Source organism: Carassius gibelio, chromosome A15 (genome assembly GCF_023724105.1).
Source record: "Carassius gibelio isolate Cgi1373 ecotype wild population from Czech Republic chromosome A15, carGib1.2-hapl.c, whole genome shotgun sequence".
In the NCBI taxonomy this organism is placed as follows: domain Eukaryota; kingdom Metazoa; phylum Chordata; class Actinopteri; order Cypriniformes; family Cyprinidae; genus Carassius; species Carassius gibelio.
Window position 1 is genome coordinate 26,055,271 of NC_068385.1, and position 144,179 is coordinate 26,199,449.

A 144,179-nucleotide genomic window follows, 5' to 3' on the forward strand; every position below is an offset into this window, starting at 1 on the left:
CTGGATGGAGTTTAATTTCTAGCTTTGCCTCCCCATCCAGAAGATCATACACGAAATGCGCCTGCTCACCTATGGACATATGCCTAACCTGTAAACATCGACGGACCTCTTCAATCCATTCCTCCACCGGAGGAGACTCTGAACTACCAGAGAACCTAGGATATTTACGTTCTCTAGGAACATACACATATCTTAATCTGGAAGACCCTGGCTCCTGAGTATTTGGCTCTTGGCGATTTGGCTCTTGCTGACTCTGCTCTCCCTGTTCTACAGCCCCAGCAGATGCTACACTTCCCTGACGTAGCCTTTCATTGTCAACCTGCAACTGTTTAATCTGCTCCATTAGCTGCCCGACCCGTTCCTCCAAATCCTGGGACATTTCGAACCGAACAAAGCCAGAAGGGAAGAGAGAAAGTTTTTTTTTTTTTTTTTTTTTTTATATATACAAACCACTGGTCACTTGCAGAACCGCCGTCCAGGCCCAGTCCTCAACCACTGCTTTTCCTGTACTCTACCTGCACTCAATACATACACACAAAAAAAACAACAACAACAACAACAACAACAAATTACACCAGTCCCAATCGCACCCTGCTGACTACGCCAAATGTAACCCCTAGGGGGCCATGTCAAACCAATCTAAATTGTATATATTCACAAGCAGGCTATCCCAATAAAGGGAAATAAAAGGAGAGAGAGGGACTGGAGTATTATAAAAATAGAAACAGTTTATTTTATTTTTCTCCAGTTAGACACACTTAAAATAACAAACATTAGGCCTCTGGTCAACAAATTCAGGGACAGGGACAACAAAGTGCAAAATGTTCATAACAAAAATCAGCAAAACTCAAATCAGCAAATACAGAATAAATAAGGCACATCACAAATCATATGCACAGAAAACAAAATAAATTTACACTCAGCAAACCAGTGACCACACAACAAAATTGTTATTCCCCGTCCCAGGATATTGCACCAACCCAATGGCCCAAGATACAAACATAAAACATACAGCAACGCACACAGATGAAGACTAATGAGCAACACAGTGGGCCTTCCTCCCCCACACACACACACACACACACACACACACACACACACAACTGAATACTAAAAACAGGGCACAGGAAAAACAGTGGCCAAGATGGCATATGACGGTCCTCCTGTATGGACACAGACCGCAGCGTCGAACCAAGAGCTTGTTTAGTTGTAATACTGTAGCAATCACCTTATTCAGTCTGGTTTTTACTCATACATTCCCAGGCCAATATTCTCAGCACAACAAACAGCACTCGGCAAACTTGTAGTGGTCATACTCTAAATCAGCGAATTTTCATTGAAACACGCAGACACAATCCGTAGCCGGTGAGGGCTCGTGAAGACGGAGCTAGATGTAACCACCGCACTGAATAACCCACAAACACCGAGTCGAGATCAACTCGTACAACCAACCAAGAGTCCAAGGAACCAAGAATCTATAGTAACACTAATCAGAGGAACCGCCAGCTTGCTACATTTAAAGGTGCAACGCCAAACGCCCACCACCTGATTCAATCAAGGCGCAATTCCCGCTGCCTACGCCCTACCCGCTACATAGTGCAAATAAAACAAACAAAAAAAAATTACTGAAAAATACTTTACTTCAAGTAGAACAGTGTAACAATATTAGGTGCTTTCAATGTAACTGGAAAGTGCAATGTATAGCAAAACGAAGGATATAAACAGGTAGGTAATACATAAAAAATAAAAAAATACATCTCCATAAAATAAATCTCGTACTCTGGCCATTGACAATCTTACTTCAAAAGGCTGCAGCCAGCCAACAAATAAATTATGCTCTTTAAGCAATGTACCAAAAATGTATTAAAAAAATAAATAAATACACTCTTTTTAGTGCAAAACTGCTAATGTAAAAAGATGCAACACAACTTTAGACATACTGTATTAGCTCCTGAACATTCATTCATTCATCTATACATCCATGTGTAACAGATATGCAGGTCAGCGATTCATGGGTTAAATTCTGTTTTATAAATTCAGACTGTTGGTACTAAATGCCAGCCTGGCTGGACTTAAACTATTTACGATGCCCATGCGAGCTTCAAAGAAGAAACGAAAACCCCCAACCCAAATTCTTCCAACACTGGAGACAAAGGAACTTTTCGTATAAGTTCCTTACTTTCATTTTATTATTAATAGGTATTTTAATTATGTTTATGGATTGCATAAAATGGTTAATCCTTGTTATGTGAAGAGTATAAGTTGCAAGCTCTTACTTTAGGAAATGTCTCTCCTCACTTTAACTTTCTCAAAAGGAAATGTTCTGCAACCCCCACACTCCTTGGTAGCTCGTAAAATTTTACGACTACACAGGATAGGAGAGAAGCCAAGTCACTGGCTTCTTTTGAACAATGCATTCTATGGAATGTATTCATTAACTTTCTGTTTTCATGTTTTATAAATGTATTACGTATTCCCTTTTGGTACATTTAGATGTTTCCCAACATCTGCAGTGTTATCATGTGTTAAACAAATCTTTAAATGTGTAATTCGATCTAAAAATTAGATCTTTGGTCATATATATATTATGTCTAGTCTTGTTCTAATCGTCATGCTTTGACAGACCCATTTATCTAGAGCAAAGTAATGAAAAATGTATTTAATCTGGAATAATGAACTTGCTTTAATATTCCTGATGAAATCGGACAGGCCCTAAATCATCAGGGGGTTGTCTCAACCGAGACAAAGGAACTTTCCCTCCGCTTCAGATCGCGGACATTCATTGGATGCTCCCTCGAAAATGGGCGTGAACTATTTCAAGCTATAAGAATTGACCAAACAAGGTCCACCCTCTCTTCGCTCTCTTTTTGCTCTTCTTTCTCTTCTCCGTACTCGGACACGCTGCTCTCCAACGTTGCTTCCTCATAGCGCGAACCCCCTCAGCACAGGGGCTGAGAGAAAAAGCCATTTTAATGGCTCCTTTGGAAGCTTTCATTTCGTTCGTTTTCTTTTCTTTTCTTTACTAAGTTTATTAAACTATTCGCCTCTCCACGCAAGGAAGACGAATTCTGGAACAATGTTTGTTGAACCTTTCAAATACCGCGCGAGGACAGAACAAAGGACCACGTGCTCCACGCTCACGCCAAGCGCAGCGTGCACGCGCGTCACATGGCCTCCGTCTCATGGCACATGGCTGTTTCAACGCGCAAAGCTCACAAGCTCGACGCCGATCTCACGCCACACTCACATGGGACACTTCTGCAAGTATCACTTTCTCTATGGAGATTTAAATGCTGGTTTAAAGTGTTGTTATGATCTGATTTGTTGTTGGTTACACTAAGGTTTACTGACTGATTTTCATACCTGAGCTCATTCTGTGATCTCTCTCGCTTTCTACACTTCTCTCTCTCTCTCTCTCTCTCTCTCTCTCTCTCGCTCTCTCTCTCTCTCTCTCTCTCTCTCTTTTATTTGGATTCCGTTATGTCTTGTAAATGTTTATTGTCTGTATTTTCGTACGCATATTTACTCTGTGTGATTTGTAGTTTGATGTATTACTAGTTGAATTATTAAAAACTCATATATAAAATGATTGGCTTTGGACTCCACCCCACTCACATTACGAGTCACTGAAATGTCTGATCTATAGCTACAAGCTCTAAATTTAGAAACTAAATTTATCATAAGGATAGGATAATATTTTCATGGCCAGAGAATACTTTTCCTTGAATTATAAGGCGTGATAGCTTTATTGAAAATTGATAGGTCTACAGTGGTGTGCTGGACATACCACGGTTTGATCTGCATTTACAGTAAGAGATATCACAATAATTGATATGAAGAATGTAATATTGACATATTAATGAGTAAATTACAGTGCCCTGTGATTAGTATTGGTATTGGCAATTGAGCTATTTTTCATAATCAATAAAATTAAATGTAACTGTCATCTGAGATATATATTAATCAAATTCTTGATTAATTATTCAAATTCCCTATATATCATTTGAGTTAATTACTATGTAAAACTCGTTGTTGTTACACATGCATTCATTATTCTATCCATTCATCTATCCATCCATCATTCTATCCTCCCCATCCATCATTCTATTCTCTCCATCCATCCATCCATCATTCTATTCTCCCTATTCACCCAAGCTACCCTATCTAGCTATCCATCCACCCATTCTTGTCATTGAACCAGTGGTTGTATCTCAAAACCAAAAGCTTCTCAAACTTCTGGTCAGAGAATCAAGACTAGCTTCCCCAGGCTAAAACGTCTCTCTACTGGGGCACTGGATGGAGTGGCTGCATTATAACGGAGTGCAATTTTCTTTATCAGTGCAAAACCATTAAGAGAGTCTATCCCTTGTTCTCCTGATTTTAAATAGTCTGCCACTTGACATTCAGCAGTAGCAGAGGTGTCCTACTCATCCTCAAAGGAAAAGAACTCATCCTCTATGGCAGAGTCTGTGCTGAGGTGGCGTGTTGGTGGGTTGGTACCTGCTTGCTGGTCTTCCTGGACAATTTTTCCGACACTCTTCCAGCAGACTTGCCTAGGCCTTGTCCTTCCTGTCCTGTGTCTACAGCCAACGCAATTTGAACTTGGGCAAAGTCACAGCAGCCAAGACAGCACACTCGCTCTCCAGCACCTCTGCAAATCTTGTCTTGATTGCCTGAAATGATACATAAGAATGCAATTATATTATATTATTATAATAATATTATATTATCTGAGAGAGAGAGAGAGAGAGAGAGAGATCATTATAGACCATTATGAACATATTTATAGATGTTTAATTTTACATTAGCCTATATTTCCCTATATGCCTATACATTCATTACTTTACAACAAGGCTTTAAAGGTCCATCATCTGTAATCATAATGTATCATAACTGAACTAACTAAAGGCTAGGATAGATTAGAATAGAGTTTCTTTTCCCATTAATTTATTGGGTAATGTGTTGAAGATCTAAAATAAATTAAAGTTCTTGCTGTGACAATTGCCTCTGGAAGGTCAGTTAGGATGTGCAGGCCACTCTTCAGTTGCAGGGTCTTAAATATCAATGTCTCCAACGTGGGTAGGAGTGTGCCATGGAAACATTGATCTTCTCCCTGAAGAATGTCTAAAGCAACTGTAAGTGGCTTCATGACCGTACAGTATTCCCTAATGAACTGGTGTTCTCGTTCTGTGATGGCTGTCAATCCAAACTTGGATGAGATGGTGTTCAGCTCAACTATAGGAATCCCAGATATACGAGCCAGGGCATCATAAAATGAGTTCCATCTTGTGGTGCATGGGACTAACGGCTTCTTAGAAATGTCATCATGCACAGTCTCTGCAGCCACCGTTGACCTACTAGCCTTATTCCACAACCCTGTGCATTTTGTGATGGCACTTCTGTAAACAGGTTTTGTTCCCGGGTGTTGACAGTAACCACTTGTCAATATCAGTGCATGATACCAGGTTTAGGGTGTGTGACACACATCTCTGATGTGGCGGCAACGTGATCACAGTATCATCTTCATCACCACCATCATCATCATCAAAAACAACACGGGTCTGCAAGGCCTCACTGATGTCAGTAAATGTCACCTCATCATCCTCATCATCATCCTCATCATCCCGCTCCATCTGATAAATTTTGAAAGCCTTTACAAAATTTGAGCCATTATCTGTGACTGTTGTGGTGACTTTGAATGATATCCCATATGAGGAGTAGATATGATCAAGCTCCGTTGCAATTTTGTCGTATGTATGGCGTCCCTTGTACCTCCTGCATGCCAGGGCTGCCTTACCTCGCTCCATGCTTTGCGGATTTATCCAATGCGCCGTTATGCCTAGATAGCTCTTGTTACATGCAGTCCCATATGTCTGCTGTGGTAGACACATATTCTAATTTCTCAAACGTTTGTTTGAGCTCCACATTCATTTGAGAATATTGGGCGTCTATATAGTTTTAAAACGTCTTTTTGACCGGTATTTTGGCAACTAGTGCCCTGAATGAGTCCGACTCAACTGTAGATAATGGCAGCATATCCTCCACTACATACCTGGCTACCAGTTTGTTCAGTTCGGTCTGAGACAAAATGTTTGGTGGGGCCTTAAAATCAAGTTTCTGTTGCTTAGGTTTTGTGGCACTGTATCCTTCTCCTTCGGTGCTCATGGCCACTAATTTCGTGGAAGCATGCAACGTTGAAAGATGTTTGAGTAAGTTTCAATTACTTGACACTGACGTGGATAGGCACTTTTGCCCAGGGCATAATGTGCATTTCACGATTACATTCGTTCCTTTAATTTCTTGAAGGAAAAAGTAATGTCTATACTTCCATTTAGAGAAGGCTACTTTTGGATTATTTGGGCTCGTCGCCATACTTGTCTCTCTTTGACTGATTGGCTTGTGTTCCTAGTGTGTCCTGTCCTGTCCGACTATGCGTTATGATGGGTCGTTCGCAATTTATGAGCATTAGTGATGATGGATCGACCTGTTCGCGAATGAGCTTTTGATGAGTCCTTCGCGATTTGCGATTGGCTTACAATGAAATTTTACTCTATCTCAGCCAATCTTCAGCATTTATGGGCTTGTCTCGTGCTCTGCCCACTAACCTAGGAAGAACAGTAAAAAAAAGTATTTGCCTCTCGCTCAGAGATCTAGTTGGTCTGATGAAAAAAAAACAGCTTCATCATTTATAGTAACGCGCCGCCTTTTTTGGCAGCAACGGTAACGGCGTTATTAAGATGAGAAGAGTAATCAATTAGATTACTCGTTACTGGAAAAAGTAATGCCGTTAGTAACCGTAAATGCCTTAGTAAATGCCGTTATTCCCATCACTGATAAAGAGATGATACCTAGCATTCGGGAGATCTTCTCACAGAGAATATCTCGGCTTTGTTTCTCTCTGAAATAAAGTTTATCTTCCGGAAATAAAACCCAGAGACTGTGTGATTCATCTGATCCATGGCAGACGAAAATACACTAAATTTGGTGCCCGAACAGGGACTGGAAAGGAGCAGCAGAGTGGACAATCGCTTTTGAGCTGACTGATGAGTAACACAAAGTGGTGGCCACCATAGAATAAGGTAAGCGTTTTTGCTTATATAATTAGTGTGTGTTGTTGACCGGTCAGTTCTGAGCGGTAAGGTCACTTAAAATCTGCTCTTCCAAATTTAGAACTAAAGAAATAAATAAAAATGGGGGGGTTTTGTTTCCAGAAGAAAAACTGCATGTACATATTTGGTTTACTGAAAGGTCATTGATAGGTGGCCTAATTTTAATTTGGATAGTGTAAGCAGAAATACATTGCATGCAATGTTCTGTGTCCATTGTAGACTGGGCCTAAAAGGGACAGCAATACAACAGCAATGAACCAGATGTAGTATAGAAAGCGCGGAAAAGTCTTTTGGCTACCGCACTGTATATGTAGTAAGATACAGAGGTCTGAAACGGGAAGGCAGAAATCCTGCAGGTACTGCTTTTTTAATGTGTTGAAAAAGTGCATCAAGAGCGACAGTAGAGCTGACAGTTCACTCAGAAGGAGTGTAGAGTACTCGGTATTTATGTATGTTTTAATGTAAGTGTCTGTGTGACTGGCTGTGTTTGTGTGAGAAAATAGACTCTATATATGGTGGAGCAAGAGGTGCTCTCCGCTCCTGGACCATCACTCGGGTGTGATTAGGTTACAGAGACGGGCGTGGCTGGTGTTAAGAAAGGATGAGTGCTGGAGCCCCAAAACAATAAAGTGAATTATATAAATGTTGTTTTATTTAAATGTCATGCTGTTATAAAAGGAAGGTTTATTTTGTTTTATTGCAGTATACTTAGATAATAAAGGTAGCTGATTTCTGCATTTTGCAAAGAAAAAAAAATGCTTGCTATTTTCCTGCAATTAAGAACTTGCTTTACTAACATAGAATAAGAGAACTGCTGTTTTCAACCAGATAATTTTGTTTTTACTAAGGGACTACTGAAATGTCATGCTGTCTAGTTTCTATTTCCCTGGGTGTCCACTAGTGGGCTCACTTCCCCTTAGGCACTTCACCGTAGGCACTAGAATTCCTCTAGTCTGGTCCTGTCTTCACAGTAATTGCACTCCTGTTAATTGCACCAGGTGCAGGCACTCTAGTGTCATTAGTCTCCCTATATATTCCAGTCTTTTCCTGTTGTTTGTATGGAGTCCGTACCCTTCGTGTATGCAGCATTCTCGTCATCCGAGATTCCCCTTCGTCTTTTCGTATTCCGAGTTTCTCCTTATCTTCTCGTCCTCCGAGTTCCCTTTACTGTTCCCTCCTTGTTTATTTGTTCGTTTATTTTTGGACTGTCTGTTTGGTTTTGACCCTGGCTGGTATTTTGACAACGATTTTTTACCCTTTGTGTGAATAAATACCTGCAATTGGATCTTGCTATCTCCCTGTGTCACTCTGGGTACACGATCATCACACAAGGACTCCATCCAAAAGAGATCCAGCGGTATGTCTATTCATATTTCCTCCCCAGTCACCGAGCGGGTGAGGAATGGTTTTGAGGGTACCCGCCTGGTCGTGTTCCATGGAACCAGGGGAGGTCGCTCAGGAGTGAGTGGTCGAGAGGAGGTCCAGCATCGCTCTTCACTGTGGCCCCCCGTCAACCCTGGGTTCCGATAGGAACCGCCGTCTCCCCATTGTGGACAGAGAGGGAAGAGGAGGCGCAAGTCTGCCGAGCCAGCGCCGCTGCACAAGATGGCCGCCAGCTCAGCGCTCCGAGGCAAGATGGCTGCCAGCCCACTGCCACAGAACAAAATGGTCGCCGGCCCAGCACCACTGCCCAGGATGGCCGCAGGTCCAGCGACACTGCACAAGATGGCCGTCAACCAAGTGCTACGAGGCAAGATGGATGACAGCACAGCGCCACATCCAGAGTCGAGTCACGTTCCAGTTGATCCCCCTGAATCAAGTCAGATTCCTGTTGACCTACCAGAGTCGAGTCAGGTGTCCGTTGACTTTCCAGAGTTGAGTCAGGTTCCGGTTGACCCTCCAGAGTCGAGTCAGATGCTCGTGGAACCTCCAGAGTCAGGGTTAGTCACCGTTGACCTTCCAGAGACAGGATTAGTCACCTTTGACCTTCCAGAATCAGGGCTAGTCACCGTTGACCTTCCAGAGTCAGGACTAGTTACCATTGACCTTACAGAGTCAGGGCTGGTTACCATGGACTTTCCAGAGTCAAGGCTAGTCACCGTTGACCTTTTAGAGACAAGTCACTGGTGATCTTCAAGGACAGAGTCAAGTCACTGGTGATCTTCATGAACAAAGGCAAGTCACCATTGATCTTCATGAACAAATGCAAGTCACCAATATTCTTCATGAGCAGAGTGTATATATATATATATATATATATATATATATATATATATATATATATATATATATATATATATATATATATGTGTGTGTGTATATATGTGTGTGTGTGTGAGTATGTGTGTGTATATATATATATATATATATATTTATGTATGTGTGTGTGTATATATATATAGGTATATGTATATATGTGTGTGTATATATATGTATATATATGTGGTGGGTCGTTATCGGCGTTAACATGCTATGTTAAAAGGATAAAATATTGTCTTGCTGACTGTTAAAATAAATAAAGTGGGTGTTTTCCAGGTCAAAAGGCCTATGCTACTGAGCAAGATAGGACTAGATAAAGTATCCAGTTATATAGTGGAACTCAGTATACAAAACAAAGAAATAATTGAATAAGCAAATTGTTGAGAATAAAACTGAAATGAATTTAAAAATAGTAAGGATTCCGATGACGGAGTAAAAACGAATTATTTGTTATATTATAAAAAAAATGGGTATTCACCCTTTTCTCATTGTAAAGACAGCACTGGAATTGTGAAAGCTCAAAAAGGGGCCAAGACAGCCCTCAGCCCACATTACATTTCCACAGGTCACACCAAGAAGGACGACTAGCAAGATGAACAAATTAGCATGCTTGATATCACTCACAAAAAGCTCTGAAGTTTTCCATTTACAGGTGACAGCAGTTCTAGTAAGGCCAAGGAATGCTTTGTTCCATCAAAGAGAACCAGTGAGGATGCAGAAATGATCTCAAGGGATAGCCTTGCATTAATCAGCAAAATGGTTACAGAGTGTCACCTGAGTTCACATCTCTAACCTTAAAAGACGCCAACCAGCTTTGACAACTCCACACAGCATGAAGTGAGGGATGAAGGGTGTGCTAGTAACGACCCACCCTTGCCAACAATGGAAAGACCCAATGCAACGACTCGCAAAGAGTCTCCCTGGTGAAGATGGAATGAGAGAGTGATGAGACTGCTAACGAGATAGATCAAAATACTTGGGAGCAGATGTGAGCCAACAAATGGAAAGGAAAAAGTGGAAAGATAATGTCAAGTAATGGAAGATCAAGAATTTGAAGATTATGAGAAGGGGAATATGGATGTAGGAAGATTTGAAGGGAGAATAGAGTAATTTAATGCAACAAATATAATGAAAAGAGCAAAATAGAAAAGCTCTAGATTACTTGTAAACTGAAGAAGGAAAAGTATGTGTTATGTTTTGGGGGATAATGCTGTATTTATACAAATAAAACTGCTCCAGAAGGAGCATTTAATGAAGTAATTATAAAATTGAAAAGGCTAAAAATGGTAGATAAAGCAAATGCCGGAAGAGACCAACAAATTTGGGATTGGATTGATGTGAAATTTGGAGCATGGGGAGCATGGTTTGCTAAACTGGGAATGTTTTTAGGAATTGCATTATTGACAGGAGATTTACTATTTTACTGTATACTTCCTATGTCACTAGTCAAAGCCACGGCTAAGCATGGCAGACGAAAATACACTACATAGGGCAGCATTTTTACTGCACTGTTCCTGATTTGGATTACATTTATTTATTCATTTCTATGTTGTCCTCTCTGTTGATATTGCATAATGCATTTTTATAGATGTTTTTATCTGCTAATAACTGATTAGATAACTAATAACTAATAATAATCAGCTAATAACTTTAACTGCTAGATCTGATTACATTTAATCTATTAAACAAACATAACCCCAGGTATTTATTCAATACAGTGGCTCAATTAAAAAAAAAATAAAGCACCTACAAGCATTAACTTTTCCCTTCAGCACAGCAGTAATGACGTTATGAACTACTTTAATTCCAAAATAAATACTATTAGAGATACATTTGTAACCATGCAGCTGCAGCTACAGTATCACATCAGACAGTGCACTATACTGCCCTACAAAGCCAAAAGATCTTAACTTGCTAGAGTGTCAAACTGAGAAGTTACCTTTCAAGGGAACATCAAACTGCATTCTCTAGGGGGCGCTATGAGGAACACCTCATCGTGACCCGTGTCTGAAGCATACATTGAAAAAACACCAGCAATCTGACGTCACTACTGGGATGACTATAAACAGGCACCTGCTGACCTGAACCGGAAACAGAAACCGGAACGAGTAAATCGGAAGTGTTGTGCGAACGTGTCAGAGTAAAAGTCACCATTTGGTGTTTGTGAAAGTTTAAGTTATTTTAAGTTAATAAATACGTCAGCTATCCAGCCGACCCCTTTGTCCTCTTCCTTTGCTCCCACGAACATACTACACGAGCGTTTAGACAATGTGTGCATCTGTGTTGCCGTTATTTAACACCCAATGACACACACAATCATTTGTTTGGGTGAAGAGCACGCACACAATGTCTTTGAGGACACAACAATGAGCATGTCGACGAGGCAATGCGCGAAAGTGGCTATGAGAGGATGCCCCCTGTAGAAATAGCTTTCTTTCAGCAGGGGAGACATTCTCTTTTAATTTCCCTCCTTGCCATCTAAGCCCCTTCAAGAAATACATCTCGCTTAAATTGCAAGGGATACGCAGCAGCAGGTCAGGCTGTGGCTTTATTACACACAATGGTAGTGCCTTAAGCATATCAGACTGATCTGCTAAGAGACCTGGATAGAGGCTAGGGCCTTTCTCCTGAGACATCTGTGGATGAACCTGGCAGACATCGGGAAGAAAGAAAAGTCTTTCTTCTCGATGCTCAGGTTTCGCCTTCTGAACTTTTCGGTATGTCCATTGAGATGGTGATCGAGAAATTCTGGCACACGAAGGTGCGCTCCCCTGCTTTCAGATCCTTCATTCCACGAAGGTCCAGGTCTGAGCCCAAACAACATAGGGGTCCTGGACTGTCTCGACCTGAGGATCAAAGATGGGCACAGAAGGCTAGTGTTGCGACTCGACTGAATGATGTGTTCTCCCGGTGTCTGTTTATAGTCACACCGGTAGTGACGTCAGAGGCTGTCGCTGGCCAAAACGTTAGTGTTTTTTCAATGTATGGTTCAGACACGGGTCACGACAAGGTGTTCCCTTTAGCGCCCCCTAGAGGATGCAATGTCTTGTTCCCTACTCAGGGAACCATGGTTACATTCGTAACCTAAGACATTTTGTACTTGTCCAGTCAATTAAATTATAGGCAGGACACTGAAAAATTAACAATTATATATTTTAGTAGTGAAAATGATCCACTTTAAAAACTGTGTGCTCAAACTTGATTTTTACCCCTATTTTGAAGTTAATGTACTCTGCCTTTGAATTGTCTGCAAAACGTGACATCAAAGCAAAATGCAATAACTTCCACATTATCAATATTTGGTTGCTGGTCAACATTTATCGTCAACATGAAAAACCTTTCTTTGAATTAATTCACATATACTTTAGGGCATTGTGTATTTGGTTTCTGTTCTTGTATATTGTCTCTTGTGTATTGTATATGTTTTATGCATGTTTATGATGGATCACTAGTTTATTTTACATCATCTATATGATGTTCGGTATCTCTAAGTTTGTATTTTCATGATCTAAATGAGAGTGTATATTATATGTTAATACCTATGCAACACAATCGTTTTATAAGAATCTTTAAGACTCTTCTATTGACTCTTTCTACTAGACAAAGGTTACAGACTTACAATATTCATCAAAGTGAGTATGTGTGAGTGCATCCTTTATAGTCCTCCTGATTGCAAACAGATTGCGTCTGATAGTGAGTTCCTATGCTGGGGTTATGGGAAACCGAGTCTGGGTTAGAGTAGCAAGAGTCAGGGGTAGATATCCAAGATATATATATATATGTGTGTGTGTGTGTGTGTGTATATATATATATATATATATATATATATATATATATATATATATATATATATATATATATATATATATATATATATATATATGTATGTGTGTGTGTGTGTGTGTGTGTGTGTGTGTGTGTATATATAGGTATATGTATATATGTGTGTGTATATATATATATATATATATATATATATATATATATATATATATATGTGTGTGTGGTGGGTCGTTATCGGCGTTAACATGCTATGTTAAAAGGATAAAATATTGTCTTGCTGACTGTTAAAATAAATAAAGTGGGTGTTTTCCAGGTCAAAAGGCCTATGCTACTGAGCAAGATAGGACTAGATAAAGTATCCAGTTATATAGTGGAACTCAGTATACAAAACAAAGAAATAATTGAATAAGCAAATTGTTGAGAATAAAACTGAAATGAATTTAAAAATAGTAAGGATTCCGATAACGGAGTAAAAACAAATTATTTGTTATATTATAAAAAAAATGGGTATTCACCCTTTTCTCATTGTAAAGACAGCACTGGAATTGTGAAAGCTCAAAAAGGGGCCAAGACAGCCCTCAGCCCACATTACATTTCCACAGGTCACACCAAGAAGGACGACTAGCAAGATGAACAAATTAGCATGCTTGATATCACTCACAAAAAGCTCTGAAGTTTTCCATTTACAGGTGACAGCAGTTCTAGTAAGGCCAAGGAATGCTTTGTTCCATCAAAGAGAACCAGTGAGGATGCAGTTATGAGCTCAAGGGAGAGCCTTGCATTAATCAGCAAAATGGTTACAGAGTGTCACCTGAGTTCACATCTCTAACCTTAAAAGACGCCAACCAGCTTTGACAACTCCACACAGCATGAAGTGAGGGATGAAGGGCGTGCTAGTAATGACCCACCCTTGCCAACAATGGAAAGACCATTGCAACGACTCGCAAAGAGTCTCCCTGGTGAAGATGGAATGAGAGAGTGATGAGACTGCTAACGAGATCAAAATACTTGGTAGCAGATGTGAGCCAACAAATGGAAAGGAAAAAGTGGAAAGATAATGTCAAGTAATGGAAGATCAAGAATTTGAAGGTTATGAGAAGGGGAATATGGATGTAGGAAGATTTGAAGGGAGAATATAATGAAAAGAGCAAAATAGAAAAGCTCTAGATTACTTGTAAACTGAAGAAGGAAAAGTATGTGTTATGTTTTGGGGGATAATGCTGTATTTATACAAATAAAACTGCTCCAGAAGGAGCATTTAATGAAGTAATTATCAAATTGAAAAGGCTAAAAATGGTAGATAAAGCAAATGCCGGAAGAGACCAACAGATTTGGGATTGGATTGATGTGAAATTTGGAGCATGAGGAGCATGGTTTGCTAAACTGGGAATGTTTTTAGGAATTGCATTATTGACAGGAGATTTACTATTTTACTGTATACTTCCTATGTCACTAGTCAAAGCCACGGCTAAGCATGGCAGACGAAAATACACTACATAGGGCAGCATTTTTACTGCACTGTTCCTGTTTTGCATCACATTTATTTATTTATTTCTATGCTGTCCTCTCTGTTGATATTGCATAATGCATTTTTATAGATGTTTTTATCTGTATGGTAAACATGAGTTTGTTTTGTAAGAAATCAACTTCAGCAAGGAACCGCATCCCCACTACAAATGCCTTGCCATAACTAGCCAACTCATTTAATATAAGTTCATAATTTTATTAGTACAGTATGTGTATCTGTTCCCTCATTATATATCATATTACCATTGAGCAAATTATTCCTGTATGTAAAGCAATGACTGAGGCAAAGTCAAAATACAAGGAACTCATTAGTAACTAATAAAATATAATTCTGCAGGAATTACTGAGAGCCTGAAACGGTATTCCAAAGTGAAACTATAGTGTACCCATTTTCACAAACATTTAAGAAGCAAAAGTTAAACATTTAAAGCTATTCAAGGGTAGTCATCCGGTCTCTGTTATCCCGTTTTTACGGTAATGATGCTGGTTGTCATTTTGGGAGCTGAGCTCATGATCAATGGGGGAACCATGAACCTCAGACTCCAAATCACAATGAATGTTAATTCATGATTCATTTGTCAACTCACTTATTCAATGATTTGGTCAAAATGAACAGGAATATCGTTAGACCTTAAATGTTGCAAAATAAATCAAATCAAAATAAATAATAAATATCAGTCATGACTGTCAGTTATTTGTGAACTAAATCTGCTGAAAAAAAAAAAAAACAATATTGGAACCGTAGAGACTTCATTAAAGAATTTGCTGATCTTCTATCTGAGTTAGTGCTAGTTGCAGATAAATTCTTAATTGTTGGTGATTTTAATAGCCATGATGATAATGATAAAAATGCAATGGGATCAGCATTTAGAAATGATAAGCTCTGTTGGGGTTATAGGACAATTGTCAGGTCCTACTCATTGTCAAAATCATACTCTAGATTTAATACTGTCACATGAAATTGATGTTAAGAGTGTGACATTTTTCAGCAAAGCGATGACATCTCAGATCATTATCTAATATTGTGGTAACTCCATGTAGCAAAAACTGTAAATTCTATTCCTTGTTACAAGTATGGTAGAACCATCACTTCTACCACAAAAGACTGCTATGGACAGTCTTTTTTCTATTATTTTAGAAACAGTTGCTCATTTACGCTTAAGGGAGATTAATGAAAACAGTTTGACACCGTGGTATAATGAGCACACTCACACCCTAAAGAGAGCATCCAGGAAAAGGGAGAGCAGCTGGAGAAAAATCGAAATTAGAGGTATTTTATGTTGCATGGTGGGAAAGTAACCTATCCTTTAGAAAAGCTTTTAAAACTGCTAGATCTGATTACATTTAATCTATTAAACAAACATAACCCCAGGTATTTATTCAATACAGTGGCTCAATTAAAAAAATAAATAAAGCACCTACAAGCATTAACTTTTCCCTTCAGCACAGCAGTAATGATGTTATGAACTACTTTAATTCCAAAATAAATACTATTAGAGATACATTTGTAACCATGCAGCTGCAGCTACAGTATCACATAAGACAGTGCACTATACTGCCCTACAAAGCCAAAAGATCTTAACTTGCTAGAGTGTCAAACTGAGAAGTTACCTTTCTCTCTTTCTTTATTACACACAATGGTAGTGCCTTAAGCATATCAGACTGATCTGCAAAGAGACCTGGATAGAGGCTAGGGCCTTTCTCCTGAGACATCTGTGGATGAACCTGGCAGACATCGGGAAGAAAGAAGTCTTTCTTCTCGATGCTCAGGTTTCGCTTTCTGAACTTTTCGCTATTTCCATTGAGATGGTGATCAAGAAGTTCTGGCACACGAAGGTGCGCTCCCCTGCTTTCAGATCCTTAATTCCACGAAGGTCCAGGTCTGAGCCCAAACAACATAGGGGTCCTGGACTGTCTCGACCTGACGATCAAAGATGGGCACAGAGGGCTAGTGTTGCGACTCGACTGAATGATGTGTTCTCCCGGTGTCTGTTTATAGTCACACCGGTAGTGACGTCAGAGGCTGTTGCTGGCCAAAACGTTAGTGTTTTTTCAATGTATGGTTCAGACACGGGTCACGACAAGGTGTTCCCTTTAGCGCCCCCTAGAGGATGCAATGTCTTGTTCCCTACTCAGGGAACCATGGTTACATTCGTAACCTAAGACATTTTGTACTTGTCCAGTCAATTAAATTATAGGCAGGACACTGAAAAATTAACAATTATATATTTTAGTAGTGAAAATGATCCACTTTAAAAACTGTGTGCTCAAACTTGATTTTTACCCCTATTTTGAAGTTAATGTACTCTGCCTTTGAATTGTCTGCAAAACGTGACATCAAAGCAAAATGCAATAACTTCCACATTATCAATATTTGGTTGCTGGTCAACATTTATCGTCAACATGAAAAACCTTTCTTTGAATTAATTCACATATACTTTAGGGCATTGTGTATTTGGTTTCTGTTCTTGTACATTGTCTCTTGTGTATTGTATATGTTTTATGCATGTTTATGATGGATCACTAGTTTATTTTACATCATCTATATGATGTTCGGTATCTCTAAGTTTGTATTTTCATGATCTAAATGAGAGTGTATATTATATGTTAATACCTATGCAACACAATCGTTTTATAATAATCTTTAAGACTCTTCTATTGACTCTTTCTACTAGACAAAGGTTACAGACTTACAATATTCATCAAAGTGAGTATGTGTGAGTGCATCCTTTATAGTCCTCCTGATTGCAAACAGATTGCGTCTGATAGTGAGTTCCTATGCTGGGGTTATGGGAAACCGAGTCTGGGTTAGAGTAGCAAGAGTCAGGGGTAGATATCCAAGATATATATATATATGTGTGTGTGTGTGTATATATATATATATATATTTATATATATATATATATATATATATATATATATATATATATGTGTGTATATATATATATATATATATATATATATATATATATATATATATATATATATATATATATGTGTGTGTGTGTGTGTGTGTGTGTGTATATATAGGTATATGTATATATGTGTATATATATATATATATATATATATATATATATATATATATATATATATATATATATATATATATATATATATATATATATATATATATATATGTGTGTGTGTGTGTGGTGGGTCGTTATCGGCGTTAACATGCTATGTTAAAAGGATAAAATATTGTCTTGCTGACTGTTAAAATAAATAAAGTGGGTGTTTTCCAGGTCAAAAGGCCTATGCTACTGAGCAAGATAGGACTAGATAAAGTATCCAGTTATATAGTGGAACTCAGTATACAAAACAAAGAAATAATTGAATAAGCAAATTGTTGAGAATAAAACTGAAATGAATTTAAAAATAGTAAGGATTCCGATAACGGAGTAAAAACAAATTATTTGTTATATTATAAAAAAAATGGGTATTCACCCTTTTCTCATTGTAAAGACAGCACTGGAATTGTGAAAGCTCAAAAAGGGGCCAAGACAGCCCTCAGCCCACATTACATTTCCACAGGTCACACCAAGAAGGACGACTAGCAAGATGAACAAATTAGCATGCTTGATATCACTCACAAAAAGCTCTGAAGTTTTCCATTTACAGGTGACAGCAGTTCTAGTAAGGCCAAGGAATGCTTTGTTCCATCAAAGAGAACCAGTGAGGATGCAGTTATGAGCTCAAGGGAGAGCCTTGCATTAATCAGCAAAATGGTTACAGAGTGTCACCTGAGTTCACATCTCTAACCTTAAAAGACGCCAACCAGCTTTGACAACTCCACACAGCATGAAGTGAGGGATGAAGGGTGTGCTAGTAACGACCCACCCTTGCCAACAATGGAAAGACCATTGCAACGACTCGCAAAGAGTCTCCCTGGTGAAGATGGAATGAGAGAGTGATGAGACTGCTAACGAGATCAAAATACTTGGTAGCAGATGTGAGCCAACAAATGGAAAGGAAAAAGTGGAAAGATAATGTCAAGTAATGGAAGATCAAGAATTTGAAGGTTATGAGAAGGGGAATATGGATGTAGGAAGATTTGAAGGGAGAATATAATGAAAAGAGCAAAATAGAAAAGCTCTAGATTACTTGTAAACTGAAGAAGGAAAAGTATGTGTTATGTTTTGGGGGATAATGCTGTATTTATACAAATAAAACTGCTCCAGAAGGAGCATTTAATGAAGTAATTATCAAATTGAAAAGGCTAAAAATGGTAGATAAAGCAAATGCCGGAAGAGACCAACAGATTTGGGATTGGATTGATGTGAAATTTGGAGCATGAGGAGCATGGTTTGCTAAACTGGGAATGTTTTTAGGAATTGCATTATTGACAGGAGATTTACTATTTTACTGTATACTTCCTATGTCACTAGTCAAAGCCACGGCTAAGCATGGCAGACGAAAATACACTACATAGGGCAGCATTTTTACTGCACTGTTCCTGTTTTGCATCACATTTATTTATTTATTTCTATGCTGTCCTCTCTGTTGATATTGCATAATGCATTTTTATAGATGTTTTTATCTGTATGGTAAACATGAGTTTGTTTTGTAAGAAATCAACTTCAGCAAGGAACCGCATCCCCACTACAAATGCCTTGCCATAACTAGCCAACTCATTTAATATAAGTTCATAATTTTATTAGTACAGTATGTGTATCTGTTCCCTCATTATATATCATATTACCATTGAGCAAATTATTCCTGTATGTAAAGCAATGACTGAGGCAAAGTCAAAATACAAGGAACTCATTAGTAACTAATAAAATATAATTCTGCAGGAATTACTGAGAGCCTGAAACGGTATTCCAAAGTGAAACTATAGTGTACCCATTTTCACAAACATTTAAGAAGCAAAAGTTAAACATTTAAAGCTATTCAAGGGTAGTCATCCGGTCTCTGTTATCCCGTTTTTACGGTAATGATGCTGGTTGTCATTTTGGGAGCTGAGCTCATGATCAATGGGGGAACCATGAACCTCAGACTCCAAATCACAATGAATGTTAATTCATGATTCATTTGTCAACTCACTTATTCAATGATTTGGTCAAAATGAACAGGAATATCGTTAGACCTTAAATGTTGCAAAATAAATCAAATCAAAATAAATAATAAATATCAGTCATGACTGTCAGTTATTTGTGAACTAAATCTGCTGAAAAAAAAAAAAAAACAATATTGGAACCGTAGAGACTTCATTAAAGAATTTGCTGATCTTCTATCTGAGTTAGTGCTAGTTGCAGATAAATTCTTAATTGTTGGTGATTTTAATAGCCATGATGATAATGATAAAAATGCAATGGGATCAGCATTTAGAAATGATAAGCTCTGTTGGGGTTATAGGACAATTGTCAGGTCCTACTCATTGTCAAAATCATACTCTAGATTTAATACTGTCACATGAAATTGATGTTAAGAGTGTGACATTTTTCAGCAAAGCGATGACATCACAGATCATTATCTAATATTGTGGTAACTCCATGTAGCAAAAACTGTAAATTCTATTCCTTGTTACAAGTATGGTAGAACCATCACTTCTACCACAAAAGACTGCTATGGACAGTCTTTTTTCTATTATTTTAGAAACAGTTGCTCATTTACGCTTAAGGGAGATTAATGAAAACAGTTTGACACCGTGGTATAATGAGCACACTCACACCCTAAAGAGAGCATCCAGGAAAAGGGAGAGCAGCCGGAGAAAAATCGAAATTAGAGGTATTTTATGTTGCATGGTTGGAAAGTAACCTATCCTTTAGAAAAGCTTTCAAAACTGCTAGATCTGATTACATTTAATCTATTAAACAAACATAACCCCAGGTATTTATTCAATACAGTGGCTCAATTAAAAAAATAAATAAAGCACCTACAAGCATTAACTTTTCCCTTCAGCACAGCAGTAATGATGTTATGAACTACTTTAATTCCAAAATAAATACTATTAGAGATACATTTGTAACCATGCAGCTGCAGCTACAGTATCACATAAGACAGTGCACTATACTGCCCTACAAAGCCAAAAGATCTTAACTTGCTAGAGTGTCAAACTGAGAAGTTACCTTTCTCTCTTTCTTTATTACACACAATGGTAGTGCCTTAAGCATATCAGACTGATCTGCAAAGAGACCTGGATAGAGGCTAGGGCCTTTCTCCTGAGACATCTGTGGATGAACCTGGCAGACATCGGGAAGAAAGAAGTCTTTCTTCTCGATGCTCAGGTTTCGCTTTCTGAACTTTTCGCTATTTCCATTGAGATGGTGATCAAGAAGTTCTGGCACACGAAGGTGCGCTCCCCTGCTTTCAGATCCTTAATTCCACGAAGGTCCAGGTCTGAGCCCAAACAACATAGGGGTCCTGGACTGTCTCGACCTGACGATCAAAGATGGGCACAGAGGGCTAGTGTTGCGACTCGACTGAATGATGTGTTCTCCCGGTCTCTGTTTATAGTCACACCGGTAGTGACGTCAGAGGCTGTTGCTGGCCAAAACGTTAGTGTTTTTTCAATGTATGGTTCAGACACGGGTCACGACAAGGTGTTCCCTTTAGCGCCCCCTAGAGGATGCAATGTCTTGTTCCCTACTCAGGGAACCATGGTTACATTCGTAACCTAAGACATTTTGTACTTGTCCAGTCAATTAAATTATAGGCAGGACACTGAAAAATTAACAATTATATATTTTAGTAGTGAAAATGATCCACTTTAAAAACTGTGTGCTCAAACTTGATTTTTACCCCTATTTTGAAGTTAATGTACTCTGCCTTTGAATTGTCTGCAAAACGTGACATCAAAGCAAAATGCAATAACTTCCACATTATCAGTATTTGGTTGCTGGTCAACATTTATCGTCAACATGAAAAACCTTTCTTTGAATTAATTCACATATACTTTAGGGCATTGTGTATTCGGTTTCTGTTCTTGTATATTGTCTCTTGTGTATTGTATATGTTTTATGCATGTTTATGATGGATCACTAGTTTATTTTACATCATCTATATGATGTTCGGTATCTCTAAGTTTGTATTTTCATGATCTAAATGAGAGTGTATATTATATGTTAATACCTATGCAACACAATCGTTTTATAAGAATCTTTAAGACTCTTCTATTGACTCTTTCTACTAGACAAAGGTTACAGACTTACAATATTCATCAAAGTGAGTATGTGTGAGTGCATCCTTTATAGTCCTCCTGATTGCAAACAGATTGCGTCTGATAGTGAGTTCCTATGCTGGGGTTATGGGAAACTGAGTCTGGGTTAGAGTAGCAAGAGTCAGGGGTAGATATCCAAGAGCAAGAGATCATGACAGGCAGAGCTAAGGATCAACAAAATGGAGGTGAAGACCACCAAGGTGAGCAGACGGAGTTGAAAACCCCAAAAGAGGAGCGGATGACCAGGGTGGAGTCCAAACCGTAGCCATGGAGGCCCATGGTGGAGTCGATGGAGGGTGCTGTTTCCACCAGGGGCCTGACTAATAGAGATAAAGCTGATGGAAGAAGAGCCCATGGCATAAATGTAGAGCCGCACAGCCAAATTGACACTGAGGATCGAGAGGTCCATGGCGGAGCTGACGGATCAGGCAACTGAGGGACAGGCAAGGATCAGAAAGATCGGGGTGGAGCCGTAGCAACAGAGGACCACAGTGGAGCCGAGGGGAGGGAGGAGACCAACAGAGCCAGAAGGATGAAGGGACGAGGTGAAGCCTATAGTGAAGTATAGTTCGGAAGCCTAGACAGGTGAATGACTGACCAAGGCGGAGCCATAGGGATGACTGAGCCCAGCAGAACTGGTGGAGATGAGGGAGCCAGGAGCCAAGCTGGAGCTGAGTTGAAGGGCAAAGGTGGAGTCCTGGTCTTGGAGGCTGGAGGCAGAAACCGTGGAGCCTCCAACATTGAGCTCTAGACTGGAAGTTCCATGGCAAATCCACACATCTACCTCACACAAAGGATGAACTAGGGACAGATAGGAAGCAGCGAAAGTGATGCAGAGGAAGAGAGGTAGCTGAGGAGAAGAGGTGGGAGGGAATTCAGGATAGGCAGAAAGTTCATAAAGGTCCTCCTTGGCCATAACAGGACATACAGAGACTTGAATGAATGGCTTCCTTGGCCATTGATGGACAGAAAGAGAGTTCATAAACAATCCCCTTGACTGTGGTAGGATAGACAGGTAGTTCATAAGTGGGCATCACTGCCTTGAGAGGAGCCAAATCGGATGTATCCCATTTCCCCCACCCTTCTCTCCTCAAGAAGAGCTGGAGCGGAAACATGGACAGGAGCAGGTTCTGGAGCAGATTCAAGGAATGGAGTTGACTCAGGAGGATTAACAGAGCAGTGAGTATCCCAAACAATCATGATGGCAACCACCATTACAGGGAGCACTGAGCCTAGGGAAACAGTCTCAGTGATGACCAGTACTGAGGCCCATGTGATGCCTGCTGCTCAATAGTGGGTCGGTCAGACTATAAGCAATCTTGTGAAGAAACTCAGAGCTGGCAATCTTGACAGGATGAGAATTTAGAATGAGGGTTACTTCAGGAGTGCTGCATTCTTCCTCCATGACTCCCACAGTAAATTGAGAACCACTAAATTACAATGCAATATCAATATACTGTCAAACTCACGCACAAAGATGCTGGATCTGGGTATGGCTGAATGTTCTGTTACACAGGAGGCCTGACGAAAGAATTGAAGATCCATTTGCAGGCTTTATTTTAAAAGTCAAAACAGACAAAGTCAAACACCAGCAAACAGGTATAATCCAGGACAGACAAAATAATAATTCTATAAACAGGTAATGGTCAGGGCAGGCTGCAAACAATTAAAAACGAGGTAAACAATTCAAGGTCAAAAACACAAAGGTAAGGCAGAGAAAGGAAACACAGGAACTAAGAAACAGGTTACAGGGTAAGAATATTCAGCAAAGAGTGTTTGTGAGTGCATCTTTTATAGTCCTCCTGATTGGAAACAGGTGGATTCCAATAATGAGTTGGTGATAAAGTGACTAACCAAATTCTCCAGTTCCTTCTTTAGTGTCCTAGACAGCTTTGGGTGGACATCCAGATTAGAGTTAGGCTGGTTTTGGGGCGAAAACAGCAAGCTTCTCGGGGTGCACCATCCACTTTTTAAGGATGTTTATGTGGTAGATCTGCTCCGCCCTGCTTCGTCCTGGACTTTTCTGCTATTCCCAATTTAAAGGAATAATTCGCCCAAAACAGGCCATAAAATAAGTTTGCTTCTACATCTGAACAGATGAGAGTTATAAACTTTACAGGAAGCAAAGCAGTATCTGCTTCATACCGATGCAGTTATTTTTCCATTAATTAATAAATTCAAACACATGTAAATAATGGTCTTCATTCTAATGTACATTTCATTAAATATTTAAAAAGAGGAAGCAGATTGTTGGAGCTGCTGATCTGAGACTGATGACTGTGAAACATTACAGTGGCTTATGTTTGTATAACTACAACAACAAACTCCATCAATGCATACAGTTTTATTTATTATTATTTCAATATATATGTTTAACTAGGCATAATATGGAAATCCAAATAACAAATGAACGAAACAGTGTTTCTAATCACTACAATGCTAATTTAATACAGAAAGGTTTTACTGATTTGTATTTAAAAATCAGTTGATTGAGAATAAATGTTTTTTTTTTTTTAAAATGCTACATAGCGGCAACATTAGACATGCACTTGAAAAAGATGGTCAGAAACCAAGAAATTTTGTCTGAACTAAATAATTGTTTTAAGAAATGTTTTTAAAAGTTATTGCATGTTTTCATTCAAAGTATGCATATAGGCTTGATTGTATGTTTATTTGAGTTGCTGTTGTCATGTGTTGCTTTAGACAGCAAGATTCCTGCGTCTCACTGCCCATGTGGTTACAGCTACAATAAAGCATATAACCATAATTACCACACACAGAGAGATGATAAGAACTGTTTTTTTTGATATTCCTGGGGGTTTTGGATCAGGCAGGATCTTTGAAGCTTGAGCAATGTTGGAGGTTTCAGATTTTGCATTTTGTTTGTCCTCCGACTGAACCGCAAAGAAGATTGTGGTCCCATTTTGGATTGGGAAACTGAGATTGAATGAATGTTGTTCAACTGATCCAGCCTCGTGAGGAGAGACGGCAGCTGTGTTCACTACATGACCATTGCTGAAGTTCTTTCGAAGCATATCAAGGTCAAAGCTCCACCTGATCTCATAGGATTTAGCTTGAAGGAAAAGAAACATACCATCTATTATCCTCCTGAGACTAGAGGAGCCCACTTTCATCAAAATACATGACTTGTGAAGACAACCAAAAGTGTAAATTCAACAAAATAAAGTATAATTTTTAAGAGTCTCTACAAATTCTATATTTAATACCACTTTTACATAATAATGCCACAACATACACTGAATAGGGTTGTCACATATTGTCTTCTTGTTAACATATGTAGCACTGTTAAATAATCATCAATGTTATAGTTACGTTTCTAAAAGTGATTGAGAAATGTTAGGTGACATTAGTAACTGGTTAAAATCACTTAATCTATTTAATTTATATTTTCTACACATGCAAGACAATTAAAGATACATTATTTCATGACGTAACTTTAAAACAACTTCTATTTTGTCAGTGAAGTAAAAATCTTGTATTTTAAATACGGTTATAGTAAGTGTATGCTTTACCTGTGCCTTGGTCGAGGTCCTCTCCAGGTGCCGTCCAGCTGAGAAGCACAGTGTCCTCCTGGATCTCAGCACTCAGATCTGTGATTCTGTTGGGAGGGAAGTTTGGTGGAGTTGTGCCTGAAAGTTTCACCACAAAACTCTCTCCGGTGGAAGTTCTGGTGAAGTTTCCCACCTCAAGAGGTTCCTCAGAAACTGGGGGCTTTGGAGGGTTCAGCTGCACTACACCTGAAATTAGAGGAACAATTTGAGTACATCTCAAATGAATGAAAACTTCTGAGAACCACTTTTTTGACTATTGTCTGAATTGTTTTCTCCGAAAAAGTTTTATAGCTAATTATATTGCCATTTATAGAACATTTATGAGTGAGTAACTGAATCATTTATTCAAATGATTTGTTCAACACAATGATTCATTCAAATAATTTCCATTTTTAGATGTGATTACGTTTTAATGAATTTTAAAACAGATCAATATTGATCTCAGGATTTACCGTTTACCACATATCCAGGTACATATGGGGCACCACTATTTTTTTGGACAGCAAATCTGTTTTTTCCACCTTGATTCTTCACTCTTACTTTCAAGCTGCTTCTCCCACCTACAATCTTTGTGAAATATCTGGAATAGATTCCATCACCCTGAAAAGCATCAGCTCCTGTAAAAGATGTATCTCTGATTTATGTGGGCACAATCTGAAGATGTACCTTACTGTTTGTTTATTTATATTTTAAGTTGAGTGCACACTTATGGGTAATTTACCTGCTCCATTGTCCAGCAGTTGTAATGTATGCACGGACCCAGTTTCTGACTCCAGTGTAGCCCACACTTCAGCATTTATTACAGGCCTGTAATTCTGACTAACCTCAGCAAACACTGTCATGGGTTTAGAGCCGTCATTGAACTGCTGGTTCATGTGGGTTTTTACAATAATAGGAGGAACATCAGCACGTGCCGCTTGACTCGTTACTGTTATAGTGAAAGCCTGATTTGAGGTGGTTTGGACACTGTACTTCCAGTCCCCAGACTACCAAACACAAGAAAGTAAAAGCAGATCAATAATGGTTTACTGTGAGTGTATAATTTAAGTGTAAGTTACATTTATGGTCTGAACCATGGTATACACTTGATTCAGTGGGTTATAAAGGTTATCATACCTCTGCAGTTTCTGGAATGTTTAAAGTGACTATTTTGAGCGATCCATCATGGCTCATATTTGTCTGAGTGTAGATTGAGCCACTTGGTGATTGTATGTAAACACTAGGAAAACTTTTTTCATAGATTATTACAAAGCTGGTTTTGTTCCCAACAGTCTGATCCACTGATACTGTCCCGTTGAACCAACCAGATGTTCTTGCTCCAACACTCTCGAGCTAAAGTCAGAAGAAAAATAAAATGACGAAATACTCATAATATTGATGACACTCTTATAGTAATGAATCTATTACGTGCAATAATTGAAACCTTGACAAACCTGAATTGGTTCGTTTGTGTAATCACCAGTTGATAATGTTAGCGAGGCAAACGCATCCATTAACTGGTTGGAGATCATGTCATCTCTGGCTATGAAAAAGATTCCCCCTATTTTCAACATGGAACAGTTTTTCATTGGAAAATAAATGAGCAGATAGAAAGTAAGTTATTAATTGTCCATTCGCAAAGACCCGCCCCCTTAGTTACTGTTGCTACATCCAACAAGCCAAGCCACACATCATGTTCTCATGCAGTTAAAGTATATTGCAGAGTAAAGAGGACACTGATGATGTGCCGGCATACAGAACTGGTTACTTGAAACGAAATCAAAGTTTTAGCTTTCAAATGTTGTAATTTCTTAAGAATTCAAACTATTATTACCATTTATTTGGCTCTTTAATGTGCTTTTACAAATCGCTGTAGACCCTCAGTTCAAGTGGAACCAATCATCGGTTCCTCTTTACTTACAGCACCAAATAAACATGAATCAACATCAGAAGCTATGTTGATTCAACCACAGAAAACTGACAATTCACACTATTTTTCAAGGTTAAGTCTGCTGACATTATGAACTCTCTGGTCTGGTTTTGGCAGATTATGCATTATGATTGGTCACATCACCTGTCAATCAAACTCTCAGTGAAGGGTGTATTGTGCTTATGTCACTTACCAGTTTTGTTCGCCATATCTATAAGTGCACTAGCTGCTTCATTACTAAAAGCTATTGTGCTTATAATGGCACCACTTTGTATTGCAGATGGAGCACAACCAGCAATGTTGTCTGTTGCCTGACCGTCTGTCAGAAAAATTATTTCATCTCCTAATACATCCCCATTGTCCTTTTGTAGTTCCTGTTGTATTTGAAGATATATGAAGATATTGTTTTTGAATAGGGATCACTGACATAAGACAAACTATATTCACTTAATACATCACAAACATATAAAACACCTATAACTGCAATTAATATGGCACCTGTAAGCCTCGACTAAGGCCCAAGCACATGTTTGTGTTTCCATTGGCTACTTTTGGTAACGATTGGATGAGAGTCTCTCGTGTGTTTTTACTGTCAATAATAGTCAAGGATCGCAGAGTAGAAGCAGAAGTACTAAAGGTTACAATTCCAACACTGGCTTGATCTTCAATGATGTATCGCAAGAAATGTGTGGCAGCCTGTCGCTGTTGAAGAATTCTAGCGCCCTAGAAAATAGGTGAATAAAAAATTAAAAAACACACATTTGTTTAATCTTGCTACAAGTTATTTTTCATTTCAAAGCATTGGTAACACAAAAGTTTATCACAGAAGCATCTTTGTTTTCAGATGAAGTTAATATCTGTTATAACCTACTTGCATGCTTCCTGAGACATCAAGGATGAGACAAACGACCCGCTGTGCTCTCTGCACAACTTTGAAAGATGGTGGCGGTGGAGGGGACGGCAGTGGTTTCAGAGAACGAAGTGCGTCTTTATCCACAGAATCCTCAAAGATTACAGTCCATGTCGCTTTGTTGCCACATTTATCATTTTGTAGGTTTGGGGCTTCCTTATTGTGCTCATTTTCACGACAAAAAGTGCTCACCTAAAACCGAAATACCCTGCATTATTGCAGATATTTCACCAAACACTCAAGGACAGATCATGGCTCTATGAAAAACTCAACTCTTTTACTGGTTGTTCTCTTGAGATAACATAGCTTGGAATGTCGCGACTGACCAATCAGAATCAAGTGTTCCACAGAGCTGTGTAATAACTCAAAGTAATGCCTAACTTTGCAAATGTGACATATAAAGCAGCTGTTGGAAATTACATTGCATAGATGAAAACAGTCCATGACCTCTTTAGCTCAGGCAGTATATTAACATACTAGTTCTTAAAATAATTGTGTGTAAACATGTAAACTCAGTACTTACAGAACCCAGGCTTGGTAGGAACATTAAGGAGCTGTTTGTGCTCTGATTTCTTTTTGGAAAAAACTTGCACTTATTGGTTGGTAGGGAAGTTTGTGGATCTATACGGCACGGTTGAAGAGATCCTCCAGCAATCTCCTCATAAAACTGACCTTCAATATCTTTGCTACACCTAAAGATAAGCAAGACATCAATAGTAATTCTAATTTCTAATGTAATTTCAGTAATATTCTTTATTTTATATTATCAGTTTATAACCTTGTAGCTTCAATTCGGCCCTTAGAGTGGTAGAATGGCTTTTCTTCACTGTTTTCATCATACACGCCCCATCGAAGATGAGCCCATTCATGCACAAAGACCTTTCCTGCAAACAAACAAGCAAACAAAGCTAATAAATAACAGACTACTGTATTCATAGAACTTTAAACCTCTTGTCATTTCATAATAAATGTATAAATGTTGAAGGAAGATAAGGACATTCACCTCTTAATCCGTAAAGCTGGATGACTGTGTCATTCAGGAGGTATCCTGGTGTGAAATGAATGTATTCTGCCATAGTTCCACATTCTCCATACTGTTTAGTGTAGGGCTCATCACCATATGTTGAATCAGCATTATCAATTCTTATTTTTGCCTGCATTTTACAGAAAAGGTGTCAACAACATCATATACGAATGAAGTGATTGGAAATTAATATTTTACTAAATTAAATCACAAAGTAATGCTCAGTACTTTATCAAATGACTCTGTTCTTGCTTTGGTAACATTCTTGCTGCTCCAGTGTGATGGGACTAGTATTGTAGCTTCTTTGAAATAGACCTTTTTATCCAATGCTTCATAAAGATAAAGCGACCCTTCAGTGACCATGTCCTGTGAGAATGAAAATGAAAAGATAAGTAATTATTAGATACGTAATTATGCTTTACTTCAAATAAAGTGTATACTGTTTATTTCTGTGTGTTTTCAATTTAAATAATTAAATGATTAAAAAAAAGCACGTTTACCTTGATTTTATCAATAAGTCTGTCATCCTGTGGAACTTTTGAACCGATTGCGATTATAATGTCGACATAACCATTTCCATCTAATTTGATTGCAGAGGAGGTGGACGACAGCAACATCCATAGTAAGACAAACACCGATCTTGAGTCCATAGCTGCAAAGTTTAGATGAACAGCAACTCCCAATCTCTTGTTTTAAACAATGTCAAGTCAAAAATTAACTTAAAATGTCCTTTACTGGAATGGACTGAATGATACCAATATAACTGGTTCTTACTGGTAAACACATTATTACAGTGTCACGTTGAAGCATTTTGGAGACAGCTATCAGCAGCTGTTTATTTCACTTCACATGACTGCCATTGCACAGGAAAGCACCTACAGTCCATAAAATAAGGCTCTCATAAGGCCGGCGACACCTGGATGCGTGGCGCAAGCATCTCAGCTGCGTGGCGTGTCTGTTTTTAATTCGGCTCCCACGTTAACAGGTTTGAGCATGCAGACTGCCTGCGTGCGACGCGCGCCTCAGGCGGAAAACGCGTGCATGCTAGAAATAGAACCGACGCCTATTTTTCACGCAACATGCCACGTGTCGGAAGCGTTTCAAGGCAAATTGAGAAAAATGCTAATAACTTTTGCTTACATTAACCTATTGTAATTGGACTGATGTTGATAGATTTCTTGCATCATTCTGAAAACATGGATACTAATTTTGCCATAATTTACTGAACTTCCTGTCCACCATTTTGATTCATGTGGAAAACATACTTTTTTAAAATCCTCTTAGATCGTTGGTCCAATTATCACCAAATTTGGCTCATATCATTTTCAGACCAAGCTGGAAAAAAATTATGGGTTTCGTGTTGATACACGAAATGGTTTTCATTTAGCGCATGAACGAATTTGTTAGAAAGATGCCAAACTGCATCTGAGGGCTGTATCTCTGCAAAGGTTTGTGATATTTACACCAAACTTTGTAAGTGCCATTTTCACCTCAGACTGACCACATCGCATTAATTTGGTAAAAGCGCCACCTATTGGCCAAGAGTAATAAACCATTAATTAACCTCCAATTATGAAATTTCCAAAAATGCTGATAATTTTTGATTGCATTAGACTATTATAATGAAACTGATCTCAAAATATTCCTTGTGTTGTGCCGACAATAGACATACAAATTTTTTTAGCAGGAAATCTGAACTCCCTGTCCGCCATTTTGATTAATGTTAAAATCCTACCTTTTCTAACTCCTCCTCAACTGTTAGTCCGATTTTCATCAAAATCAAGTCAGATTATCTTCAGACTTTGCTGACAAAATGTTAAGCATTTAGTGTTGCTTGACATAACTGTTTTCATACAGCCCCGTTACAAATTTTAGGCACAGTGCAAAAATGATTCTGAGGCTATATCTCTGCAAAGCTTTGACATATTTGCACCAAACTTTGTATGTGTCACTGTCACTTCACACTAACCATACCTCCTCAATTTGGTAACAGCGCCACCTATTGGTCAAGAGTAATAAACCATTCAATAACCAGTAATAAATAAAATTTATTTAAAAAATGCTAATAACGTTTTATTGCACTAGCCTATTGCAATGAAACTGGTCTCAAATTATTCCATGGCTTACGCCGACAACATAGATACCAAATATGCCAGATTAAGATGGACTTCCTGTCCGCCATTTCTATTTATGTTGAAAACCTTTGTTGAAAAAACATTCATACCAAACTTTGTGTGTGCCGTTGTCACCTCACACAGAACACATCAAAATTATTTGATTACAGCGCCACATTTTGGTCAAAAGTGGTAAGCCGTTTAATCATAATAGTGCTTGTATTTATGCTATTTAAATTACAATCATCCTAAAATTGTTCATTGTTGCATTTGATGTGGTACTCTATGACATGCTTAGCTCTTAAATTTGCTGGTGGAAGGCTTGGCCCCATAATTGCTGCTTGCAGCCATATTTTTACATATATTTTTCACGTTTGTGATCCTGGATCATAAAACCAGTCTGGGGCATATTCATAGCAATAGACAAAAATACATTGTATGGGGCAAAATGATTGATTATTATTGATTCTTTCATGCCAAAAATCATTAGGATATTAAGTAAAAATCATGTTCCATGAAAATATTTGGTACTTTTCCCACTGTAAATATAACTTAATTTTGATTCATAAAATGTATTGCTAAGAACTTCATTTGGACAACTTTAAATGTGATTTCCTCAGATTCCAGATTTTCAAATAATTAAATATCTGCCAATTATTGTCCGATCCTAACAAACCAATCAAATTAAATCTTATTTTTTGTAACCTGTGATATTTTTGTGGGGTTCATTGATAAAAAAAAAAAAAAACATAATTTATTGAAAATAGAGATGTTTTCTAACAATATCAAGCTTTACTATCAATGTTTCTATCAATTTAACAAATCCTTGCTTAATAAAAACTAACTTCTTTCAAAAATAAAAAAATAAATACTGACCTCAAGCTTTTTAACGGAAGAATGTTATTACAAAAGTTATATTTTAAATAAATGCTGTTCTTTTAAAACTTTTTATTTATCAAATAATCACAGGTGAAAAAAGTATATAGACATGCAGAGAGTTCTTCAGGGATGGGGCAATGTAAAAAGAAAAAAGAAAAAGAAAAAATACCCTAATGTTGAAATAATAATAATATAAAAAAAGTCTGGATATATGAACAGCAAATCACAATATTATAATTATTTCTGAAGGATCATGTGATGCTAAAGTCTGGAGTAATGATGCAAAAAAAAAAAAAAAATAGCTTTGAAATCACAGGAATAAATTACATTTTAAAATATGTTGAAATAATAAGCAGTTATTTTAAATTGTAAAAATATCTCACAATTGTACTGTTTTTTTTCTGTACTTTGGATCAAATTAATGCAGGCTTGGTGAGCAAAAGAGACTTCTTATAAAAAATAAAATAAAAAAATAAATAAAAAAAATATATAAAAAAAAAAAACATTGCACATCTTAAGGTTCAAAACCTTTTGACGGGTAGTGTATATATGATATATTTAATCCACCAATTTTTAATATTAAAATTATGATTTTTTTTTCAATTGTTTCATTACTTGATGAATCAGCGTTTTTAAAACGATTCTCTTGAATTCATAATTATTTCATTGACAAATATTTTTTTTAAGTCACTTGTCTCCACCTAGTGGCGATGCAATGCTATCGACACAAACATTATTTGAAGCGCAGTTGACATCAGTGTTTATATCTGAACTATTAACTTTACCCCAGTATTTTGAAGATGATTCTTAACGAAACATGGTAAGTTTTTATACAGTCTGTGGTAACTGCTCTCTCTTTGTCAGCAGCAGTACAAATACAGATTTCAATGATCCAGTAAGAATTTGTCAAAGGCAGGGATGGGCAGCATTTCAGATTTAGAATACAAAATACTATTTCATTTTTTTTTATATATTTAATCTCAGTATTTTTATAGTTTCAAACTAGCCTACATAAAATATTTTTTGCTAGTCAACCTCTTTATTAGACTGCTGATTTCCTGTATCAACAAGTATACAAAAATACTAAATACAAAAATACTACAATTAAATCTATTTAAATACAAAAGACATTTGCCTTTTCCCAAAGGTATTTAAATACAAAATACAAAATAGTACTCCGCAAACCAATGTGTGATTCTGCTAGTTAAAACCACACACACACACACACACCAAACACACACACACACACACAAAGAAAACCGAACTTGACAGATGCCTTCTTTAGTGGTGAAGAGGGTAAAACATGTCTTGTACATATTTTCACGTGATCGACCCGGGTTTTTCAAATTTCAAATCACATCCGAAAAGCATTTATTTTCAATGAAAATAAAGAAAATAACAAGTATTGGGTAGGGTTAGGGTAGGTGTAGGGAGGGCTTTATTGTCCCAGTAAGGTGGCATCAATTTAACAATTTGAATTAAAATGTAAATTTACACTCAAGTTATTATTGCATTTTTATAATTTACTACAACACTGAGGTGCAGATAATTGCCACTATTTGCTATTAAGTATAAACAGCAGAAAATCTTATTTTAACATAGTGTAAATAGCATATCACCAAAAAATGCTGCTATTTGCACTTAGTGTAAATAGTATCCATTGATAAGACAATATGCTACTTTCACTTAGTGCAAATAGCCGCTGCCTTTATTAAAAGTAAGCTGCCAAAAAAAACCTTATTTCAGCCAACATTTAAACAGGACTGTCCACACTTACTTGTCAATGAAACCTTTCTGTAATCAGAAACTAGCCTGTCTACTCATGATGAGGCAATGTAATAAAAAGAAAAAAAGCCATATAAAATATTATTCTATACAACACAATCGAATCCCTTTAAAATGTTGTGAAGTCTGTTGCGTAGCAACACACGCACTGCAAATTCTCACAAAACAGCCAAATACAGAAATGTGCCTTAAATTCTCACAGCACAACCAAATAGAGAAACATGCTGCATATTAACCATAAAAATAACCATATGCTAATTTTGTGCCGTAAATTCTCACAACTCAACCAAATACAGAACACAACCAAATACAGATAGTAAAATTAGGAAATAAAAGCAGTAGAATTTGCAGCATGTTTCTGTATTTGGTTGTGTTGTGAGAATTTGCACTGCCAAGGTTTTTTTTTTTAACTTACAGGTTTTTTTTTTTCTTCTTTTTTTTTTTTTTTTTTCATTTGCAGTGCATTGAGCTCTCTCTCTGCCACCATAGTTCTCACTTCTAAAAGAATATATATATATATATATATATATATATATATATATATATATATATATATATATATATATATATATATATATATATATATTGTTTTTTTTTTCAGAGCCTGGATAATTTTTTAAACAGATCATAAACATAAATGTATAATTTTTTTTGTATGATGTATGATGCTCATTTTTTCACTACACTCTGCAGGGGCTGAGTGGGTGTTTGACATCCTTGAAAACATTACAAACTCGAGACCCAATTACATACTCATGCTTTGTTGGAAATACCTGACTCCTCTCGTGTCCCTGGTGAGTGTCATTCATCTGTTCGAGCTTCACAGATTGTTTTATACTTGTCATAAAGCCTACAGATGTCTTAATGGTCGCTATTGTAAGCATATATCCTTGGCTAAAGCCATTTCTCACGTGTCTGATCTCATTCTTCTTTTTCATCCCCATCTATTCTTTGAAATGTCCTCATTCTCTTTTCTCAATTCTCAGATGTCCTGTGTTTGACCTTTTGTAAAGTACAATCCCCTTACTTTTAGACTCAGCATATAAACAAGGCTGGTTACTGGTCCTGTCCTCCATTGCTGCCTGGATGGGCACTTAGACGACGGTTTATAAACTGCATAACTATCCAAGAATAAATCAACCTAGGTTAATGTTGTTTCACTGTGTCTGTGTGTCATGACAGAGTTGGCGTCACCTGTGCAGACCTGACATAAATCACCCTTTACCTGTAAGCTACAAAGTGAAAAAAAGAAAAGACCCTCATCACAGAGATGGAAGACTTAGTCAAGAACTACACAAACTAACACAATACAATAGATATGGAAAATACATGCATAAGAAAAAGATTGTTGAATTTGCTGAAACACAGATTCTGTTCACTATTACTGGAGGAGCTCACTCTTCACACATTTGTATAACTTTTTATTATTTTGTTTTGAATAAATATATATATATATATATTACTGATACATCATCTGAATTAATCTTGTATAAGTCTGTTTCTTTGCTTTTATGCTCAGTGCTGTAACTCTTAAAACTTTTATAACTTATTGGAACATATTTCAGGGTGTACGTTTTGCATATTCAAAATGAATAACAAATTAATTACTTTGCATTTCATATTTTACCTGAGGCTCACCAAGCATCATATTAATCATACATTTTGTCTGCTTTAGACTCACCCACTGACTTCTTCTTCTTTTTTTTTATTTTAATTTATTATGCGTTTCATCCTCCTCCACCACAGAATTACAGCATTCTAGAGAACAGGATCAGTGAAGCGCTGGAAACAGAGTGAAGAAATGAACAGAATAGAAGGACAAATAGAGGAGCGAGGGTACTGGGGCAGTAAAGCAGAGTTTCTTCTGGCGATTGCAGGGAATGTGGTCGGTCTGGGTAACGTTTGGAGGTTTCCTTACCTCTGCTACAGGAATGGAGGAGGTACTGTATGATACAGCCTAAATTTCTAATGGCTTTTTATGCAAAAACTTTACCAACAATTTAAAGTGGAAGAAAATCCCAGAGACCATTATTATTATTATTTTTTAAATTTATGCAATTCATGATCCTTTTAGAGAATGCATTCTTGCACTGGTGTGTTCTCAGGGGCATTCCTTATACCCTACCTGGTGTTTGTTGTTACTTGTGGGGTGCCTCTGTTCCTGCTAGAGACGGCTATGGGACAGTACACACAGGAAGGTGCCATTACATGTTGGCGTCACCTTTGTCCACTCGCTGAGGGTAAGAGTCATAAGAAAACTATTATATAAATCTTAATTTATGATTATTATTTTTGTATTATTGACAAATAACTTTTGCTTCATGCAGACTTTACATGTAAAATTCAAACTGTTCCATTACCAAATATATATGTATATATATATATATTTGGTAATGGAACAGTTTGAATTTTACATGTAAAGTCTGCATGAAGCAAAAGTTATTTGTCAATAATACCAGAGCCTTTATCATAACATTACTACAGGCAAATTCCTATCAAAGATCGCGAGACCCATCACAGAAGAGTACGGCACGGGACAACACTTGATGGGTGTTTAGAGACTCGTGTGTGCAGCAGGAGAATAATCAGGGTGTGCTCACTCTAGGCAATCTTAACCATGCCAGAGTACGCTTGACCCCCAAAGCCTGGTTCATTTGACTAGTGTAATGGTTCTGTTTAGCAGTCTCTGCCCGGTTTAAAGAGATGGGCAAGAGCAAAGTTCAGTTATATATATATCAGTGAGTGTGAGCGCTAACCACGCCAGAGTGCAGATCTTCTGATACATGCTGCATGATGGCGTGAATATTTCTGAGTGGCAAAAGCGATAGATCTGTAAATTATATATAGTGTTAGAGGGACGTGTGTTACCGCATCCCATATAACTCAAAATAATAAACCCTAAAGGTAAAAAACGATTCTCCACTGTGTTGATCTAGAGCACATATCTGCTGTTTTCATGTGATATCGGAAACTTCGATAACACGCGTTAAAATATTTGTCGCCATTAATCAGTTAATGCATTAACACGATATTAACGCGTTACCTTGGTAACCTTGGTTCCCTGAGATAAAGGAACAAGTGCCATGGTATAAGGCTGCAATGAGTCAATAACTGATGCTATCAATCAAAAAATGAAATGGCAGTCTACTTATACTTACTTTTGACTGAAGTGCCATTTGTTCATGCAGCTAGAAGAACTTGAACAAATAAGGCTTTAGCATCAGAGTAAACATGAGTTTTGCTAAAAATGTTATTAAACCCTTATCTCAGGGAACTGAGGTAATAGTCACAGTAATAAATGTTGATTTTTTTTTTTTTTTTCACATCTGATTAGCCATTTTGTTCAAACCAGTGAGAATTATTTTTTATATAGAGAGATATTTATTTATTTATTTCTGTATTCATGCAAATCCCCTCACTGTAATAAAGTGTGTAGAAACCATGACAAGAGCAATAGATGGAAGGAAAATATAATTTGTAAATTCATGTGAATTAAGCACTGTAAATGCAGACTAATTGACTAATAGAAAAATTTGATAATATTGAATACTACAGTGAACATTTTTTAACTGTGGCTGCAATTATTTGTAAAAGTAATAATTTACAAATCTTGCAATTCTCTCACTGTGCACTGCTGTAAAGTTATTAATGACAATTCTCACTCAAAAGTTCTCACTTCAACTCAAAAGTTGGCAGCCCTGACTATTCCTTTAAGACATATGCTGGGCAGCCGTAAGGCTGGTTGAACCCCCTGGCTGTTTCCCATCGGTTATAAATGTAAAATATACAGTCCCTTGAGAAAGTATTCATACCACTTCATTTGTTTGACATTTTATCATGTTGCTTCTTTACTCCTTTAAATGATTTTTTTAGATGATGTGGGGGGAAAAAGTAGTTTAAGCAGTTTAAAAAGGTAGCAACTATAAAAAAAATGTAAAGGGTATGAATACTTTCACAAGGCACTGTATTTCGTATTTAGCCCTCTGAGAATTCCAGTTTGAGTCAATGAGGACTAATGGAATCCATTTGATTTGATTTGAATTTGATTTTCTTTTAGCCGGTGTGTCTGTTTGCTTTTGTCAGGCATCGGTTATGCAGGACAGCTGATATTGCTGTACAATTGCATGTACACCATCATTCTGGCCTGGGCGCTTTTCTACCTCATCTTCTCTTTTAGCTCCAAACTTCCATGGGCCAGCTGTGACAACAGCTGGAACACAGGTAATAATCTGAAAAATACTGTAAATAAACATTGCATGAAAAAAAATATAATCTGCTCATGATTATAGCTGAAATTGCAATCAAAACAAAACAAAGCAAAACAAATATCTCTCTGTCTTAGATGGCTGTATAAATCTTGTTGAAAGAAATCAGACCCTTAACCGGACAATACTGATTCACTCTACACCTGCAGCGACTGAGTTCTGGGAGTAAATAAATAATTTTGAACATTAGTAATAAACTAAATTTTACATAAAAAGTCTAAAACTTTTTAATCAAAAAATATTTTTCTCTCTTTCTTGTCACATTTTACAGACGCAGAGTACTGTCTCTCTCTGGAGGGATCGAAGAGATTGGTAAAATCAACTGGGAGATTCTTCTGTGCCTCATTGCAATGTGGATTATATGTTATTTTTGCATCTGGAAAGGAGTCAAATCTACAGGCAAGGTAAGCAAAAATGTATTTCAGATAATATTGTAAATAATACCTAGTTCATATTCTATGAAAGTATTCATGCCCCTTCATTTTTTCTTGTTTTATCATGTTGCTGCCTTATGTTAAACTGCTTTAAATTATTATTATTATTATTATTATTATTATTATTTTCACACCAATCTACACTCTTTACACCATAATGACAAAGCAAAAAAACAGGTTTGATACTTTGCAAATTTATTACAAATAAAAAAACTGAAATAAGTACATTGCGTAACTATTCATACCCTTAACTCAGTACTGTTGAAGAACCTTTAAAGCCTCAAGTATTTTTGGGTGTGATGCAACAAGCTTTGCACATATCCATTTGACAGTTAACTGCCATTCTTCTCCTACTTACCTCTCAAGCATTGTCAGGTTGGATGGGTTTCTCCAGAAATGTTCAATTGGGATCAAGCCCAAGCTCTGCCTGGGCCGCTCAAGGACATTTACAGAGTTGTCCATAAGTCACTCTTGCTGTGTGCTTTGGGTCATTGTCCTGTTGGAATTTGAACCTTCAACCCAGTCCAAAGTTCTGAATGCTGTGAACTAGGTTTCCATACATAGGTGATATGATACGGTGGTAAGAAAACACATGCAAATTGAAAAAACACCAGCAAATTAAGAAAACATCTTCATCAGTTTGACAACTCAAGTGTTGCAAATCCTCACAACACATGCAAATTAAGAAATGCCGCAAATCCTCACAACACGTGCATATAATGAAATGCGCTGAAAATCCTCACAGCACATGCACATTAAGAAACAATTAAAGAAGCATATCAAATTTATTTTCATTAACCTTGAAATTATATTTAGCTGATTTTATGAAGATATTAAATTAGCCATCTTAAGTAACGTTTTACATTTAATCATATATTTATTCAGTTTATTTAAGCTACTAATATCCAAAAGAAAAAGGAATCATGCAATCAGGGTGTAAAAAAAATATATATAAAAAAAAAAAAAAAAAACACCTTTCAGTTCCCCAACAACTCCACTGCACGATAAGCAAATCCAAGTCAGGTCCTACACTTTTTGAGGTCTCCTTGAAACATTTCCATTGTGGTCAGTGCTATTTGCAGCGCATTTGTTAATTGGCATGTGTTGTGAGGATTTGCAGCGTGTTTTGTTATATGCATGTGTTGTGATGATTTGCAGCGTTTCTTAATGTGCATGTGTTGTGAGATTTTGCAGTGCGTTTCGTTATATGCATGTGTTGTGAGGATTTGCAACACTTGTTTTGTCAAACTGATGAAGAAGGTTTTTTTTTGTATTTGCTGGTGCTTTTTCAATTTGCATGTGTTTTCTTAAATTGCAGCGCGTTGAGCTCTCTTGGCCACAGTACTATGAGCTTCTTGTTCAACATTTTAAACAAGGGCCTTCTCCACTGATTGCTCAGTTTGGCTAGGAGGCCAGCTTTAGGAAGAGTCATGGTTGTTCAAAAGACCCTCCATTAAGGATAATGTAGACTATATGCATCTGTGAACCTTCAATGCAGCATATATTTTTCTATAATATATACAAGTAGGGCATAGACAATTTCTCAGAATAATTTATCTATTGCCTCTCATCTATTTTTTTAGCTTAAATTATATATATATATATATATATATATATATATATATATACACATATGTATATATATATATATATATATATATATATATATATATATATATATATATATATACATATGTATATATACATATGTATATATATATATATACATATGTATATATGTATACATATATATATATATATATATATATATATATATATATATACACATATATATATATATATATATATTTTTTTTTTTTTAAAGACGATATTTTATTCTGTTCTCGGTGTGAGTATTATTATATTATTGCATTGTGCCTGGAGGTAGTGTATTTCACAGCCACATTTCCTTACGTGATGCTGCTTGCATTGCTGATTCGTGGGTTGACTCTTGATGGAGCTCTGAAGGGAGTTGTGTTTTACCTGTACCCTGAACCAGCCCGTCTTTCAGACCCACAGGTAAGCCCAGCATCTGTCCTCAGATAACAGTAAACATAACTACATTGTATGAGTATTCTACGAGTTACAACATATTCAACATACAAAACTTTAAAACATCAGACTCTTAAAATATACCAATTGGGGTGATGTGTGTGTGTTTAGGTTTGGATGGAGGCAGGAACACAGATCTTTTTCTCCTACAGTTTGTGTTTTGGCACTCTTATTTCACTAGGCAGTTATAATCAATACAATAACAACTGCTACAGGTTAGTATTGGTATTGGTTAGTATTGGAATTAAAACAAAATAATGAGTGCATAAATGAATAGGTAAATCCGATGTATTTATGTGTTTGTATAATCTGTGTCTATCAGGGACTGTTTTTGGCTTTGTCTTCTGAACAGCGCCACCAGTTTAGTGGCTGGCTTTGCTGTATTCTCAGTCTTGGGCTTCATGGCTAATGCACAGGGCGTCTCCATTGAGGAGGTAGCAGAATCAGGTAATGAAACATTTAATGAAAACGCGTGAGGTATTATATGATGTGTGAAGACATTAATGACTAAAAAAATATCTGATCTTGCTCTTCCTCTGTTAGGTCCAGGACTAGCATTCATAGCTTATCCGCAGGCAGTAGCTATGATGCCTCTCCCTCAGTTGTGGGCTGTTTGTTTCTTCATCATGATCATTTTGTTGGGCCTAGATACACAGGTTAGCTAAAACTGATACATACACACATATTCATTTTGAACTTTTGGATGTATATTAAATTGTAATTTATAACACTAAGGCCTGGTTTCACAGGTTAAGACAGGATTAGGCCATAGTTCAGTTAGGACATTTAAGTATCTTTAATAATGTGCATCTTGACACAAATTAATGAGGACTGGGATTGGGAACCGCTATGGTAAGGGGTGTAACATTTCCGTCACATGCCTGAGGTATTCTGCGAATCACAACTCACTGTATAGCTGGGCAATCAGACCACACCTCTCTTTTCAGAACGATGAGCTTTGTAAAAAAATATTTTTAAAAAGAAAAAAATCTCCCTTTCCATTGAACTTTGCGAATTGTAACTTTGCATGCATGTTTATGCTCTAACATCAACATCACACACTAACTAAATAAAGTAAAAAAATGAAATCATAATCAATCACCTCTTTAAATATAAAGTATTTGGACATTTCAGTCACACTTAAAATGTAGAAACCCTAAACAACTGTAAAAGTAATGATTTTAACAACTCAACACATTTTAACAGAGTAATTACTTAAATAATTCATCCCACTATAAGTGGAATGGGTCCTGTTTTATTTCTAGTGATAATGGTTTACTGACTATACCATTTTCCCATACATATTTCATTAACGGAAAACAAAAATACAAGAGATAAGCAAAATATGTAAGGTACATGTTATAATTTTTGCTGTGTTTTAAGTTATTAGCACAATTAATACTAAATAATGTTTATTGATATTGGTGGATTGATAATCTAATATTAAGCTTATCAAAATAGTTTGTGGTTCTAATGTAGGGTTATCCAATCCTGCTACTGGATGGTCAACAACTGGCAAATTTTAGCTCCAACCAGCACTAACACTAAATTTCTTGTGAAGTCCTTGATTAGCTGGTTCAGATGTGTTTATCAGGACAGTGGTCCTCCAGGAACAGGTCTGGACTCCCCAGTTATAATAATGCATTTGTGCTTCATCCTCCAAAGTTTGTTGGAACGGAGACTATAATTACATCAGTGATGGACATGTTCCCCATGGTGCTGCGCAGATCTGGACACCGAGAAATCTTTGTCCTGCTCTTCTGTCTCACTTGCTTCTTCGGTCAACTCATCATGATCACAGAGGTCAGAGAAGTGTGTGTGTGAGCAATTCATTTGAACAAACCTTTATTAAATAGCTCTATAAACAAATGTAATTACCAAGTTACAGTTTTTTTTATACATATTATGATATACAACTTTTAATAAACCAAAACATGTTAGGTTACACATGTAACACTGTTCCCTGAGAAGGAAATGAAACTCTGCGAGACACTGCATGTGTGTACAATCTCAAACCAATCTCAGATTGCCTTAAGCATATGGACATGATAACACAGTAAATTGTGTCATCAAGACCACAAATAGACTCATGAAATGCATCATCAGATACTAATTGTCTAAAGAGACTTGCAGGCTTGACTGAGATGTTCTAGGTCTACAAGGTTACATACATAACCTAAGAAATACCCTTTTCGAAATGAACCTTGACACTGCAGCATGGCATTAAAATGATGGGATGTCAAACCAACACTGCCACACCAAAGGAAAGTGACTGTACGATAAGGCCGTGGCTTAGACAATACTCTTGCGTCTAGAAAAGTTCCCTGGATCAACCCTGAAGGACCTCAGATCCTGGGCTGGAATCCTCATTAAAAAAAAAAGAAAAAAAAGAAAGAAAACTGATAAATGTGTGGGGAGAGGTCCAGCCAGCCGCAGCACAAACATTAGGCAAAGATGGACCCCTAGCTTCTACTGGAGTAGGCTCTAACTCCTAGAGGTGACTCTGTAGACAGCATAGACTGTCCTAGCATTCCAGAGGTGAAGGAAAGAAAACTTGTAAAATGACTTGGTGACCAGCCGCACAAGGAACCTTAAAAGTATAGTCTGGTCTTGGGTGCAAGATAACTTTGACCATTCAAGGAGCAAAGTCTAAGCAGGAGTAGGCTACTGATGGGGCTTGCAGGTCTCCCACTCTCTTGAATGAGGTTAATGCTAGTAAGAGACACTTTAAGAGTCATAATCTTCTCTGATACTGAGTCGAATGGACACAATGGCTCAAATGGAGCTTCTTCTAGTGCTCCCAGGACCATTCAGAGGTGCCAGGAAGGAATTTGTGTCTAGCAGATAGGCCTCAGCCATCTGGCACTGCACAAGAACAAAGATACCAAGAAGTGCCTTCCAACATAAACTCAATCCAAAGGTTCATGGCTGGTGGAAATAGTGGGCACCTTCAGTATAGCAGGTGCCTGCTGAAAAGTGCCTGACGCATACATCTAAACAGGACAATAATATTGGCCGGCGACAGCCTATGATGTCATTACCCAGGGTAACACGACTGCTGCTGACCTTTGATGATCCAATTCAACCAAAGTACTAATCAAAAAATATACAAGATAAACTAACATTTCATCTTTTTTATTGCTGAAGAGTGTTGAACTTTCTTCTTCTGTGTTTTACTGTACAGACATTTATTTACATTTCCTTTAGCCTGAGGCTTTTGGTGTGAAATGGCTTTTACATTTGGCAAAAATAGAAGCCCAGCCCAGATTTAAAAACTAATGCAAAAGTAATGTAGTAACATAATTAGTTACTTTGCCTGATTGTAGTTTAGAATTCCATTAGCAATAATTTAAACAGAAATTCATATAGAACAGTGTTATCAACTATAGTGTTATTACCCTTAAAACTACCCATTTTAAATATTAACAATGGAATTACAAAATGCTTAACTACTCAACTATAATCGTATAACCTTAAAAGCATTACAATTAAAATCAACCATTTTTCATATGTTCTACTGTATCAAAAGTTGTATTGTGACCTGCAGGGGGGGATGTATGTATTCCAGTTGTTTGACAACTATGCCTGTAATGGAGCCTGTATTCTGTTCCTATCTGTGTTTGAGTCTCTGGCAATGGGTTGGATTTTTGGTGAGTTGTACCTTAACAGAGAGACTATCTATTATAAAAAAAAGTTAAATACTTAATTTCATAGACTGCAAAGTAGTTGTTCAATTCTCCTCTGCATACCATAGGGGCTGAGAAGTTTTTTGACATAATTGAAGACATGACAAAGTCGCGACCCAACTATATATTCATGCTGTGCTGGAAATACCTGACTCCTCTCGTGTCCCTGGTAAATATTTAGGATTCTCAAATGCTTATACTTAGTCAAAAATTCAACAAATATCTTACCATTTTTCTAGACTGATTTAAAACAATTATTTAAGCTAAGGACAGTGCTCTCAGAGCCAGTAATTCGGATCATTTAAGTAGTTAATAGTTAACTGTTTAGTTTCCCTCATGAAGTATTGTACACTATTCTGGTAACAAGAAAAAAATTCACATTAAATTTGTGTCAAATAAATTACATTTTGATTATCAGACAAGTATACGAATTAAAAAGCATGTTAGGTCCATCTGATCATGAAATAATAAGACAAACAATAATAACTGGGTTGTAGTTTCGTATTTTAAAAAAGTAGCTTATTTAATTTTTGCTATTATTTAATATTTCTACACTAATATATATTTAAACCAAAATGTTTTTTTATTATTATTCTGATTTAATTTATTGATTAAATTTAAGAATCTTACTTAAGTGGACACAGATATGACAATTAGTTTTTTTTTTCTTTTTTTCAACTGGGGGAACACATCTTGTTTTTATATTGTAATGATGAACATTACATTTAAACTTTGACTAGGCTAGACTTGTTGCAAATTAATTCAACTATATATTAACATCAGCATATTTTCATTTTTGTGTAATTTGTGTTAATGCATAATAATGTTCTAGTTGCGGGCATATGTAGGGTATAGGTATAGGGCCCAAACATAACTTCAATCCCAGGGGCCCCTGCCCTGCATTTATGGATTCTCCATGGAATTAATCAGGGAAACAGCAATTCCAAGGGGAACTATTACAATTTAAACAAAGCAAGCTAAAGCACTTACTAAAAATAAAACTACCTTAAATTCTAATGTTGATTAATCTTTTTCTGTATTTCCTGACAGCGTTGGCACCACTTTTGTAGTCCTGACAAGAACCTTCCTCTTACCTGTAAGCAACGAGGTAAAACCAAGGGATAAAAATTTTCACCACAGAGGTGAAAGACTTAGTTAGGTTAGTTTTCAGAAAATTCCCTCAATACGCTAAACATATATTTATTTCTCTGGGCCACTTTGACAACCTATGTCTTAAAGGTCATCAGGGCCCCTAAGCTATGTGACTTTTTTTTTTTTCAACACATTTACTTCATTCTCTATCCCTTATATTAAAGAATAAAGTTGGATATTATATGAACTTCTCTCTCTGTTAAAATGCACTCATTATCTTTATGTTTTGGGAAGTGCCTGATAAGAATATGAGCCTGAGCTACTCAACCTTGACAAAGTTCCGATCAGCGAGAGTGTGTAAGTTTGAGATTTGGCACCTGCCCATACTGCCAAAAGCACCAAAAGTTGGTTAAATGAGCATGGTGTTGGTGTGCTTGTTTGGCCAATCTAAGGGGTATTATCAAGAGAAAAAAGAGAAACAAGAGACCAAAAAATGCAGATGAGCTGAAGGTCACTGTCAAAGAAACCTGGGCTTCCATGCCACCTCAGCAGTGCCACAAACTGAGAACATCCTTCCATGCCAAATTGAGTCAGTAATTAAGGCAAAAGGAGCCCCTAACAAGTATTGAGTACATGTACAGTATGTGAACATACTTTCCAGAAGGACAACAATTCCCTAAAAATATTTAAATATTTTTTTGTTGTTGTTGATCTTATGAAGTATTCTAATTTGTTGAGATTGAGACAAACCCACTGAAAATGAAGCTGATTACTGTATGGAATGGAAGGATGCCAGATATATGGGTAGCTCGAGATATATGCCGTAAGCACCACCCCAGCTTATTTAGACATAAAATGGCTGGATTTTTCGTAGTGACTATTTATTTGAGTTTAGTCACAAAGTTTATTTATAAGAAATATGGTATTTGCTACAGGGCTAATGTTGTTAATGTTGTTCCATTTCAGTAAAACTAAAAGCAAGTGAGGCATTTTGAAAGAGTATACACTTGTCTGATTTTTAAACAAATAATCCTGTTGTCAACACATCAAACAATGACTTGAAAAGTATTATAGAAAACCATTATTCAAAGAACCACAACTGTCGAACACACCAATAATTATAAAGTTTAAGTCCAAGAAAAATCTGAAAACATTACATCTTATTTTAGTATCTCTTTGGGTAATCGACAAAAAGCACTCTGAAAGCACTCTCTCTCTCTCTCTTATCATGGCTGGCTCGACCATGTATTTTCAAACTGTGAATGGCTTGACCGTAGTGGCTCACTGCAGTGTATTTTATGAGTGTTTTGAAAGTGCTGTAAAAAGAAGATATTTCGGTGGCAACTTCAGTCTGGGACAGGACACAAAAAAACGGGACTTATCCCCGGACAAAAAAAAAAAGAAAGGAAAATGGAACTATATGAGAATCAACAACTATATGGAAATCAACACTACGTACTAGATAAGGTCACAATGTAATATAATCCTACAAGATAAACAAATGTCACGTATTTGTTAAAACAAAACAGAAATACTTAATAATCTTTGCAAGATGCTGCAAAAATACACATGCTTGTTTGTGATGCTGCAAAAATATTCAGAAACCAAGAAACATTATAAAGCTGTTGGATGTACATAGTTATGTTCAAATTAGGCATAGGGATTGATTTGAAATTTGTTTGCGATTGTTAATGCCACTTTCCTTTCAGCAAAGTGTTTCCTGCATTTCACCACCCTTCTGGTTAAAGGAACAATAAAGCATATAACCATAGTTTCCACACACAGAGAAATTACAAGAATTATTAAATTCATGCATGGGTATGATTCTCCTGGGGGTTTTGGACCAGGGGGGATCATTGAACCTGGAGCAATGTTGGAGGTTTCAGATGATACATTTTGATTGTCTTTAGACTGAACCGCAAAGAAGACTGTGGTGCAATTTTCGGTTTGGAAATTGAGTTTGAATGCATACTTTTCATCTGATCCAGCCTTCTGAGGTGAGATGCCTGCTGTATTGACTGCATGACCATTGCTGAAGCTGCCTCGAAGCATATCAAGGTCAAAGCTCCACCTGATCTCATAGGATTTAGCTTGAAGGAAAACAAATGTGCCATGCAAGGCAGTTAAAGATACATTATTATTTTACAATGTAACTTTAAAGCAACTATTATTTTGTCAGCGAAGATGTTAAACAAATGAAAAACCTTTTAAATACTGGTATAGTAATTGTATATTTTACCTGTTCCTTGGTCGAGGTCCTCTCCAGGTGCCGTCCAGCTCAGAAGCACAGTGTCCTCCTGGATCTCCGCACTCAGATCTGTGATTCTGTTGGGAGGGAAGTTTGGTGGAGTTGTGTCTGAAAGTTTCACTGCAAAACTCTCTCCGGTGGCTGTTCTGGTGAAGTTTCCCACCTCAAGAGGTTCCTCAGAACCTGGAGGCTTTGGAGGGTTCAGCTGCACTACACCTGAAATTAGAGGAACTACCTGAATATTTTATTTTATGTTATTTATTTATTTTATATTATGTTTTCCTGCACACAGCTTTAAAGATAATAATTTTGCTTTTAATACAACAGTTAGTTCCCGTTTGTACATTTAAGAAATCAGTTACTCTTTTTGAAGGTTATATCAATGCGAATGTCTGCATGAGTGAGTAACTGAGTCATTTACACAAAAGTTCTGTTCGAAACGGAATCATTCAGGAACAGAACTTTATGTTAGACAAGCTGCATTCCAACTGACATAGTCCCTATGTAGTGTTTACTACTCCTTATTCAATGATGAAGACTACTTGACAAAATGTGTTCATTCGGGACACCCAGAAATGTCAACAAAAATACTACATGAAGAGTCTGTGGTATGATGACATACTTCTGTAATTATAAATATTGCATTAATTTTTTATATCTAATATCAAAATCAATGTAGCTTGGTTATATATTTCTCTAATCTTATTTAATTGTTTTGTGGAATCTGACTTAAAATGTCATAATAGTCTGTCAAGTCCACTTCATAGGATGCTTAAAGTTGAATGTAATTCACATGTTGAATCATTCACTCAACTGATTCTTTCAAAAAGTGATTAATTTAGGAATTAACTATGTATACGAGCAATATCCCCATTAATTTAAATGTACTTTCAAACCAACCAATATTAATCTTGTTTACCGTTTATCACATATCCAGGTACATACTCGGCAGCAAATCTGGTTTGTCCCTCTTGGTTCTTCACTCTTACTTTCAAGCTACTTCTCCCGTTTACCATCTTTGTGAAATATCTGGAATAGACGCCATCATCTTTGAAAGCATCAGCTCCTGTAAAAGATGAATTTCTGATTAATCTGCCAAATTTGGGAAACGTACCTTAAAATTTTAATTATTATATTTTATTTTTATTTTTTATTTTTTTTGTGTAATTTACCTGCTCCATTGTCCAGGAGTTGTAATGTATGCACGGACCCAGTTTCCGACTCCAGTGTAGCCCACACTTCAGCATTTATTACAGGCCTGTAATTCTGACTAACCTCAGCAAACACTGTCATGGGTTTAGAGCCGTCATTGAACTGCTGGTTCATGTGGGTTTTTACAATAATAGGAGGAATCACATCATCTGGCGCTTGACTCGTTACTGTTATAGTGAAAGCCTGATTTGAGGAGGTTTGGATACTGTACTTCCAGTCCCCAGGCTACCAAACACAAGAAAGTAAAAGCATTTCAAATAAGGGTTTGCTGAAAATGTATCAGCTGAATTATCACTGATAAACTAATTAGTCTGTTGAATGTTCAATCTAAAACACTTGGCCCAGATGCCTTTTATTGTGTTATGATAATACATTTAAATGTTTATGATTTATAAACTGAATAAATAATTTGTTCATAAAGGTTATCATACCTCTGCAGTTCCTGGAATGTTTAAAGTGACTATGTTGAGCGATCCATCATGACTCATATTTGTCTGAGTGTAGATTGAGCCACTTGGTGATTGTATGTAAACACTAGGAAAACTTTTTTCATAGATTATTACAAAGCTGGTTTTGTTCCCAACAGTCTGATCCACTGATACTGTCCCGTTGAACCAACCAGATGTTCTTGCTCCAACACTCTCGAGCTAAAGTCATAAGAAAAATAAAATGATGAAATACTCATAATATTGATGAGAATCTCTTAGTAATAAATGTATTGTGTGCAATAAGTGAAACCTCGACAAACCTGAACTGGTTCTTTTGTGTAATCACCAGTTGATAATGTTAGCGAGGCAAACGCATCCATTAACTGGTTGGAGATCATGTCATCTCTGGCCATGAAAAATATTCCCCCTGTTTTCACCATGTAAAAAAATTTTTGCATTGAATTATAAACTGCTGATTTTATAATATGATATACATTGAGATAGGCAAAGTAAGTTATTAATGCTGATAACACTTACCAGTTTTGTTCGCCATTTCTATCAGTGCACTAGCTGCACTGTTACTAAAAGCTAGTGTGTGTATAATGGCACCACTTTGTATTGCAGATGGAGCACAACCAGCAATGTCGTCTGTTGCCTGACCATCTGTCAGAAAAATTATTTCATCTCCTAATACATCCCCATTGTCGTTTTGAAGTACCTGAAGAAATAAAAAAGGATCACTGGCATATAACAAACTCTACAAACTCTGGCATAGAACAAACACAAATTCATACTAGTGTAATTAATATGGCACCTGTAAGCCTTGACTAAGGCCCAAGCACATGTTTGTAGATCCACTTGCTACTGTTGGTAACGATTGGATAAGAGTCTCTCGTGTGTTTTCACTGTCAATAATAGTCAAGGATCGCAGAGTAGAAGCATAAGTACTAAAGGTTACAATTCCAACACTGGCTTGATCTTCAATGATGTACCGCAGGAAATGTGTGGCAGCCTGTCGCTGTTGAAGAATTCTAGCGTCCTAGAAAATGGGCGAAAAAAACCAACAGCAGCATACATTTTTTTCATACAGTTTCTAAATTATTTATCAAACTCATTTCAAAGCATTGATAACATGAAAAGGTTATCATAGTAGCATCTTTGATTTCAGATGAAGTTATGTGTGTTATTACTTGCATGATTCCTGAGACATCAAGGATGAGACAAACGACCCGATGTGTCCTCTGCAGAACTTTGAAAGATGGTGGCGGTGGAGGGGACTGCAGTGGTGTCAGAGAACGAAGTGCGTCTTTATCCACAGAATCCTCAAAAATTACAGTCCATGTTGCTTTGCCACATTTTTTATTGAACATGTTTTGAGCTTCATAATCGTGCTCATCTTCTTGACAAAATGCAGTCACCTGAAAATAGGATTTCCTTTATACATGTCACCAAATACCCAAAGAAGGCCCCATTTTCATTTCAACTAAATACAGAGTTTATTTTTCTTTATTTTAATTGAAACTTATATTTAACAAATATTATGTCAACCATTCACATGCCTGTAATGAGTAAACAAATATCTGTCACTGTCATTCTGTTGTTTACTTACTGTTATGATTCATGTCCATATACTGTAAAACCTGTCCTGTCTCATCCTGTGTAAGGACTTTTAAGTTACTTCCTTTCTGATGTGTTTTTGTAGTCAGTTTGTAGTTTTTCTATTAGTTTGCCCTTCATTGTTATCAGGTGTTTCTTGTCAGTCAATTACCCTTGTCCATTTGTCAGTCGTTATTCAACTGTAGCTGTTTTGTTGTTCCTTGTTGGCTCTTGTTCATGCCTCCTCTGCTCTAGCATTACATATAGGGATGTGTCGAATGAGGCTTTTACCACAAACTGATGCTTTCAAAAATTTTGACACAGTGCTCTACCCCGCCATCGGGTGGTCAATAACAATTCCTACACCAACTGGATAATTTATATTTTTTGTTCATTGGGATGTCATTAGCCGTGTTTCCAATGTCGGGCTAAAAGCGGTAATGCTCGCATTTCCACAGTCACTTCTGGGGCTTGATCGTGCCTTGGGCCAAAGCAGACCAGCCGGGGCTAGAGGAGTGGTTATGAACAAAGTCGGAGTTTCTCCACGTGTGGAGAGCGTCAGCGCCGTATATCATAACAGAATGTTAAGCTATAACACCAGCATTAAATACTTTTTAAAATAACTTGAGCTCAAAACTCACTTTCAGTCATCAGCAAATGTTTGAAATAACTTGATCGGATGTGGATTATAATCACCAAACAAGGCAGAAATATTTTTAAGTGATGCAAAAGACTATGCACGCTAGCCATCAACGTTACCATAGTAAACATGGTAAATGCAACCACTTGCAGAAATCAGATGTCATCATCTTATTCTCTAACAAAATCGTGTATTTATTTAGTAACTTATATTATCTGTCATAAGTCTCGTCTCGAGAGTTTAGCTCCGCGTAGCCTTTTTCATAAAAATATAATAATGTTTTTTGTTCGGGAGTGTCTACGCTGCGGATCATTTCAGAAAGCTAACAGCTATAACACCAGCATTAAAAATAAAAATTAAACACTTTTTTAAAATACGTTGAGCTCAAAACTCACTTTCAGTCAGTAGTGAGTGTTTGATATAACTTAATCCGATTAAAAAAAAGAACAAGAAAAAACTATGGATTTACTTTCCCTTAAAGTTAATACACAGATAAAGGATATCATCCACAAGACCAGGTTTAAGCTGCGTTCTCCATTCTTGAATTTCAAATTCAGCTGTGGAAAAGTCTCTCTTACTCGCAGCGCTCGAGAAGCATTAACAAAAGTCGCACTGTCACATTGGCGGTGACGTGATGGGTCAAATGTCATATTGTTGTTCCGTTTGTGTAATGGTAATTTAGACACAAATATTGCACATATTTTTCATCTGCGCAACTACCCGCCCGCAAGGAGATAATTATCCGCCGCATGCCCACCCATGAATTTTAGGAATGTCACAATCCACCCGTTTTACCCACTTTTATGTCGGTACCCGACCCGTTGCAGGACTCTACGACTGTGCACGCTAAACATTAACATTACCATAGTAAACATGATAAACTGTGACTGCTGGAGAAATCAGACGTCAACTTCTTATTCTCTATCACAATCGTGTATTTATTTTAGTAACTTATATTATCTGTCATAAGTCTCGTCTCGAGAGTTCATAAAACTATTATAATGTTTTATGTTCGGGAACTTTTATAAAAATATATATATTATCATTAATTCTAAATGTGATGTACAGTCTACTGTAGCTACAAATAAACAGAAAGACTCGACTGAATAAGCAGGCTATTTGCATAAGCGTTAAAAATAAATAAATAAAATAGAAATACATTTATTTCTGTGTGACTAATTTTGAGTCCTGATAAATTAATTAATTATGATTAATGTATCACTATATTAAAACGTCGATGCTTTTGAATTTAAATATTTAACAAAGCATTCAAACAAACAGCCACTTTTACCATGTTCGTTTTGTGATCGCGCTAGTTCCAGTGATTTATTTCTTATTAGTTTTCTGATAATTTCTCTTTGTTGGTGAAATGATGAGGTTGCGTGACGTTGTTCTGAGAGGCATGTAAAGGGCGGCTTTTAGTGAAGCGCAGCGGAGCTTCAGGCTCGACAGTGGAAACGCAGCACTATTCTGGCCTCGGTGCTACTGGCCCAAGGCTATTAGCTCTGCCCAGCCCGGTTTAAAGGTCCCATGACATGGATTATTTCCTTTTTTTAAAATACTTTTTTAATGTTTCCTTAGGTGTACTTTTGTTGTTAGTATGATTTTTACATTTAAAATTTAAAAGCATTTTAATTTCCTGATATTAGCCCTCTGGCTTGATTGCTCTGTTTGAAGGGGCATGTCTACATGTGGAACCCCTCTCAAATATATATATATATATATATATATATATATATATATATATATATATATATATATATATATATATATATATATATATATATATATATATTAGGGGTGTAACGGTTCACAAAATTCACGGTTCGGTTCGATACGATACACTGATGTCACGGTTCGGTTCGGTTCGGTACGTTTTAGATACAGCAAAATGTAAAAACATCTCAACTTTTCAGAATGCCGCAAGCGCACCGCGGGTCATGTGACAAGAACCAACCAATCAGCTTCATCCTTTCCCGTAACAACGTTGAGAGCTCAGCCAAGATGAAGGAACAGCTGATCATAGTTGTATATGGATTGCAATTTTGAAATAAATTCAGTAGCAGAGCTACTGCAAGCGATTTTTAGAGCTGCAAATCCATTTATCCTTCGCTGAAATTTCCGCGTCTCATGGAGAGAGCACCTCATTGTTGCTTAGCAAAGACAGACGCCTCAGGAGAAAGACGCGCTTAGCGTTTTCCATGCGTTTTTAGACACGATATGTGAACGGCCCCTAAGGCGCTCGCTCACTCAGCACGCGCTGAAGGCTCGTTGCAAAATGTCTAATGCATTTAACAGACCAGAAATATAAGATCCTAAAATAACCAACAGGTCTGGTGTTTGGGTTGGATTCCCTGTAAGCTATAGCCTAGTGTCTAAATGCTGCAGGGATAGTTTGCTGCGTGCATGTTTCTCCTTTTTTTCGTCTTTTCCCAGATAGTACTGACGCATATATCCCAGATATTCCCGCTGTTTTTTTTTTTTTTTTTTTTGTAATCCCGCTGGTGTACCCTGTCATGTTGCAGATGCGACATACCGTTGTTTTTTTATCCACCACTCTCTTGCCATCACCATTATAGCTTAAAGGGAATCCAAAGTGCACCCAAACACCAGACCTGTTGGTTATTGGAGGATCTTCTCATTTCTAGTCTGTTAAACGCATTGGCTATTTTGCAACGAGCCTTCAGCGCGTACTGAGTGAGCGAGCGCCTGCTGAGTAGCCTAACATAAACATATAAGATGGTGTTTTTTTCTTCTTCGGGAGTGTCAGGGGCGTTGCCTGTTACGTTGTTTGGGTTATTGGGCTACCTTGTTGAACGCATATCATTATATTTCTTTCTCTCTCTCTTTTTTTTTTTTCAAATATAATTAATTACTCCAACGAACCGTTCGGTATACATAATGCGTACCGCGTACCGAACCGAAAGCGTCGTACCGAACGGTTCAATACGAATACGCGTATCGTTACACCCCTAATATATATATGAAGTGGCTGATTTGAGACTGAATTATACTACTGCATCGGACATACACCGTAGCCTCAATGCCGTAGGCTGTGTGTCAGTTTTCATTTATACTTCTGTGTCGTTGTCCAAGCCAATGTGCAGTACATGTGCAAACCGCTATTCTGCAGTGTCCACGGGCATGTTGCTTGTGCTACCGGAGTACCGTGAAGAACAGATAATTTATTTAAAACTACAAAAAAAAGAGATGACAACGGAACAGAAAGATGATATTATTTCAGTCTCCACAAGGACTTGTAACATACCATGACAGAACAACTGTTTGTCGTTGCGGAAGCGGAGGCGTGGTTTAGCGAAGTCTGCAGCGGGAGGCCCAACAGCTCCAGGACTCCTGCCGCAAGTGGCTACTGGCCGAGGGAAGTGACGTGGAGCATGTCATCGACCTGGTGGTGCTGGAGCAGTTCATCGCTCGGCTACCCAAGAAGACAGCCGCGTGGGTCTAGTGCCACCGCCCCACGTCGCTGGACTCGGCCATCCATCTGGCGTAGGACCACATGGTGGCGTGCCCAGGGGTCGGTGAACCCCTGCCCTCTAACTCTCTTTCTCCCTCTCTCTCTCGCCCTGTCCCTCTATCTAGCTCCCGGGCCACCCGGCCCTCCTCGAGTCCCGCCCCGGGGGCCGGGACTGATGACCGCTGGAGAGGACAGCTCCTCCGTTCCTCCGCTCTCTCCACGCCAATCGTTCAGCCCATTCCCCGTCGCTGAGGCATGGGGAAGGTCTGGGCTGGCCTGCTGGCATTGCGGGGATCCGGACCATTTTGTGGACAGGTGTCCAGTGATGGACGTGGGGACAATGATCCGGATCCCGGAACACCCCGCAGGTCACCCCTGGTCAGGCTGGCGAATACCAAATACCCGTATTTTGCCATTTTAAAAGACCGGTTGTATCGAGTGACCCAAGACGCTCAGACAAAAGACAATACAACCCAGCTGTTAGTTCCAAGGAGCCGCAGGGAAATGCTTTTCCAGGCGGCTCATTCTAATCCAATGGAGGGCCACTTGGGTCAGGCCGCCACTCTAAATCGCCTCATGACCCAAAGAAGTGTGCGGTTGGGCGGGTGGAAGTAAGGTATCTGGGCTTCCACTTGGGATATGGACAGGTGCGTCCCCAAATTGATAAGACAGCCGCAGTTGCGACCTGTCTGCGTCCCAAGACCAAAAAGGAGGTAAGAAAGTTCTTGGGTCTGGCGGGATATTATAGACGGTTTGTGCCTAATTATTCGGACCTCACCAGCCCCTTGACTGATCTGACTAAAAAGAAGGCGCCTGATACAGTCCAGTGGACGGAGCCGTGTCAGCAGGCCTTTATCCAAGTGAAGGCTGTCCTATGTGGCAGGCCGTTGTTACACACTCCTAATTTTTCTCTCCCTTTTCTGTTGCAGACAGACGCGTCGGACAGGGGGCTGGGTGCAGTCCTGTCTCAGGAGATGGAGGGAGAGGAACGGCCGGTGCTGTACATTAGTCGTAAGCTCTCTAAGAGAGAGACTAAGTACAGCACCATTGAAAAAGAGTGCCTGGCCATCAGGTGGGCCATCCTCACCCTTACCCACCCACGCTACTATCTCCTGGGACGGGAGTTCACCCTCTGTTCGGACCACGCCCCCCTGCAATGGCTCCATCGCATGAAGGATACCAATGATACCATGCTTGGGTGCATGAGGAAACTACGATGTCATCGCAGTGTTGCCAACTTGCCAGAGGTTTGTTTTAAGTGAGCGCAAACTCATCCGAAGATGCAGGGGTTCAGGGCAATTCTAGTTGAACATGCATGTCGGTGTCGGCATTTGTGTGAAATAGAAGCAGTTTAATGTGAAGGTCAAACTCCATCAGGTGCTTTTTGATGGAAAACAATGCATAGTTTTTTGTTGTTGGTGTTTTTTTTTTTTTTTGCATAGTTTATCCAAGCCTTTTTATTTGAAGTACGTTTTATTTTTATTGTATAAAAACAGAATTAGAATTCATTAGATACTGATTATACACTATTTGCTTAAAGTTGTCTTGTGTTTAATGCGAAATAAAGCCAAAAGTTTAAGATTGTTTTGTTTGAACATAAAGAAATTATTAATTCATGAACTTGTCACAAGACTTTTACTGGAAAATTACTTCTCACCGGTGACTCCCTGCGGTTTTAGAGGACAATTACACCTCGTCGCCGCATGGCACTTCAAAGAATAGTAAAATGGCGAACGTGAAAAGTATGAAAGCCTCATGCGTTTGGGAAGGTGCGTGCAGTCAGCCGAGGCACACGGAGTGGAACCAGGCGAATGTATAAATCCTGCTTCAGTGAGGTAAAAGTTTTCAGTCTAATGACCCAGGAAGCGAATGCATTCAAACAATCCATCCAAAACAGCGTTAATATAATGGAAACTGATTACATCAGAGATTGCATAGCTCTGTCATAATCTGTTATTGTCTCTGAAGAGCATGAGTCCTCACACGTCACACACGCTGTGTGAAGTACAGACTGAACAGATTGTCAACACATCCAACACAACACAAGACTGCAATCAAGGTAAACACGATTGCGTTGGCATACAGAAGTCGTACAGTAAGCATGCGTGAGTCTGTTATATTAATACATGTATGAGTGCTCTTGACGCACTGATCGCACATGTATTTATGCACAGGCACAGACATTTTTGAACATTCACGTTGTTTCCACATACATTCGTGATAAAGAATGGATCGGTCTACAATAGTAGGTATATGCAGTCTACCAGGTGGTTGGTTTAGGCTAGTTTTTTTTTTTTTTTTTGCATTTCCATGTGGTCTTGTTCGTTATTGCAACTTGATTTTCTGAAATTTAAAAAAAAAACCTTTGATAATTATTTATAAATGCACTTAAACAAGAACTGATATACATTATATATCATATATATATATATATATATATATATATATATATATATATATATAGTTTATATATATATTTACTTGTATATTATATTCAGTCAGTAAACACAGACTGATATATTTCAAATGTTTATTTCTTTTAATTTTTGTGTTTATAACTGACAACTAAGGAAAATCCCAAATTCAGTATCTCAGAAAATTAGAATATTGTGAAAAGGTTCAATATTGAAGACACCTGGTTCCACATTCTAATCAGCTAATTAACTCAAAACATCTGCAAAGGCCTTTAAATGGTCTCTCAGTCTAGTTCTGTAGGCTACACAATCATGGGGAAGACTGCTGACTTGACAGTTGTCCAAAAGACGACCATTGACACCTTGCACAAGGAGGGCAAGACACTAAAGTTCATTGCAAAAGAGGCTGGCTGTTCACAGAGCTCTGTGTCCAAGCACATTAATAGAGAGGTGAAGGGAAGGAAAAGATGTGGGAGAAAAAAAGTGTACAAACAATAGGGATAACCACACCCTGGATTGTGAAACAAAACCCATTCAAAAATGTGGGGGAGATTCACAAAGAGTGGATTGCAGCTGGAGTCAGTGCTTCAAGAACCACTACGCACAGACGTATGCAAGACATGGGTTTCAGCTGTCGCATTCCTTGTGTCAATCCACTCTTGAACAACAGAGAGCTTCAGAAGCATCTAAAGAACAAAAGGACTGGACTGCTGCTGAGTGGTCCAAAGTTATGTTCTCTGATGAAAGTCAAATTTGCATTTCTTTAGGAAATCAGGGTCCCAGAGTCTGGAGGAAGAGAGGAGAGGCACACAATCCACGTTGCTTGAGGTCCAGTGTAAAATTCCCAAAGTCAGTGATGGTTTGGGGTGCTATGTCATCTGCTGGTGTTGACCACTGTGTTTTCCGAGGTCAAAGGACAACGCAGCCACATACCAGGAAGTTTTAGAGCACTTCATGCTTCCTGCTGCTGACCAACTTTATGGAGATGCAGAATTCATTTTCCAACAGGACTTGGCACCTTCACACAGTGCCAAAGCTACCAGTACCTGGTTTAAGGACCGTGGTATTCCTGTTCTTAATTGGCCAGCAAACTCGTCTGTCCTTATGCCGCCTTCACACTTGCAGTTGAAATCAGCTCCGTAATACGCAATACTCCCCCAGTGGATGTCGTACTACACCGCTGAAAAGCATCGGAAAGCTTCGGAAGCGAGTAGAACAAAAATGGCGGAGAGATTAGAACGATTGATATTGTCTGTATCTGAATGTGCATGTCAGGTCAGCTAGATGTGATATAGTGGTATATAGGGCTGCAAACAACCCTGCACTCGAGCGAGAGAGACCGAGTGTGTCCGAGAGCGGGGGCCATATTTAGTTATTAATTTTAATTGTATTAACTGCCCTTATAATGTTAGAAAATCATGAAAAAAAAAAAATGACATGACAACTTATCGTTATAAAATTATTTATTTATTATTTATTTTATTAAAAGTTATGAATTCAGGTTTGTTTACTGGTACCATAGCAATGCCAACTTCCTCTGGAATTGTCGGATAGGAACCGTACGTAGACTTTCACAAGAGTTCCATTTTTTGAACGCATCCGGATGACCAACAGACACAATTTTTTTCACACCACACTTGTTCGGACCTGGTTCATAGCCATTCGCATGCTGTCTGCGAATCTCCATAGGAAATAGGAACTCAAAAGCTTACTCGCGCTCGTGATTCTTTAGCTCCGCCCACACGTCACGCCTCCAGACGCTCGTGTTTTTCCGGGAAAAATCGGTACAGACTATCTTTCTCTTATGAATATAATAAAACTAAATACTTTTTGGAGTTATGAAGGATGCAGTACTACTCAATAGGTACTCAAGATTAACAGGATATTGAGTGAAAACGAACATTTCACCCCCCCCCCCCCCCTTAAAAGTTTTCTGTAACTGTTTAGCTTTAAATCATATTGGGACGTTTGTGAAAATGATTGGATTTGGCACAGCAGCCACCTTTGAATAACACCTCTTTGTTTTCCTTGTTCATTTGTTAGTTGTTGTTTCACTTCATTACTTTGTTTTCTTTAAAGCATTCAAATTTTTGGACTTGGATCTGTCTCCTCTCACAATAATATTTTTTTTTCTTCCTCATGGCCAATGAGGGCTGGCCCTGAACGATCTCTTTGATAAAGGCCACTAACCCTGTATGACTAAAACTTTGACCAAAACTTGTGTCGACTCATAGTTTGATGATATTTGTTTCAAATACACTTAGAAATATTCATGTGAGGATAGATGTACAATCAATACTTACAGGATCCAGACTCGGTGAGAACATAATGGAGCAATTTGTGATTTGATTCCTGTTTGGGAAAAACATGCACCCCTTGGCAGGCAGGGAAGTTTGTGGATCAATGCGGCAAGGTTGAAGAGATCCTCCTGCTGTAACATTATAAAACTGACCTCCATTTTTTTCACTACACCTAAAGATAAGCAGGAAACCAGTGGTTAAGAAAATTTGCAATAAGATCAAACGCCTTTTAATCATATGCTTTCTTTTGGTTATCACCTTGTAGCTTCAGTATGGCTATTAGAGTGGTAATATGGCTTATCTCTATTGTATTCATCATATACACCCCATCTCAGATGAGCCCATTCATGCACAAAAACTGTTCCTGCCAAAAAAAGAAAAAAGAAAGACTATATATATATATATATATATATATATATATATATATAGAGAGAGAGAGAGAGAGAGAGAGAGAGAGAGAGAGAGACTTTTCTCACCTCTCTTATTTCGTGATGTATAAATGTTGAAGGAAGATAAAACAACATTTACCTCTTGATCCATAAAGCTGAATAAAAGAGTCATTCAGGAGGTATTCTGGGGTGAAATGAATGTACTCGCCCTCAGCTCCACATTCTCCATATTGATTAGTGTAGGGTTCAACATCGTATGCTGGATTAGCATTATCAATTCTTATTTTGGCCTTCATTTCACATAGAAATTAAAACATCATATGCAAGTGTAGTTTTTTTTTTTTTTTAACATTAATATTTGGCATGCAAGATAAAATGCCATAATTCTCTTTACCTTTCCAAATGACTCTGTTCTTGCTTTGGTAAAGTTAATACCATTCCACTGAGGTGGGACTAGAATTGTAGCTTCTTTGAAATATACCTTTTTATTCAATGCATCATAAAGGGAAAACGACGCCTCAGTGACCATCTCCTGTCAGAAAGAATGTGAAAAGATAAAATGAGAAAAGACTTAAAATTTAAAACCATTTAATTACATTAAGTTAGTTAAATAGACAAAAAGTACACATTCACCTTGATTTTATCAATGAGCGTGTTATCCTGTGGTACTCTTGAACTGATTGCGATTATAACGTCAACATAGCCATTTCCATCTAGTTTGATTCCAGAGGAGGTGGATGACAGCAACATCCATAATAAGACAAACATCGCTCTTGAATCCATAGCTACAGATTTTAGAAGAACAGTAACTCCCAAACCGTTTTGAACTATGTCAAGTCAAAACGAGGGATATATATTATACTGACATGGACTGATGGTATTAATAACATTACTTTCAGGAACCAGGAAATCTAAAAAAAAAAAAAAAAAAAAATATTCACAGTGCCATAAGGCAGCATGTTTACTGCACTATTTTTATTCCTGTTTTGCATTGCATTATTTATAAATTTCCATGACGTCATCTCTGTCTGTATAGCCTAATCAACAAGGTATATTAATATTGAAGGAATAGTTCACCCAAAAAATAAAATTTGCTGAAAATGTACTCATCCTCAGGCTATCTAAGATGTAGATGAATTTGTTCCTTGATTGGGATAGATTTGGAAAAAGAAGTGAAGCGATAATTGTCTTAAAGATGGATTTGTTTCTTACAAACATGCAACTTTTCACTTCATCACAAGATGTTAATTGATGGACTGGAGTTATGTGGATCACTTGTGGATTATTGTGATGTTTTTATCTGTTGTTTGGACTCTCATTCTGATGGCACCCATTTGCCGCAGAAGATTCAGGGCTCCAGACTAACTTGAAAGCAGTGCCACTAAGTTCTACAGATATTGGCACCAAGAGCAGATTTGATATTGCTGGGGGTGATGTGTGGGAGTATTAAAATATAGCTAATTTAATCATAAAATTACTATTGTTTTGGAATTAATAAGTGCAGTTACTAATAATATTACATGATAATTTCTTGTTTATTTTTATTTATTGTTATTTGACAGTAAAGTACTAAGCTTGAGTTAAGACGTATACAAAATTGGATATAAATTATATTAATCTGCACTAGTCGTCACCTTTATTTATATAGTGCTTATACAATACAGATTGTGTCAAAGCAACTTTACAGTATTAAAGAGGAAAATAGTGTGTCAATAAATTCAAAAGGACGATAAAAAACACTTTCTCTGAGAAAAACAAAGAGATCCTTCTGGACCACGCCCAGGAGGAGGAGATTCCTCTGGTGCACTCCTGTTGCTTTTTGTTATTCTGCCAGAAACTTCATGCCAATAAATAAGAAATACTGCTGACTTGTGGATTTCCAGCGCTCTCTTGGAGGGCCATATATCACATCTGAAATTTGGAGGGCCATATATCACATACTTGCACGTATACATAAGAAACTCATAAGAACTTTTCAAGTTGAACAACTTTTACAAAGCATGTCATTAGCTCCGCCCAACAGGAAGTTTGTGTAAAATGCATTAAAACAGGGTTGTGAGATTTGATATACTCGTCCTAGGTTTTTCATCGGATTGCCACCAAACTCTGTCAACATTTTTGGCCATTGCGAGGCAATACATACAGGAAGTGTCAAATAACAAAAAACGTCAGGGGGTTTATTTGATTTATGAAGCTGATCAGATATATGTGACCATGATGAATGAAAGTCCCGTTTTTGTTTTGAATGTGGATTTTTTTTTTTTTTTCAAATCAGGCTGTGCATTATTGCGTACTACTTTGTCTACATGATGACAACATATTAAAGATGCTAAATTGCAAACAGATTTTGGATATCTTAAATGGTGTTGCCTTTGCGATTTATTCAATCAACATTAAAAATAAATTTTTTAATTTTCTTTAAAGTTCATTATTCAAACCCTTCAAAAGTTTTTATTTATTGAGAACAAGTTTATTTTCATGGATTCACAATGATCTATGGCTAAAATAAAATTAAAAACTATTACATAGTATATATTAACACTTTCATTGCTGTGTGCTGACCATTAGTATAAGTATAAAGTATAAAATAATTTATATAGCATTTATTTCTATGTAAAATAGTACATTTACTAGTAGGTAAAATGTGCAAATAAGTACTGGTTTAAATAATGGAAAAATTAATGAATAGTATAAACACAATGTATATGTATATCTAGGCCTATTTTTAAAACATGGTTGTGAAAATCTTTTGTTGCTGAGAATTATTTTTCTTTTCTTGGGTATTGTATTAGGTATTGTATTTGGATGCATATTTAGACATTATCAAAAAGATAAATTGCTGGATAATTTCATGTTCATAATCACCCTGGAGTGCTCAAAATTGTGAACATGAAAAGAAATATACTTCATAGATATTTTACTTAGAAGAATTTCTAGGAGTTCCAATAATTGTGTTCAACGTGTATTTGAGAAAAAAAAAAATCATAATGATATTTCCCCCCATTTTAAATTCTTATTATCCAATGAAAGGTAAGATTTGTGGGATTTAAAAAAAAAAATAATAATTTTTTAATCTTCACTTTGGGGATAAATAGGGCAGGCAGACACTCACGTAGCATACAAAGCAAATCAACATTAATAGCAGACAAGTAATATTGCAGAACACAGACTTTAAATACTGGGAATGTAACCAGGGAGAAACAGATACAGTGTGGAGTTAATTAATCAAAAACTATTGCAACTAATATACAAGTGGGACTCAGGGAAATGTGGAGGCAGAAACAAAGCCAAAAAAGAACATAACCATAACAGCTGTGTTTCGAATCATGCAGCAGAGTTTTGCTTAGAAATAAACTGGGTATTTTGGAAAAAGAATAAACATTGTTCTTTTACAAGTAACAATACAAATTAGGCTGAAAATCATTGAACTTAACCTTTAATAATGTTATTATATATGAATAATGAAAAGGTGTTTAACTGAACACAACTAGAGACTTGTTTAGTAAGATTTTAACAGAAACGTTTTTCACATTTTTATCATATAATTTATAACTTTTTAACTGCTGTAAATAGTGTTTGGTTGTTATTTATTTATTTTTTAATTTTGACTTGAATGTCGAAATAGCTGTCAGGAGGCATTGCAAATATCCGTCCAGTGAACAGACTTTGCATGAAAGGTGCTTTGGCTGCTTTTAGCAGATGTGCCATCATTGCTGGTGTTCGGTTGAGATAAGGACTGTGTGAAAGTTTAGAACTTTGTTTTGCATTATCTCAGTTTATTACGTCAACATTACAGAAGATCTGATTGCAAAACAAGCAGGAAAGAACATTCAAATTCATAAAGTCTCCAGTGGGGATTTCAGCAAAAATTACACTCACAAATCAATTGCCTATTTTTGGCTAGAACTGTTTTAGTTGCAGTCTGGGGGATATAATATAATATAATATAATATAATATAATATAATATAATATAATATAATATAATATAATATAATATAATATAATATAATATAATATAATATAATATTCACTTGGATGTGTACTACATAATCACAACGTTGATGTAAAAAACAGATTTCCATTGTTACAACCAACCCCACTGGTGTGAATAGTAATACTAGGTGTAGTAGTTCCCCATTGATTGTCGATTATTTTTCTGATTTTGCCTATTTTCTACATTTTATTTTGATTACTTTTAAGTTTGCACATTATTAAAATGTGTACACCTTATTCAACAATCCTATGAGAAGCAACACTAGGTACTCCGATGCACCATGTGGCAGTAAAGACGCCTTATCTAATGCTATTCAACCACAGGCGGGAGTAGAAATCGCACTAGGCAGCAAATGTTACCGTTTTCTGTTATAAATGTGTATTTTTCTACCAGGGGGCGCTTGGTGGCCCAATAAGCCACATCAATCATTGAGCTACAGCCAAATCTCAGAGTTTGTTTTGTCTCACGGTGACCATTTGTGTACCTAAATGAACAATAATAAAATGTACATTCAGTTCACAATCCTACATGATAAACCAAACATAAATCCGCTATAGTAATCCCTTTACGATAATTTACAAACGATCCAAAACAAATAATCGCAAACGACTGTCATTGGTCCATCCTCAACAGCGCTGTGAAAAGTAACGCTCGTCACATGACAACGCCGTCTACAGTACCAATTTCAATAACGCCGTGGGACAATAATTTACTCTAGTTAAACGAAACGTGCGATCCTTAAATTATGTTACATTTAAAACACACAGTTAACAGTCATAATAATTTTACACCCATCGTTTCTCAATGTGAAACGTCATTCGGCCCGTTAATCTCTGCCTGTCTTGGGTCTCATGTCTCATGCTAACGGCCGTTCTATCTGCTCGATTTATTTCTATGAGAAATCAAGAGGGAAAGGACTGAGTATGAAGTAAACAGATGTTCTCAGTGCCTTGATAACATTCAAAACCTTTCACAATCAAGAAGCACCTACATGTTTTTTCGCAGTCTGTCATCTGGCGAATTCAGCGCGTTTCGGCCGATGCGGAGGCGATTTCGATGAATCCCTGCTGCACTACAGTATGTGCAGGAGGCCTAGCGTTACAACTTAACAGGTCTGGTCTGTGTTATCTGTGAACGCTTTATGCTTATGGTGTTGAGGTTTATACTGAATGTCAGTTGACTGGATAATTACTAGGCCTAATAATGCATATATGTATAATCATGATTTGCGTTGTGGTACAAATGTCAGATTACTAGACAATAATGCTTCTCTTTGGTGTATTTTCTTAATAATGTTATGATTGAGAACCGTTTTATGATACAATTTAACATATAAGTGAATTAAATATCTAAATAAATATAACGTTTTAAATTTATTTAATATAAAATAAAAATAGAAAACTATTTTAATATATTGCAGTGATTATTATAAATTATTTATCAGTTTATTATTATTATTATTATTATTATTATTATTATTATTAAATGCATGTATATAATCTTATATCAGAAAACACTAACTCCCAGCAGCATCTCTTCTCTGATGATTTGTGTGCTGAGGTGACGGCGGGACAATAATGAAACAGCTGTGTCCAGAAGTAAAATGTATAAACCTTTAAAAATAGACCTGTTTTGAGCTCAGAAGCCATCCATTCACATTATTTCACTTTTCATTTTTTTTTTTAAATAATCATGTTTAACAGATAATTTTTTTTATTACCCATAATGCTATGCAGAAAATCCATAAATTAGAGAGCTGCCGCTGAGAAATTGTGCATAAAGAGATAGCAGGGAACGACCTCTCCCATGAATCACGTAATTAAGCCAGTCGCCCTACACTTTAATGTTACAGTTAAATGATGCGGTTTTTTTTTAGTGTTTTTTTTTTTTTTTTTTTTTTTTTTTTTTTTTTTTTTTTTTGCGTGTGTTTTTGGTGTAACTGAATATGTTGACATGCTTTAATGTAAAAAAAAAAAAAAAAAAAAAAAAAAAAAAAAAACATTATTTTTTAAAATACTGTACATTATTGTAGGTCCTCCATGCCCTGGCTTTCTCAAATGTATAGTTTTCTACAAAGTCCCTCCTTCTGACAAGCACAGCCTGCTCTGATTGGCCAAGTGACAGAAAAGGGCCAATCACACAGAATGTGTTTTTATGTTTAAAAATGCAAGACACATGGTATGTCAAGAAACTATGGAAAAGCAGTGCAGTGCAATGCAGAAATGTGTTTGATGTGAACAGCCCCTAATATTGTACATCGTAAAAATAATTTTACATCATAATGTCTTTTTTTGAATTCTCACTGTTATAATTACAGTAATGATTTGTAAATGCATTTAAAATTAGTAATAAGTGTCAGATAATCTGAATGATTTGTTTAATCTTCATTCTTTCTGAAGTGGGTTGCATGTTTAGGGGCCTCAAACAGGGAGGAGACCATGAACCTCAACGAGAAGAAGCCCAACAAGTGGTGGACTGAACCGGACACGTTTGCCATGCTGGCCCTCATAGAGCAGATGGGTCTGGTCCACGAGCTGGATAAGAAGCGTCAGCGCAACGAATCCCTCTTCCGACGCCTCAGGCTGAGTCTGGCAAAGCGGGGAATCCACTTCACCGTCACCCAGATCCGAAACCGCTGGAAGAGCCTCAAACACAAGTACCGTAAGATCAAACTGGCCAGCTACCGAAGTCCAGCCGCTCGCCTCTCTGCCGTCGAGTCTTTCCGCTACTTCCATATGCTGGATCACATGTTGGTGCGCAGACCGAAGGCGGGAGGCAGGGAGGACGACCTCGCAGATGCTCACGCCCTGCTAGGACGGTCACTCGTGGACCTGGAGGACCCTGCAGACAGTACTGGTTTCCATTGGCTTTTTTGCATGACTTGAAGTTATTTGTCTGTATGCACTGTATTAAAAGAGTAGATGATCTTAAAAGTCAAATATAACATACTCACCCTCATTCCAAACCTGTATGACTTTCTTCTGTGGAGCCCCAACTGAAAGGTTAGAATGATTTTTTATAAGTTATTCACTGATACCCTCCACCACAGCCCTCAAATCTCATTTCATTCACTTGTGTTTTAATATAGTGTGTCTTTGTAGTCAAATTCTAGGAAACACAGAAGAAAAAAGTCAAATTGGTTTTGAACTGATTGGTTGAATAACTTATTTTTGGTCAATGTCATCAAGATTTCCTCTAGATTCATTCCTTATAATGCAAGTCCAATTGAATTGTGATCACTGTACGCGATGAGGTTTTGTCCTGTCGATCTCCTCGTCCTCTTCCAGGTCCTTGGCTTGAAGGCCTACTCCCTAAATCTGAGCCTGAGAGCATGTCTTCTAAACTTGAACCTGATGTTGACGACAGTCTGAATCCAGATGACGTGGCTGGTCCTGAGCCGCCGAGCTGGCCTGTAGGACCAGATGAAGTTATGACCCTGGGCTTGTCAGGAGAATACCTCTATGCAGTGAAGACCGAGCCACCGTCCCTATGCACTCCCAACAGCACAGAAAGTACAAGAGACGCCATTGACTGCAGCCACAGTGATTTCCCAGGTGACGTACTGGTTCAGTTCTGTCTGGTACAACGACCAAAAGCAGCTCAGGAGTCACAGTTCTTCTTGTTTTATCCCAGCAGGAACGTCTGAAGAGACCAGCAGCCTCATCCTCCAGCAGCTCACCATCCTGAACCACCGGCTTGGAGAACAGCTGGCCGAGCAGAGAGCCTTCCACTGCAGCATGCTGGGAATGATGGATCGCCAGATCCAGGTCTTGGAGCAGCTCTCCAATTTCACCAGAAACCACCAATCCAAGTTTGAGACCCCAGACGTGGACTCTTCAGCCAGTCCAAGTGTCCACGAAGCTCAAACGCAGACTTTTGATCAACATCCCATGTTCCTCATGCCCAAAAGCGAACCAGCAGCTGCTCCTTGGAAGGTCTCTCTCTTGGAAGTCCACAAGAGGTCACCCTCTGAGTCGGGCAGTGACACTGAAACTCCTCAAGCCCTGGAAGGGTGCGAAGCAAACACCTCTAGCCCACCTTCTTTGGGGATTTCGCCCTCAACCAAGAACGCTGTTGTACAGAATGGATTGTGTAAGCACGATTGAGTGCTGCTTGTTCGGGACGTTACACATTCAGTAGGAACAACAAAAGTCTTTTGTTCTGTAGATGTTTCAGGAGGCGGCCTGATCCGAAACATCAACATATGCGTTTTTCAGTTTCATAGGAAAGTTTTCGGTGCTCTGATGTTTTAATCAGTAACACTCTTGAGAAATAGAACAATAGACTCATTATTTATTTGCTTTGGTTTGTTTACAAACTAACACTCGATGTGAAACTTAGATGATAAGTAACTTAACAGTGACGGTTTCAAAATTGCAGTTCGGACCAAGGTAGCTTTATGTCTGTAATCATCTTGCATTATCTGAAAAAAAAGTGGGTTACTGGGAAGCTTAAAGTTGTGTAAAATATCATTTCCCTCCAATTAGGTTTGGGACACACTTTAAGGCTGATTTTAAACAAATGAAGGTGTGTTATCATGAATTTCATCATCTAATCTGAACTAATATGTGGTTAAGTATGAATTTATAAGTCTGTTAATTTCAATAACTGCTTGCCTCTTATTATAAAGTAATATTTCACTGATATGTGTCATAGTATTTTTGACATGCAATCATTTAGGGTTGGGATGTAACATTACTCCAGCAATCTTACATTTATGTTAAGCTATGGGTATTGTGTCAAAATTTAACTCAGAAGTCATAAAGTGCTCAACATACTCAAGTGTAAGAAAAAATTTATAATTTTAACACGAAATCATATTTAAGTAGGGCAAACACTTTACACGGGATTTTCGAAATTGTCACAATATCCAAACTATAGGGGGCGAGTTCGATGTTTTAATTATTTAAAAATAAGCCTTCTATGCTCACGAGATGCTAATTTGATAAAAAAAAAAATACAGTAAAACTGTAATATTGTGAAATATCACTATAAACTCTTCAAATGAACTTTACAGTCGTTTGGGTCAGAGAAGAAATCTGCGGTCGTTAAACTCCATAACAGCAGGGGGCAGTATTAGTTGTGAGCATCAGCGCAACAAGACTGTTTTGTGTTTCTGGTTCTTTATAAATGTATTTTTATTGCATGCCTGAAGATACGCGCAAGGAGTAAGTGATTTAAATATGTGTTTATGCTAATGCCATATCATATTTAACATTAACAGACTGAGCAGGTTCCAGCTCTCTCGCTGTAGCTGCGCTAACATTAGCTGCTATCTTCACTTTAAACACACAGACAATGTCTACATAGGGATTGTAGTTTTACGAATCACATTAATATTTTAATATAAAGTTCCGATTGGAAAATACTTTTAGCATCAAGCTTGCAGGCGTCGTTTTTGACATTTAATGCACATCAACAACATACAGAAGACACTAAATTAAACCGCTTCTGTTAAGTTCTCGTGTATAAATATAAAAAACAATACAACACAAAAAATGTCCAAAGAGAACTAATACGCAAGAATATATATATATATATATATATATATATATATATATATATATATATATATATATATATATATATATATATATATAATATGTATGTATGTGTGTGTGTGTGTATAATTATTATTATTTTTTTCCTTCTACTCACTAGTACTGTTAGTACTGATTATTTGTTTATTTATTTATAAAAACTGATTCATTTACACGGATCCCAGCTTGAAAAACTTTGTATTAGACGGTTAAATTTAACATCACCAAGTGACACATTACACAACAAGTTGCCAAGATCTCTTTCTCATGTAGCATATTTATATGCCAGATGTAAAACACATGTAGTCACTTATAAATATTCACTAGTGCAAAAAGAGAGAGAGGAAGAGCCACTTTATTTTGTCTGCAGGCCTGAACGGGTTAAACACAGAAATGGTCATTTTCCAGATGTTTGAGGAACTTTCCTCTTTCAGATATGGCAGATGACGCTCTGTTTGGATTCCTCCACATGGAGATTGTTGCTCACGTGTACAAAGAACAGGCGACTCGGGAGGACATTGACAAGGTACCATCTTCAATTGTCCAGATATATTAATTTGTATATTTTTCCATGCATTAATTATGTTTTATCATAGCTTTTTTTCTCCCTCTCTTTTCCATGTACATCATGCTCTGATGCGTTTTCTTAAGGAGAGAGTGACGTGTGTCTCTACTCTAGAGTTGATGGGCTTCAGAGTTGGACAAGGACTGATTGAAAGGTATTCATATTTATTTACAGATTTCTTACTTTTTTTTTTGTAAGTATCCAGAGTTTCTAAACCTAACGATGGCCCGATTTTGCGTATGCTTTTGAGAAGGTTTACAAAAGACTGCCCCACTTTCAAAGATGACTTGGACATAATGAAGTTCCTGTGTAAAGACCTCTGGAGCACCATCTTCAAAAAACAAATCGACAACTTGAGGACGAACCATCAGGTCTGACTCTGAAAGTTCAGTTTTGTGTTTAATCAGCGGCAGTGCACTTGCAGAATTCAGCGTTATTGTCAGTTCTTCTCTCTGGCTTTGCTCTAGGGCACGTATGTTTTACAGGATAATAAATTTGCACTATTGACTCAGTTTTCCAGTGGAAAGCAATACATTGAAGAGGCCCCTAAAGTAAGAGTGATATTTAAGTTCATTTATATTATATTATTTTCTGAGATTTCTTTTACCCATATTGTTTTATACCATGAGAAATGAAATATTAGTATATCTAAGTTTGATCTCTGCAGTACTTGGCCTTTTCCTGTGGGTTGATTCGAGGAGCTCTGTCGAATCTGGGTTTGGAGAGCGTTGTCACTGCAGAGCTTTCTTTAATGCCATCATGTGAGTTTATGCCATTTAGCTCTTATTGCTAACTAACTGATATATATATGATCAGTTGATCAATATATAAAATAGTCTACTTATTTATTTATTTTTTTTGCTACATGATATTTAAAAAAAATATTTGGGGCATTAATGACAAACATATACATAAAGGTAAAATGAGATTTGACCTTTTTTTCTTTTTCTTTCTATAGGCAAATTCCAGGTTGTAGTTCAGAAACTCTAGGATGGACTAAACAAGCTCTGACCAACAATGGTTCTTGAGTTAAAACATTGTGAATGTGAATTACATGGAGCTAGATTTTAAATGTTTACAACATTAATTTTGATATAATGCTGTTTGCAGTTTCAAGGTACATTTTTCACAGTTTTTTCCTCCATATCACTTAAATTCAGAGACTGGACCTGTTTGGAAATATTCTGAATGTCGTATTCTACCTCGACACCACTTATTGAAGACTAAATTGCTGTCACTGATAACCATGGGAACATATTTTCATAAACGTGACATTTTTTAACTTTTTAATATTTTGTAACCTCACTACTCAACATGTTTTTGTCCACGTTTTTTATACTCCTTTGGCTGGATAAGAAAATAAAAAATGTAGGTGCTCAAATGAGATTGATATGTTTTTTTTTTTTTTTTCTTGTGAAATAAAATTATTTATTTATATTTGGGACCGTTAATATCTGTAGTTAACTCAGCCCAGTTATCTAAAGCCATCATTTAGTATGGACACATCTGATTTATTGTTTGGAAAAATACATATTTTGAGAATCATCGAAAAAAAAATATATGGATTCTGTAAAAACAGCTATTTTTAGTTTTAGAAACATTTATGGTTTGGGTATGTTGGATAAATTGAGGTATATCTCTTAAAGCAACACTGTGTAACTTTTTCTTTATTCAATATTTATAGCCTGAGTCGTCACTGCTGCGGTGTAACACTTACCTGCGTGATTTGCCATGGACGTAAACTGGAAGTAGTTCCGGTTAGAATGTTCTTCCGCGGGATGTGTGCAGTTCTGTTTTTTAACCGCTAGAGCGCCAAAAGGGAAATGGTGAAGTTTTGCAGAAACACATTCTTGATTTCACCAGAAGAGGGCAACCTTTGTCAAGCGGACACATTTTATGAAAGCACACACAAACATAATATTTGATCATGAAAGTTTCATTTGTATGATCTTGTACAAGCTTTAACTTAAGCGTTAACTTAAGCTTTGTTTTAATAGCTGGTACAGGTTTTCTCTCTCTCTATGCATTTTCATTGTTATATTGTAGTAATTGCATTTTTAATATTTATTTGCATTCTGAACAAATATTTACTGTATGCATATACTACACACACACATAATTATTGTAAATACGAAAATATTTGTTCAGAATACAAATACTTAAAATGCAGTTACGGCTATGTAACAATGAAATTGCATGCATTGCATGTTTCTTGACACCACTCTAATGTATACTGAATCATTATTATCATTATTTTGGCACAGAAACCTTACTCAAACTAATTTCGTATTAGAATAACAAAAACAAATCGAATAATCTTAGCACAGTTTAAAATGATTTATGAACAGTTTAAGAATCCTATATATTTATTTGAGAGTAAACATCTCTACCGAGGTAGAAATCAAATATTAATGAATTCAGCATAAAAACAAAGAATCTGCCACCAATCTTCACATGATGCCGAATCATCAAAGAAAAAAAAAAAGGGCATTTTTTTGTGATAATTGTTGCAGAATTATCGCAGAAGTCAATATGTCAGCAACACAAAACACAACTAATGTTTTTTTCTCTGTTTGTAAATGCCAGACTGTTATTGCGTAGCTCATTTGCGTTTCTCTCTCTTTTGCTGTCAGATGTAGTGTGTAAGGTCATGCGCTCTTCTTCTCTCGTTTATACGTCCCAAAAGCCTGCTTCTGCTGCTATGAGAAACAAACAAAAAGTGGCGTGCTTAAATGGAGGGCCCACATAAAGAAGTTTAGCAAGGCTTCCCCAGTGAGAGGCCATTCAGGAGCTCTCTTTTGTGCAGCAGCTTTCCTTTGCTGCTGGTGGGGGTGAAGAAACAGCCAGCTGTCTCCCTTCTCCTGTGCTGTCATGAAAGGGTTCGTGGAAGGCCCAGACGAGAGAGTCTGCAGCTGAGTCTAACGAAGGCCGACTTCAAACACCTGTCCCGCAGCAAACATCCTACACGTACACATTTCTCCTCACTTTCACCCTGTTTGGCTGGCTTTTGGCCCAACAGACGGTCTGTTGGTCTTTTAGGTCGGTCTTGCCTTCTGCAGTGTTGCTGTTTTATAGAGTAGCATTCATTTGTTTATTAGGCTACACTATACTTTCTGAAGATTAAAACAAAGATTATTGGAGTATGTTTTACAGTTTTTCTATAAAAGTTCATGTTTAATTTAGTGCGTTACTTGTCGTTTCTTTGTAATTATTGATTTTACTAGTCATTTCTGAGTGAAAATCGTTTTTTTGTTCCGTGTATATGTGTTCTCTTTCAGAACTCTTTCATAAAATATTGCTGAATTTGAAAAAAAAAAAAAGATACAATTTAAACATTTAAGACCACTAAGATGTTTTGCATTGTTTTCGTTAATTTCGTGATAATTACTTTTCCTCCCCAAATATTTATTACTGTAATGTAGGCTAAAAAAAAAATCACAGTAAAGTTAATAGTACATTATCATGTCAAAGTTGTATTATTATTATTATTTATTACAAAGTAGTAGTAGTATTTTTAAATAGACCCCAAAAAACTATGACTCTAATGAAAAGCAGGAATTTAAATATTTATAATATTATATTTCAGTGTATGATATTTTTAACTAAAGGTAGTGGCTAAAATAAATAAGTGCAATGTTTAAAAATATATAAAATAATACTTTGGAAAGAAACAGGATGACTTCAGTAATTATTATTATTATTATTTATATTATTATTATTTTTAATAAGGGGCCTGGCTAAAAAATTACAGAACAATATAAAAAGTAATAAATCATTGTAATGTTGAAAAAATCTATATACTCTATACATTGTTAATAACAAACAATATTTTATAAATAAAATATATAAAATAATATATTTAAAAATATATTTATTTATTTTAAATAAAGGGCATGGTGATGTATTTTAAGGGTGTTTTTATTGTTATTGTCTTATGGAAGGCAGATTCCTCTGTTAGTGATGTGCCCATCTGCCAGATGCATGTCAAATGCAAAATGCATGCTGCTTTGAAATACCTGCTGTAAAAGCTGGTATGCATTTCTTTGGTTAACTTGCATTAATATCTCGCAGAGGATCATATTAATGATAAACTGCACCGGGACATCAGCGCAGACACTCCTCTTCGCATCCTGTGTGTTTTCGTCTGTGCTGCGGGGGATTGATGGAACTGTGGGAACTCGAGCCACAGCTGCTCCATCAATGCAGCAGGAGGAACACGAAATCCCAGCACAACACTCAATGGTTTAAGTGTGATGCCTTCACAAGCCTGTTCATTAAACCCTATTCAGTGTACTGTGCTGGAATTGAGGAAGAGTGTAAGATCAGCCGTGGTGTCAATCAGAAAACACTGTGGTCTTTAGGGTCATTTAATGAGGCGGTGTATTATGTTTTGTAAAGATTTATACAGGCATACACAACCAGTTAAATGTTTGGGTGGATGTACTCTTTCTGTATTATTACTTTTGTTGATCCTGCTGCTCTTGTTGTTATTGTTCGTTATGATGATGATGAGAATGATATTTAAAATGTTAGTAAATTATCAAACTACGAAATAACACATACTAAATTATTTAGTGACTAAAAATGTAATAAAATAAAAGCTTAAATAATATATATATATATATATATATATATATATATATATATATATATATATATATATATATATATATATATATATATATATAATTATTATTATTATTATTGTTATTATATTTATTATTATTCTTCATCAAAGTGTGATGATATTGGAATTCCCATGCCGAAAAAAAAAACAATAATAACATATTTCATATTGTACACAATGTGTAAACAGCACTGTGAAAGTACAAATACAAAAGTAAATACATTTAAATGTTTACAAATTTTAAATAATGTTAAAATAAAATGTAAATATTTTATAGAACTAATAAAAATAAAAATAAATAACTGTACTTATATTCATATTCATATTCATAAGGATGTTTTTAAGCAGTTCTGGAGTTCACAAATAAAATAATAAAATAAAGCATAATAAAACCTTTATATTGTACATGCTGTACACATTTAGCACTTATGGCTGTGAAATAAAAACTAAAAATAGAAAAAAAATTATATATATATATATATATATATATATATATATATATATATATATATATATATATATATATATATATATATATATATATATATGTACTCTGACACACTGAAGTGTTTCCACATTTTAGAGTCATGATGTTATGGTATCAGAGCACTGTTTAACATCTTGATTGACAAGAAAAATGGGCAAAAACATTCCCCCTTTTGTCTTCTCCATAAATTGGCAAGATTTCCAGCAGGACGAATCCCAGACGTGGACCTGGGGTTGAGGGGGTGGGAAATATGCTTTTAAAAGTGGCAAACAATAACTTTTTCATTTGCAACTCTTATTTCAAAAGGGAACCAGGCAGCAGTCTCTTTGTAAAAGAGAGAGAAAGTGGGCCACAATGCCGGGATATCTGTGGAGTCTTTCTTTTCACTATGCTGAAAGGATTACGCTTTTAAAAAGAAAGAGAAAAAACGAAAGACCTGTACCTAATCACTTCCCCTGGTAATTCCTCGGCTTGATTAGAAGAGGGACAGAGGGATATCAAGAGGATTTGAGAGGAAAGGCACTGCTACCTGAGGTCTGTGTGCGTCCAGTTGATTATGTACAAGATTTGAGGTGATGGGCAGCTAACTGTGAAGTGAATGTTTACTGCATTGGTTCAGCATTTCATAAGATTTTCTTATTTTCATGACACCAAATGAAACATGATGTCCTCCCTGATTATTGTTCATTGTTGACCTATTATGTTTTAAACAGTTCAATGTTAAAGGAATAGCTCACTGAAAAAAGATAATTTGTTTCTTCATCAGAGCAGTAATACTTTACTATACTGTAAGATACAGTACATTCATAATAAATCACATAAGTTTGAAATAATTTTGCCCGTTTATCCTTGCGTTGTTGTAAATTGTTATAGTATAAAATCACTTCTTTATCTTTTCACTACGACTACTTTGAAGTACTTACTAAATAGACAACTTACATTTTATTGCATACGCAAAATGAGAAATGTTCAATAGAAGTGCACAACCCTCATAATAAGATACTTTAGCTTATCCGTCTCCGTTTACCTAATGAAATGCTGTGTCAGTGGTAATCCGTTCATTCAACCTTCTCAGCTGATTCATTCTGTGTCACACTGCTGGGGTCGGATAGCATCCATTCTTAAAATAAAATAAAAGAATGTCCCCTTTGTCCATCTCTACCCAATCTGCCCCCCCACTTCTTCTGCCACATCATCCCATTTGGCTTCTTCAGGACATTTGTGCATTTGTGTAGTGATGGACGGTCTGATAGACAGTGCTTTTGCCTCGCTGGCTCTTCTATGAACAGTCTGCATTGCGCTGAACCTTTTGTCCAGTGTCTCGCTGCGTTCCTCCAGTTCTAATTGAATCAACAGGGTTGCTGTTACGAGGAGCATTGAGGCAAGGGGGTCTCTCAGAGGGCAAAGGACGGGTCAGGACCTCTGATCCCAGCGCCGTAGCTACTGGGCACGGCCAACTAGTGTCAAACTTTGGGCACTGGGATGAATTAGCACTGTGTTTGTAATGAGTCCCAGCTGGAGCATTGTAAAGGAGACTTCTTATTCATCTGTTGCAGGCAACTTGCAAGCCGTACACTCACGCATGACAGCCGTTCTTATCAAGAACTCTTCGTAAGAGAGCATTCTTCACTTTAATCAGACAGTTTGAAGAGATTTGTGACAATAGCATGCACATGTGTTGATTCTCCAAGAGTAGACTGAACTGTATTTACTCTATTATGAACTTTGCAAACAAACAAGCAGTCAGTTCAGTGTAAAAGATCATAAAGTAATTCTGGTACCAGTTCCAATTTCTTTATAACAGTTCTAGTTAGATAACATTCACATTACCAGTTATTTTAGAACTTTTAAAGAACCGATTGCTATAATAAATACACTCTGAAAAGGTGTGTTTGCATAGCTGACTTACTCATCAGTCATTTGCATGGGAATCAGACTACATTGGTAGTGCTTTATATTTTTGATTCACTAAAAATAACCGACTTCTTAATACTCATTCGCCCAGGAATCAGAGCTGACTTATAAAACAAATTCTTTTTTTAATCAGAATCATGAGAGTCATATGTACAAAATCAGGCTACCTTGGTAGTGCTTTATGTTTTTAAATGAACTAAAAAAGAATTGATTGATACGAATCTTTTATTTGGGAATTAGACTACACTGGTCACGCAGAATGTTTTTGACTCACTAAAAAGAAGCCCCTCATAAGAGTCATTTACTCGAGAATCAGTGCTGTATGTTTTATATTCATTAAAAAGAACTTACTCCTAAGAGTCATTTGTTCAGGAATCGGACTTCATTGGTTGCACTGATTGTTTTTAATTCAATAAAAAGAACCGACTCATAATATTCATCCATCCAGGAATCAGAACCAACTCATATGAGTCATTCACTTGGGAATCAGACTACATAGATCACACTGTATATTTTCGATTTATTTCGAAGTACCATTTGTTCAGGAATCAGAACTGAATCACGAAAGCCATTTGTTCTGGAATCATCCGAAAGCCTAGGGAGCTGACTTGTTGCCTCACTGCCTCACCAGGCTATGACTTTGGAGGCACTGATTTCAGACATGCTTTTGAGGCAAAATATCGGTTTGATGATCTACAACAATACAGAATGAACTTTGGTGATAACAATAAAATGTATTTGGTGATGAATATTTCATTACGTTAATACTGATGTCTCACTAGAAATAACCACAAAAGTGCAAATCAGAAACATACATTTACAAAGAAACTGACCACCAAACGCAACTTCGAGACGCCATCTTTATTTTTAGCTTAACCATCATGAAATGGAATGCACAGGATTGTGGGATATCAAAGGAAATGAAGCTAACTTTGGATTCAAATGCCTTGATGCCATTCCACCCTTGAAATGTGTCATCCGAAGGTAGAATTTTCAATTTTTTTGGATGCAGCCTACATTGGTTGATCACTAAACCGAACCAGCTTGTATAGTAATTTGTCGTCATCGACTGTATACAAAATATTAAGCTGGAGATTTAAACTACTAACATGATCAAATAAATGTATATATAAAAAAAATGTACCTACGCAATTCATGAGAAGTAATGGGAAACTTAAGGTTGGGAGCAAACCATATGCCTGTGGGATATGAGTCTTATTATCTTAACAAGTATCAGCCCTGAAGCTCATATGTCTATAGGAGGGGCAAAGAAACTGCAGACTTTCGTCCAGAGTGTTGACGTCCTCCCCCAGTCTCCCCTCAGGAGTTGCAAATCAGACAGATATCTTGATTATTTGTCAAGAGCCTTCAAGAAGGAATAAACAACAGGCCTGAGGGACAGGCCTGGATAATGTAGGCCTGGTTTAGATTCAGGGGTCGTTTAGGAACCGACATGGGGGTAAGGAGCGGTGGGTGCTCTAATGTTGTTCCAGAGCAAGTGAAAGAGCACTTTATTATTGCAATCAAAATGGAAATAAAACCAAAGTGAGCTGTATTAAATGAATGTTCACTTGCAGAGAATATAAACATGGTTTGTGACGACTAGAACAAGAAACCATCAACATGAATTTAGAAAACACTGTAACCAAGCACAACTAGTCCATAAATTCCACTTTTTAGCAAGTTGACCTATTCAGCAGATTGTGTATTTGTTCAGCCTATTTCAGTGTTTGATTTTGGTTGAAATTTTTAATAAAAAAAAAAAACAACTTTGGCACTGTGTTGATATAAAATGTATGGAAGCCTGTTTCCGCCATATAAAAAAGGATATTGCGACTTTTACCTCACAATGTGGACTTTATTTCTTGCAATTTTGAGAAAAAATATATTAGAGTTGTGAGATATAAACACAGAATTGCAAGATACAAATCATAATTCTTAGTTCATCTCTCACAGTTATCAGTTTTCATCTCGTAATTCCGACTATATCGCAATTCTGAATTTATATCTCATAATTCTGAATATATTGTGCAATTCTCAGTTTATATCTAATAATGTCTGACTATATCTCGCAATGATGCGTTTATATCTCACAATTCTGAGATTATATGTAATAATTCTGCATATATATTTCATCATTCTGAGTATACCTTCCAATTCTGAGTTGAGTTTATATCTCATAAATCTGAGTTTACATCTCGCAAATCTGACTTTTTTTTACTGAATTTTGACTTCACATCTTGCGATTTTTTTGCACCACAGAATTAAGAATAAAAAAGGTGTTCGCAACTTATCTCACAACTCTGACTTTGCTTCTCAGAACTGCAAGAACAAAAGACAAAATTATGAGATAAAATGTTGCAGTTACCTTGTATTACTATTATTATTTAAAAAATAAAACCCCCATTGCGGATAAAAGCTAATAGCAAATCTGAAGCAAAATCAAAAACCAAAACTTTGTGCAACTTTTAGACGAATGCTATATATATCAAGTTATTCCATGCACCTGACCATAAATGTACATTCTATAACTTTAAAAGAAAGAAAGCACCTTCTGAATGTCTTTATTAGGAAAAGTATTATTAATGCACACTACACATTGAACATAATCATCTCTTTTCTTTGGTGAGTACTGATTAACGCATACACAACTGAGTCTCTCGCTCTCTTGTGGCTTGATCCATGGGGTACTCAGTAGTTAAAACTTGTCCTTTCTAAGCGAGAGAGGTCTCTTCTGGAAGAGTGCAATGTTCTCTTTGTTCCCCGTGTGGAAAAACACAATGTAGGTGCTCAGGCATGCACTGAGAGGCAGATCTCCAGAGCTGCCCCGAATCTCATTAGAGGACTTTCCAAAGTTTATTATGATTGGACAGCCTTGTGAAAAGAAAGCAAGGGCCCTAAGAGTGCAGGGTAAGCCTGAGGGTGTATGTATATGTGTGTGTGGGAACAGAATTAGTCCCATTCCCATACAGGAAGCAGATGTTTTGCTGTGGCCAAGTAACTCTGGGAAATCCACCGAGACAGGTCTTAAATGCTGTAACTCTTCATTAACTCAATGCAGCACAAATGGGATTCTGTACATGGGACCAGTGTAGTTTCTTTTCTCCATTCCAAATAAATCCATACAAGTGCACTTCTCCGTGCTTTTGAGTATCTTTAAAGAGGCGCTCATAAAGGCGACCAGCAGGGGGAGGCTTTGAAAACAAATCTGCTCATTACGTAGCGAGATTGGGCCCTCGGCAGGGAGCGAAGCACAGCGCTGGGCACAATACACAGCCTGAAGAGACTTCCTGTGGGGTGAGGGATCAAAAATAAGAAACTAACTTGAGTAATAAAGATGAAAAGCTAGCTTGTTTTAACTGCTTGGGAATGGGGAAGTGCTTCTTCGGTGCAACCAACCCGATCTCACGGCAATTCGTACATTTTTCACAAGGTGGCTTATTCGTACGAATTCGTACGACCACACTCGTACAAATTCATACGATTGTTGCCAAATCGTACATATTTTACGATTTGCACAATTCGTATGAATTTGTACGAATGACCTACACCTAACCCCGCCCCTAAACCTAACCGTCACTGGGGTCGTATAAAATCGTACGAGTGAGGTCGTACAAATTCAGAAGAATAAGCCACCTCGTAAAATAAGTACGAATTGGTCGTGAGATAGCGTTGGTGTAACTGATGGAGTTTGGCTTATAGATTAACATCATTGATGCTTAATGGTAATTTTTATTTTATTTATTACTATGTTATATTGCAGGATAGACCTTTATATTGGCTTAAGAGCAACAAAGTGAAGGCCAACTATTTTATTTTATTTTATTTTATGAATGATAATAAAAAAGAAAAACGTTGACAGATTGTATCCTGTATCATTGGAAAGAACATGCATGTTGTGACATATCTGCAAAATCATTTTTTTTGCATGTTTTGTGACACATTCAAAGTGGACATTGGACAAATAAGTTTTTGTTAATTGATAATCTGCCCATCTTCGTAATTTGGGTGAAAAGGAATACAAGTTCTGTTTTACTGCTTATAGTGTTCATTTCAGTAGGAAACTGGAGTGTGTAAAAGTGGCTATATTCCAATATGGCAATGTATTTCACTTCTCATTTTCTTACATTTATTCACAAGGAAATTAGCTCACATTCTTACACCGAATAACACACAGTGACATACATATTCTCCTTCCTTCAATAAACATTACAGTTTTCTATTCCCTAAAAACGGTTTTGCTTTGACAACAAGTGGCAATGTTGTGTATGCAACTGTGAACAGACAAATATAGTTAAAAAGCAGCAACTCATCCCTAAAGGTCTGACAGTTAGAGTGTTACCGCGATCACTGCATGTGTATGTTTGGTAAAGGTTTGCCTTTCTCTTAGGTTCACTTGTTTTCTTTGCCGTAACTGGACACCTTTTACCTCCAGGACTGTTTTTCAGTAAACTAGCCCCTATCTGCTGCACAGATACTCACTGTGACAACCACACACTCTTTTACAAACATGCACGTATTCAGTTAATACATACACTATACAAATATTTAATCATATGGAAAGTGTGGTTATATTTTATTCTTACAAAGACGTATAAGGTTTCTGATAAAAAAAAAGTATACACATACATATATTAACAGGGCAGAGAGCAGTGTGTGTAGTTTACATTGTAGGTTGTCTTTAGTGCAGATTGTTTTGGTTTGTCTACATCACCTGTTCCTGGTTTAGTGTCAGGATGATGGAAAAGGTCCCACACTAAAATGATAAACATGACTGAATGTTAAAAGCAAGAGTGTGTCTTTTTTGTTCCTCTAGTGGCACCAAACAGAACTGCAATGAAATTATGGTTTTCAAACAGGTTTCCCGAACTCTCGTTTTCTTCTGTATTGGCCGGTTGATCCAGTGTTAGTGTCTAGCTCGTCTGGATACTCAAACAGATGTTTTGAAATTAACAACATATAGACGTATTATTAACACATTTCAGGATTAAATTACAAATAACTTTTCAATAATTCTCTCTGCAAATTAAAGTGGGACATTACGTGCGACACATGAGCTCAAAAAAGATCAATGTAAAATACTAAAAATGCTATGAAAATAAAATGCTAAAATAACAAACCCATCAACAACAGAGTTAAACTAACATCAAAAATATGGTAAACAAAATACACTTTAACTTAAATAGTATAAAACATACAAAAATGTACTTACTTTAAAGTATATTTGCAGTAAAATATCCAAAAACCACTAGGCTAGTGTTATATATTTTGTCCAGCTGATTACTAACAATATCTCTAATGTTTTCAACTACTTGTAAATTATGGGAAAATTCCCATTCTAAACAGTGACACGGGGCGGTGCAGTCGCCTGTCAATGATGTTAGTTAGCAACAGTGTCGTGGACTAATGCGGAAGTAGTGTCTAGTGTTCAGAAAACCACTAGCTTGCTTCAAGCAGTTCCTTATTTACTTCTTCTTGCATGTTTTATGGTGGATTGTATTACTTATTTATGGAACATAATTACTGTTTGCCATCTGCCACTAGTTCTGTCGAAAAGGAATGATCAACTAGATTAGTATTATGGGGCATACACGCCAAACGCGGGGCATCACGTATCTAGACCCGAGCGAGGACGCGTCTGATCCAAAGTCTGATCACGTCTTTCCATTGACTGTGTATGTAATCTACCCACGCAAATCGTTGAACTCGCGTTTGCTATGTATGCCCAATTATTGTTTTTATATTGGTTGAACAAGTGGTAATCGTTTTCATATCGTCTGATTGATGGCCGTCAGCTGTTGGGTAGAAGACAAAAAATCCCATCATTCCACGTGTCATCAAACCATGCGATTGTTATTGTTTTGGTAGTGCACCCTCTAGTGGCAGGTCCTACAACCTGTACCTTTAAATAAAACATTTCCATCACAAAAAAAAACAAAAAAAAACAAACAAAAAAAAAAAACGGAAATGACATAAAATAGAAGAACCTTAAACTTAAGGTGCAAAATTAATTAACCTTAAAACAACAAATCACCAAAACTTTAACTAAAATTTAAAAAAACAAAAAACATAAAAATAAAATGCAAAAACCAAAATATTAAATTAAATCAATGATAATAAAATACCACTGGTCATGACTCGATTAGCACCGTGGCTAGTGACAGAATTTTAATTTTTAATAAGAAAAAAAATTACTGACCCCAAATTACTGACCAGTAGTGTATATTGTTAATACAAAATATTTATATTTTAAAAACATAGCTTTTTTTTCATCAAAGTATCCTAAAAAAGTATCACGTTTCGAAAAAAAAAAAAAATATTAAGCTTATATATATATATAATATATATATATAAAAAATCTTAAGTTTATATATATATATAAACTGTGAATCACTTTTAAGCATACAACTGCTTGTTACTGTGGCAGTACCCTTAAAGAGACACCTTCATACCTTATTTACCGCTAAAAGGCACATATTAGTGCCTTAGAGTATAATATATGTACTCTTTAGGCAATTCATGTATTTAAGGATTAAATAGGATTCAAAGTTGTCCCTGTAAAGGTGTTCAGTGTTGTACTAGTACAAAGTACATTTTTGTACATCGTTATCTGAGAGGTGCATACTACTACTACTACAAGGACATCTCAGATGGTCGTCTGTCTACTCTCTCTCCAAAACCCCCATGGTGAACTCACACTGAGGGGCAATGGAGAGGGGTGTGTGCTTCAGCACCTGCAAATGAAATTAAACAGATTAATAGTGCACAGGACAAAAAAACTCAAGCCCTCTGCAGGCAACATGCTAATGTGCAGCTTGTGTGGAGGATAATGGGACATTTTAGACTGAAAATACAGATGTGTTTTGTTTTTTCAATCTCCCACTAATGCATGGTCCCTAAAATTAATTAAATTTCTTATTTTTTTTTTGTATGGGAATGCAATTTTAGGGCATCAGAATGTGTGCAATGGAGATTAATCGTATAAAAAATCATTAGAAGTCATAAAAGACATGAATCATATGTTCAGGACTTTCATTTTTAGCTGCACATAAGTGCATGAGACACTTGTGAGCTCTTTTGTCACTCACACCCGTATGTGTTTCCCATGCGTTCTTACAACATTTGCATGAGAACAGCCCTGAGAGGCGGGTGTGAAATATTCTTTTCATGCTCTGCTAAAGGATGGAGATCCCTGTCAGGCCAAAGCTATCTTGTTGTGGCTTTGGTTTGTTTCGAGACCGCTGGATTCCTTGAGATGAGGTTTTATGTCATGTAATGGCTTCCCATTTGCAAGGTGGGCCTCTGCAGCTGCAGAACCCATTACAAGTTGATTGACATCATTCTTGGGACGTTTACAGGTCATTTGAAGTGACATGTGGTGCATAGTAATGGATTAAGGTCATATGAAAGCACACTTGTTGAGTTTCTAGACTTTGTTTGGGAGATTTTGAAATGTCATTTGTTTCCCATTTGTACTGGTTTCTGTTCATTGTTCATTTGTTCATCAATAAGTCAGTGACAAACAAGAATATTCATGAAGGAAAAGCACAAAAGTAGAAATAGTACTTTGTATTTATGTTGGTTTTATAAGTTTTGAAATACTTTTTCAAGAAAGGTTTCATTTGAAGGGCTCAAAAAATGTCATGCTGTGTAACCAAAAAGTCAAAAGTAGCATTTTCATTACATCGTGAATACATACAACTCTGAAGAGACTTTACTTAAGAAATATTAATTTATATGTATTTTACAGAATCACACCAAATGGCATTTTAGATTAACTTTACAGGGTTTTCAGGGTTCTCTCTATGATATCGTTTCCTGCTTTCTGCATGTCAGCCATACCACATGCCTTTGTTTTGTTGGACAAATTATTATTATTATTATTATTTTCAAATATTAATAATATGTAAAAATGTATTAAATATTAAAATACATGAAATGAAATAATATGAAAAATTGCAAATTTGTATTTGAAATTATAACTATGCAATTATTTATTATTTTAGTTAGTATTTTAACGCTCGTTAGAATATCAGGACATTTGCATCATAATTTTGACTTTAACCCTTAAAATAATCAAAATTATTTCTTTATATTAATTCAGGAACTAAAAACACTCTAATTATAGAAGGGATATATTAATGTAATTGTTTGTATGAATTGCCTTTTTAATACAGTAGAACACAGTAATATTGTTAAATATTATTACATTTCAAATTATTTATTTTTTAAATTCTTTTTTTATTGTAAGTTTTTAAAAACAGATTTAATTACATTTAACATTTTAAAATGCAGTTTATTTGTGTGATTTCAAAGCTGAATTTTCAGCATCATTACTCCAGTCTTTCAATCATTATCAATGTTGAAAACTGTTGTGGTGTTTAATCATTTTTTTGTGGAAACATTGTTACATTTTCTATTTCAGGATTCTTTGATAAATAAATTTCAAATGAACAGCATTCATTTGTACCATTACAAATATCTCCTTTGATCAATTTACTGCATCCTGAATAAAATATTTTTATTATTATTATTATTTTTTTTTTTTATCAAGTCGCACAGAATGATAGTGTATGTAGTAGTTTGTACACATTCACGTCTGTGTGGTTGGTTGAATAATTTCCTTTCTGGTCATCTGATGAGTGCAGCAAAAGGTGGGGGTTTCTTTTCGGGTGATGTTCCTTTTTACCTTGGACACTGTTGTGATTAAGGATTAGACCGGTGAGGATCTTCAGCCATTTCTCCCCTTTCCCTAAACAATCACCCCTTCCCTGCCCCCCACCTCCTTCTCTTACCACTCCTCCATTCCCTTGGGGATCGGGGGAGGCTTTTTAGCCCAAGAACTTTTTACTTTAAAGTCTTTGGCTCAATCAGTGGAGCAGGAGGGAAACACCCCCCGTCCCCAACACACCCAACCCACCCAAAACCCCCCTCTTCCCCAACCACACCCCCTGCCTGACAACAACATCACAGCAAACATCGAAGCCCCTTAAATGCCTCTTCCAAGTCCCCGAATCAAACTGACCAGATGTCTGTTTATCACACGCTAATGACCCGAAGACAACAGGCTTAGTGTTGTAGACCACCAGGTATTTAGTTTTCAATCATTTGTGCCTCTAATGAGTAGCGAGGACTTCTGAAGTTGACCCTTCTCATTCTCTGCTAGTCTATTCTCTATTAATTCCTCCATAACTCCCACCGAACCATTACATCACTCGCCGTCTAAAGCACTTGTTGTTTTTCCTTATTAGAATGGTAATGAGGTCTCCGGTTCCTTGACCTCCTCATAAGAGTACGTTTCTAATTATAAGCTGTAGTCTTGCAGGATCTTTAACAATAGGTATTAGACAAAGCAGTCGTTTGGTTTGGTTGTGAGGTTAAGTTACAGCAGCATGGATGGAAATTAGACTTAAGTCAGCTAGTTCACAAGAGCCCTTGTGTCTCAACAAGCCCTTCATAAGACGACATATTGGTTTATTGGAACCTCCTCCCTCAAATTTTGGTCTTTTCTGCTTTTCATTAACAAAGGGGGAAACCTTATTAGTGCGGCTCGACATGATGAGAGAGTAAAGTTACAGTCACTAAAAGCTACCTTCGAGATCTAGAAAGGAGACACTATTAAGTTAAAGTTAGTTTTGGAAGTGGAATGGTTTAATGGCTTCCTGTGCAATTTTTTTTTTAAATATCTCTTGAAAATTAACTATATATATATATATATATATATATATATATATATATATATATATATATATATATATATATATATATATATATATCCACACACACACACACACACACACACACACACATAGAGCCTTTCCATTCCACAAAATAATTATTTAGAAGTTCTATAGAATTCTGTCTACAGTCAGAAAAAAAAAAAAAAAAAAAGTTATTTTAAGAACTGATCACTGAAAGGTTATTTGGGGAACCAAAAAAATAAAGGTTCTTCTATGACATTGCTGTGGAAACCACCTTTTGGAACTTTTATTTTTAAGAGTGTTATTGATAAACATCATGAGCCTTGGCAACCATAGATCTTAGTCAGGTCTACTATAAATAAAGGTTCTTCACGGACATGGTTCCATGAAGAACCTTTAACATTCATGCGCTCTTGGAAATAAAGGTTCAAAAACGGGGTTTTTCACAGTAATGTCATTGAAGAACCATTTTTGGTTCCTCAAAGAAACGTTCAGTGATCAGTTCCTTAAAGAACCCTTATTTTCTTAGTGTTTTATTAATCTAAAGAACCTTTTCCCGCTAAATAACTTTGTGTCAAGTGGAAGGATTTTATGGATCTTAAAAGTTATTTTCTATTAATACCAATAAAGAACCTTTATTTTTAAAAATGCTGAAACTTTTCATTCCTCAAAAGGTTGGACTGATAATCATCATGAGCCGTGGTAACCATAGACGTTAGTCCGGTTAGATGTCATATTGAATTTTCGGATGAAAACAAGGCTATGAGGGATACACTTATAATATTTATAATGGCATGCATGTATAAAGGTCATAGATCATGTAATTTTCATCAAATCATAACGTTGAAACCTGTTTTATGGAGTTTTTGTCTACTGAACTTTTTCATTCCTGTCGGAAATCAAATATGGCACTACCCTGACTAAAGATCTATTGATGAAGACCCCAAAATACAGACCCTTATGCATGTCCAACGCTATCTCACGACCAATTCGTACGTATTTTACGAGGTGGCTTATTCGTATGAATTTGTACGACCTCACTCGTACGATTTGCCTAAACCCCAGTGACGGTCAGGTTTAGGGGCGGGGTTAGGTGTAGGTCATTCGTACAAATTCATACGAATTGTTAAACTCGGAAAATACGTACGATTTGGCAAAAATCATATGAATTTGTATGAGCGTGGTCGTACGAATTCGTACGAATAAGCCACTCTGTGAAAAATGTACGAATTGCCGTGAGATTGGGTTGGCATGTCCCACAAAAAACTACTATGAATTGTAGGTCCAACAAAGTCACTCTTTGGATTTTAGGTATAATTGCTAACCAGGTACTACAGAAGAATCTACCTTCATTGTTAAAAGTGCCGGCACCCGCAGGTCTTCATACACCACACAGAGCCAGCCCCGTCTCCTCTCACAGTTGGATCAGCTGATCAGTATGTCTGTGGTTACCAGGAAAAGGGATATAAAATGACTTTTATCTCCACCTCTTCACCAGTGGGTGACACTTTCAACACCTTCGCTGGGTTGTATCAAAGCACCTCAGAGAGTCGTCGTCTCCAGGTCTGACAGCAACAGACTGACGTGACCGAACTCCGAGATGTTATAATTCACAGTAGCCTCAAACAATGTTTTCTTAAACTAATTAGATATATCTAGTAAATAAGCATAGAGTGAGACTCAATGGATAATGAAATAGAGTGAATAGTGTGTATAGTACCGGCAAAAAGTTAAAAATTACGATTTAAGTCTCTTATGTTCACCAAGACATTTATTTGAAATACAGTAAAAACTTTAGTATTTTGAAATATTATTACAATTTAAAATAACTGCTTTCCGTTTTAATATATTTTTGAAAATAATTTATTTGTAATGGCAAATCTCAGTTTTCAGCATCATCACGCCAGTCTTCAGTGTCATTCAGTTCATTTTTTTACTACTAACCAATAAACTACTAAATTTGGTAACACTGGACTGAATGATAAAACTACAGAAAACAAGCATTTCTTTGGAGTTTTAAGGTCTTAAGAATTAAGGCCTACTGTGATATGGTGTTTCAGACTCGTTTCCCATATATAATGATTATTATATAATCTTCCTAATACAATTCTGATTAGGATAAATGTACATAGGTCTATAATATCTCTGTGCCATAGCCATAATGGGTGTAAACTGTGTGGTGCAGACAAACACAAACAACTCCTCCGCGCGCTTTCTACTGTTCAGCGTGGAGTGGGCGGAGCAAAGAGAACGTGGGGGTGTGGTCGCCGTGCAGCAGCCTTAAAGACACGTGTTGAGCCAAAAAGCGTGGAGTTCTGAAAAACCACGAGGGAGTTGTGTGGGATCACGGAAGAATCGCAAAATAAAGTCTTCGTCACACTGGACTATGCCATCCTACGCACTCAATCAGTTCATTGATCTGGATGATGTCCTGTGCAAGGTATATTTAGCGTTATGAGTGTAAAAACTACAGTGTGATCGTTTTGAGACAGGTGTATTAGCGCATGCATCAGTCATGTTTTTAGGGGCGGTTATTTATTTTCCACAATGCGTTTGAATGCATTCTGTAGGAAACGTATAATGCCTCATGCAAACGTTTTCTTGTAAGGTTGGCAATCGTTGGTCGAATCAATTAAACGAAATTCAGCGTGCTAGAAACTTCCCAACTTGGGAGGGAACGTGGGCCACGAGCGAGCGCCTTTGCAATCAGCCATTATGATAATGCTGTGCTAGTTTTGCATGTGCGAAGCTTTAACAGAACTGTGTGTAAACACCACTGCTTTTGTCATTGTTGAGATTTTAGAGCGCAAACATTTGAACTCCGTTTGGTTTTTAAACGTAAACAAGTTGAGTCCCCGGAGTTGTAAAATAACTGCTGCAAAGGTGTTTTTTTTTTCTCTTCGGGTTAATGTGAATCTAAAAAAAGGGAATAGGAAGTAACCGTTAGCTGACATGTTTTGTGTTTTTATTTTTATTTATGGTTTTATTCAATTATACTTGGGAATGAATGTGTTCGACTCGTACACGAATCGTTCTAATGAGTCGGTTCACTGAAACCTGTCGAAAACAACTGAAACATGGTTGCAAAAAGTGAATCGGTGGCATGAAAAAGAGGGGAAAAAAAGTTAAAACTAAGACAAAATGTGCATATGTATCGCTTTTTATTAGAATGTTAGGAACCACGAGAATCGTTTTTTGAACCGGTTCTTTTGAAAGCCTTTTACAAAAATGAGTCCGACTCCCTTCCACTGCATCTGTAGGAATGACCTGCCTGCTGTTTTAAGTGAAACTGCCTGTCTTTGTCATCTACTTCAAGTTGTCTAACCCTTTTTTTTGTGTTTTTTTTTTTCTTTCCTCCCAGCACCTTTTAAATCTTGATCTTCGAGAGCCAATGAATCCCTCACACACAGCTGCTGTTGGATATGGGAAGCCTGACAGTCCCTGCACCCTTTCCTCCACCAGTTCAGGACTTTCTATTGACAGCATTGAGAGTGGAATCATGACCACAAGCCACTGGGGTCCCCAGAAAGCATCGCCTCGGTCAAAGTGGAGCAAGATGTCCTTTTGGTCGGAGCGCTCCGTTAGCATGGTGGAGGGTGACACTGGAAGTCTGGGTTGGTCTTCTGCTGAACCCGGCCATTTAAAGGAGTCTTCAGTCACGTCCGGCGCCGTTTCCCTCTCCGGCTCCACGTCTTCGTTCTCTGTGACCTCTTCGCGCTATAAGACGGAGCTCTGCCGCACGTTCGCAGAAAGAGGCCTGTGCAAATACGGCGGCAAGTGTCAGTTTGCGCACGGCCCCGAAGAACTCCGAGACCTCAACCGTCACCCGAAATACAAGACCGAACCCTGCCGCACTTTCCACTCCATTGGCTTCTGCCCCTATGGCATCCGCTGCCACTTCGTGCACAACGCTGAAGATGATCACGCGCAATCCCGACCCCAGACCTGCAACCCGACTATCCAGCGGCCCCCCCTCCTCAAGCAGAGCTTCAGCTTCGCCGGCTTTCCCACAACTCCCCAACCTCTAGAAGCCCCCCTAGCGCCTTCCTCGTTCCTGTGTGCACCTTCGGTTTCGACTCCAACGTCGGCCGTCATGTCCGATCTTCTCTCCCTGGCCTTCCCCGATATAGACCCCAACACTCTTCTAGACCAGGCCCGAGACTTGCACCCTCAGTTTCTGCCGTCTCCTGACTCTGGCTACTCGCACTCGGGACTGACGCCCACTTTGTCACCCACCCGGCCCGCTCCTTCCCAACCTGAGGTCTGCTCGCGACAGAGTCCCACTGGCGGGGGTTCCCTAGGTCTCCGAAGTCTCTCTCACACCTCTCTCTCAGACCACGAGGGTGGCAGCTGTTCTTCATCCAGCAGTACGAGCGGCTCCGAATCCTCCTCGGGACCCGAAGCCAGCGGGCGCAGGCTGCCCATCTTCAGCCAGCTTTCGGTGCCCGATGACAGCATCTTCAACGAAGGCAGCGACTCTGGCGCAAGCTTCTTCCTGTAGACTGTCGCTCCTCGCAAGGACTGAACCGTATACTGCGGTATACCTACTGTATTATTCAGCCGATACTTGAGATTTTATTTAAGTGAAACGACATGCATACGGTTTGAAGGTAGTGAATGTTGAAATGGTTCTTAAAGTGGGGTTTCATGTGCTTTTTAAGGGGAGCGATTCACCAGGTTTTATTTTTTGTTTTGATGACTGGAAAAGATAAGTGGGGAAAATGATTAACTTGAAAACCTGCAAAGTTCTGGCGTCAACGTGTGGTTTGGTAACGCATGAAGCTGTTAACTTTTAGGACGCATTTAGCAATCAGCTATTTACAAGGTCGTACTGAAATGGCCAAAGAGAGGTTATGACCAGGTCTTAAAGATCCTTTTCAATATTTGAGAAACTCCTTGTACTCTTCCTAACTAGAGACCAGAATTTACTTTTTCTTTTTTTACTCCGCCGTTCATGTACTACCATCATAAACCGACGGTTTCTGGATGTTTTGATGTTAGATATGAAATTATTTGGTTGTGCTAGTCTGAAATATCGGTTTGAGTTCTTCCAGCTTTTTTTATTTATTTTTTTGACATCAGCGTTTGGTTCGTTCCCAGACCTACTTGCCTTAAATTTCCGAGGCTCTGTACGCGGGCCTCTGGAAGTGCACAGCTGGAACTTTCCTCTGAATGAGTTGCCTGTGTCATAGTTTTTTGATTGTGTAGCTGTTATTAATGTAAGTCTAGGCAAATCAGTTTATTACTCTACAAGCCTTTAGTGGCCTTGTGTTTGGTTTAGTCGTTTTTAGAGCTGGTTCTGATATGGGTCCCTTTTTTGCATCTGATTGTCTGAAATATGCCTTTTGTTGGCTTCGTTTCATGATGGAGAGTTTCAAGTAACTTAATTTTTCCTTTTTATTTATTTTATTGTATTTATAGAAAACATGTTTTTTGATAACGTTTGTATTAAGGTTAATATATTGATTTCTTCTCCCTGCTGCCATTCCTATTTTGTACTGAAAATAAACCCTGTTGTTGAACATTGACTCTTGGCGTTTCTCTTTATTGATTTCCGTGGATGGTTCTCCCAAAAAGTACGGGTAGGGTAATCCTCACTATACTCACATTATTCCAAATTGTTTTTTTTTTTTTTTTTATAGAGCGAAACGAGTGTTTTGATCAGATTTTTTTCATATGATGAAAGTTTAAAAAGGTCAGAAACCACAAATGAAACCATTGATGTTCATTGATCTTGCAGTCTAATCTTTTATTGTTTTAAGGAATGCACTTCTCCCAGTGTTTGAAAGAAAATAATTTACAAAATGCTGAATGCTTGCAAAAGAGTCGGACCCAAATTTGTTCTTTTCTGCCAAAAAAAAAAAAACATTGACCTGGAATTGATTTGTTGTACAATAAATAACACTTAGCATTTTAGGACTTTTTGAAGTAGTTCATCCATAGGCATTTATGACTTTATTTGCTAATTTGTGCTTTATCTTATCAGTGCTGTGGGTTTGTTGGTCCTTGATTTATTGTGGATCGTTGTTGGGGGAGGTGTGAGCAGATCACATCTAGTATGGAAAGGAGACATCCTTTTGTTTTAGCTGGTTAACCCCGCATTTGCCTATCCTTTAATGTATTAACAGGCCGGTGGTGAAAGTGTATTTTTTTTTTTTTTTTTTTTTTAATGGCCTGTGGCTCTACCATGAAACTTTGCTATATAAAGCACATTTGGTAAAAAACATTTACATTCTCTTCATTTCTCCCACCTTATTTTTATTTTACCTTGGTATACGAGGGTCTTGTTGGTGTTATGAAGAGTTGAAACTGAATCCCACGAGAGCTTTTGATAGTTAAGTAACAAGAAACTGATTCTGTTCACTATTCACTTGTCAGAGAGGACAATGGTTCAGGGAGGCGTCCTTTGAGAGAGGAGAACCAGGGAAAGGGTTAAAACTGTCTTACTGTTCTCTATTGTGCGTGGGGAAGATTCTCCCACATCACCCAGTGAGTTTTGACAAAGCCAAGCGCATTCTCACACACGGCCCGGATCATATGGAATCCCAAGCAGATGGCAACATTCACTGGGACTGCGGGTCCAACATATGCTCTCCAGGCTCTTGTGTCGAATGGGATCTGTGAGCGGAAAGAGCTGGGGGTGGGGAGCTCAACCTGGCTACTGTAAGACAATGGGACAGGGAAAGAAACTCTTGCAAAGTTTTTAGGATGAAACATTCTCAGACAAAAAAAAAAAAAAAAACCTTGACTGATATCTTCATGTTTGCAATGGTTTATCTGTAACTAGTTGTGTTTACATTTGCATTCAAAGAGGTACTTAAAAAAAAGATTAATAGAAGTTGGTTAAATATGGGGACACAAAACTCTGAAAACCACTAAAATCACACATAGTAAAGCAGAATGTTACATTTTTATTTTTTTATTATTTAGTTATATTTATTCATTTCAAGTTCTGTCGGCCAAAATGATACATTTCTATGCTGTTTTGAAGTAATACATGTCTAAATAAATTACAGTAACTTTTTAATAAAATTGTAAAAAAAAACACTAATATATATATATATATATATATATATATATATATATATATATATATATATATATATATTAGTGTTTTTAATTTTTTTGTATATATATATATTAAACAATTTAAAATAACTCTTTTTATATATTTTATTTCTTTACATATTTATTTTATATATTTTGCTGTCTTCATCTGTAAGTCGCTTTGAATAAAAGCGTCTGCTAAATGAATAAATGTAAATATAAATGTAAATTATTCTTGTGATGCAAAGCTGAAATATTAGCATCATTACTCAAAAAAAAAACATTTCAGTGTTGTGCTCATTGAATTTTGTGGACACTTTCTTCCCATTAACAGATGACCGAGACTGTTATTATTACATGCATCATACTTTCTGTTCCACTTAAGAATCATAGTCATAAAGAATAATAAAGAAAACAAGGTTTAAATAATTCCTCTTTACCGCCGAATACAACCAAACAACCAGCAGAGGTCAGCAGAGTCTTACAAATACACCCCGTGTGTTCCAAACAAACGCTGCTAATTCTCCATTACTAAAATGCTCACCTCACAGTAAATAGCTTGTAACAGACTGTTCTTTCATCTACTGTAGTTTATTATAATTCATCTTCTATAGCTGAAATGGCACAGCGGCCTACAGACACAGCATATTTCCTCATGACAAACATGACAGTGAGCAGGAAGCTGCCGCTCAGCTGAAACGGCAGACAGCATGTTCCAGGTATTTATTCATATTAAAATAAAAGTAATCGATATTGTATATTTGCACTGTAATCATTCATGTTTAATTTGTATCACAGTTGTGGCGTTGGAATATTATTTATGGGGAATCCCCATCCTCAAATATCCCATGAGGCCTTTCAGATGAGTGGCGAGACGTCTTCAGATTTACATCTACATGTTCTATAACGTTTATTAATTCCTCAAGGAAGGTCTGAACTGCAACAGTATACAAATATAGACAGTGCGGGACCGTATGACAGCAAAAAAAAACTAAACACACACACAAAAAAAACCTGGCTCATGTTTTCATTAATGTCACAACTGGTCAGTTTCACTTCTCTTTCCTGCTTGCTTCATTTCCTCCAAAAAAAATTAATAAAAAAAATAAAAAAATAGAGGAAGTGCCTGTGGCCTGAGACACAACTAACATTTCAGAACCCAAGAGGCTTTTGTAATCACGTTGTCAAACCTATGTTTGAAAGGCTAGGAGGTTATGTGTTTTTGTAGAAAATCAGAGAAGAGCTGTATTATAGGACCAGGAAAAATAGAGAATTTGGAAATCACATGGTTTCCTATTGAGATTTCAGGAAGGATCATTCACATAACTACACTATTCTTTCCCATAAAAGTTTTGGATATCCAGTCATCCTTTTTTTTTTTTTTAGGGTGTTGTTTTAAATAACAAGGGTGGACATAAATTTCCCACTTTCTGGTGTTCTTGGAAACCTACCAGTTATTTCAGCTGTGGGTGTTTGAGAGTCAGGGGAAAGACATTTTTTCATTGTGCTACTTGCAAAAGACAGTGATTTAAGAACATTGTTTAAGGACTTACTAAACAGTTGTGAATAAAAAAAAAAGAAAAAGAAGAAAAAAAGAAAAAGAAAACTGCTCCCTCTCAGGGGAAGGCCGATTGAGTAACTCTGAATGAACTGGATGTTTCCAAATGGTCTTTCCAAGGTTTGGAGGTCAGTTCCCTGAGAATGAACAGAAAGCACAAACATCCCTTTAATCCCAGATTAATCAAATCTATCTGTCCAACTGAAGTGACAATAAAATAAAAGTACTTTGCATTCAGAACATGCTGCTCAGCATCCTATGGAGGCCAAAATAAATCGCAGGAGCTGTTGTGTCTTCTTTTTAACCATGCAGCCAACTTTCTGAGTGATTGGTGTGATTTTATATTCAAGATATTCAAAATAAATACACAAATTAAATCAAACCATGACAATGAATGCATTTAAATAACAAACAAACACAAATGAATAAATAAATGGTAAAAAAAAGAAAAAATAATTAAATTAAAATTAAATTAATTAAATTAAAATAATACAAAATGACCACAACAATAAAATTAAATAATAAAAAGTATATAATAATTCATAATATAAATATAAAGATGAATAAATGAAATAATCAACTCAAATAATTAGCTCTAATAAGTTATAATGTCTACTATTAATTGTTGACATCGTTATATGATTTTAATTGCTGACGTGGCACAGGCCAGACTCACAAAACCACTTACTTTTCACAACAGGTTGATTTTATATTATATACAGTAATAGTCTATAATTAAGTATATTTTAACTCTAACTCTATGCCTTAAAGTCATAAGATACCAGCATGTAGCACATTTGTGAGAAGTAGACCAAAACAAATCAACAAAGCATTCGGATCTTGATGCCTTTCCCTTTTGGGAAACAAAATCTGGTAATCTTTGAGGTTTTATGTGTTTTGTGGAGGGAGAGGAAATCAGGCCACAGATGGAGGCAGCAAAAGGGTGGAAAGCAAAGGGAGACTGCTGGTGTTTTCAGAGCCTCTCTGGGCTCAATGGCACTCTTTGTGATCCTGTCACAGCTCCACATCCCACATGTGTTTCAGAAGCACCAGTCCTCTCTCCCCTGCTGACGAAAGCACTTTAGGAAAGCAAGAGAGCGAGAGAGAGCGGCCTCAGAAGTACAGGTCTCCGAACCCCTAGGTGTTTTTAAAGCACAATCACATTTCAGTGCATGTGTGGATTTGTCCTGGTGTGCAAGGCTTTGAAAACGGACACACAATTATGCTTCTGATCCACCGTGTGAAAACATGCTTTCCGAAATGCGTGCTTGTTGTATACATGTCAAACACTTAAACAGAAAACTCCCTCACAGAACAGTGCTCTTTTTAAAACTGTAATCAGGTCTTGAGTTTGATTTTATACATTCCCAGTGGATATAACATTTTATTTTATTTTATTTTACAGATACTACATTAGTACATCGTATTTTTGTTTCGTTGACTGTTTCATGTTACAAATGCAGTCAAATGACTATGCATTTCCCCCAATAATAAATAATAATAATTCCCCATAGATAGTGACATTTACATTTAATATTAGTATTTAATACAATCTGTATCATCTTAAGAAAATAAAGTAGCACGAAATAGTACAGCCAGATCAGATAAAGCCATGTGTCAGTATATTTATATATAAATTCCCAAACATATATAACATTACTACAATTAATTAACCCATTAGTTCATTTACTTATGAATATCTACTACTACTACTACTTATTTTTATTATTTATTTATTTATTTATTTATTTTTTTAAGCCAACATTGCACCAAATCGTGGAGAATTGTGATGACAAGTAAAATAAATAAATAAATAAATAAACCCAGAAATAATTGCCATGGTTCTTCTCAAGTGAGTGTTGCAAGCGCTAGCATGCTGCCTAGCAATGAAAGCTTAGTTTCGACTAGAAGACTGTCTGTGTAAACAAAGCCAGAGAAAACAAGAGTAAAGGAAGTGTAGTGTGACCTCACACCTGATGTGAATGAACACGCACATACTGACATCAATCCAAGACACTCTGCGGTGAAGGGAAAGCACTCCTGGATACTAATTTAGGGCACAGATACCACAGTACTGATCTTACTATGACTTTTTTCTCATGAGAACCTGTGGCTCTGAAGGTGTAACCTAATTCAAGTCTTGTCTAGGCCGGTTTTGAAGACATGAGTTTGCCAATATCCTTTGCTGATTCAGTAAAGGATATGAAAATATGAATTATTTCAGGACTGTACTGCTTGCGCTCCCCTCGACAGACAAACTTCCTGTGTGAGTGACTGGCGAACGGTCCATAGACTCGCTGTGACAAAACATGGCTGAAAGCTTTCTTTGAGATCCTGTAATGCCTCTCTAAAGATTTTTCTTGTTACCGTGTTTCCTCAGACGTTTCCTCTCCGACTGCCAGATACTGCAGTAACAGCTAGAATGGAATAGCTTTGCACACTTCTGGAATGGAAAAAAGTCAGAGGTGGTTACATTCGCTCCAGCGCTGAGCAACATAATGGAAGCATGGCATGTGGTTTAAATCAGACGTGCTTTAGTTTGAACGGCGGTGAAAACCTGACCGGCTGGATGTTTTAGACGTGTTTGAGAAATGGCCCTTTACCCCTATATTTCCAGTGGACTAACCTTTTTATTTTGCATAACGGTCTTCATTTAGAATCAGTTCTTCAAAAAGCTCCCCTCAGCCCTCGTCTTTACAATTTTCTTTTTATTATTATTATTATTAAAGCATCATGCATCATTATTTATATTGCTACCGTCAAGGGTTTTTAAAAGTTTCATCCCTTTTGTTTTGACCTGGTGGATAATAAAAAATTCAGAGATTTGGGAGTGGGCTCATTCTACTTGGGGAAGTATGTAAACCAGCAGCTACACAGAACAACTTAGCAACCGTGCCAACAACCATTATGAACACCCGAGCAACCTCATAACAATGCACTGACGTCCAGCATGTGTGGCAACTGCATAGCAACACACTAAGACGCTGGCAACCAGATAGCAACACTTCTACTGAAATTGGTTCTGCAGTCCGAAGGTAAAATATGCCCCAAACTCCGCCCTCAAGCAGGTTGCCAGATTGAGGATTGAGCAACAGGAACAAGCGCAACTGGCAATGGAATTACACTGTAAGCCTTATACTGTAAGTTAATCAGTCGATTTATGCACATATTAATACGTTTCTGGTCATAGAGCCATTTAGATGGATGCTGAGGGTAGGCCGTGTAGAACCGTGGATGGCAGATCCTACAAACGTTCAATGTGTGTTAAAAGTTATAATAAATATTCAGAAGTGTGAACACTTGTCCCGGACTCCAATACTTGTTGGTTGGTGTTTGCAATTAGGCCTACTATTGACAGGGCAGCTGATGAATAATTTGCACTGGTTTAATGCTGAAATAATGGAGACGCTCAGCATACTTAGTTTGCAATGTAGATCCTCAGAGAAAAATATCAATTCTTTTTCCTGGAAGAGGGCTGAGCGAAATTCAAAAGTAGTACATTTCCCCAAAGAAACATTCTGTTCTCCGGCTTATAATACTTAAACCCATAGTTCCTTTTCTATCATTGGTTGGCAGGTAATTTCCACACCAGATCATTTTCAGAGCAGAAGGAAGGAATTTGGCCTTGCCTGCAAAAAGCGTCTGCAGAAAGTGGCTCTTTCAAACTCCACTGACATTCATACTTCCCTCTCAGAATTCACACACCTGTTCAAATAGCCAGCCTCAGTGGCCATAAAGAGGAATTGTTCGCCGCCATACACTTGCAATGTCATGTGCAGTATTTCAGAATCCCCAAGAGAGAACTTATTTTAGACTCAACATAAATAAGATTGTAATGACTTGTTTGAAGTCTGACCATCTGGCCGTATGCTGAGGCTGGTTTCATGTCTCATTCTGAAAGGCTGTTTCACATGCTGCAAAAAAAAAAAAAAAAAAAAAAAAAAACATCATGCCTCAGCAAAGCAATCTGGATGAAGCACATGTCTGGTGTCTGAGTTTCTGCCTGACTATTAAACAGAGTTTGGTAATATGTTGGTTAGCAGGTGTCTTTTTTTTTATTATTATTAATGTTCATTTCAGTTTAAGTTGTAGTTGGTATATCAAGTTAAATCAATCAATCAATCAATCAATCTATCTATCTATCTATCTGTTAAAATTTTAACTTAACTGTACGAACCCTGGAACCTTCATATAATACAAATTATTAATTTAATTTAATTACATTTTTAACCAATCTTTAAATGCATTTTAAAATACATTTTCTAAAAACAATATAGATTATAAATAAATAAATATGATATAAATAAAATATGCATCTTTATAATACTATAAAAATGGCAAATAAACATATGAGGAAATATGAATGATCAAACTAAAACTAATTGCAAATATATATATACAAATCTTTTAAAAACCATACTATATAAAAAGTGATGTTACGTGATGATTATATATATATATATATATATATATATATATATATATATACATATATATATATATATATATATATATATATATACATATATATATATATATATATATATATATATATATATATATATATATATATATATATATATATATACATATATATATATATATATATATATATATATATATATATATATATATATATATATATACAATTGTACAATTGATACATAATGAGGGTTTAATGAGTATAATTAAATGTAATGACTATATCAACCAGCTGACTCATCATAAATGAGTATTGTGAAGTGTACTGCAGTCATAACTTACCTGACAATTGTCTAGTTATTAAGCTAATTACCAGTAGATTCGTAACTAATTCATCGTTCCTGAAGTATAGTCATGTATTTTGTAACCCTCCCTGAGCATGTTTCAGACATGACATCATTTAGTGCCAATATACTTTTGTTCAGTCCTTCATAGTTTTATAGCGCTTTTTATTGATTTCCTACACACTGATTAAATCCTAATATGGGAATAAAACAGTTCTGCAGATGTAAAACTTTTGCGTTATCTTTCACAGGGGAACCCGAAACAGAAAGCAGCAGAAGTTCTGCACTTTTGAGTAAGAGAACAATAACTGTTCTTTTATGTTGAGACTTACGCGGTTGTTTTGTGCTTTTACACAAAAAACATGATGCACATTTCTACAAGTGCAAGAATGTGTCTAAAACTATGACTATTATCTTCCTCACTATCATAAACTTTTCTTTGCTACAAATTGCTACAAAAAAAGTGTTTCAGATTAATATATTTGCAAAAATGTCAATTTGTCGCACTGTGCAACTTGTTTAACTTTAATATCTGAAAAACATAACCTAAGATTCTTATACACAGTATTTTGAAATGTAAGTCAGAAGTTTAAATTTAAGTACATTGCATTTAACAACAAAAAAACTAAATCCATCACTGATAATCAGCCAGTCGAATGATTATTATAAGTCATTAGACATTATTTTGGTACTTTTTATCAGAGTTTAGGATTACTATGATAATTTGTCATAAAAAAGACACATATGACCAGCTTTGTTGTTTTGTAACAAGATTTGTTTTTCATTGTGTTATGCAATAATAATAAAAATGAAAGCTATAACAACAACAATTATTATTTTTGTTGCTGCTACTAATACTACTTCTAATAATAGTTTGTTTTTATTATTGTTGTTTATGTGTATTATTATTGTTTTGTTAACAGCAACAACAACAACAACAACAACAACTTTTATTGTTGTTACTTCTATGACTACTACTACTACTACTACTACTACTACTACCACTACTAATAATAATTTATAATTAATAATTACAACACAGATAATTAGGTTAATTGTTTTATCTATCTATCTATCTATCTATCTATCTATCTATCTATCTATCTATCTATTTATTATTATTATTATTATTATTATTATTATTACTTCTGGTTGTGTCTATTCAGGGTTAAATCCAAGTACTTTTTGAGGCCATTAACTGATAAAAAAAAAGAAAAGAAAAAAAAAAACTGTTAATCAATACAAAACCGTAATTTATAAATCATTTCTGATGTCTAAATATGTTGCTTAATATATCAATTACAAAGGCAACAGGAAACTGGATTAAAGATTGATTTTCTTCTGAAAGCTTCGTGAAGGAAAAGAGGGAAATGCTTGTGGACTGACGTCAACAGCCAGCAGTGGAAGTGCCTTCCTTTTTTAGACATGCTTTCTCTTCGGTACATTCCTCACTCCAGCAGCGCTCATCCAGCAGTCTCAGCGAGGAGAGGTCCTGCTTGCTTGTGACGCGAAAACACAGACAGTGATGGGAAAGATGAGGAAAATCCCCCTCTTAATCCTTACTTTTACTTTGACCTTTACCCTCTGGCCATGGCAGGGTGTGGTATGGTTACATAAAGCCTTAGCATATAACTATCACAACTGGATCTGTGAGTTCATACTTTTGCATGGTAAAATCTCTGAATGACATAACATATCCCATCTGATGCACCTGAAGGGCTTAAATCATATTTTCGAAAATAGGCATGTTTTACAGGAAGTTTTCATAGGATTGTAACATTGCAAATGGAAAACTCCCTCCAGTTAGCAGCGAGAATACTTTACCACAGATGCAAGGCATTTGGCAGCGAGCGACTGTGATTTAAGCAATCTCTCACTCGGCTCTCATATTTTCGGCCACATGTGTTCCTTCCACGCTCCTTGCTTGGGATCTGACCTCATCTTGTTCTTGGCGGGCGAATCCCTGACAGGCTTAGACAGCAACTTGCACGGGCAGAATAAAAGCCAGATGCGTTTCCATGACGCTGCGCACGTCTGCTCCGAGCGGGAGTTGTGCAATTCCCTTTATGCTACTTGAAGCAGAAAAGCAATTTCCACAATCTTAACCTTGCCCCCGCAAAGAGATTTTACAGCGCAAAACCTGAAACCACGTGGATAACGTGAAACCCTCGTAGAACTTCCTGCAAACTGAATATTGCCTTTAACCTGATTGTATTCCTTAAACAACTATTCCGGGTTCAATACAAGTTCATTAGATGGTTCATCTGCACAAGTTCATTGTGTCTTAATATTGATTATAAATATAATACATTTATCTTTCATTTTCTTTCTAGCAAACATCTGGGATGCAATGGAAGTGAATCCATGTTAAAATACTGTATGCATTGTTTCAACAGTATGGCCACAAGTCACAAACAATATGAGTGTTAAAATGAAAAAAAACATTAAAATTTTAATGTGGAAAAATTACTTACTAACCATTTCTGTGTAAAATTATACCCGATACAACTTGGGTTCACAATGTAATGCTGTAAACCCCAAAATGGACATAAGTTTACAACACAAGATTTTAAAGTGCTGTTAATAAATTAGAAGTTTATTCTTATAAAACACTGATCCAATTTACTGCCATTGTAAGGGCCTTAGTGTTATCAACAATTTTATATATTCTGTTGATTGAGCTTTATTTGTCTTGAATGCAGATCAGAATTATTTAAGGCAAGTTTTAACATTTTAAAGTGCCTTATTTTATTTTTTTTTAATTGCGCTTTACATCCATTGTAAGTGCCTTACTTGAGTTTTGCCTTGGTTTTAACCATAACAAATTGACATTTGTGGTAAACAATATTGTTCCATAATGCTGTCGGCTGAATTTTATTTGTATTAAAAACAGATCATGATATTCTTTTAAGGCAAATTTTAACATTTTAAATTGCTTTATGAACTCTGTAAGCTCTGTAACTTTTTTGCACTTTGTTTATTTATTTATTTTTATTAAATGCTGTCGATTTATCATTTCTATTGTCCCCAGACCCGAAAATGTATTTAATGCAAGTTTTAAGAGATCTTAAAAATATTTCATATAAGTTTTACTTCAGGAAAGTTGCTCCATTTACTTCCATTGTAAAAGTTTAGCTTTTATTTGTAAAGTTTTTTATTGTTTTTGTTTTGTTTTTTATAAAGAAAACAAGAAAAGTCTAAATGTCTTTGTGGCAATCAGCATTATGCCACAAATGCTATCAGCAGAGCTTTATTTGTATTGAACCCGACCTTTAAAATCAAGTCCACTGACATTCTCGATTGCTTGGATCAGGCCGTTTTTGTGGTAATTTGATAAGGCGAGCTCATAAAATCTAACCGATGAAACATTAACAGTAGTCTGCGCTCCGTTTTCTTTGTCATTCCTATTCATCATGCAGTCAGCGAACATAAATGTATTGCAACAAGCAGGTTAAACATTAGACATCCAGGCTGTCACTAACACTGGGAATTGTGCCTTGAGACAGGTTCGTACGCAGGGTGAAAGGTTAAAGTACTTTATAAACCACTATGGTCTGTTGAACATTGATAGAAAGGGTTGGACGGCTAACTTACCAAGAACAAATTCTGTCATGGATTTTGTTTCGAACAATAGCTTTGCACATTTATTGTCTAAACAGTAAAGTTATGTCATACCGTCAGTTCAGAAATCATGAATTCCAGATTAATCCTGAGACTTCAAGTAAAAGGAAATCAACAAAACCACAGTTTTTAAGTGTGGTTGTTGCCATAGTAACCTGGTGAAAACTTTTTGTTGTGCTCTACTTCCTTTTTTTTTTTTCTTTGTTGCTTATGAGACCTGCTTCCTCATCGCTTTTCAATGCACTGCTGTTTATTGAATTAAATTTCACATTATATGAACATCTTATTAGGTTTCTTTTCACTTGTGCTCCTAAATGTCCCCAGATAATCAAGATTCAGGGGATTCTTATGCAGTAATCTATACATCAACCATTAAAACTCATGCTGGTTAACTATCAATCAGAATCTCAGGGCTACGCTACATGTGCCAAAATCTCCCATCGTTTCCTTACCCTCATGTCGTTTCAAACCTTTATGCTTTACTTCTTCAATAGAACATAAAAGAAGATATTTTGAAGAATGTAACCAAACCAAACAGTTTACGGTAGCCATTGACTTCCATAGTATTTTTATTTATTTATTTATTGTTTCCCATAGACGTTAATGGCTACCATCAGCTGTCTGGTTACCAAGACTCATACATGTTTTAAACAGCTTGAGGGTAAAATGATGAAATCATTTTTATTTTAGGTTGAACTATCCCTTTTGGTTTTGAGTGCACATCTTGTTCAAGGAAACACCAAAAAGGATGGATATAATCTACGTTAGAGTATATTTAAACGTATAAAGGTGTGATAACACCATAGTATACCATAAATATAGAGGTTAGTGTTATAAGTTATTTAATGTGTGGCCTTTTGTAACTATCTACTTCCTCATCAAAACTACCGACTCTATTTGGAGAACTGTGTGTTTCCATATATTTTTTGAAACGGAAACAAGTCAAGAGGAGCTAAAAAAAAAAAAAAAAAACAGTGTGTCCGACTGTTTGCTACACAGTATATATTATTACAAGAATAATCTGGTTTTAATCTGTTTTTACTTTTATAAATTAGTCACCCATGACTAAAACAAAGCAAACCTGTTGAATAAAAGTGACTTTTTTTTAACAAACTCCCATTCGAAATTAGCAGGGCGTACAGTATGAGCTGATAAAATAAGCTTCTTTTCTACCCGGGGAGAGCTGTCGGGGCACAGAATTATTAGTAAACAGTGAGGTAATCACGAGCCACTTACTGTTATTGCACATCTCAGCTCTGGCTTTACTGTGCTGCATAACAGCTGCCACTGTTTGTTGTGTGAAGCGCACCAATGGCGTCCCAAAGCACGCTGAAACGTTGAAAGAAGAGAGAGGGAGAAGACGGGCCTTTTGTGTGTTCGTCTGGTTATTTGCTTTTGCTGGACTCCCACTGTTGTTATGGTTACACATCCTGTGTGTGTTCTGGCGCAGTGAAACGGACTATAAAGTTCATTTAACTCTTAAATGTGACAACGGCTTCTACGCCGCAAATGCTTGCATACCCAGAGAGCTGTCAGATGGAATGATGGGGCAGTTTTCTTGTCAATTTAATCAGATTTTCCTGTGGCATTTGGCGGGGGCCCACACTTCCTGATTCGGACCACACTGCGACACGATATCTTAAAGTGCCATCTTCCCACACATGACACCGTTATGTTTATTTTGAGTTATGGTGGTCGTTATTTCTATCTTTAACTCATCAGAATGAAGATACGTTGTGGAGTGTGAGAATGTGATGATCCGACTATGTTTTTAGCTAAAGCACTTTTAGGGTGGATCACAGAGGTGGGGTCTTTTTTATATTTCATCATTACATATGCCTTGTACCAACATGACAGAGGACAGAAATAGCCACTTGTACTTTTTTGAAGAAGAGAAGGTGGATAACTTTTTTAATTTTTAATTTTTATTCCTTACATATTTATATACTATGGCCTAAACAAGGCGACGTATTAAAACTACATTTTTAACATTGAAACTGTCACCAAATGACAAATGTGGAACATACTGTTGAAAAGGTATCTTTGTGAAGCTTTGAAACTGTATGCACTGTCAAAAGCACTATACGAATGGTTTTAAGTCATCTGATCGGGTTGCACAATAAACATACAGTGTTTGCATATTGGGATGTATTGTAGTATGTTTGCACTGGTTTATGAAAAGGTTAGGAGATCGAGGCTCTGTTCCAGTTAAACATTAAAAGTTACAACACAAGTATAGAGGAAAAAAATGGGCAAACAGTTCAAATGTATTCAGGTTCCTAATTCTTTAACGTTGAACTAAAGTAGCAGGCAATGTGTAGGTTTATGTAATGCACGACGCTGTCATGCGCCAGTGTTGTGCTCGATAAGATCTTACTGCACTCCATTAAACTGGCCAGCTCACAGATCTCGACGCTGACAACGTCACTGGAAACGCAGGGCAGATTTGATCTCTACACACAGCTATTGGTCGCTTCAGACTTCGTTTTGTCATATGCATAGCTGTTTGGGAGATTCAGGTCAGATCTCGGTGTTGTTGTGTGAAATATCTTCGCGTATGCCAAATATGAGCTTGATCCCGGTCCGAGTATTTACCAAAGAAGCATTTCTTTTTCTTAGGCATGAGATGAAGTGATTTTGAAATGTAGGCGGGCGAGGAACACTGATGGTGATATGAGTTTATATTCTTGTGATTTTGTGGTGCATTGGGTAGAGAAAACATCTAGTTCAGTACAAGTGTTTTTTTTTTTTTTCACAATTTGCATTTATTACATTATTTTGGTCAAATGAACCATTTCCATTATTTTTTTGTCACCAACATGACACACATTGATAAATAAGTAAAAAATACATTGCTATACCTTCAATAAATACTCAATAAATATATTAGTCATGTCTATACAATTAGAAAAAAAAACAAAAAAAAAAAACATTGCAAATGAAGCGAAACTATTCTACAGAAATACTGTACTGTTACAGTCCCTGATAAAAGACAAGTTTCCTTGAGGAAGGACCCAACCAGGGTTGTCAAAACATTAACTCGACAGCTCTTTTCCAATATAAATATATAGGTTGGTTTAGTTTTCTTGTACAAAACAGGTACCTAACATCATAATGCTTTGGTTAAAATGCTACATGGAAACATTCACCCGTTATTGATTTGTAAAGTGCATTCTTTGTGAGTGAATGTACGGTCATTTTCTCAAGTTTATCACATTGTTGGTTGATATAGAAAGGGTGCAAATTCTTTGGGGATCTGACTTGCCCCCCGCCCCCAAAAAGGCAAGAACTTCCTTTGAAAGGGCAACACCCTAATTCACACACTGGATATATGATATATATATATACATACATAATTATATATGCACATATATTACATTTAGTCTTTTCCAAAGCGACTCTAAACCTACGCCAGTAGCATAGGTTATGATATTTTAAGGCACTTCTCTGCAACGCTCACTGCCAAACAACGTTGAAAGCAAGAAAAACATAAGCAAATGGAAGACAATATGACAGAAAATAATACAACGCCGTTATAAAAACAATGCCTGCTTAGGTTTTGGAGGGCAGCTTGGTATAAAAATAATCTGCTTTAACAATATATAATAATAAAAACAATAAATTAACAGTATTAAGACGCGTTGCTCATTATAGCAGACTGGTTGAATGATTGGGAAGGGATGGCGGTAAAGTCCTCAGTCAGACACAGACATCCGCGCGAAAACGGACAGGCGCTTCCCGCTCGAGCCGTCGAAGGAGGGAGACTCGGAGCCGCTCGAGCTGCCGGTGCTGCTGTAACTTTCGCGGTCTGACAGCGAGTCTTCGGAGGAAAAGCGCTGCAGGTTGGCTTTGCTCAGGTCTTCCTTCGCGTACAGCTCGTTGCTGGAGCCTTGGAAGTTATTTCCGTGTCCGCAGACACACCGTGACCGAGGCTCTGGCGCGTTGTTGTAGATATCTCCGGTGCTGTGACGGCTGAAGGGGAACATGTCGCGGGAGGAGTCGCTGAAGACCGGGGACAAGATGTCCGCGGGAGGGGGAGAGACCGAGGCCGCACGGGTGAAGCTCAGGGGCTCGTATAAAGTCGGGGGAGAGTTGCTGCGCGTGAACCCGGCGAAGCTGACGCATTGACGCAGCTGACGCGGGTTCTGCTCGAACGCGTCCAGAGAGTTTTTGTCCTCGTGGATGAAGTGACAGCGGCTTCCGTATGGACAGTATCCAAACTGGTAGAAGGTGCGACAGGCTTGAGTTTTGTATTTGGGATGGCGGTTCAGCCCTCGCAGCTCGCTCTCGCCGTGGGCGAACTGACATTTGCTGCCGTATTTGCAGCTGCCGTGCTCTTGAAAGCTTCGGCACAACTCGGTCTTGTACCGGTTCGAAGGCAGGGGTGCCAGAGGAGGAAATCCGGGCGGTGGGGGGACGTCGTGGGGCTTCATTCTGTTGAAGGTGTCAGTCAGACTCATGGATCGGTCTGCTTTGAGGGGAAACTGCGGTCTGCTGGGCGCTCGGTCGCTCGTGGAGTCCGCCGCCCAGAAGTCACCGGAGAGCCCCTCGGAGCTGATGCTTTTCGGTGCGAACGGGCGGGATAGTTGTAGAAACGGCTCATCTAGCCCAAGGTTGATGAGATTCTGGAAAAAAAAAAGAATAACAATATGAATCAGGAGGATGAAACACACTTGCCAATGCTGACGTGGTCCCAAAATGAAAACAGACAGAACAAAACAAAACAAAACTCAACTAAACTTACCCGTATGAGACTTTTGCCCAGCGTATCGGACATAGTGGAGCTCTGTTGTGAAGGAATGTTGCTGTCTGAAGTCGTGAACGAGCACTGGAAGCGTTATGCTATGTTCATAAGGCTCCAAGTGCATTTTTATGCTCACGAAAGACACGAAAATAACAAAAGTGGGCGGGGCGATAATATTCCCGTATGCCTCTCCCACCTGTAAAGCACGCCTTCAGTGTTTTTAGCTAGTGGCAAAAAAAGAGAAAGAAAGAAAAAAAGAGTTTCAGTTTCACCGACAGCCAAAACAAGAGAGTAGTGTGATTAATTTACAGTAACCTGTGGCGATAACTGCCCCGACAGACGTTTCCCATGGCCTACAGAACCCCATTTGCTTGAGAACGATACTGTTTATGTTTTCCAGCAAGTGTTTTTCTTTCTACATCACAACAGGCTGAAATAATAATAATAATAATAATAATAATAATAATAATAATAATAATTAAATCTATCTATCTATCTATCTATCTATCTATCTATCTATCTATCTATCTATCTACTTGTATGTCTGTCGTAATAAGCTGGAAAATGCACAGTCAGGGGTATTATTACAAAATAAACTTTTCAATAGATCACTCTGTATGATTTGTAATAAGGACCATGCAGCTGCATGTCCTTACATAGTTTCAGGATGTTATTAATGTAAATCGGTGTGGTTTGGTCTTTTTATTCAATAGCACAAGTGTGTAAGACAGCACTATGTTGATGACAGTTGGCTGGGTCCTGGTTTCTTTTTTTGTGGTATCAGTCTGACTCATGTTGTATGAAGGCTCATTTGTGTTGAGAAGGCAAATCATTAGGCAAAAAGTAATTTTGATTAAATAAGGGAGGCCGGGATTAGGAGTCACACTTTTTACACTATTAAAAAAAAAAAAAAAAAAAAAAAAAAAAAAAAAAAAAAAAAAAAAAAATATATATATATATATATATATATATATATACACACACACACACACACACACACGTCACACAGTATTTAAGTTTGTGCAGAGAATGTTGTTAGAGTATATGGGGTAAGTTGTCACAATGAGAACCTACCATTAATCAGCACATAAGCAAAATGTAAAATATGACATACAAAGATATGAGTGCATTATGTTTGTAAGTTCGGGAATTAATCAACTGTAAAATGTGTACCATTTAGTATACATAAAACACATGTGGGAACTTTTAAGTAATACATTTACAAAAATATGATAGGGTTCATTTAGTGTTTTGCTTAAAATTGTTCATAGATTTTCTGAATCTTATCTGAATGTATGTTTTTCACTTGTTTAAAATACAGTTATAAAAATATTATGAAACTGTAATTTTAGTTTGGAGGATAAAAAAAAACAGTAAATATTTATTTATTTATTTATTTATTATTATTATTTGTGTTTGAAACCAATAAAAATGTATGCTGTTATGAGAAAACATGGGAACGTTTCTGAAAAATATTTTTTGATTGTTCTCTGAACATTCTGAAAGTAATGTGCAAAATTAACATCATAAGAATTCTCAATGTTCCATGAATGGTTTATGTGCTAAAATTTTGAGAATGTAATTACAAATCTGATAACTTTGAATGAACATTGTATTGTGGTTATAAGAGGAACATTTGTTCATAACTTTTAGAGAACCTTGCCAGAACATTTGCCAAAGTTCTGAGAATGTTCCGTGTTTGTTGGGACCATAATGACATCTGTGTACAGTAATGTGTGAGTATGAGTGGCCTAAACATTTCACAACCGAAACACAAATTTGAATCACTTCACTTGCACATATTAATTGCTGATTCCTCTGGAATTTTGAGCAAATGTTGCCTTCAGTCATGTTGACTTGTTGACTTGTATTCTTTTGTTACATGGTCAACTTCATCAGTTGCTGCATTGACTAAGGCAGCTAAAACAGGCACACCATCTCATGTTCACTTAAAAATAGCTGCCTCTCTCCATGACTTTATCCAATTTGGCTGGCCATAGATGTTAAAAATGGTGCATGAGACATGGAAATTCTCACTTGTGTCATCAGACACATTTCTTCAGGGATCTTGGCTCCCTGTTTTCCTCATTGGCAGCATTCAGCCACAAGTATGGAAACTCTTCCTCATCAATCATCAGTGGTTTGCTTTGCTTGCTCATGATCACATGCTCGCTACGGCATGTATTCAAACAAACATATAGACGGTTGCACAGAGGGTTTGAGATTTCCTTTCAGTGAGCAATAGCCTGTCACCTTTACCAGTGTGAGGGGATTTCCTAAATGGAGCTATTAGGCATTTTATTACTCCACCTAAATTAGAAATCAGACCCACATTATTTTCAAAACGAACTAGTCAGTGTGTGTTCTTTATGGTGATGACTTAATTAGGCCTAATTTAACATATGCTGCTACATGTTTTAGCTTGTAATGTGAGAAGTATGAGCTATGAGAGGCTCTTTACACCAAAAGAGACATACTGCCTTGTTAGAACATGAGATCCTGGAGTTCTTTTAGTTTTTCTAATGTTTAAATAATAGCATTAGTAAAATGTGTGTTTGATTTCCAGGTTGTCAAAATGTTACTAATGTTTAAATCGTGATTATATCAGTTATGTGTTCGGTGCTTTGTCCATTCACTTCTACAGTGCCATGTTTAGTTTTCTTTCTGTATATAACATGTCATGACTCAGCAGGACCAGGACAATGTCTTTGGGCCAAAATCATATTTAGACAGCCTCTGCAGGGAAATCACCTCACTTTCTTGTTCTGCGATTAGTCAAATCTGGACCAACTCAATACATCTATAAGCATTTTCCCCTCCATTGACTGATTGTTCCTTGTCTGGTATCTTTAGTTTTACTAGAAGTTTAATACAATTTTTCTCTTAATCCACTTTTATTTTCCATTTTCGGTTTGTACATTCTTTCTCAGTTCTTTTGCACCTGAGGTAGAGAAGTTTTTTTGGTTTTTGGTGTTGGTTTTTGACTTATAAATAATACTATAACAGGGTTCATAAATAATAATATTATATATATATATATATATATATATATATATATATATATATATATATATATATATATATATATATTTATATATATATATATATATATATATATATATATATATATATATATATATATATAATTAATATGAATAATAGACTATTAACTTATTTATTATTTCCAATAAACTGTTACTGTTACTACAAAGGGAAATAAAATTAACTATCATTGTAATCAAGTGTCATCCATACGTATTCATTTTAGTAATCTTTTTAATAATTCATCTGATTTTACATTTGGCCTGCGAAAAGCATGTCTGTTATTTTGGTTTGTGAGATCAGAGATCTGTGCGTACGCAGGTGGGGAGGAGGTGGGCTAAGCTACAGAAACTTATCAAACCTTGTCAACACTGCCCCGGAAACTCTGGTGTGGCGGCTGCAGCGTGAATGTTGCATTCATCCTCCACAACACCCACAGTAAAAGCAGACCTGCCCACCTGCAATGCAAGATTGATGAAATTCCTGAAGTCCAACTAGGGTCCCACATTGACATGATCGAGCTGAGCTGCTCAGTCATGCCACTATGGACCCCCTACCCCCCAATAACATAGTCCTCAATACATCTTCTTGTTTGAGACATATTCCTCACTGCTGGATCCATAAGTGGTCAGTCTTTCTGTAACATTGGAGGCATGGGAACAAAAGGCAGAGGATCCGATTACAGTAAGATTGATCAGATAAACAAAGAACCAACACAGGAACGGGAACCAGGAATACAGAAAAGGAGCATAGACAGGAAAAATAGTCTCCCTATTTCCCTAGTCTCCCTATTTAACACCAGCAAGCTATTGAGTTAAATATGTTTTTTTTTATTATTTTTTATTAGTGGACATCTCCAACTTTCTGGGAGGTCCTAAAACCGATCTTAATTACATATTGTCTGTTTCATGACCCTTTAGGTGCTTTGTGGGCACAAATCCGGAGAGAGGATCCAAAGCCAAGGGAAAAGTGCCATCGAAAAAAAAAAGGACGAGTGATACAGAAGAAAATGTGTGGCAGTCAACCCACATGTTGCCACTCTTCTGTGCAAATTCCAATGGAATTTCTGAAATGTAAGGATGCACACACACACCAAGATTGCGTCTTCCTTTTATTGTTCTCTATCTGCCTTTGACTGTACCTCTCATCCTCTATATGTCTCTGACTGTACTTTTCATCCCTCTATCTGTCTCTGACTGTACCTCTCATCCCTGTATCTGTCACTAACTGTATCTGTCCTCCCCCTATTTGTTTCTGAAAGTATTATTATGTTTTGTAATATATCTAATGTATTGTCCTTTTTGCTCTTTTCAATATTTCTAGTCACACTTTGAATCCTGGGATGGAACTTCATCTGGAGCATAATTGTTATTTGGTTGATTTTTATCTGTTTGATGGAAAGTTTGTATGACTTGTTTGGCCATATTGGTCTATTCTTTAAGTGATGAAAGCTATCTGAAAACGTCTTTGTGGTTTTTAAAGGATTAGTTCACCCAAAAATGAAAATTCAGTCAATAATTACTTTGTCGTTCCACACCCGTAAGATCTTCGTTCATCTTCACAACACACATGAAGATGTGGCTCAATGAAGCCTGCATTTCTAGCAAGATCATTTCTTTTTTCAATGCTCAGAAAGCCTCTAAAACATTTAAAACAGTTCATGTGATTACAGGTGTTCAACCTTAATATTATAAAGCGACGAGAATACTTTCTTTGCCACAAAAAAACCCACCCAAAACAATTATTTTATTCAACCATATCTAGTGATGGGCAATTTCAAAACACTGCTCCATGAAGCTTAGAAGCTTTACGAATCTTTTGTTTCAAATCATTTGCTCAGAACATGTATCAAACTGCAAAAGTCACATGAACCATTGCAATTTCAAAACACTTATGACATAATGAAGCCTCATTTACTGAAATCATGTGACTTTGGCAGTTTGATATGCTCTGTTTGAACTGAAAGATTAATAAAGCTTCGGAGCTTCATGAAGCAGTGTTTTTAAAAATTATTATTGTTGAATAGTCATTATTTTGTTTTTTGGCACACAAAAAGTATTTTCATTGCTTCATTACACTAAGGTTGAACCACTGTAGTCACATAAACTGTTTTAAATATGTTTTTAGTAGCTTTCTGGGTTTTGGAAAAGGAAATGATCTTGCTAGCAATGTAGGCATCACTGGGCCATCAGGTTTTATAAAAAATATCTTAATATGTGTTGTGAAGATGAACAAAGGTCTTAAGTGTGTGGAATGACATGAGGGTGAGAAATGACAGAATTTTCACTTTTGGGTGAACTGTTTTAATATGACCATGTTGGTCATGTTTTGGTTATAATGCAGTTTGAATATTTCTTTGTGTCTAGGTCCATGATGGCCAATATGTTCCAAGTAATAAAAATAAAAAAAATCATGCCAAAATTTCATATCCATTAAAAGAAAAATGAAATAATTTTAAAATAAATATAAATGAGTTTAAAATAATATACTTTTAATGTCATTTTTTTCATGTAAATTTGAAAGCGGTATATAACATTTTGACCTGTTTTTTTTTTCTTTAGATTTTAAAAATGTTATTTAATTTATTTTTTTGGTGAATTAAGTTATGCATTATACAACACTTTATGCAGGTAAAGTTAAGTCAGCAATAGGGAAAATATATTGTATGCTATCATTTTACATACTTTAAATATAGCAAATACACATGCTTTTTTCAAAGAACTGCTTTTCACACTTAAACTACTTGAATGTGTGCATTTGCTATTTAAATAATTATGTTAAATGCCATATACAATATATAAAAAATGCAGTATACAATATATTTTTTGTAAAAATGCAGTATACAAAATTTACAGTATTTTTTTTAACAGTGCAGGTAAACACAGGGGTATAAATACACAGGGTAACAAGCATAATGAGATATAAGTGGAGATAATTAATCCCCACTAAAACACTTGAGGGTAACTAAGGGAGCAAACAAAATGGACAAGGCAACAGGAACTAAACGGGAGTGAATAGAGAAACAAAGAGGAACAGGAAGCCTACAAAATAAGAGTTCATGACTGGGTGTTGTGACAGGTATACTCCACATCTATTATATATCATATTTATAATGTAATATTATATAAAAAAATTTATGTTAACACACACACACACACACACGCACGCACGCACGCACGCACACACACACACACACACACACACACACACACACACACACACACACACACACACACACACAATAGAATCATAGCATTTTAAAGGATAACTTGTGTGTTTGTACTTCTCTCCTCTGCTCTGTTTTTTACTTAGGGTCTTTAGATTTTACACATCCCTCTGAAACACATTTCCACAGTGTGAACTATTCACAGAGGAACAAACTTAGCCTTTTCCACCAAATGCCACCTTTCGCTCTGCAATACCTCTGTTTATGCAGTCCATGTGTTTACACACACAAACACTCTCCCAGAGCACTCCTAGCTGGCCAGTACAGTTGCACTACTATGAGTCTTCTAACTGAAATCTCTCACCAACTCTTTTAAATCCTCAACATGAACATAAGCCCACCATCTGCCATTCCAGAAACTTTATTGGAGGCCATACTAAAACAACTGAACTAAAGGTTTCCTGCTGTACTATGTTTTGCAGAAGCCCTTTTTGGCACTGACATGCTTGTAAAGCTCTCACGTTCCAGTGATAGACTCATTTGGCATTCTTTCAGCAAGCAATAGGTTGATAAGGTTCTGAAGACTTTCTGATTAAAAATATGTTTGTGGAAACACATTCATGATCTAAGCTCCTAAAAACATAATGTAATAAACTGAAATGCAGTTCTCCAAATTCACCCTCAAGTTGTTTCGAACCTGTACGGGTTTATTTTTTCTGTTAAGCACAACAGAATATATTTTGTGGAATAGAATATATATTTTATTTCTGTAATAAAATGAAGTATTCTAAACTATACTTCTTATTCACAACGACAGCTTGTGCCTTGACAGTGTCGAACTTCAGTTGAAGAAAATGAGTGGATTTCATAGTTCAGATGGCCTTATCTCACACTACTAAATTCACATTAGCTTATAATAAAATTGTGGTGGCCATATTGCATCTCTCCTGTGGGAATATTTAGGCCAAGAGATCACAGTGGAGCGCAGTACGGTAACCAAGACTGGGTACAAAATCTCATTCTAGAGTGAGCTCCTCCATTTAACCAGCAGTACTGCTCCATCTGTCAGCCCTCGCTTTTACTTCTGTGGCTCTTGAAGTTAGAAGTCATAAACCCACAGATGTTTGTGGAGGTTTACTTTATAAACCCAACACAGAACATTTCTAACGGGAGAAGAGACTGATTGTAATGCTCACGCTGCAAGGTGCTTCATTTCTTGCTATATAACTGGTCTGTTTGAGGCATTCGTGTGCGAGTACCTCTACACTCATCATAGAGATTTTTGCAGCAATCAAATTTGGTGTAACATAGAAACAAATTGTACTCATAAATTGCTACTAAGTTAAGCAAATCATAATAAGAAATAACAAGTAACATTGAATTAAGCATTAAACGTTGAAGTAGAAAAACTGAAATAGTATTTTCTTGTAAAATGTACTCCAATAATCATTTCATTTTCAACAAAAAAAAACAAACAAAAAAAAAAAAAAAAAAAATATATATATATATATATATATATATATATATATATATATACACACACACACAAATAAATTAATAAATAATGTATTGAGAATGAGAACATAAATAAGTTGATTAATAAATACTAAAAACTATAAATTTTATTTAGCATATTTCATAAAAGAAATGCAAAGCAAAAAATATAACAAAATCATTAAGAACAATGAATAAAATAAAAAGTGTAAAATAAATTGCATTAGAAAATTAACAAAGAGACAATGGACTGTAACAAATAGGTGTTTGTGATTTGAAAAGTTATTCATTAATTAACAAAATAGAAATTAAACTAAATAAACGGCTGCATGATCAATATGACATTTCATTACATTTCTTACTTATATATATATATATATATATATATATATATATATATATATATATTTTTTTTTTTTTTATTATTTTTTTTTTTTACACTACAATTTTAATTTACAACAATACATATTATTTCTTTATTTTTATGAAGATAGTTAATAATAATAATAAAATATATAAATTAAAATCAATTAAAATCTCTTATTTTATGTCTAAGGGGTTTCGGGAAGGTTTTGGGAAGTGCTGGTTTTTCAGATACTCCGTAGAGTTTGTCAAATTTACAATTAAATGAGGAATCCAACTTACAATAGAAACAAACCCAATGGCCTCAGAGGACTTCCTGTTTTGCACATGAAGGAAAGGGGTGTAAGAAACTGAAGAAACTAGCTTATTCTGCAACCACAAAATTTTCCTCAGTCTGTCTATAGGAATTAAGAGCAGAAAAACCCAAATGTTTCAAAACTTGAGGAGATATTCCAGTGACCATGTCAAAACATCAAGCCCGTAAATTAAGCCAAACCTTCCACCATCCCTCAGGGGTCAAGAGGCACAGATTACTGACGGTAATCGAAGGAAGCTAGGAAACCACACTGAGAGTAAAATAAAAATAATTTATAGGAAGTACCCTGACAGAAAAAAAGAGATTGATAACAAAGAGATGCATTGGGATAAAGGAAAAAACAGCAGGCGTCAGAGTCTTGCGTGCGTCACTCATGGCCTCTCAATCTCAGGGATGTGTGAGTGTTATCTCTGTACCATCCCGTCTGTCAACATTCCCCATGCTCTGATAACACCACGACCCTCCCGGCAAACTCCTTTAAAGGACAAGTATGCACTTAATGAAGGAAACATACCTAACTATTATGTGCAGATGTTAAACGTGCTTGAACATGATTCCATGCAGTTTTCAGTTGCAGGTAAAAGCTACATCCAGTGTTTAAGAGTGAAAATCATGTACTACAAAAAAAATAAAAATAAAATAACCTCATTACTGCACATTAAGCAAGTGCATACTTGTGTACTTAAATCTAGACTCAGTACTTGTGCAGCTTCATTAGTTTGTTGTTTGTCTTAATGATTGTTAAAGCCAGATATTTATTTTAAGTATTATTTATAATTATTTCTATGCTTTGCATTCTTAAAAACAATGTACACACAATAAGACCAAGTGAAAGAATAAGGACATAAAAAAGCCTCACTAATCATCCTTATGCTAGGAAACATTCTGAGCTTTGGCTGTTCTCTAAAAATGTTTGTCTGCCAGCGGATCAAAGCCCGTCTTCTTTCTGTTTCATGTTGCACAATTTTACATAAGCTTGCAGAAACTTTTCACAGAAACGTGCAGTTTGATGAGCTGAGAAGGCTTTCTTATGCAAGGCCTGCAGGCTCATTTCCCGAATGTTTTGTCATTCTCTTCTGTGACAAAGAGGATGTAAACGAGTCTATCTTTATATGGAGGTCTGTGATTCACCCTCTGTTTTTTCTCTGTACTTACCACAATTGACATATGACCCATAGATGTCATTATTAACAAAAAACACAAAATCAACACTTGAAACAAGCTTAGTCCAGTTAGGTTCATATTACTTAACACATGTTCAGTTGTATGTTTTGGAATAAGAGTTTTGTTTTGTTAGATTGACTGTCTTAAAAATTATTTTATATATATAATTGTGACTTGTTTCTTATAGTGTTACTTAATATGTCACAGTGTTGCAACTCTATTTCTCATTATTGCAATTTTACATTTGACAACTTCTTATTAATTGACTTTCAAAACCTGACTATTTCTATAAGTGCATCTTTAATTATAGTGTGACTTTATACCTCGCAACTGTTACTTAATTTTTTCATAATTGTGACTAGCGGTGGGCCCTTATCAGTGTTAACGTGCTGCGTTAACGGCAGACTCTTATTGGGCGTAAAAAAATATATATATCGCCGTTAATCTATTCTCAAAGTTGGGTTGGTAGCTGGGTCTATACTACGCGAGCTATGATGACTTTCACCTTGATATTTTAGCGCGGATGTATACCCAGCTGAATCTGTAGGGGGTGAGAACGAGTCTTCGAACCTGTGTGTATGCCTACTGTGAAATCACCACATCAAAAGTGACGTGATAACATGAATGCACCTGAAGCCGCCAGGTTTGCTTCAGGGAATGTATTAATTTTTTTAAGAAGCTTCCAAATGGAAACCTCGACAAGACGCACGCCTGTTTCACACATACTCCGTCTGCAGTGCGTATGCAGTCCGTGTGCGTTTCGTATCTGGTGCAGAAGGGACTCATACTCATTGTGCTTTCACACAGGACGCGTTTGCAGTCGCTACTCGGTACGTGAACGATCACTGCATTGCTGCAGACGCAACGCCACTGGAACGTACTGACGGGCCCCAACCTCGTGAACGCTGGAATCCGTTAACGCATACGCACTGCAGATGGATTATGTATGAAACAGGCGTTAGGTTGTTTGCACCTTGTGCAATGTGGAATTAATTTACAGCTTTTTCAAGCAGTTTGTGATGCATTTTGGAATCAGGAGATGAGCCCCTGGTCTAATGCACCACCTGGCTTGAGAAACCCGTTCTCAAAGACTCAACGTTATTTTAGTCATTATTTTATTTGGGTAGCATATATATTCCGAATGCCTTCACAGAATTCAAATGAGCCATTTTAATCTAGATTAATCTAGATTAATTCCAAGACAGTGAGATTAATCTAGATTAAGAAAATTAATCATTATTGTAAATATGACTGTTTCTCACATCTGATATTTATTTTTTTCAAAATTGTGACGATAATTCTTGTAAGTGTGACTTTATATGTCATAATTGTTGTTTTTTTATTACTTATTTTATTTCTCGTATTGTGACTATACCTCAAAAAGTGGCTTTATTTTGATCAATATTGCTTCTAACAATTTTTTTCTCAAATAGTTGCTAATTTTCTCTCAAAGCTCTACATAGAAACTTATTGTCTTCCGGATCCATTTGACTTTCAATTATACTTTGCTCTGTGTGCTCAGCCACACGCGATAGCTTAGCACATTCACAGCGTAATCACACATATGACTGTTTGCCTGTGATGGTGCAGTGCAAATACAACTCTTTGAGAGAGAGCACAGTGACCTACCTCTGTGTAAACGCTAAACTAAGTGTCAGATTTAGCTTTGGAGTTGCATGCTGCACTAAGCCCAAGAGTGCTGCTGTGCAGTCTAGCGGATCACACTTCAAACAGCCCATGTGGTTTGAGTATTCACCGGAACATCCCTAGCTTTATGAATAGAACCCTTTCTCAAAGCCGGACTTGACTTGTCAGCCCGAGCAGGACGCAGGTGGTGTGTGAACTGTGTGCTTATACCTGAGGAAATCGTCCATAAATCTGCCTTCATCTAACTCTGCTTTAAGAGCCACAGGTTTCACCGCATCGTCTCAGTGACACGGTTTCGTGAGAGCGAATGCTCTCAGGTCAACTCATAAGTCTGGGTTTTGCTGTGCTGGACTTGGTAACTGTCAAGCCTGAAATGAATCACCCCTGAGTGGATAAGTGTTTGTGTGTGTGTGTGTGTGTGCGCATGTGGACGTCTAATCGGCTCGATCTGGAAATGCCTTTTTGCATCTGATATTTACGCACATTTGAGTCAGAACAAAACTAAGGAATTGCATTCCCTAGATTTCAAAGGAGACGTTGGGTGTCAGGGTTGATATGAATTTGTTTAAATGCAATGGCAATTCTTTAAAAAACCCAAAAGGGGTTGGACCAGTCTTGGCCAGTTTGCTGGTGATACCTGGTTAAAGGGATACTCCACCCCAAAATGAACATTTTGTCATTAATCACTCACCCCCATGTCATTCCAAACCCGTAAAAGCTATGTTCATCTTCAGAACATATTTTGGATGAAATTTAGAATTTTCATTTTGGGGTGGAGTAACCCTTTAAATTGGGTCTCTCAGGCTGGCCAAACTAGTCTTAGTAGTCTGACCAGCTGAAAAGTGTCCAGAACCACTTTAAAACCAGCCAATAAACCAGCTTGAGGTAATCGGATGAGACTAGCAAACAAGTTCAGGATTGTTAAATACTGTACTTTAGAAGGGCAGAATGTTAAGTAGGCTACATTTACAATTAAAGATTTTTTATTATTTCTTTAATTCACATTTATTACTATTTTATATATTTTATTCACATTATTTCATTTATTTTAGTGGGAGAACCTATCTATACTGTTGTTTCTCAATACAGAACTGGTAATGTTATTCATATATGACTAAGGGTGATGCAGGTGCATCTTTGTAAAGATGACAGACTGTCTTTTTAAAGATGCCTTTTCACCCGTGAGTTTCTGGATGTGGTTAATGGTCACAATTGCTTCCACACGTGTCTGGGCATTAAGCACGCTGAGGTTGTATTCATTTGGATAGGCCCTTATCTGCACTGGCATATTAATTGTAAGTTGTTAGCAGTGCACCTTGCCTTGTACCATCTAAAAAGGCGCTTACGAGGAAAGCACGTGCTGGTCCAAACAGACAACACTGCGACCGTTGGATACATCAAACGACAAAGTGTTCTGTGCTCCGGATGGTGCGTTGACAACAATCTTTCTCTGAATATGGAGAAGACGAAGGAGATTGTTTTTGACTTCAGGAGAGCACACACTCAGCACATTCCTCTGACCATCAATAGTGCGAGCAGCACCAAGTTCCTGGGTGTGCACATAACAGAGGACCTCTCCTGGACTGAAAACACAGCAGCACTGGCCAAGAAATCACAGCAGCGTCTCTACTTCCTCCGCAAACTGAGGAGAGCCAGAGCCCCACCCCCAATCATGTACACCTTCTACAGAGGGAACATCGAGAGCATCCTGACGAGCTGCATCACTGTGTGGTATGGGGCCTGTAACGCGTCCTGCCCAAAGACTCTGCAACGCATAGTGAGAGCAGCTGAGAAGATCATTGGTCTCTCTCTCCCCTCCCTCCAGGACATTTATGGAACCCGTCTCACTCGCAAAGCCCTCTGCATCTCAGGTGATCCCATCCACCCGTCACACATCTTTTTCAGTCTGCTGCCATCAGGGAGGAGACTGCAGAGTTTCCAGGCCAGGACCAGCAGACTTAAGGACAGCTTTATCCATCAGGCTGACAGTTGCCCCCCCTCCCATCACTCTTCACCCCCCCCCCCCCCACATCCCCAGGTCCCTTATTGTATAGTTGTTATATTTTATATTTGATCTACAGTAGATTTTTAGGCTCTACTGTTAATGTTATCTGTATGCACTGGGGGTCTGAGAGTAACGCAGTTCTGATTCTCTGTATGTATGTACTGTACATGTGGAAGAATCTACAAATAAAGCAGACTTGACTTGACTTGAAAATCTCCTTTTTGATCAGGAGTGCTTGTGTGACAGTTTTGACAGGAATCTCACAGCATGATGATTCATGTCTGTCTTTTTCTTTTTAAACAGCTTTTTTTAAAACCAACAAAAGCTCTGAACACATCAGACCAAAAATATAATTCACTCAGCATTTCATTAAAAAAAAAATCAATTTGAAAAAAATATTTTTACTATTTGGTTTTACCTCACACTTTTCATGAAAAGCCCGCAGCATTCCACTTTAGCACTTTGGGTGTGCCTTTCATTGCGTAAGAGTTTTGTTAATTCAAATGTACCAGTGTATCACTGTGACTTATAACAGGAGCAACCAGTTTGTGCACCAGGCAAGGAAGTCGGTACTTGAGGAAAAGGCCAACTTTCATTTTAGTTTCCATTATAACAGTGTCACACCTGTTACTCAAAGGCACTCTGTTGGATGTTCTTTAGAAATTTTCCAAATGACTCGAATGAAGACACTAATGAATAAAATGCTGACAACATATGGTCAGAGTGGTACAAACTTCGTCCTCTTAATGCATCATTCCATGAGCTCAGCACCCTTATTTACTCTCACAATGACGTGTGGCTTGTTAAGTTTGGTCATCGGCCACAGGAGGAATAGACTGGAAAAGCGGTAATAGGTCACTGAAATAGGAATTCTGTACATGTTTATGTTAAGAACTTTAAGAAAACACAAAGTTGACAGAAGTCCAGTTTTCTATTTTGGCAGGTATCGCTGCTGATGAAACTTTTCAATGAGTGTTGGCAGGGTGAGATGTCCGGACATGTTTGAGTACTGCCTGCACTCATTTGTTCTGATTTAACATGAAATTAATTAAATCAGAAGATTACTGAAGTAAGTTTTCAGTCTTTCTCGAAAATTGTATATTTAAATTACTGTTCTACTTAGCATCTATTTAAAATTATTTGTGCTAAAATTGTTTCAAAGTAAATACTATATTTTTTTTGTATAAATACACACACACACAAACAAACACACACACACACACGCACACACACACACCATTAAGAAGAAAGAATTGAAGACAATGATTTATATTGTATATTTTTTAGGTAATGATATATTAATATATTATAAATTTATCTTCATGCAGTTTGTTTTACTTAAACATTCTAAAATTATTTGAAAGAAGACAAATAATAATACTATGGCTGGATCTAATTTGGGAGCAGTTTTGGGATGATAAACAAAGAATCAAAGTTTTGAATCATTAGTTCACTGGCATAATTAGTTTAAACTGATTAATGGAAATTAATCAAACTTAGCAACTCGCTCGCTATTTACTGAAGATCAAAATCACAGTGTGTAATTTCTGCAGGAATAGTGTAAACAAATCACTAATAATGTGTGTAGGAAATGTAATGTAAAAAATTTTTTTTTTTTTAATTAAATTAAATTATATTAATGCATTTAGCAGATGCTTTTATCCAAAGCAACTTACAGTGCATTCAGGCTATACATTTTTACCTATCATGTAGGGATGCACGATAATATCGGCACAATATCGGTATCGGCCGATAAAAGCTTAAAATGACCATTATCGGTATCGGCCGATATGAATATTTCTGCCGATGAGCCAAACCGATATTCTCCAAGTGAAATAATTGACCTGTTTTTCAGATGTGAATGTCTGTCTACATTTGTAAAATAATAAATTTATGGTAGAATCAGTACAGAAGAAATACATGGATTTCTCTTCAGTAAAATTAAAGTTTAAATATATCAGTATATATTTGTATATATATCGATATCGGTATCGGCATCGGCCAAAATTATTTAGAAAATATCGGCATATCGAATATCGGCCAAAATCCAATATCGTGCATCCCTAAGAGTGTTCCTGGGGAATCAAACCCCCAACCTTGCACTTGATATCGCAATGCTCTGCCAATTTTTAAATCAGTTTCCTTCATCATGAAAATGAAAATGGAAAAGAAAACGGATGGCATGTCAGTAGTGGCCTATAGGCTTGTGTTGATGTTTTGATGGCGGCCAGGACAGGTGGGGTCAATAGCCCTGTGCCCTCTGGCTTGGGCTGGTTGTGTTGACTCATGTGGCGATGAGTCAGAGCCCTGGTTAAGACAGCGCACACTGACTCATCCTGCAGCTCAAGGAATTTGTTTAATGCAGGCGACAGCTGCTCAGTCCACATCAGCACATGGCTTTGGGAGAATCCCAATCTAATGCTGTCTCTCTCACGGACAGACGAATCCAATCTTTTTTTTTTTTTATTTAAATTTTTTTTATATATATAAAAGTGATGTGATTATTGGTTTATTTTTAAATCATGTCTTTAATTCTTAGCTTTGTTGTTTGGATTGTGAGCAAGTCACTACATTTGTTATTTTTATGACATTAAAGTTAAAGGAGAAGTGTGTGCTTCCTGCACTTTCACTTCCCAGTAAATGGCTTTTAGTACTAGGGTAACAAAATTAAAAGAAAATTATGCGGTTTTGTTTTGATTCTGATTTGGTGTGTAGTTGATGCTATCTGTTTATTTGATCATGTTTGTGCTGCACATAGCGAGAATGATGGGAAATGTAGTTTCACATCTTATTGAGTAACTGAAAATTTTACATAAAATACATTCAAACCACACTGTACAGACATTGTATGTAATGGCAACAAATGATGTGACTAACAATTCCTGTTAGCTTTAATTCAGAGATTAAATAAGGTGTTTATTAAGTTGAATATAAGTCATGGCTGGTCATGTGATCTGCAAGCTTTATGTATAAATCAGCTTTATCTAAGCCACTCACTAGAGTTCTCACATTAATCAATCTTGTCAAAAGTATTATCATTATTTAGTTCATATTCATGTCTGTGCTCCTTTAATCGGAGGAAATACTGAAAGGTTTGGTGCCTAATGCTTTCCATTCATTTGTAGCAGGTAAAAAAAAATGGTTTTTAATTTTTATGATTTATTTCTTTTTTTTTATTGCAGTCACAGTCATGCATTGTTACATGTGGCTAACATGTACAAATATTAAACTTGAAAAAAAAAAAGATTGTATGATTTACTAATTACTAACGTAATTAATTACAGATAAAAGACAAGCAGCACACTGAATTAAACATGAGATTTGGAAGAAGAAATACTATTTTCTTCAATCCTACTCCAAAAATATCTGTAATTAATTATAATTACTATTTATTTATTTTGTCTTTACATTGTAGCACTATTTTTGAGAAAATGTGTTTTTGTAAGAAATACTATATATGGGTTTTGCCAGTTAGAAACTTGCCCGGTGAGGTTTTAATCATAACCTTCATTATGGTTTTTATTTTCATTATACCAATATGACTCAAATCCCCGCATCTTATTATTCTAAGTTTGCTTTATTTATTCATATTGAAATGTGAGTGTTGGAGTCATTGTGAAAGTCCACTAGTGGCTTCTGGTTTTTAGATATATATAGTGGCTTCAGGTTTTTAGATATATATAGTGGCTTCTGGTTTTTAGATATATATAGTGGCTTCAGGTTTTTAGATATATATAGTGGCTTCTGGTTTTTAGATATATATAGTGGCTTCAGGTTTTTAGATATATATATATATTTTTCACGTGATTCTCATTTCTTGCACAGCTTATCATCTGGAATCTCTTTTCATTTGTCAGTGAAATATGGCTGGGCGGTGTTGGTCAAAACCTGTTAGTGAGCATTTAGGATGAGATGGAAAAGGATATGGTGAAATGGATTGCCCTATGAATTTTACAAAGTGCTTAGCATGAGTAATGCTCATCTTTTGGAACTATGTGAATCATCTGCCTCTGGGGAAGACAGATAGTGTTTTTTTTTTTTTTTTATAAACCTATTTCTATTTGACGGTGCAATGGATATCATTAAAAAAAAAAAATTCTTTCCAAAGAATAATGAATCTTCTGGCACAGAAGCCAGATTCATGTGTGTTTCTTTTTTTTACCAGGTATCTCATGTGGAATGCCTTTAAAATACCTTGATTTTCATTCTAGAAAATCGAATGTCAAAAATTGTGTGAGCGATGGCATGACTGGCTGATCTTCCATGTGTAAGCACAGATTTGCGCAATAGGACGTAGAATTTCAGCGCATGAGAACGTATCATTCTTAAACCTTCATTCTGTGCATGTCTGTGGAAAATGTCACCCCTAAGAACCAAATCGAAATAACTCTTTGAAATTATATCAATAAATTCAAAATGAATATTGGTTAAGAAATTCCAAGGAAGTAAACACTGTTGAAGTATCGAGGTGGAGAATTTACCGGGAAGGATATTCATAAACCCATCCGGAGCTGTAGATTCCAGATCATATGTTGGATTTCGGTGTGCATAGATGATATTTGTGTTTAAAAACCTCAATCCAGTTCCAGAATGCTAGTATTTGCGGTAAAGAAGGCTACTCTAAAAAAAGTTATAACATAGTTTGCCTCTGATTGTTTTTGCCAAGTTTGTGCAAAAGGTATGTTTTATAAGCAAACATGTCACTCAGGGTCAAAAAAATCTTCACTTCTACAGCGCTGTAAACAACTCTGCGATGAATCACTGTGTACTATTGTGTAATGTTGGACTATACAGGTACCATTACCTTACGTTCTGACTCATTCTCCATTAACAGGCCACTCCTCCATGCCATGATAGCAACATAATACAGTTTCATCAGTAAATAGAGTAAATACATCAATCATTGTGTGAATAGATGCAATGGCGGATGTTACCTGGGACAAACTTTAATTGTTCAAAAATAAACAAAGGTTGCCCTTAAGCCATCTGTGTAAGGACCCCAAATTACATACATTTCATATTTTAACCTTTGACAAGTTAAAATCATTATTTCCTTTGCTGAATTTTGGCAGATTGCATGAAAACCAGTGAGAATCTTAAAAAAAAAAATGAGAAAAAAAAAAATTACAGTTAAATAGCATTAGATTTGGGGTGTAAATCTGACCCAAAGGCAAAGGAGAGTTAAAACTCAAACGTTGAAATATATTAATATTACCATCAAAAGGCTCAGTGATTTGCAGTATTGACATGATGCAGGCTGAATAGTAAAATGTACTTTAAAATGTTAGTTTCTAAATGCCTCTTGAAATTTGATGGGTTCTTGCAACCAATAATTCACAACACAAAACACACTGTAGTCAGCAAAAACCTTGTTTATCTTCAATACAACTTTTATCCAGCATAGTTTTGGTGTTAGATGATGAGGGCATGTCACACACTCTTGCCGTGTTGCCGTCTTTCCTGTTTTTGTTTCTACCAGGTGACATCATTTTGAGATTAATTTGTGTTAGGTTTTTACATCACCAATACATATCATGGGAAGACTTATTTTCAAAAAGCATATTTATATATCATTCACACACACACACACACACACACGTATGTATGTACAGATATATATATATATATATATATATATATATATATATATATATATATATATATTATATATATATATATATATATATATATATAATCATTTATAAGCTAATTTAAGTTTGATGTCAGCAGCAAAAGTCATAAAGCCTATTTATTTGTCACACATAATTATAAAAAGTGACATTTTATAAGCTAGTTGCTTTTTAATTGGTTATATTTAGCGTTATTTCCCTCTGGCCACAATCAGAACAGACCTTCAACCCACCAATTGAAAACCACTGTACATGATGAATGCTTTAAAAAAATATGATCAGGTTGAAAATGTATTTATTTTTAATTAAATGTATTTATTTACGGTGACAGCACCGGCAGCAGTGTTTATAATGTCTGTTTTGGAATCCTCTATTTATGTTTTTATGTTGTGTTTTTACATTTTAGCATCGTCATGGAGACTATAACCTGTTCCACAGCATTCCTCCACAGATTCGATGTGGTCTACATAAGTGCTGTCACACAAACAAAAACCTGTTGAGAAACAAACCACATGAGTTGATTACCTTTTTTTAGCGTTCAGAGGAATGTTTTCAATTAATTCACAGTCTTAGTATCGGCTGAGGCAGCAAAAAAAAAAAAAAAAAAAAAATCCCCAATTGTTGGACTGGAGAGCATCATAATTATTTCAAAATTCAAATGCATAAAAACAAACATTGTGAGGGCCGTAAACAGGTAGACATTTTGAAATGTTCTCTGTATTGGATACGCTGAGTTGTAAAATCTATATCTGTAGGTGTGCGCTGACTGTGCCAAACCACAATGACTCACAGTCACATGAGGCGAACGAGGAAGTGCAGGCCACAGTTAGGTACAGCTCATCTGTGTTTCACTTGATCCCATACACTCATCTTTATGTGTTGTCATCCATATGCAGCAGATCTAAGATACTGTTATTTTTATTGCTCATTTAGTAATTGGGCAACCAGGGAGCAACAGTATAGAAGTGCTGTGACAAGTCTCTGTTACTCTAGCACAGAACTCATAGTAAGGTTTATTCATTGTGCTTTTTTTATTTAATATATTAGAGGAATAGATCGAACATTAGTATAAGAATAATTCCTTCTGCATTCTGGATCAGTTGCAGAAGCTTGATTGTACATGCCAGAAGGCCTGCCAAGAGAGCATTACAATAGTCTAGTCTGGAGTGCACAAGAGCTTGGGCAAGGAGTTGTCTGGCCTGCTGTAATAGTTAAGGTCCAATCGTCCAATGTTGCACAAGGCAAATCTGCAGGACCGGGCTGTTGTAGCAATATGATCTGTGAAGCTAAGCTGATCTTCAATCACAACTCTAATATCCCTGGCTGTTATGGAAGGAGTTATGGGTAACGAACCTAGCTGTATAGAGAAATTGCGATGAAGTGCTGGGTTGCCTGAGACCACGAGCAATTCTGTCTTAGCAAGGTCGAGTTAAAGGTCATGGTCATTCCACCCAGAAATGTCTGTCAGACAGGCTGCAATGTGAAGAGAAGAGAAGTGGTCCAAGCACTAAGCCCTGAGGAACCCCAGAAGCAAGAACCTTACCCCTCCAAGACACCCTGAATGACCAACCTAAGAGTCAAGCCTTAAAATGTTAGATGAGATGCCTGAGATGCCCATCTTCATGAGGGTGGACAGGAGGATCTGGTGGTTAACTGTGTCAAAAGAAGCAGACAGATCCAGCAATATGAGTATTGAGGATTTGGAAGCTGCTCTTGCCAGTCTCAGTGTGAAGAGAGGTATAACAGGTATAACTGAAGAAGAAATGGCCTGAAGGAGGTGAGTGTGAATAGGATCTAGTGGACAGGTAGTAGGATGATTGGAAAGGATAAGTTTAGAAACGTCCACCTCCAAGAGTGGAAAGAAACGGAAGGAGAGTGTGTATTTGTTGTTAAGATGGGGGAGTGGGTGGGTGGGTTGCTGTTCAATTTGTTATGGTTTTATGTCGATAGCAGTGGAGATATTTGCAGAGAAGGAAGAGAGGAATTATTGATACAAACTAAGGTGTTGGTAATGGAAAAGCTGAACTATTTATTAAAGGTCAGAAGTCATATGCAACCTGTGGTCTAGAAAATATTTTGAGGAAATCTCTCTCTCTCTCTCTCTCTCTCTCTCTCTCAATAATGTGACTGTGCACATGACAACTGGAAAAGATTTTCAGACAATTCTGGACTTTTTCTGGCTTTAAAAATCTGTTGTGATCAAAGATACTACAAATATTTGCAAAGTCATATTTTTGGTGGAAAAATCAATGTGAGATGCTTAGTCATGAACTGAAAAAAAAACTTTTTGTTATCTCTAGACTCTAGAAAATTTTATCATATTTTGATACCTCAGCAACAAAACAAAAAACGCCTCAAAAATAGAATGAAAAATAAAAATAATCTTTAAAAAAACACTGCCTCATCACCCCTTGGTCCAACATACAGATGCCCAGCTCAAAACTCAGGCCACTGGTTAAACCGTTGTTGCTGATGATTCTGAGCAATATTTTGAAAGCACCGTAAATCCTGGCTCAAATGACGCATTTGACAGAAAAAAGTAAAATTGTTTACTTGTAGTTGACTTTGCATACTAAGTAAATGAGAAGAAAATCATCATCACATCATCACATTTAAAGCAAATTGGAGCCTAGAAAGTTTCTTGTAATGGAATCTGATCAGCAAAAATATTGTGATGTCTGGACCTGATTTGCTGATTAATGTGCTGATCTACATTGTGTTATTCGCATGCTAAATGACCTCATCCTGTCAAAGGTTCAGTCATGTGAAATTCAAAAGGCCAGTAACAATTGAAACATCTTCTATTGGAATTGGAAAATACAAAGAGCTAGTAATCCGGTAAGGGTGGAGACAAATATTTAGTAATTTTTAGGATGAGACATTGTACGGACTACACTTAATGATGACTCTGTGCCCTCTTTCAGACAGTGATGCCACTCAGTAGGCAGCTATATCAAGGTGGTGTTCATTTCAATGTTTAAAGGAGCAGTTCGCCCCAAAATTTACATTTTGTCATTATTTATTCACCTTCCAAACAGTTCATATTATATTCTGTGGAAACCTAAAGCATAACAGTCTCAGATCTTTCGGTATATAGTGACCACATTTGTCAAGTTCTAAAAAGACATTAATGCACACCAAAACAAAACAAATAAAATGATAAAAATTGCCCAAATTTAACACTCACTCACTCACTCACTCAATCATAAAAAATAAAAATAATATAAAATAAATTACAATAAAATAAAATAGCCCACATGACTTTGTACACTATGGTCCCAAGTCTCCAAAGACTAAATAAAAATGACAAAATAACACACACACATACACAAGCAAACAAATAAATAAATACCCAAAAAAAAAAAAAAAAAAAGAAAGAAAGAAGAAAAATAGCCCAAATGACTTGTACACCATATTCCAAGTCTTCTGGAGCACCATTTTGGTCTGTTACTCACACAAAGTTCTTCTTAGGACTCCACACAAGTTTTTTTTTTTATTTATTTATTGAAAACCTTTTTTTTTTTTTTTTTATTGAATAGCTACATAGATCAATGACAATGACTTAATTAATTTCATAATTTATACGTTTAAAAACTGTTCCGAATGGAGGATGAGCAGGGGAGGGTTAAATGTCACAACAAAACAGACAATCAGTCTATTATATAACCGTGTCCTCTTTTTAAACCACTGTTGGTGTTTGCTCATTGTTTAGCGTTATTTGCCATAGCAACATTCACTTAAATACCAACATGTGTGTTGGAGTTTCCTCCATGTCGAAAGCCTATTACCACATTTAAGTGAATGAACAGTATTTGTCCTGATTTCTTATTACATTTAAATAATAACATTTTACTTGAATAATTCATTCATCTATCTGTCACTGATTTTACCCTAAAATGTATTTTGGCCCACTTTCTTTATCTCCAGATTATTCCATGTTTTGATGCAATAATTAGTAAGTAGTACACAGGGGTAAACAAGAATATTATTATACTGCAGTTAAAGTTCATTGTCATGTTTGATAGATTATTGGACCGCAGTATGACGTCAGGGAAGATGGTAAAATCTGCCAATGATCATTTGAGGTTTTAATATGGGAAGCAAGTGAAGTTAAGATTCAAGGCCTTACAAAATATATCTTAAAGCAACATTCTCCTGAATCAGGTTCAAAACAGCTGGTGTTGATGAAGCTCAACCTTTCTAAATTTGTGTCAGAAATAAGGCTAAATATAAGGAGGTGGAACCATATTACTCAACTATGACTAATATTTAAAGACAGTACCAAACTAACAGCTTAAAGATCTTGAATTTAAACTTATATCCTGTTTCATGAAAAAAAAAAAAAAAAAAAAAAAAAGTGAATACCCACATTAAACTGAGGGAGAGAGAGTCTGATATAAAATAATTGATTTTGATAGAAACTTTACTCTACATCCCACATTAAAATAGAAACAATAATATAATAAATAATAATATAATAAACAAACAAACAAAAATATAATATAATGCTATAATACATTTATATCGACATGTTTCTCATTATTTGACAATTTTAGTATATGTAATCTAGTCTAAAACCTGACATGTCATTCATCAAGACTATCAAAATAAGCATTTCAAATCACTGATGACCTTTGCACTATGTACAAAATACTGTCTTGCTTTTCTTTGGTCTCAGAATAGCTCAGTAAAACAGGAAGTGTATTTGCGAAGAGCTTGTTACCTCATTTAAAAAATACTCCACTGAACACATCTAATTTTAATTTGGCACACAGGAAAAATAATATATACAAAGAGGAAAGACCCAGTCAAAGATCAACCAGAAGTATATCATAATATATGATCTTCTGAAGGTGGACTTTATACTGGGCCAAGAAGTTGTCCTTTTGTTTATGTTGACTTATGTTGACTATTAAGTTTATGCTGTCCAAAGGCATATCTCAAAAGACTGTGGGACTTAAAGAGAAAGTTCACCCATGAATGAAAATTATATCATTTAATAAGATACTGTGACTAAATAAGATATTTTGAAGAATGAAGATTTTATTTTTTTTTATTGCCCATACAAAAAAAAGCCAATGGGGTCCAAAACAACACTGGATTATTGGGACGAAACAATTCTTTAAAAGAAGAAAGAAAGCAATACGTGTTTGAAATGAAATGAGGGTAAGTAAGTGATGTCAGACATTTCTGGGTGAACTGTCCCTTTAAATGTTGCTGCAAAATGTGAACATTGCATTATAAAAATACTTGCACAATCTTAGCTTAGCGGGTCATATTGTTTCTTCCTGTGGAAACTAGTGTGTGCTATCTAGCTGAGTTATGTTTTTCTGTTGACCCACCCACGTCATGGTCTCTCCACTCACGGTGGTGTGAAGATCACGCCGTACACAAGGCGCTGACCACAGCATCCTGCGCCCATTGTTGTGTGCCGGCTGCAGAGTGTGTGAGCTGTGCAGAGGAGGGCCTGCAGCGTCTCCAGAACTCAAAATAACCCGCAGTGGGTGCAAAGGTTTCCCCTTGACCAAACATTTGATGTCCTTCAAGATCTGGAGGTTTATTGACGTTAGTGAACGTCTTAATGACCTTAACCCTTTCCACAACAGGGTGTTTTTTTTGTGTTTTTGTTTTTTTGTTAACTAGCAATTTTGATCATATTCAAATATGTTCACATTCCAAAAATATTTTGTTGTATGAATATTTGAACATGCAATTATGTCAAAAGAAATAATAGAGGCTCTCTAAACAACAGCAAAATTCTAGCATCATGCACACTTTCTTTTATCAACACTCGTGTATGTTTCATTATATATAAAAAAAAAAATGAAAAAAAGTTAGAAAATCGTGTTTTGGTCAAAGACTACATCTGGATCTGATTCAGAATGATGATCAAAACATGGAGTTGATCACTTCCATCAACACCCCTAAGGCCATGTGTCCATCAAAGCATTTTTTTTTTTTCAATGGGAGTGCCACTTTTTTAAATTCCAGGAGTGTGATGAGGTGCTGAGCATTTATTTATTTATTTATGTTTTCTCGGTGCAGAAAGTTGAAGAATGTTCGACTTAGGGTAAAATGCAATGCTCAACACTATGTATTTTTAGTTAGCCGTCCAATCACAGTGGAGGATGGGTGGAACACATTTCTCACCGACCAACCACAGTGCCTCAGAAGCTCTCTCAAGCATTCACAGCTAGGCATCTTCAGCAGAACGCCTGGTGTTTTGAGCTTGGTAAAACACTTTGGTGGACACATGGCCCAAAGCTTGCACAATCCTACACCACTTCCTGGGGTGTCATTTTATTTCATAATGATTTATATGCTGGTCAATATTTGATAATCACATTATTTTACAGATGCACCTGCTTACATATGTGACTGCTTGTTTCTGCTTCTTTTTTTTACCTTGTTTTGATCCAGAGTTTCAGGACTCTTTCAGAAGATGTGTAATAGCGCCTCCTACCATTTAACAGTGAAAACATGGAAAGTTGGAAAATCTGCCAATGGCAGGGAAAGAATTAAAGGGATCAACAGTACACATGTCAGTAGCACAAACAGTATAAAATAATGTAAACTGTTTAAGCGGCATGTTTAAAAACCTAACCACAAGTATTTGTGTGTGTAACTTATATCTTGTTCCAATATGGAGTCCCTCAGGGTTCTGTTTTGAGGCCCATAATATTATATATAGTGCTCATCAGAAAACATCCCATAGGCTTAAACTGAAGGAGAGACCCTAGTAACTGCATATCAACACACCAAAACCACTCAGGACACCCTAGCAACAGCACAGGACACCCTAACAACTGCGGCGCAACAACACAGAACACCATAGTAACTACACTGCAAAGTGCTATAAAGTAATTCCATAGCAACTGCACAGAACATATTTACAAATGTATAGCAACCTGCCAGCTTGCTAAAGAATAAAATAAAAAATAAAAATGACATTTAGAACTACATAGCAGTGACATGATAAAACACTCTGAACATCCTGGCAACTGCACAGTACACCCTAACAACTGCACAGCAAACTCACAGAACACCTTAGCAACAGCATAGCAATGTGCTATAAACACTCTGAAGGTCTTAGCAATTGCATAGCTACCACACACAACACCCTAACAACTCTTATGCCTCTCAGATCATACAAGTTTTAAGCAAATGCATAACCACATCCTAAAACAAACAGACCACCTTAGCAACTGCACAGCAAACACACAGAACACCTTAGCAACAACATAAAAAACTCTAAAGATCATAGCAACTGCATAGCAACCACACAGAACATCCTAGCAATAGCAAAACAAAATGCTAAAAAACACCGTAGCAACTGCATGACAACCAGACAGAGCACCCTAGCAACCACATAACAACATGCTAAAACACGCAGAGCAACTTAGCATTCCTAAATCAATTTAACAGCCATACTGAACACATTAGCGCATACAAATCACATATAATAAATTCAAGCAAATTCATAGCAACATCCTAAAAACAACCAGAACAACTTAGCAACTGTGCAGCAACCGCACAGAACACCCTAGTAACCCAAAATCAACAGGCTAACAGCCACACTGAACACCTTAGCACACGCAAGCCTCATAAAACATCCAAGCAAATGCATAACATTATGCTAAAAAACATTCAGCAATCTTAGTTTAAGTTGTATGTGTGGGTCTTTAGTGAGATGTAAGTACTACAATGGGAAACCAGAATTTAAACAGTGAATTTACTGTACAATATGTGCATTTTTCCATGATTAAATAACTGAAATCCCTGCTGAAAAATAAATAGAAAAATAAACGAACAAACATAAATTATAATGGTTTCCACTAAAAATACCATTACAAAAATTACAAACCATCAAGTCATCAACTATTAACCATTAAAATCATAAAAAAAAAAGGCTTCCTGTATTTTGTTTTGGGACATTCCATTAGGATTTAGTGGTTTTAACTAGCCAACAATTAAAGGTGATAAATCCCCAGTAGAGAGCCACAGAGACCATTACAGTTCCCATTTTAACCAAAATAAGTCCCATTTTACCCAGTCAAACACAAATTGTGTGATGGTTTTTATTGTTTTCAGCAGGTACATTTGTGGCCAAAATAAACTATCATTCCTTCTAATCTCTCACTAATTGATTTATTTTGTCAGCTAACAAGAGTCCAGCAGTGCAACTTTTTTTTTTTCTGCAAGTCATACATATTTACACCACTGTACAGCTCACATGCCAAACTATGTATTGTGTTTGATACAATTATGTGATGGAAAAGTGGTATAAATCAAAAAAAAAAAAAAAAAAAAAAAAAAAAGAAAGACATTTATATATATATATATATATATATATATATATATATATATATATATATATATATATATATATATATATATATATATATATATATATATTTATGTAATATTTTATAATGCATACAATTAATATGCTTGACTGTTTTTTGTATTGTAAAAAGCGCTATACAAATAAATAAACTTGAATTAAAGCCTCAGTTATGTCTAAATCACACAAGGGAAGTATGTGTATGGGAAATCGATCATTTCAATGTTCAAGATTCAAGAACTTAAAAGGGGAATATGAGACTTTATCTGGAAATAACGATGGACTGTCATGGGAACTAGTGTGCAATTTTACTTCTTTTATTGTCCAAATTAAAATATGAATAACACTATTTGTTCTATTCTTAATTTTACTGTAATAGTTTAATGATGTGCTTTACCATCATCAAAATGTTTAAAATGAATAGAACTTCCGAGAAATATGCCCACTCCCGAGTAACAGACTCCAGTCACATACAGTAAATAGCATAATAAATAAAACATGTGCATGGAGCTTGAGCATCAGTATAGCTTAATTACATTTTCATGATTTACATTTAGCATTTAGCAAACACTTTTATCTAAAAAGTCTTATAGTGCAATGTGTGTTCCCTGGGAATTGAACCCAATTGAACCTCCTAACACAATGCTTTACCACTGAGCCACAGGAACATATATGGTTGTGTAGACTAGTAGTGTAGAGTATTATACATGAGTATAGACAGTATTTCATTTAAACTTTTATAGATAAAAAATTCTAATTAAGAAGACTCTAAAATTTGAGTTAACAAAGTAAAAAATAAAAAAAAATAAAATGATTGAGGCTCCACCTTCTTTTACTCATAACTCTTCTCTGGGTTCATTTCGTCCTTAAAAATGAGATGTCAACCGATAAAAACTGAACAGTGGGGATCCTATTTATACAGTAGTAACAAATTAAGTTGTGCTTCTGATGAAATGAGACACTGACACTATTTTTCATGCTTAATACTGCTTTATTCAAAATATTGAATAAAGTGCCATGTGAATACATGTGACATTACAGGAGTGCTAATTCGAGAGCTTGTACAAACATACCCATGCTAAAAAAAGAAAAGAAATGCTGTTTCCTCCACTTTTGCTATTTTTATTTTGCTACTGAGAGGAAAGCACGCAGCACATATTTACATAGTCATATAAATGTTGCTTTCATTAGAGTGGGCAGCATCAGGATGTTCCCTAACCGAATACTGCTGCTCAGATATTTCAAATTTCATTTTACCCCTAAACGAAAAACGAAAAGGAAGGATTTTTTTTTTTGAAAAGGAATTTTGAGTAAAAGTGCATTACCGCTATTTGTGCGATAATTTTTGTTGTTGTGTTTTGCTTCCTCCAGGCCACTAGGTGTCAGTATACAATTAAGATGAGTGCAATATCATCCTGTGTAGAAACATTAGAAACAGCACACATTTTAAGATAGTTGACTACTGGCTGCACAGATGTTAAATTGTCCATTCTACAAGACAGAAGACAACATCAGACCATTTTAAGCAGCTGAGTGAGTAAAAGTCATTCAGAGGTGGAGTGGTAATTGAGAGAAATGAGCTGAAGGAGGAGGGCTCAGTTATTCTGGCCTCATTTCTCTTCCTGCCCTCAGACCTCAGCAATGTCTCTCTACAATCAGTTTGTTTGAACAGGCACATTCATAAGCCTGCCAGCACAAGACACAAGTTTCTAACAAATCAGTCAACGCCAGTGTGTTTGAACTGCTGTTAGACTTGCGATTTCACTCACGCCAGAGGCCTTCGTTTTCTTTTACATTGCCTTCTACAGTGAGATTAGACCTTGAAACATACATAAATAGTCTATTAAAATACAGATACAAACAGATCTCAAGGATGGAGTCTTCCATTTAACTCAAGTGCTTTTACAAAGAAGTCGTGTGTATTCACAGAAGTAGGAGTTTTATTTATTTAATATAAAGCTCTCATTTACAGAAAATTCCTTTTGTGCCAATTTTCCTATTGTTCATTCAGTGGCAGGGGACTGTGTGGTTGGAAACTACAGATTTTGGTCTACGGCCCACATTCTCACATGTGTAGGAATCCCACAATTCCACCAGCCACGTAAATAAAGAGGGCATGAAGATGATGGTGTGGGCTAGATTCAGATTGTGGACAGGAAGTCAGTGAATTGGATTTCAGAAAACTGTCTTGGGTTTTGGTAAAATGGACTCAAGGGCACAATCTGTCTGTATTGGAAAGATATTGGATATGCAAAGTCTAAATGCATAAATACTTCAGGATTCATAGATAGTATGCAGGAATAAGACGAACAGTGGCCTCTTAAACTCTTTTAGACATTGAAATCAAGCCTGTATATATATCCATACATACATACATACATATATATATATATATATATATATATATATATATATATATATATATATATATATATATATATATATATATATATATATATATATATATACACAAACACACACACACACACACACACACACACGCATTCACACACATATAGACAATAAAAGTGTACACAAAAACAGAAAAATACACGATAAAATGACTAAAACTTTCACTTAAATTCAAATGAAAACTGAAACTATAAAGATAAATATATACTTATTTTCTTCAGAAACAACACTATAAAGTTAAAAACAAATGCTACTTATAAATAGTGCAATGCAGTGACATCTTTAAGTGTGACTTAAGCGCCCAAATACATCAGTTGCGGTCAAATATTGGAATAGAGGGCCTGAAAAACAACATTTTAGAAATGTTGATGTCATTGTCGAGGTCTTTGAAAGTGTGGTTAGACACATTCACACTGAGCTAATTTGAAAGTGTTACCACAGCTTTGCTCAGTGTGCAACGATGTTGAGGAGCAAAAAGACCTCAAATGTCAAGAGAGTTGTTGCATGGTTGAGTCATTTCAGTATTGACTATCATGCAGCCAGATAGAGGGGGGCATTGTCTACCCCCATGGAAGGGACTTTGTGCTCCAGCGGATGTCAGCTACACATCTGAATCACGCTGTCCCTCATTCAACTGTGTTAGATCTTAGATACACTCAGATGGAAATAACAGCGTACAGTAGGCCAAATTGCCATTTGAACCAATCCAAGAGTTCATAAACATCATAAACGTCATTTAAAATTTCCTACGTTCAGTTTACGTATTAGCACTGACATGTTGTTCCAAATAAACTTAGCACTGGGAAATATAAATCTAGCTGTTAAAGTGTTGACATATTTTAATTGCTTATAACTTTTCATCTGACATTCAAATGCCAAATTATTATATTGAATAAGAGGAACTGAATTCATTCTTGTTAAACCTAACATCCTTTTTAATGTTTGCTAGAACATTATCAAGAGCTTCCTTATTGTCATCAAAGTATGATTCAGTATTGAAAGAGTATTTCATTTATGACACCTTTTATTTATTAAAAAAAAAACTATATAAAAAAATCGCCAGTATGTTTTTGAGAAATTCTTCGAAACTTCTCACAGAAGAAAGTCATTAAAAACAAAGACTCTTATTCATTGACGTGAGCAAACGATGCGATTAGATTTTATTTTAGTTTGAATTATTACTTTAAGATAAAATCACGTTTGAATATGCACTTTTAAAAATAAAGGTTCTTTATTGCCATTGATGGTTCCATTAAGAACTTTAAACATCTTTCAATTGCACAAAACATTCCTAATCATGTAAAAAAGTTATTTTTAGGTTGTTAAGGTGATTCTTCTATGGCCTCACTGTGAACACCCCCTTTTGGACTCTTTATTTAAGAGTCAGATTTGAGAGTATTTTTCATAGTAGAGATCTTTTAAGAAGTTAATGCCGCCTGAATATTTTTATTTTTATTGACCTTCATGTACAGTATCAATTACAGGTGACTTACTTGATCATATCTTCCAGTGGTTTTGTTCCATGTGGGGGCTTGAGCGGTGATTGCTTTCCATCCACCACGTCTCACTGGCTCTGAGTTTGAGACAGTGTTGATGGAAAATGAAAGAAAACAAAAAAAGATTAAAGAAAGACAAAAATCCCCAAATTTCTGCAGACACGTCAGATTTGACATCATATTTGTGTAAACGATATGACGTTTCTCGTATTGTCACTTATCAAGCTTCTCCTACATTATAACATTAAATAATCCCTCAGAACATATCAATATTGCCATGATTTCAGTATTACTAAGAGGTAATGTTTTTAGACACTCTGAATCATCGCCGCTGGATGAGTGTACTTCTCATAGTGAGAGATGTCAGAGTGAAAGTACAGTCAAATTAGCATAGCACTCAATGAATATTGAGCCCAACTGACACTTTCAAACACGATAGTTTAAAACATTGTCACAATTTTTTATTTTGTAAAAATTGTTTGCACACACACACTTATTATAATACCCAACGTTTATTTCATATTGTGAACTATCTTGAAAGAACTACAGAGTAAGGCCTTCTAGTGTCAATTGATGCAGAGAAAGCATTCGATGGGGTAGAGTCGAATGCTGTTACAAAGCAACTGTTGTTCAGTTGACGCAATGTGTTTTGTTTAAAGCGCTATATAAATGACTTTGACTTTAGAGTGGGGCTACCTGTTTGAAGTTATAAAGAAATCCTAAAGCCTCTTTAATAACTAATAACATTGTTTCATCCTCATTTGATCTTCACCGTGGGACACCTCAAGGTTGCCCACTCTCACCCTTATTGTTTGCTATTGCTATAGAGCTTTTAGAAAAATGTGTATGACAGCGTGATTTGTATTTTTTTCATTGTGTCTATTTGGGGAAAAACCAACAAAAATTTTTACTTTCATCGATGGAAATTGTTGTGTGGTGTCAAAACACTGGGGTCGGTCTCTGGTTATACTGAAATCAAGCCTTTATATATTGAACATTTTAGATGGGTACCCCAAGGGATAACATATCTTAAAATAACATATATAGTTGTAACATAACAGGCAGGAAATCTACGATTAAATTGGACGTTCTGCAACAACCAACAGGTAGATGGGCATTGCCACACTTTCAGCTGTATGCTTGGGCAATACAAGCACAAATAATTATGAGCTGGATTCATAAACCCCCTGATGCTTCGTGGGTTGAAACAGAAATGGACTTATGTGGTACTTTCTGAATTAGTGAATCTCTAAGATGATAAGATCTCAGTTCCTTCTGAATTGAAGAGTTTTGCTGTTATATTTGCAACTTTTCAGGATTGGTCTATTATTAAAAGATTTCTTCATTATAAACAACCCTTATCTATTCTTTCCTTGCTGGTAGAAAATTCAAGTCTGTGTCCTAAAATGAGAGCATTTTTTTATTAATTTGTTCTCATGGAAGCAAGCTGGTGCAAATCACATATATGATCTATTCTACAAAGATGCATTTATGAAATTTGATAAGATTATGTCTCATGTATGTCATTTCACGCAAAAATATCTTTATAAATATTTACAAGTTAGACATTGTGTTGGTAATAGAAATGGACTTTCCACATACAGTTGCACATCAAGCCTGTGTGTCACCATATAGATATAGCAAATTTAACAAACAGGTGTCACCTAACTGTATGAAGTGTAAAAAATCCCTTGGCACTTTATTCCATTGTCTGTGGGAAGGTAAGAAGGTGGATGTTAATTTGTGAGGGCCTTTCAGACGTTTGTAAATTTAGAGTTAAAGCTTCACCTATGTATGTGTTTACTAGGCATTTTCCCTCCTCCTTTACAGGAACATAAAGACATTATTCATCCTGTATTGATACTGGCAAGGAAAGCTATTGTGAAATAAATGGGTTGGAGATAGTCCTCCCTTATATAGGGAATGGCGATTGGTGTTAAAGTACCTTATATTCCTAGAAAGATTAAGATTCCATATTATGGGTAAGCTTATGTTATTTAATAGAATGTGGGAAGAACCATTAAGATCTTTAGTGGTTGGTGAAGATACCAGCATGATACCAAAAATATGAAAAATGTAATATAAATCTACATACCCCTACTTATTTAGTTAGTTATAAAAATGTGGTGATATAAATTGGACGTTGTTGTTTTTGTTTTCCTCCTTTATGCAATATGAATATTTTACATGCATTTTTTAAATGTTTTTATAATTTTTTTAAATTATTTTTAAATTAATATATTTTTAAAAAAATAAATTGGACATTGTTGTTTTTGTTTTCCTCCTTTATGCAATATGAATATTTTGCATGCACTTTTTTTTAACGTTTTTATAATTTTTTAAAATAATTTTTTAATGAATATTTATTCCTTTTATTTTATTTTTTACATTTTTTTTTAGGTTTGTGTGCATTTATTTTCAATTTCAATTCAATTATTTGTAAATCACATAATACAGAAATGTTGACCACAGTGCTGCACAATACAATAAATAAACCAATAATATAAATGCAAATATAAATAAACACACAAGTATGTTGTTAAATGTCTTCTGAATTCATTCAAGGTTGAAGGCCGAGAACAATGTAAGGATATACAAGTTTATATAAACTATAAAGTTTATATAAAGTAACACAATTTTTATAGATTATTAGCTACTAATTAACTAAATGAAAAAAAGGATAATTCAGCAGAAACAGTTATTGCAAATAAATGGCAAGTAACACAACAAAATTAAAACATTATTATTATTATTATTATTTAAAGTAGAATGACTGAAAGTACCCAATCATTTTTGTGTGATTGTACAGCATGATGTTTAATTCTTCAGTCTGTGAAGTCTTGTTCTCAGGTTAAGGCTTGCTTTTTACCCCCGAGGTTCAGTTTGAACTGTCAAACATGGCAAGATGTATTAACCGTTTGCGTACATGTCTGTTGCTGAAGATTCACCGAAAACATACTTGTTATATGAGTACAGTTTTAATATGCTTATTGACAGTGTCAAGAAATTTTATTTAATCATACAGCATGTCAGCATTTCTAAGTGACGGCAAAACAGATTCAGTACTTGGCCCAAAGAGAAAGACTAAACAGTGCATATCTTGTATAAAGCTCTGAAGAACACAGGCTCAGCTGAAGAACTAACAGTACATTCCAGTGAAAATAGTCAAACCGGAACCAGCCCGCTTCATTACTGCATTACATTTCATTACTTTTTTTCACTGTGCCTTTGACTGGCCTCCCAAAAGTAAAAACCATCCAAAGGTTGCTTGGATATTCAAGGCCGGGACTTTGCTGGAAAGCAGGCCAAAAAAATCCCTCTCCATTTGTATTGTTCAAACTTGAACATATTTTAAATTCCCCTGAGAGGATGAGTCTCCTAATAAAAATAAACCAGCTCAGCGCAAGAGTGAACGCTTTATTTTAGAGCTCTTTTAACTTCCCTTTTTAGCGTGGTGTGTGTTGTTGACATTGGATGGGGTTTGGTCATTAAAGGTGTATGCTGGATCTTTTTGTCAAGTGGTAAAACATTCATATATTTCACTTTTATACATTTTATAATTTCAGCTTCCATCACAGAAATAATTTACATCTTAAAATTGACTAAAGCAGAAAAAAAGTTATTTTGAATTGAAATAACATTTCACAGTTTGGCAACACTTTACAATAAAGTTACATTTTTTAAAATTAATTATTTCATTAGTTAACATTAACTAACAACAATAATAAAAATAATAAGATCTAGTTTATTAGTCTAGTTAATTAACTAATAATGAACAGTTGTATTATTTTATTAATTAACATTAACAAAGATGATTAAATAATGTAACATATGTATTTTCTTATTGTTATAATGGTAATGCAGTAATGAAACATTAATGTAAAACATTATCCACAACTTTCGAATTTTTTAACTGCGTTCGTGTAGATGGTAGCAACACTTTATCAAGCTATGACGCACGACAGACATTGCTCCAAAGCATGGCTTTTTACGAATAATTGACGCATATTGTTTTCACTTGTATCACTTGGTTGACATTTACATTGACAGAAAGTGGAAGAATTCGACTGCATATGGGCAGAGGCGTAAAAACCGTTACAGGAAGTTAAAAATGATGCTCCAAACCATCAAAGAGCAGCTCTTCACAGCAACACAAGCGATATGAATACATTTGTTTTTAGTTCGCTTCTTAGTTCTCGTTATTTATTTTCTCAAATCAGAATGCAAGCGTAGTGTTTAGAGGCCAAAAAAAAAAAAAAAAAAAAAAAATT

The 144,179-nt window shown here is 36.4% G+C and overlaps 7 protein-coding genes across 10 annotated transcripts; 4 read left to right on the forward strand and 3 right to left on the reverse strand.

Moving 5' to 3' along the window:
* Nucleotides 1-24,509: 24,509 nt before the first annotated feature.
* Nucleotides 24,510-29,905, reverse strand: LOC128028571 (calcium-activated chloride channel regulator 3A-1-like). Its single transcript, XM_052615834.1, has 14 exons — nucleotides 29,756-29,905; nucleotides 29,484-29,621; nucleotides 29,235-29,385; nucleotides 29,010-29,115; nucleotides 28,755-28,923; nucleotides 28,193-28,423; nucleotides 27,820-28,044; nucleotides 27,515-27,695; nucleotides 26,846-26,952; nucleotides 26,529-26,744; nucleotides 26,134-26,398; nucleotides 25,865-26,029; nucleotides 25,374-25,598; nucleotides 24,510-24,913 (listed from the first exon to the last, which is right to left on the reverse strand). The coding sequence occupies exons 1-14, from the start codon at nucleotides 29,903-29,905 to the stop codon at nucleotides 24,540-24,542; spliced, it is 2,703 nt and encodes a 900-aa protein (XP_052471794.1). The 3' UTR covers nucleotides 24,510-24,539.
* A 5,929-nt stretch (nucleotides 29,906-35,834) lies between these two features.
* LOC128028572 (sodium- and chloride-dependent GABA transporter 2-like) lies at nucleotides 35,835-44,651 on the forward strand. Its single transcript, XM_052615835.1, has 12 exons — nucleotides 35,835-35,973; nucleotides 36,139-36,273; nucleotides 38,117-38,254; nucleotides 38,376-38,463; nucleotides 38,570-38,702; nucleotides 40,617-40,751; nucleotides 40,896-40,999; nucleotides 41,107-41,231; nucleotides 41,328-41,440; nucleotides 42,450-42,587; nucleotides 44,332-44,434; nucleotides 44,539-44,651. Exons 1-12 carry the CDS (start codon nucleotides 35,835-35,837, stop codon nucleotides 44,649-44,651), a joined length of 1,464 nt encoding a protein of 487 aa, XP_052471795.1.
* Nucleotides 44,652-47,168: 2,517 nt separating this feature from the next.
* On the reverse strand, nucleotides 47,169-52,336 carry LOC128029529 (calcium-activated chloride channel regulator 4A-like). The gene is made up of 10 exons (XM_052617358.1): nucleotides 52,265-52,336; nucleotides 50,641-50,868; nucleotides 50,265-50,489; nucleotides 49,988-50,168; nucleotides 49,771-49,877; nucleotides 49,454-49,669; nucleotides 48,983-49,247; nucleotides 48,730-48,876; nucleotides 47,802-48,026; nucleotides 47,169-47,652 (listed from the first exon to the last, which is right to left on the reverse strand). Exons 1-10 carry the CDS (start codon nucleotides 52,334-52,336, stop codon nucleotides 47,213-47,215), a joined length of 2,106 nt encoding a protein of 701 aa, XP_052473318.1. The 3' UTR covers nucleotides 47,169-47,212.
* A 12,783-nt stretch (nucleotides 52,337-65,119) lies between these two features.
* Nucleotides 65,120-68,903, forward strand: LOC128029457 (uncharacterized). 2 transcript variants are annotated; one of them, XM_052617254.1, is made up of 4 exons: nucleotides 65,120-65,371; nucleotides 66,659-67,109; nucleotides 67,547-67,813; nucleotides 67,893-68,903. In XM_052617254.1, the coding sequence occupies exons 2-4, from the start codon at nucleotides 66,698-66,700 to the stop codon at nucleotides 68,363-68,365; spliced, it is 1,152 nt and encodes a 383-aa protein (XP_052473214.1). In that variant the 5' UTR covers nucleotides 65,120-65,371; nucleotides 66,659-66,697; the 3' UTR covers nucleotides 68,366-68,903. The 2 variants fall into 2 exon arrangements, with proteins under 2 accessions (XP_052473214.1, XP_052473215.1); XM_052617255.1 differs by having other exon boundaries at nucleotides 65,125-65,371; nucleotides 67,896-68,903.
* Nucleotides 68,904-69,352: 449 nt separating this feature from the next.
* On the forward strand, nucleotides 69,353-71,745 carry LOC128029458 (trafficking protein particle complex subunit 6b). 3 transcript variants are annotated; one of them, XR_008187395.1, is made up of 7 exons: nucleotides 69,353-69,427; nucleotides 70,234-70,325; nucleotides 70,451-70,518; nucleotides 70,618-70,735; nucleotides 70,832-70,915; nucleotides 71,018-71,125; nucleotides 71,323-71,745. XR_008187395.1 is itself a non-coding variant. In XM_052617256.1 (7 exons), the coding sequence occupies exons 2-7, from the start codon at nucleotides 70,236-70,238 to the stop codon at nucleotides 71,352-71,354; spliced, it is 486 nt and encodes a 161-aa protein (XP_052473216.1). In that variant the 5' UTR covers nucleotides 69,353-69,427; nucleotides 70,234-70,235; the 3' UTR covers nucleotides 71,355-71,745. The 3 variants fall into 3 exon arrangements, 2 of the variants coding, with proteins under 2 accessions (XP_052473216.1, XP_052473217.1); XM_052617256.1 differs by having other exon boundaries at nucleotides 71,032-71,125; XM_052617257.1 differs by having other exon boundaries at nucleotides 70,454-70,518; nucleotides 71,032-71,125.
* Nucleotides 71,746-89,365: 17,620 nt separating this feature from the next.
* Nucleotides 89,366-92,621, forward strand: LOC128029528 (mRNA decay activator protein ZFP36L1). The gene is made up of 2 exons (XM_052617357.1): nucleotides 89,366-89,533; nucleotides 90,455-92,621. The coding sequence occupies exons 1-2, from the start codon at nucleotides 89,480-89,482 to the stop codon at nucleotides 91,592-91,594; spliced, it is 1,194 nt and encodes a 397-aa protein (XP_052473317.1). The 5' UTR covers nucleotides 89,366-89,479; the 3' UTR covers nucleotides 91,595-92,621.
* A 14,203-nt stretch (nucleotides 92,622-106,824) lies between these two features.
* On the reverse strand, nucleotides 106,825-108,986 carry LOC128029460 (mRNA decay activator protein ZFP36L2-like). Its single transcript, XM_052617258.1, has 2 exons — nucleotides 108,830-108,986; nucleotides 106,825-108,710 (listed from the first exon to the last, which is right to left on the reverse strand). The coding sequence occupies exons 1-2, from the start codon at nucleotides 108,860-108,862 to the stop codon at nucleotides 107,781-107,783; spliced, it is 963 nt and encodes a 320-aa protein (XP_052473218.1). The 5' UTR covers nucleotides 108,863-108,986; the 3' UTR covers nucleotides 106,825-107,780.
* Between the last annotated feature and the right edge of the window lie 35,193 nt (nucleotides 108,987-144,179).

What these genes read in the sequence shown, in the direction of transcription:
- LOC128028571 (XM_052615834.1), bottom strand. Translation starts at nt 29,905, where the DNA reads ATGGACTCAAGATCGGTGTTTGTCTTACTATGGATGTTGCTGTCGTCC. An exon ending in GCCTTAGTCGAGGCTTACAG is followed by an intron (nt 27,696 to 27,819) that starts GTGCCATATTAA and finishes CAAATACAACAG; the next exon opens with GAACTACAAAAGGACAATGG. An exon ending in ACATTCCAGAAACTGCAGAG is followed by an intron (nt 26,399 to 26,528) that starts GTATGATAACCT and finishes TGTGTTTGGTAG; the next exon opens with TCTGGGGACTGGAAGTACAG.
- LOC128029457 (XM_052617254.1), top strand. Translation starts at nt 66,698, where the DNA reads ATGAACCTCAACGAGAAGAAGCCCAACAAGTGGTGGACTGAACCGGAC. An exon ending in CCTGGAGGACCCTGCAGACA is followed by an intron (nt 67,110 to 67,546) that starts GTACTGGTTTCC and finishes GTCCTCTTCCAG; the next exon opens with GTCCTTGGCTTGAAGGCCTA. An exon ending in CAGCCACAGTGATTTCCCAG is followed by an intron (nt 67,814 to 67,892) that starts GTGACGTACTGG and finishes GTTTTATCCCAG; the next exon opens with CAGGAACGTCTGAAGAGACC.
- LOC128029460 (XM_052617258.1), bottom strand. Translation starts at nt 108,862, where the DNA reads ATGTCCGATACGCTGGGCAAAAGTCTCATACGG. An exon ending in TGGGCAAAAGTCTCATACGG is followed by an intron (nt 108,711 to 108,829) that starts GTAAGTTTAGTT and finishes TTTTTTTTCCAG; the next exon opens with AATCTCATCAACCTTGGGCT.
- LOC128029528 (XM_052617357.1), top strand. Translation starts at nt 89,480, where the DNA reads ATGCCATCCTACGCACTCAATCAGTTCATTGATCTGGATGATGTCCTG. An exon ending in TGGATGATGTCCTGTGCAAG is followed by an intron (nt 89,534 to 90,454) that starts GTATATTTAGCG and finishes CTTTCCTCCCAG; the next exon opens with CACCTTTTAAATCTTGATCT.
- LOC128028572 (XM_052615835.1), top strand. Translation starts at nt 35,835, where the DNA reads ATGAACAGAATAGAAGGACAAATAGAGGAGCGAGGGTACTGGGGCAGT. An exon ending in TGTTGGGCCTAGATACACAG is followed by an intron (nt 41,441 to 42,449) that starts GTTAGCTAAAAC and finishes CATCCTCCAAAG; the next exon opens with TTTGTTGGAACGGAGACTAT. An exon ending in GGCAATGGGTTGGATTTTTG is followed by an intron (nt 44,435 to 44,538) that starts GTGAGTTGTACC and finishes TGCATACCATAG; the next exon opens with GGGCTGAGAAGTTTTTTGAC.
- LOC128029458 (XM_052617256.1), top strand. Translation starts at nt 70,236, where the DNA reads ATGGCAGATGACGCTCTGTTTGGATTCCTCCACATGGAGATTGTTGCT. An exon ending in GGACAAGGACTGATTGAAAG is followed by an intron (nt 70,519 to 70,617) that starts GTATTCATATTT and finishes GCTTTTGAGAAG; the next exon opens with GTTTACAAAAGACTGCCCCA. An exon ending in ACATTGAAGAGGCCCCTAAA is followed by an intron (nt 70,916 to 71,031) that starts GTAAGAGTGATA and finishes TGATCTCTGCAG; the next exon opens with TACTTGGCCTTTTCCTGTGG.
- LOC128029529 (XM_052617358.1), bottom strand. Translation starts at nt 52,336, where the DNA reads ATGACATTTGACCCATCACGTCACCGCCAATGTGACAGTGCGACTTTT. An exon ending in GCCTTAGTCAAGGCTTACAG is followed by an intron (nt 50,169 to 50,264) that starts GTGCCATATTAA and finishes TTATTTCTTCAG; the next exon opens with GTACTTCAAAACGACAATGG. An exon ending in ACCTGGATATGTGATAAACG is followed by an intron (nt 48,027 to 48,729) that starts GTAAACAAGATT and finishes CTCTAATTTCAG; the next exon opens with GTGTAGTGCAGCTGAACCCT.